The 143811-nt window shown below is 41.8% G+C and overlaps 4 protein-coding genes and 1 long non-coding RNA gene across 30 annotated transcripts; all 5 read left to right on the forward strand.

Annotated features, from left to right (window-relative positions):
- The first annotated feature begins 2221 nt into the window (after positions 1–2221).
- LAX1 (lymphocyte transmembrane adaptor 1) lies at positions 2222–10209 on the forward strand. Its single transcript, XM_036442115.2, has 5 exons — positions 2222–2546; positions 5873–5982; positions 6357–6467; positions 6982–7067; positions 9088–10209. The coding sequence occupies exons 1-5, from the start codon at positions 2443–2445 to the stop codon at positions 9883–9885; spliced, it is 1209 nt and encodes a 402-aa protein (XP_036298008.1). The 5' UTR covers positions 2222–2442; the 3' UTR covers positions 9886–10209.
- A 9681-nt stretch (positions 10210–19890) lies between these two features.
- On the forward strand, positions 19891–50646 carry ZC3H11A (zinc finger CCCH-type containing 11A). Of its 26 annotated transcripts, none has more exons than XM_036442093.2 (20): positions 19891–20060; positions 20561–20772; positions 25870–25923; positions 26889–27349; positions 27688–27887; positions 28884–29003; positions 33869–33992; positions 35683–35886; positions 35997–36113; positions 37614–37694; positions 38531–38641; positions 39657–39719; positions 41042–41134; positions 42299–42367; positions 44205–44708; positions 45024–45100; positions 46626–46953; positions 47695–47861; positions 48205–48272; positions 48679–50646. In XM_036442093.2, the coding sequence occupies exons 5-20, from the start codon at positions 27834–27836 to the stop codon at positions 48935–48937; spliced, it is 2439 nt and encodes an 812-aa protein (XP_036297986.1). In that variant the 5' UTR covers positions 19891–20060; positions 20561–20772; positions 25870–25923; positions 26889–27349; positions 27688–27833; the 3' UTR covers positions 48938–50646. The 26 variants fall into 26 exon arrangements, with proteins under 26 accessions (XP_036297986.1, XP_036297993.1, XP_036297999.1 ...); XM_036442100.2 differs by having other exon boundaries at positions 27290–27349; XM_036442106.2 differs by having other exon boundaries at positions 20561–20625; positions 25870–25934; positions 27290–27349.
- ZBED6 (zinc finger BED-type containing 6) lies at positions 20887–25107 on the forward strand. The gene has a single exon (XM_036442091.2). The coding sequence runs from the start codon at positions 21783–21785 to the stop codon at positions 24723–24725; it is 2943 nt and encodes a 980-aa protein (XP_036297984.1). The 5' UTR covers positions 20887–21782; the 3' UTR covers positions 24726–25107.
- A 6775-nt stretch (positions 50647–57421) lies between the features above and the next one.
- On the forward strand, positions 57422–65436 carry SNRPE (small nuclear ribonucleoprotein polypeptide E). Its single transcript, XM_036442116.2, has 5 exons — positions 57422–57570; positions 58053–58079; positions 59393–59455; positions 61583–61661; positions 63885–65436. Exons 1-5 carry the CDS (start codon positions 57517–57519, stop codon positions 63938–63940), a joined length of 279 nt encoding a protein of 92 aa, XP_036298009.1. The 5' UTR covers positions 57422–57516; the 3' UTR covers positions 63941–65436.
- A 987-nt stretch (positions 65437–66423) lies between these two features.
- On the forward strand, positions 66424–67687 carry LOC118721285. Its single transcript, XR_004988683.2, has 2 exons — positions 66424–67012; positions 67237–67687. It is a non-coding gene; the product is annotated as an uncharacterized LOC118721285 (long non-coding RNA).
- The last annotated feature ends 76124 nt before the right edge of the window (positions 67688–143811 follow it).

The raw sequence follows: 143811 nt of genomic DNA on the forward strand, positions 1-143811 counted from the left end.
GCCCCACATCAGATCCCTAAGCCCAGGTTCCAGTGCTGTGAAGAGAAGTGCCTGAAACTTTAGGCTATAAAAACAGCAGCGATTGTGGCTGAGCGACACAGAGGCTGTCAGAGACCCAGGCAGTTCCTTTTAAAGGGCCAGCCCATGGACTTACTCAGACTTCCTCCCTCTGAGCTCCTACACTGGGGCAACAGCTTGGGGGGATCTAAGGTCATGTGGAGATGAACTGGATTGGCTGGCATTGGAGCAAGAACTTGGGGTCAGCTTTCTCTCAGACAGAGGTCATTGTTCCTATGCTGAGACCTCCCCCATTGCAGAGCTGACTGGCAGGTGCCATGTCTGAGTCTCCATCCACCTGGCTCACACTGTTTGCTCCACCCTGGTGATTCCCTGAGACCCACCCCACTCAATTTGCAGTCTCACTCAGGCTCTTTGCAGCAGCTTTTCCATTTGAATGGCCTGTCCTGCCTCAGGCTTCAGACTTTTCTAAAAATCTCTCAAACAAGCAGCACTTGGCATCAGCATGCCTCATACCTATCAGTAAGAGGCTCCAGGCTCAGCACTAGCAGCAGCCTGCCTTGCTTCACAGCTTGGCCTTTCCTTGGCACTTCCAAGCCCAACACAGCCATCTTCAGATTGCTCTGTAGCTCCTGACGGGTGGCCCCAGACAGGGCACAGGCAGTGGTTGACTTTGTACCTCCAGGGGAGGTGGGGAGGGCACCAGAGCTAGTGTACCCAGTGGACAGCTTCAGACCACCACACCAGGTAACAACTCTACACATTCACAAGCAACACACTCAAGAGGAAGATTCAGTGAGCTCCAAAACTCCAGTGAGGATTCCTCCTTCTTACTAAGTCCCGATCCAAAGCAGAAATGGACAGAGACCCCGATTCCAGTTCTAGAAGCAGCTGCCCCTGAGCCATCTCTGCTTCCTGCCAGGTTAGGCTGCTTGGGCAGGTGGAGGGAAGTGGGGAGGGGCAGTGAGGGTCTGGAGTGGCAGAGCTTCAGGAGAGCCACATGCGGCCCTCCCTAGGGGGGGGAGGGGGAGAGCCTGGGAGAGCTTGGCCAGGGCAGGGGCTGACAGCTCAGGAAGGGGTGGGAGAGAGACATGGTGATCAGGCACTGCTGCCTTCCCTGCCATTTATTTGAATCGCTTTCCTTGTGGAGAATGAGGTCAGAGGCCCTCCGTCACCCCCTCATAGTGGCCTTAGTGACCCCTAGTCTTCAGACTCCCAAGATGCAAAGAGGGTTTCAGGAGATTTGTCAGAGGAAGAGGGTAAGAGAGTGAGAAACAAATGTGGAGCAATCCTCAAAGCTGGGACACTTTAGGTAGACACCGGGGCTAAACTATTTGGCTTCTGAGACAGGTGTGCAAAGGACCCGACCCATCCTTCCAGGGGGCCCTGTGAGCGAGGCAGCCAGCCGTGGGGCCCTGGGGGCAGACAGAGTGGACCCCAAGGGCCCTGCGAACCCAGCATAAGCCCCATTCTGGCAACACCCAGAACAAAGGTTCTCAAAATACTGAGACACAGAGCAGCTCCATCAGAATCATCTGGCAGCGTTCGTGACGACAGCAACCTTTCCACCCGCCGCCCACGGTTCCACCTCAGGTGCCAGAGGTTGCATTTGGGTCTAAAAAGCACGGTCCAGTCCTCCTGGGCCTGCGAACACCGCTGTGCACCTGGGGCCTGATGGAACACGAGAGGCCTCAGAAACCTGCCACCTGACCCCTCTGTAATCCCTCTCCCCAGACCACGGAGCCCGCCTGCCCAGGAGCACCACAGCCCCGGGGGGAGCCGCAGCGGTGGGGATGGTGGGGGCGTGTGTTCTGCCATCCTGCTGAGAGCTGAGCGCTTTCCGGTGCCCCGTGCTTCGTGCGCACGTTGGTGGTGTGGCTTCCTGTCTCTGACTCTCTGTTTCCATTCCAGCCAAGTGTTTGCTCTCTCCTCTCTGCTCTGGGGGCTGGGGAAGATGCGCCTCTCGCAGAGCCTCTCTTGGCCTCCTGGCAGCTCCCCCCTCAGTGCCCCTCACCCCCCCACCAGCAGGCAGAGACTGTGCTTCGGCCTGCACTGCCCCTCAGGGAGCCCCACGCCCAGATGAGCTCTGCCCTCCTGCAGTGGGCAGGGTAGGTGCATCCAGGTAGAACCGAACCTGGGGTCAACTCAGCCTGACATTTTAGGCGCAGACACCAAGTAAGGAGTTGGGGGGGGAGGGGGCGTGGGGGGGGGCGGGTTTGAAAGATTGGAACTTTAAAAAACCAAATGACTTCCTCCTTCCACACACCCCCCACCCCCGCACAGGATTATATGTAAAATACAAACTAATTTTGCCTTTTCTCGTGGGAGTCAGCCACCCGGGAAAAGTGGCCCTTATGCCTGCAGCTGACTTTGATTGGGAGGAGGCTTAGGAGGAGAAGCGGAAGCCAGAGATTCGTGTGGACCATGGATGTCATCACCCCGGCCCTTTCAGAACCCCTTTCAGAACTCGGAGGGGGGACTTCAGAGCCCAGTGTTACTCTGCAGGTAACGCTCAGCAGGCTGGACAGGTGAGTGGCTCAGGGTGGAGAGCTTCCCCCTTCCCCGAATTCCCGAGGGCCCTGGTCTACCCCGGGGGCTTCCACCCGGCAGCTGCCTCCCCTTCCAACCAGGCTCAGGCCCACGGAGACCACCAAACTGGAGGCTCAGAGAAGCTCGCTCTGGGAGGAAACGGGTGGGTGCTGAGAAAATCTGTGATCACGCAGGGTTTTCTGAGCGCGAGCTGCCTGGCCTGGTTGAGTTTCCCACCTCTCCGTGGCTTTGACTGCTGTCCTCAGTCTTTCCTGTCTCAAGTCCCACCTCAAACATGTGGCCCATTTCTGGCCAAGTTAGCTTCTCAAACAAGCACTAGGTCCCACCATGAAAAAAATCAAAAGGCTCCCTTTTCTCAAAGATCCTAAAAACTTGCCATGAATGAAAAAAGTAATCGCAGGTATGATAAACATATGCTTTAGGTCATAAAGTCTCACTGAATTAATGGCAAATCTCAATTGGATGCTCACTCGTTACTTTCCTAACAAAAATAAAGTCCGTCAGCAGCTGGAACTTTAGCAATACTGGTAGGTATAAATTTCAGTGCTGTGATAACAGTACAACACAACAATAATGAGCTTTAAATCTCTGTAGTTTGGGGGGAAATAAAAGCTTTTACCCTGACAAACACATGTCACTTGCAGATGGAGGGGGCCATTGATGGGGAATGAATTCATAACATCAGAACCCTGGACTCCCCACCCCACCCCTGATTTCCGTATTCATCCATTTGTTTATTAATTCGCTCCTTCCTTCATTTAACAAATATTTCTCAGGCCCTTACAGTCCCAGGCACCAGGTGAACACGATAGACAAGTACTTGGCCTCCTGGAGCTTAGGGTCAAGTGGGAGAGTCAAATACTTTTTTTAAAAAACAGACGAACATATAATAATGTCAGTCATAAACCCTCTGAAGGAAAACCAGAGCAGGGTAAGGGGACTGCCGGTGGTATGGTGTGGCCAGGGAAGACCTGTATGAGTAGGTGACCTCTCAGAAGAGACCTGAGTTAAATGAGGGGCTGAGCCATGCGGGCCGGTGGGAGAGAGAGCAGAGGTCTGAGACAGGACCGTGCTTGGCCTGGGCGAGGAGCACAGGGAGTCCTGGCTGGCAGCGTCAGAGGGGAAGTGGGAGGTAATGAGGCCAGGAGGTAGGAAGAGGCCAGAACATAAATGCCATCAAGTCCTCCCGGGAGGTGGGACTGTGGGTGTTATCCTATGTGTGATGGGAAGTCCTGGAGGGTTGCAAGCAGAAGAGGGCTCAACTTGACTTACTGTTGCAACCCGACCACTGGGATAGGGGCTTAATCACAAGGAACAATAACAGCCTGTAATTATTGGAATTGAGAGTCTAGGTCAGTGGTCGGCAAACTCATTAGTCAACAGAGAGGCAAACCGTGGCTCTCGAGCCACATGTGGCTCGGGAGCCGCAGTTTGCTGACCACTGGTTTGGGGGGAGGGGGGTGTAAAGATGGTATGTTGGGCCCTAAGCGATTTGGCTCAGTGGATAGAGCGTCGGCCTGCGGACTCAAGGGTCCCAGGTTTGATTCCGGTCAAGGGCATGTACTTTTGTAACAGGCACATCCCCAATAGGGGGTGTGCAGGAGGCAGTTGATTGATGTTTCTCTCTCGTCGATGTTTCTAACTCTCTCTCCCTTCCTCTATGTAAAAAATCAATAAAGTATATTTTTTTTAAATAAAAATAAAATAAAGATGGTATGTTGGGGCTAAGAGTGAAAGAAAGAAACCCATTAGGAAGGTTATTGCAAAGGTCTGTGTGGAGCACACCGTGGCCTAGGTCGGGTGGAGGCAGAGGAGGAGTGAGAGGTAGCTGCATTTGGAATTGATGCCCAGGGTTGAGCAACAGAATCTGCTGGTTCACTAGGAGTAGGACATGAAAGAAAGAGAGCAGCCAGGGGTGAGTTTGATGGAGCCATTAGATGATGGGAAATACAGAGGAGGAGCAGACGGATGGGGGAGAACGGGAGTTCGGTTTCAGACAGACTTGGTTGAGATAGGTTAGGCAGCCTAGTGGAAATAGCCAGTATAAAGCTAGATAAAACGAGCCTAGAGCCCAAGACAAAAGCCTTCCCTAACAGATGACCTGGTTTCTAATAGGTCAGCTAGCGACTCCTGTAGCCTCAACGGGCTGCTTGCTGTTACAACAGCAACCAGCAGCAGCAGCTCCACCCCATCCCTGCAGGGGAATTGCAGCTGGCGGTTGTGTTGGTTCAATTCCACAGAACAGAGTGTTGCTTGGAGACCAGCTCCACACGTTGATGCTGTGAAGGTTATTCCAGTGCACACAAGCTGGCCCCTGTCACAGAGCCGCTCCCTGTCAGTTGGGTAATCCTTTGCTCCTGGAAAGGCAGAAAGCCCGGGAGCGGCAACAAGGGGACACAAGGACAGAGGAGCTTGCCTTTGCAAGTTTGGAGGCCAATGTGATGCAGTGGGAAGAGTGTGATCTTGGGGCCCAAATGGACCTTGACTCACTTTCCATCTTTGATCCTTCCTATCTGAGTAATCTGTGATATCTTTCTGAGCCTCTATATTTCCCTCTCTTCCTTCCTCTATCAAATCAATAAAAATATTTTTTAAAAAATTAAGGCCCTAATTGGTTTGGCTCAGTGAATACAGCATCAGCCTGCAGACCGAAGGGTCCCAAGTTCAATTCCAGTCAAGGGCATATACCTTAGTTGTGAGCACATCCCCAGTAGAGGGTGTGCAGGAGGCAGCTGATCAATGTTTCTCTCTCATTGATGTTTTTCTCTATCCCTCTCTCTTCCACTCTGTAAGAAATGCAATAAAATTTTTATAAAAAATTAAGTAAAAAATATTACTCGATCCACACTGGGGATCCAGCCTGCAACCTGGGCATGTGCCCTGACCAGGAATCGAACTGTGACTTCCTGGTTCATAGGTCAACACTCAACCACTGGGCCATATCAGCCGGGCAAAACCTCAGGTTTCTTAGTCACAAAGAGAGGTAGGGTTGTTGCAAAGATTAAATAAGTTTCAGGGGACCAGGTGGAGAGGAGCTATGGGGGAGAGGGGAGGAAGGAGAAACAATTATAATAATATGAACAATAAAGATTTATTTTAAAAAAAAATAAGTTTCATATGCAAACCCCTGGCATCCAGTGAGCATTCACATGGGACAGTTCCTTCTGCGTCCACAAGGAGATGACCCTCTCCCACCACACAGCCCACCCAACTCGGCCTTCCTCCGCCGGGCTCCCCTTCCTGAGGGAAGCATCTTCTCCAGCCTCCCTGCCCGGCTGGGGCATGGCACTCCGTTTCCTTGCAGAGATAAGGACCAGAGCAGCAGCATCTTTGCTGGGGTGGCGGGACTCCTTGCCATCCTCCTGGTCATCGCGGTTCTCTGCATCCTGTGGAACTGGAGAGCACGGAAGAAGCGTGAGTCCCCTGCTTGTCCAAAGTTGAGGCACACGAGGGCCAATCATCTAGCCTGGCATTTGAAGCCCGGTTTACTCTCCAGGGGTAAACTCTTTCCACAAGGAGTCCTTATCGGACATCTGGTCCTTGCCTCCCTCGGGGTCCTAGGCTGTGGGTCCAAAAGGCTTAGTGCTGATCGGAGAGATTGGAGATCCGGCTGGAAAGTCACTGCTCTCCTACCCCAGAACCCTGTTTTCTCTCCCTGCTTGTCAATGGAGTCCCTCATCCTTGTAACTCAAATGACATTTGTCAAGTCGGACGGGTATTTTTTATGATGCAGGGGAGGGTGGGCCATCTCATACCCAGGGTCCCCCTTCTGTGTCGTTGCCCTGCAGGGCGGGTTCCTTACCTGCGAGTCACCACGGTGCCCTTGCTAACTCTGCCTCAGTCCAGACAAAGAGCCAAAAATATTTATGACCTCGTGCCCCGGAGGCAAGGAGTGCTAGGTAAGTATTTCCTTGTAATCCATGGAGTCCAGACCTGCACCACGTCTGCCCCCAGAATGCACCTCTCACCACCCGGAAGCAACTTCCTCCAAGCTTCCAGCAGTGGGAAGAGTAGGATCTTTGGGTCTAAACAGACCTTGACTCACATGCTAGGTTTGGGGTGTTGATTCTTCCTGATGTGAAGGTAGCAGAGGACAGATGGGTGTGTTTAGGGATGGGGAAGACCTTCTAAAAAATGAAGACCATGGCCACCAGCATTCCAGGCAGGGAGGGGTCACACCAGGTGCTTCCTTCCCGGCCTCCCGCCCCTGGGCTGGTGTTCTCTGGTGCCCCCCACACTGAGGAGGGCCTCAGGCCTCAGGGTGCATCATCCTTACAGCTCTGACCCTCTCGCCACAGAACACCAGCCCCCAGATCCCAGGCCCCACACAGACCCGCTTCCCCCAGATGCTGGAAGCGTGCAGGCTGACGACAGGACTGGCCTCGGCATCAACTTTGTCCTCTGTCCTTCCAGGGAGACATCAGTCAAGGAGTTTCCGCGTATTCAGTATCGAGAGCCTCCTCTCCAGAAACTCTGACAGCCCTCCCTCCGCACACGTGGTAAGTCACATGGGATGGCCCGGCCCTTGGGAGAAATTGCCTGTCTCTGGCACAAGGACGGAGGAGAAAGGACTCTAGGTCCCAGGTGTTGTGCCCCTGCATACGAACCCTGGCAGCCCTATTGGTAGATCAGGAAGACTAACCTCAGGACCTCCTGCTGCCCAAGGAGGAAAATTCAGAAAAATGAGCAAGTGCTTGGGATTTTCAGGGCATGAGTCCTCCAGGGCCTGATGTTAGAACTGCAATGGGTTGTTTGAACAGACATGATCACATGCTTATTCAAATGAGTGTGGTCCTTTGCAAAGCAATTGTCTCAGGAGGGTCACAGATAGTCCCCATTGCTGTTGGTGCTGAACACAGACTTAAACCCTGCTTTAGGGATTACTTCTGGAGCTCCTTTCAAATTATTTCAATGATCCCCACCAGCAGAAACAGTCATCAATCACTTAGAACCATAGCTAGTTTCAAAAAGTGTTTGACCAAATGGGAGCTAGCCTTGGAGGTTACAAGAAATGTATTACAATCAGTAACAGTAACCCCATGTGGCTTACGCTGTGGCTGAGGGGAGCTCCCGCATGGTGTGGGGCAGAGGCAGGGACAGTGGAGGGACTGATTCGAAAACCAGGATGCCAATTCCCACAGAGAAGTTCTGTTTGCTTGTTGAAGAGTCCGTCTCGTTGGTGTTATGGTCATCTCGAGTAAATGCAGTCTTGCTGCTGATGGTGTTCCTGTCGGTACCCAGCCTCTCTTTACCCTGCGGCTGCCTCCTTGTCACTGCCTGTGCTCCCTCCTCCTCCTGCAAGGCCCATGCTGGACTCCCTTGACAGGGCAGGGAGGAGAAAACGCCATTGCCAAAGCTAGTTCCAGGGCATGGGTGGGTCCTGGCAGGATTCTGCATCCAGAGCTTAGACCCCAAACTGACTTCAGCCCACACATATGGTCAGCTTGGGCTCTGTAGTGTTTGAAGAACATTTAAGCCAGTTGCCAACATTTAAAAATCTAAAAGATCTCACATGCAAGCCCAGATGTCCAGCTTTTCTCGAAAACTCGGAAGTTCTGGAAACATCAGACCAGCATTCCTAAATGGCCATAATCAGCTGAGTTTGTGCCAGCTACCCCTTAAACCCCTTTGGTAATAATGGCAAGCATTCTAGTGTCTTCTGTGTGCCAGGAGCAATTCTAAACACGTCACATGTAGCAACCCATTTACTTCTCACAGAAACCTTATAATACACACTGAGTGGCCAGATTATTATGATCTCTGAACGCATAATAATCTGGCCACTCAGTGTGTGTGTGTGTGTGTGTGTGTGTGTGTGTGTGTGTGTGTGTGAAGCCTGGTGCATGAATTTATGCATGGGTGGGGTCTGGCCAGCCTGGCCAAAGGGAGGGGACATGGGTGGTTGGCCAGCCTGCCTGCTCATCAAACTCCTGGTTGAGGGGACAATTTGCATATTAGCCTTTTATTATATAGGATATACACAGTTGATTATGTGTTCAGAGATCATAATAATCTGGCCACTCAGTGTAGATACTATAGTCATCCCCACTTTATTACTTAGGAAAGTAAGGCATAAAGAGAGGAGGTAACTTGCTCAAGTGGGGCTAGCCTTTCAGGTTGCAAGGAGAGTATGCTGAGGGGTGAGGCTAGGGTCTGCACCCTCAGTCTGAGCCTGTCTCCACCTTTAGCCACTAGGCTATATTGCCCCTCAATGTACCCTGAGCTGGCAGGCTCTGTCCCGTTTATAGTATTTCCTCCACTCCCCATCGAACCCCCACGTTGTGGCCAAAGTACAGTTACTGTTTATCGTCACATTGCATTGTTGCTTTCCCTAAGCTCAGCCCGTTTTGCTCATGCCTACCTAGCATCCAACATCTCTGTATCTGATTCAGAACTGTTCTCTGAGGTGGAGAACGGGGTGCAGGAACGATCTGGTAAGAGTACCGGGTGGGGAAGAGGAAAGACTTCGTCCCCGTCTCTGCTTCCGTCCTGTCACTGGCTTTCTCTTTTTGCGCGCAGACCTCCTGGGCCGGCCATGCCCTCCAGGTGCACGGAGCCCAGGCTCACTCCGTAGGTATCTATGACAACACCGCGGGGCCCCGGATGTATGAGAACCTCACTCCCTCCGTGCACTCCGTCAACGTCAGAGCAGCTGGAGACCACCCGAGCATTTCCTCAGAGGACTCCCGGGACTATGTCAATGTCCCCCCGGCAGCGGAGATTGATGAGAGGCTGGCTTCTACCCACCACCCCCCTGGGCACCGCTTTGTCCTCCCAGGTGCTCAGGAGCTGGGATTTACTGAGGAAAGAGACGAGGGCTGTGCCCATGCCAATGACTACGCCTGGTTTTTGCCTCCAGGAACTGAGAGCAATGACCCACTCAGAGATGAGGAAGGATCTTCTCAGACCTCAAATGACTATGTCAACACGGCAGAGTTGGACCTGGGGGCCACCCAGGGGACGCAGCCCTGGATGCCCTCTCGGTGCTGCCGAGATTATGAAAATGTCCTTCCAGCAGATCCCAATAGAAGCCAGCAGTCGGTGGGAGAAGGGACAGCCTCACACACAAACCATGTGGAGGGCAGGGCAGGGGGTATAGAGACTCCTGTCCACCTTGTCATGCCATCAGGGAGGTTCCTGGCTTCTGGGGATTATGGGACCTATCAGCCATCTGCACAGAGTGAGAGCAGGCAGATGGAACGTGGAGGAGAGATGTCAAACGAGGGCTCCAATGATGATGACGTTGTGCTGGCTGCCACATCAGGGGGCAGCGATGCTGAGCAGGAACAAGACACGTGGCTCTTCCTGAGGAATTAAAGCCTCGTCACCCAGCTGGAAAGCCACATGTACTAGTCTCTCCTGCCACGTCCAAGTGAAGATCCTTGACCATCCTGCATTTCAGTGGATTTATCTGGTTAGACTACAAAGAGGCTGAGATGCATGGGGATCTAAGAGGTTTACAGAAGCAGAGGTTTGGGAAAGCCAGAAAGAAATTCTTTTCAAACAGGCCATGATCTCTCATATCAACTTAAGGATGTTTCCTAAACTGCCTTTTAGGACTATTAGGAGATTTAAAAATAAACAAATAAAAAAAAAAAGAGAGTACTTTAGTGCACAGTGGAAATATAAAGTAGTCTAAAATCATTACCTTCGTGCCCAGCTGGTTTGGCTCAGTGGATAGATCGTCAGGCTGGGGTCTGAAAGGTCCTACGTTCGAATCTACTCAAGGGTACATGCCTGGGTTTCCTGCTCAATTCCCAGTAGGGGGCAGTTGATCAATGATTCTCTCTCTTTGTTTCTATCTCTTTGTTTCTATCTTTCTCTCCCTTCCTCTTTGAAATCAATAGAAATGTATTTTTAAAATAAAATCATTACTTTTGCTAATACCAGCAGACTGCAAAGCAAAAATTCAGACTATTTTGTAAAATGAGCAGGGGCCAACAGGGAGGGAGAAGCCAGAGTAGGAGTAGGGGACCGTTTCCACTTTAAAATGAGGATGGACAACCAATGCTGGAGATGTAGGATGACAGGAACTCTTACTCACTGCTGATGGGATTGCAAAGCATAACATTCATTTTGGAAAACTATTTGGCAATTTCTTATAAACTACTTCTGTGACCCAGCCTTTCCACTATTAGATATTTACCCAAGTGAATTGAAAACTTGTGTTCAGCCTGGCCAGTGTGGCTCAGAGGTTGAGCATCAGACCAATGAACCAGGAGGTCACAGTTTGATTCTCAGACAGGGAACATATCCCAGTTATGGGCTCGATCCCCAGTTGGGGGCATGTAGGAAGCAGCCAATCAATGTTTCTATCTCTCTATCTCTCCCCCTTCCTCTCTTAAAATCAATAAAATAAAAAATAAAAAAATAAAAACTTTTAAATAAAAAATAAAGCTTGTGCCAAGACCGGTTTGGCTCAATGGACAGAGCGTCGGCTTGGGGACTGAAGGGACCCGGGTTCGATTCGGTCAAGGGCATGTACCTTGGTTGTGGGCATATCCCCAGTAGGGGTGTGTAAGAGGCAGCTGATCGATGACTCTCTCTCATTGATGTTTCTAACTCTCTATCTCTCTCACTTCCTCTCTGTACAAAATCAATAAAATATATTTAAAAAAATAAAATAAAATAAAAAATAAAGCTTGTGTTCACACACACACACACAAAACAAAAACAAAAACAAAAACAAAAACAAAAAAAACACATACATAACTGTTTACAGCAGCTTTATTCCCATTTGCCCCAAACTAGAAATAACCCAGGTATCCCGAAACAAGTGAATGGATAAATTGTGGTTCACCAAACAGAAGCTCTTTGAATACTGCCCTTATGGGCATTATAGAGACTTTATTACATAAGCATGATTAATTAAATCATTGGCTATTGGCAATAGATTGGACATCTAGCCCCTCTTTCCTCCCTGGAGTTCAGGGCGGGTGGGACTAAAAGTTGCAACCCTCTAATCACATGGTTGGTTCTCTGACAATTGCTCCCTTCTTTAGGTGTGATCCAAAAGTCACTATTAAGGCCTGGCTAGTTTGGTTCAGTGGTTAGAACATTAGCCTTTGGACTGATGGGTCCCAAGTTCAATTCCAGTGAAGGGCACATACCATGGTTGCAGGTTCAATTCCTGGGCCCCCATCAGTGTGTGTGTGTAGGAGGCAACCAATCAATGTGTCTCTCTTATATCAATGTTCCACTCTCTCCCAGTTCTCTAAAAATCAATGCAGAAATATCCTCTGGTGAGAATTAACAACAACAAAAAATCAAGTTACTTTAACATAACAAAAGGTGCCTTTGTCATTCTCATCGCTTAGACAATTCCAAGTATTTTAGGAGCAAACTCCAAATATATACTTATTATAAATCACAGTGTCACATGAGTAAAAACTGATATTTTGTGCAGTCTTTCCACTGTTTTGGTAAGAATAAAATACAATTAATACAATTCATTTGTGTCATTCATGGTAGTTATAGTCTAGAAAGTCACAATAAACACTAAATTAATGAACACACTGACCCACACTGCTCCTAAGGTTCGTCTGAACTTCGGGTCACGTTTTCATTAACTGATCAATACATAACCTTGTTTTATGTGTAGTTTCTGTTTAAAGACACCTTATTTAACATCCATGGTGAACTCATTAGCATTGGCACTCACTATATTATAATACCTGCCTGAATGAGGCTTAGTTAGCACATTCTCTCCACCCTTATTGCCCTTTGAACACTAGACAGCACTTCAGCCCTACATTTGGAGATCATCTGAAACAATGAAATTACCAACAAAAAGCACAAAAATGGAGGCGGGAGGGAACTGCCACTAAATAGACTGCAAAAAAAAGAAAAGAAAAGAAAAAAAAAAGATACTTGTTAACAGTTGGAAAGCTGAAATGAGAAAGCAGAATTTTTCCCTGTTCAGTCTCAGGTGCGGGAACGTGCATGTGCCCATTGGAAATGTTCCCGCTCTGCACCTGGGCGTGTCCCTGAATGACCAAAAGTGCTCAGAGTATTGATCTTGAGGTTACAAAATGAATTTTAGCAAGTAGGTAAATTTGCAAACACAAGAATCTACAAATAATAAGGATCGACTGTATGAATGTACCCGCTACAAAATAAATATTGTGTCGTTTTGGTGGTTCTACATATGAGTTAAATGCTGATATATATTTGCATCTAAACTGGCATTGTGCAAGATAAAGATGAATGGTAAAATGCATGTTGATAAATTAAAATTCTAACTGTTCTGTATTTAGAATGGCATTAAATAGTAAGGGATGCCATGAGACATTAAGAAGAAAGGGAAAAGCTTTTATCCTGGATACTAATCACACTGCAAAGACTTTGTTACCTTGTAAGGTAACATATTCACAGGTTCCAGGGATTAAGACATGAAGATACGCGGAAGGGGGGGTGGCGTTATTTTGTCTCCCACAAATATATAACAGATTGCTACCTCTGATGATAGTTGACTCAAGCTTGTATCAGAGGAGTGGCGCTCAGAGGGGCCAATCGAAAGCTCACGTCTAGTCACCCCGGCAACAGCTCCTCCCACTCCCCACCCACAGGAAATAGGTCCCGGCATCCCACCGCCCGGGATGGGCAAACTGAGAGCCCGTGAGTTTCGGGCCCGTTTGGACTTTCACACTCAGAGAGGACAGCAAAGGCGGCAGCAACGGAACCTGCCACGCCGTGGTCTAGGCATCCAGGTTTGGCAGGATCCTGGCAACTTTACTATAATGCAATGGCTTGGATGCGAAGCCACTAGAACACCTATGAGGACGCCGGGGAGTCTTATTTATTTTCTTCTTTTTTTAAAAAAACAAACATATTCTATTGATTTCTTTTATAGAGAGGAAGAGAGAAGCTTGAATGCGTATCCACAAGAACGCCTATGGGGACGCCTGGGAGTCTTATTTATTTTCTTCTTTTTAAAAAAAATATATATATTCTATTGATTTTTTATAGAGAGGAAGAGAGAGAGATAGAGAGTTAGAAACGTCGAGGAGAAAGAATCATCCATCAACCGCCTCTTGCACACACCCCCACTGGATACATGCCCTCCACCGGAATCGAACCCAGGTCCTTTCAGTCCACAGGCCGATGCTCTATCTTGGCTCAGTGGATAGAGCGCTCGTGCGGAGAAAGGTGGGCCTCCTCGGCCCTCTGTGACCATCACTTGGCCTCCCAGGACTCCCGCTGAGGCTGTTCCCATCCTCCGAGGTCTGGGCAGCATCCTCAGGACCGCACAGGCGGAGGCCGCGCTGGGACCCCAGAGGAGGAGGGAGACCGGCTCCGGATGATGGGGTGGAGGACGGCCTGAGCCACCCGGAGGTCACGGAAGAGCTTCGCCTGTGTTTTGCGGAGCCCGAGAGGCACAGGGAAGAGCCGCGGTGGCGGCGGCGGCTGGACGCGCAGCGCCAGGAGGACCACGTGAAGCCGACCGTGACCTGGGTTACCGGACGCGCCGCCCCAAGATGGACCTCCTCCATCCGAGAGCCTCCGAGAGCCCCCGCGAGCCGCGCCGGGCCCGGAGGAAGCGCTTGTCCTGGGGCTGCGCCGCCGAGATCCCGGCCGTGGAGGCAGCCGTGCAGCCGAGCTCTGACAAGCACTTTGCCGGAAAGCTGCGCCAATACTGGCCGGTCTTTCGCTGCGGTGCTGAGTCCTGGGTTCCCAGCTATCATGCCCTTCCTCTGAGATTTGCTCCTTCATCTGCTTCTATGCATTTTCTCAGGGAAAGGGGACTTTGTCCTGAGAAATCAGCATGTTCACCAGAGTGCCAGTGGGCTGGGGTGGGGAGGGGGCGGTAATGTATCGATAATATGTCAGCCTTTTTTATGCAGCAGGGTGTGCACTGTTGCCTGCCTGAGAGATTTTCCTTTGACATAAAGTGATCATTTCATATGCATTTAAAAAAAATCAAATTAGTAAAAAGATATGTGCACACACAGGCACACACAAACATCTGGGTTTCAAAAGAAGAAGAATGCTGCTAGGCCTGACACATTTGCTGTTTTCCTGGTACACTGATTTAGATTGCGTACCAGATACGGTATTAATTTAAGGGAGTCCCAGCAAACATCAAAGTAGAACACAGAGCCGAAATCGGTTTGGTTCAGTGGCTAGAGCTACAGCCTGCGGACTGAAGGGTCCCAGGTTAGATTCTGGTCAAGGGCATGTACCTTGGTTGCAGGCACATCCCAGTAGGGGGTGTGCAGAAGGCAGCTGATCGATGTTTCTCTCTCATCAATGTTTCTAACTCTCTATCCCTCTCCATTCCTCTCTGTAAAAAGTCAATAAAAAATATATTTTTTAAATATAGTCTTATAGGAGATCCCTTGTAGGTAACTAACTGCTTTTCTCTTGCTGCTTTTAAGATTCTCTCTTTGTCTTTAACCATTGGCATTTTAATTATCATGTGTCTTGGTATGGGTTCATCTTGTTTGGGATGAACCCATATCTGTACTTCCTGGACTTGTATGTCTATTTCCTTCACCAAATTAGGGAAGTTTTCTGTCATTTTTTCAAATAGGTTTTCAATTTCTTGCTCTCTCTTTTCGCCTTCCAACAGCCCCATGATGTGAATATTGGTATGCATGAAATTGTCCCAGAGGCTCCTTAAACTATCCTCATTTTTTTTTAATTTTTTTTTTTTCTATTCTGATTGGGTGTTTTCTGCTTCCTTATCTTTCAAACCTCTGATTGGATCCTCTGCTTCACCTACTTCATTGTTGATTCCATGTAATATATTCTTCTTTCCATTTCATGTATCTTCCATTTCTAACTGGTTCCTTTTTATGTTACCTAGTTCTGATTTTATGTTCCCTATCTCTGTTGAAGTTCTCACTAAGCTAATCTACTCTTCCCCTAAGTTCATTGAGCATCTTTATAAGCAGTGTTTTGAGCTCTTTATCTAGTAGATTGCTTGTCTCCATTTTGTTTAGTTCTTTCTCTGGAGTTCTGCTGTGTTCTTTCATTTGGGTCATGTTTCTTTGTCTCCTCATTTGGCAGCCTCCCTATGTTTGTTTCTGTGTATTAGGTAGGGCTTCTAGAAGGCTTGATAGAGTGGCCTTATGAAGTAAGTGTTCTGTAGGGCACAGTGGCACAGCCTTCCTGATTACCCAAGCTAGGCACTCAAGGTGCATACTGCCATGTGGGCTGTGTACACCCTCTGGTTGTAGTTGAACCTTTATTGCTGTTGGTACATCAATGGGAGGTATTTACCCTCAGGCCGATCAGCTACAAGGACTGGCTAAGATAGAATTTTGTCCTTGAACCATGGAAGGAATAGTTTAAAGAAATAGAATATGGTGAATAAGGGCCAATGATTGCATCGTGATTTGGAGTTGGGCAGATCTGGGTGTGAATCCTGACTTTGCCACTTACAACAATGACATCTTAGACACATCACTAGAACTTTGTAATAATTTCTAAAAAGAGATCAATAATATTATCTAATAGTGTTATTGTAAGGATTCCATTGGATATTTTATTATGTGCCAGCACAAAAACCTGGCACATACCCGTAATAAAGTATCAATAAATGCTTGTTAATAAGAGGGAAATATGTGCTAAAAAGAATCCATCTAACTTAAAACTAATGCATCTACTAACATAATTTTAGAGAAGCCATGAGATATAATTCCAAATGAAATATATTGAAGAGTTCCTGAGAGGTGGGAAAATAGTCAAGGAACTTGGCAATGAAGGTAAGTTGGGAAATTAGATGTGCCAGAGGGAAATAAGAAATTGAGGGTAATGCTCCCCCACCCAACTTTTTTAAAAAATCAATTATGTTACCAGGCTTTGGGAAATAATCTGAGAGAAAGTTAAAACTACAAGAGACAAAGGAGATAATGGGTAGATCAAGAAGGGACCACTCTTTGCTGTTTCCATTGACTCTTCACTATGGTCACTCCTGCCCATCACTACCTCTAGTTCAGCCTTTCTGAAACAACTTTGCAAATATCACATCCTCTACTTTTTCTGTTTCAAAACCTTCAATAGGAATTCCTTAGTCCCTAGAACATTATTCGAATGCCTTCCCAATATTCAAGGCCCTCCACAATCTTGCTCCAACCTACTTTTACAAAGTTTACTCTTTCCATAAACTGTGGACTTTTCTGTCATTGAATTTCTCTCCTTACTAGGTTAGGGGCCTCCCTAACATAGCTTCTTTCCTTGTCTTCACCTACCCTTCCACCTCTGTCCTACTTAATGTCAGTTTAAGTCTCCCTCCCTTCAAAAAGCATTTCCTGAAACTGTGCTTACCAATGACTGCCTCTTCCTTTCTAACTCTCCTGGACCTAAAGTGTAAGTTATAAACCAGCCTATAAAGTGAATTTTTTTTTTTTACTTTGTTTTGAGTGAGCTTCCAAATGTACAAATCAGAAATTTTCACATTTAAAAAACTGAATTTCGCCGAAGCCGGTTTGGCTCAGTGGTAGAGTGTCGGTCTGCGGACTGAAAGGTCCCAGGTTCCATTCCGGTCAAGGACACGTGCCTTGGTTGCGGGCACATCCCCGGTAGGGGGTGTGCAAGAGGCAGCTGGTCGATGTTTCTCTTTCATCAACATTTCTAGCTCTCTATCTCTCTCCCTTCCTCTCTGTAAAAAATCAATAAAATATATTTTTTTAAAAACTGAATTTCCAGCTTCTCTTGGAAAATTGGAAATATATTAACACTGGTTCTATATTCCCTCCTGCCAAGAATGAGTTGAAGTTGAATGGTAACAGCTGGCTCTTTTAAGCTAGGGCATGCACTCAAGTTTTATTCTTATACCTGGCTCACCATACTTACCATGTATACAGGTGCCTGGCTTGTGTAAGCATTTGTTAGTAACGCCAGGTCCAAACTATGGATGAACACTTGGTGTACACTAGCTGATAGTTATTTATCTTTATATTTATCATGTCTTCCAGAAAAGTTCCACATATCATACCTACTTGGGATCCCCACAATGCCTAGCAACAATACCTAAACATAAGAGACTACTTAGTGTCAGGTAAATGATGATGTTGATAATGAAAACTTAGTTTGCCTTTTCTTAACTAACCCACCACCTAACAAAACTACAGTTTTGTATGAGGAAATTAAACAGCCTAAGAAAGCATTGACAGTAGAGAGGCAGTACTAGGAAGGTTGACTTGAGAGATAGCAGCTAGATTAAGAAGTTTGAAATTTATCCATTGTGGTTAGTAGGTATTTGTGTCTCTCATCCCAAGCTTCTTGCTGGAAGAATCTGTTGGTCTCTATTTCCTCACTCATGTAGGACAGCTGAGACCAAAGGGCAGAAAGAAGAAGTGAAAGGATGATGGATAGTGGTAATGGACACTAAGTTGGAGGATGAACTATTTGTATGGAAGTTATTTTTCACTCTGTTTTCTAATGTGAAAAGGTACAAACTGAGGCTACTCCAAACCTGTGGGATCCACAGAGTTGACTAGAGTTTCAGGGAGAAGGATAGGTCAGGATTGGAATCCAGATCATATGACTCCACAGTCAGTCAACACGAAGAGAGGCGGATTTACCATGAAGCTAATGGAGCTTAACTTCTAGGGCCCGTTTCTTATAGAAGCCTTCTTTGATACTCTGGGTAGGACTACTCTAGTAATGTGTTCATGTGGTCATAAAATTTGCAAAAGTAAGGTCTTTTAATAGAAAATGCTTAAAAGACATGTGTTTTCTTATTTGTTTTGTATTGTTTTTTCACACAGATTCTAATAACTTCCCTTTGTTGGGCATTTTAAAAAATATATATATTGTATTTTATTGATTTTTTACAGAGAGGAAGGGAGAGAGATAGAGAGTTAGAAACATTGATGAGAGAGAAACATTGATTAGCTGCCTTCTGCACAACCCCCACTGGGGATGTGCCTGAAACCAAGGTACTGCCCTTGACCAGAATCAAACCTGGGACCTTTCAGTCCGCAGGCTGATGCTCTATCCACTGAGCCAAATCGGTTTTGGCTGTTGGGTATTTTTGAGATCTGGCTAAGAGAAAGATGAGTTGGGGTACAATTATTTTGGGTTTTATTTATGTGATTTACAGTCATTTTTATGAGAGTTGCTATTGCTAGATATGCAAGGATAAAAATGGCTTTCAAAAATACCCCTGTTACCTACTGGGTGGACTCATCTGGCATTATGACCCAAAGCTGTAGGGCCAGAGGTCATACCTTGATATAAGTGGCATGTAGATTGTGGAGCTTGCTTATTAGGTCTGGTTGACATGGCAACCACAGAGTATTAAGGCTCTGAGTCTAGGATTGTAACGTGATTTCTTACTTTGGAAGAAGATAAAAGCCCGAGCCTGAGGAGACTCAGGGCCCAGTTGTGGGCTGGCTGGACTCCTTCACCAAGTTGGTATCTGGCAGAAGCAGCCCAGGAGGAAATAAAAGGTGCCTGAATCCCATCTGCTTTACCATCAAGTGTATCCTTTCTTAGTAGCATAACTGTGTCCTCTGGAGTTCAGTAAATGTAGCCACCTAAGCAAGTTCTGCTGAACTTCTAACCCAGGAAGCATTTTAGGCACCTAATTTACCAGTAATATATTTAAGTATATTTTAAGACTATAAAAAAAGAGAAAATATATGCTAAATTAATGAGATTATTTCTCAGGAATGAGATTAATAGACTTAAACTTTCTAATCCATTTATCTGTATTATTTACATTTTACAAAACACACTCATATGTATTACTTTTATAACTGGAGGAAAAAAGGTAAAAACATCCAAATGGGAAAATACAAGCTAATGTCAATAATTGAGGAGGCCAAAGCTGATGTTCTTCCTTCTCCCCAAACCCTCATGAGCTTTTTAGGGATTATGACATGTTTTTCCAATACAAAAAAATTATTTTTTATTAGAAAAAACAAACAAAACCTAACTTCACTTCTTCAAATAAAAAAAATAAATGCACAAATCCTTTAAGATTGCATGGGGAAAATAATTTATTTCTAAATTAGATGTCTACACAGCTGGAACCATTTACTATTCATTAAGCAAAAGTTTTTTTGTGTGTGAGAAAAAAACTGAGCGCCTACTGTCTGGTAGACACAGTTCTCGCTTAGTGCCTCATTTGATTTAAAACAAAACAGAAACCGTTTTTATTGTTTTGTTTTTTAAATCAAAGACGGTTTCAATAAATCCGTTAACTCTATAAAACGCGTTCACGGGAAAGGAAGGGCCTGCCTGGCCTGCCGCCCCCTGTCACATGGCCCCGAGGCGGGGTCGCCGTCTTACGTGCTGCCTCATAGAGGAACTACATCTCCCAGAATCCTCGCGGTTGCGTCGCGCTGGCACTTTTAACCGCCCGGTCTCCGAGCGGAGCCTGTAGCCGGGCGCCATCTTTGACGCTGGCAGTCTTGGATTTCTTGCTGGTGTTGCTGCCGTGAGGACGGCGGAGGGCAGCGGCTAAGAGAGAAGAAAGACGTGGCAGCGAGCGGAGGTCGGGGATAGTGCCCTCGGTTCGGTAAAGTTTCTGTTCTCCGGTAACTAAACCCGTTTTTTTTGATTCCCGGGTGGCTCGGGGCCGGGAAGGTTGGGGTGAGGGCGAGGGGAGTGGCCGCGGCCTCCCCTCGCCCCTGGGTCGCGGCCTAGTTAGTCCGGGAAGTCATAGCGGGTCCTTTGGCCCCCGCCGTGTAACGACAGCATCCCCCTGCCCCCACGCCGGCCGCTGCCCTCATCGGGCGGGCGGGGAGCCCCCGGACCCCCTCTGTGCGCAGCCAGCCCACCTCCACCCCCACCGCGCCGGCTCCCTTCCCGGCCGGCCTCCCTCCCCTCCCCCACTTCCGGTGCTGGCGAAATCCGGAGCCCAGAGCGGCTCCTGAGAGCAGCCCCCTTGCTCCTCCACTCCTGGAGCAAGGTTGACTTTAAGATTGCTTTTGGGGAGGGGGGGCCCCCCATCATTTCCCTAGTTCAACGGACCCCCCACTGCTTAAATGAACCTAAGTGCCAGGAGCTGAATTTACCTACTCTCATTCCTCTCCAGGGTCTCACACTACTTTGGAGGTTTTTCTCAAACTCCACATACAGAAAGCCACCGACCTTATTCCGGTATCCGCCACCCCTTCCTTATCTTTAATTATACTCCCGCCCCCCCAGCCCTCAGCATCGGAGTCAAGAGCTACAGGGACACTTCAGTTCTCCTTGTAGGATTGATGAGATCGTAATGAAGAACGCCCCCTAAGCTCCCATAAATCGGTGCGGATTCCTCTTGGGGGAAGGCCCATGTTATTGGCATCTCACAGGCCTTGGTTCTGGACGTTGAGAAGGAGGCTGTGGATATAGTTGATAGCGATGCTTTTTAGGGTAAATGTGTGTAGGTATTGGGGGGAAAAGGGAGGGGTCAACCGAGAAGGAATGGAAGTAGTGTAAAGTTCGTTTTCGTGTTTGTTGCTCATGTAGAGTCCAATCTATGAGTTACTCGTTTACAGGCCAGAAAGCTTCTGCAGTCTAAAAGTGTCTGAAAACTAAACTTGGATTAATTGTAAATAATTGAAAATACATCTTGTGACCTTGATTTTTAATTTTACCCACAAAGCATTTTAGCCACCCACATTTTTAAAAAAAAATTGTATTACTTTTCATTCTTGCTGCGAGGGGTCAACTAGCATTTGTTGTTAATGACCAGTATGTGGAGTCTGATTTAGCATTTCAGAATTGACTTTTTGGGTTGTATTGACAAATCAGTCCTAAATGTCAGTGTTGAATGATGCACTATGTTTTTGTTTAAATTAAACTTCCTGAAAATAATTCATTTCAGGATTAATGTTGCTATTGTGTGAAGCTTCATAAAAACACATTTCTAAAGGTGAAGGCATTTTAAGCAGATAGAGTTCTCGATGAAGCAGAAAGAACATGGGCCTGGGATTTGGAAACCTTGGCTTCTAGCTGCTACTGACCAACTTTATGACTGGGAAAGTGGGCCTCAGTTCTTTTTTCTATAACATGAGTGGATTGGACAATTTGAATCCAGAACTCAGAAAGTTGGAAGGGATCTTAAAGCCCTTTGAGAAAGAGTTTGGGAATGTTCTCCATCGCTGTCACTTTTCCTCCAAAAATAACCTGGCATGGAAGTCATGGGTCCAAAGGGAATTTGATTCCCCATAGAAATTGGAGAACAGGTAATGCAAGTAGAGAGGAACAGCTGTATTTCTTGAGTAATAAACCCACCAACAGATTCTGGTACGAATTTTGGCGGCATAAAGAGAATGAATGTATGTACCCTAAGTGTACCAGTTTCCTCGCTCTCTGCTGGCGGAAGATGCAGCACGTTTAGTAGTGCTGGAATTCTGGGATGTGTTCCTATTCATTCTAATACAGATAAAGAAGATGTGGTAGAGAGAAAGATGGTGGCAGAAGGAATGGATAGAGAGGCAAAATTGCCTACTAAAAAGAAAAGAAAGAAGGGCTTGCGAATAAAGGGGAAAAGGCGTCGAAAGAAACTAATTCTTGTGAAAAAATTTAGTAAGGATTTGGGGTCTGGGAGGCCTGTTGCAGATCCCCCTGCTTTGTTAGCTTCCAGTACTCCTGAGCGGGATGAAGAAAGTCTTTTTGAGAGCAATATAGAAAAACAGATCTACCTACCTAGTACTAGAGCCAAGACCTCCATTGTATGGCACTTCTTCCATGTGGACCCCCAGTACACCTGGCGGGCCATTTGTAACCTCTGTGAAAAAAGTGTTAGCAGGGGTAAACCAGGCAGCCATCTTGGGACATCTACTCTTCAAAGACATCTACAGGCAAGGCATTCCCCTCACTGGACAAGGGCCAACAAATTTGGAGTCACTAGTGGAGAGGAGGACTTTACTTTGGATGTAACTTTATCTCCCTCTTCTGCTGGAAGCAGTGGAAGCTTTGACTATATTCCTACTGATCCATTAAATGATAATAGAATGGGTAAGAAACGGGATAAATCACTATCTGATGCCCTGAGGGCGGAAAGGGGGAGATTTCTCATCAAAAGTAACCTTGTCAAGCATGCCTTAATTCCTGGAACAAGAGCCAAGACATCTGCAGTTTGGAATTTTTTTTATACTGATCCTCAGCACATCTCAAGAGCTGTGTGTAATATATGTAAAAGAAGTGTGAGCCGTGGTAGGCCAGGTTCTCACTTAGGAACTTCAACACTTCAACGACACTTGCAGGCCACACATCCCATCCATTGGGCTGTTGCCAACAAAGACAGTGGTGTGCTTGGAAATGGATTAGATGAGACTGAGACAGACAGAAATCTCTTGAGTGATACTTCGCATGGAGGGAAGTCTACAGGCAGCCAAGATTTAACAGCTGAGGACCTTAGTGACTCTGATTCAGATGGACCTCCTGTGTTAGAGATGGAAAATAGGATATCTGAGAGTCCTATTCCTGTTGCAGAGCAAGATACTCTGATGCATGCCCACGAGAGAGAAACAACATATTGTGAAAATGCAGCCTCCAGTCAAGTAAGTCAGGCGATTATTCAAATGATTGTGGAAGATATGCATCCTTACAGCTACTTCTCAACCCCAGCCTTTCAGAGGTTCATGCAGATTGTGGCCCCTGATTATAGATTACCATCTGAGACTTACTTCTTCACTAAGGCTGTACCTCAGTTATATGATTGGGCCAGAGAAAAAATTTTCTTAACTTTGGAGAATGTTCAAAGCCAAAAGATCCACCTGACTGTGGACATATGGACCCATGACCCGTCCACTGATTATTTTATTGTGACTGTACACTGGGTCTCCTTGGACACTGTACCTTCTTCCAGTACTGGCTGGATCCCCAATTTTAGAAAATGGGCAGTGCTTTGTGTAACAGGTTTGGCCAAAGACTGTTTGGTAACCAACATTTTACAAGAATTAAATGACCAGATTGGTCTGTGGCTTTCTCCTAATTTCCTCATTCCTGGCTTCATTGTTTCTGACAATTCTTCTAATGTGGTACATGCAATCAAAGAAGGTGGTTTTACCCACGTGCCATGCTTCCTGCATTGTTTAAATATAGTCATTCAGGATTTCTTCTGTGAGCACAAAAGCATTGAGAACATGTTAGTGGCTGCTAGGAAAACCTGTCATCATTTTAGTCATTCAGTCAAGGCTCGTCAGATACTGCAAGAGTTCCAGAATGATCGCCAACTTCCATGGAAGAATTTGAAGCAGGATGAACCTGGCCATTGGATTTCTACCTTTTACATGTTAAAATGGCTCTTGGAGCATTGCTATTCAGTTCACCACAGTCTTGGGAGAGCCAGTGGAGTTGTACTCACCTCCCTTCAGTGGACCCTAATGACTTACGTTTGTGATATTCTTAAGCCGTTTGAGAAGGCCACCCAGAACATCAGTGTGAAGACCACAGGATTGAATCAGGTGCTACCAATAGTCCATCATCTACACTTTTCCCTGCAGAAACTCAGAGAAGATTTTCAAGTCAGAGGTATTACACAGGCCCTCAATCTGGTGGACAGTTTATCTCTGAAACTTGAAACGGATGCCCTACTAAGTGCCATGCTCAAATCTAAGCCCTGTATCTTGGCTGCTTTGTTAGATCCTTGCTTTAAAAATAGTTTGGAAGACTTTTTCCCTCACGGTGCTGATTTAGAAATGTATAAGCAGATCCTTGCAGAAGAAGTTTGTAATTATATGGAATCTTCACCAGAGGTCTGCCATATTGCAACTTCAGAAGCTTCTGGTCCCTCAACTGTAGTACAAACGGACTCATTTACTTCATCTACAGGAGAAGGCACCTCCAGTTCAGGGTCTGTTGGTAGTTCAGCTGCAGATACTGTTGGCATTGGAGGCAAAAGCTTCATGTTTCCATCTGCTGTAGCAGTAGTGGATGAATACTTCAAAGAAAAGTATTCAGAGATCTCAGGTGGTGATGATCCTTTGATTTACTGGCAGAGGAAGGTGAGCGAATGGCCGGCTTTGACCCAAGTTGCCATTCAGTATCTAAGCTGCCCTATGTGTAGTTGGCAATCTGAATGTATCTTTACTGCAAATAGCCACTTTCATCCAAAGCAGACCATGAGCCTGGACTTTGACAATATAGAACAGCTAATGTTTCTGAAAATGAACTTGAAAAATGTTAAATATGATTATTCTACATTGGTTCTGAGCTGGGATCCTGAAAATGAAGTTGTTCAAAGCAATGAAAAAGAAATATTATCTTAATTTTCCTTTCTCCATTTAAAATGGACAACTTCTTGCTTTGTTACTGTATTCTAATTGCTATAGTTGTTACATATTGTTAACTAATTATTCTTTATACATGAATCTGGGGGAACCTGAAAACACAAAAAGGACTGAAAATTTCTCAGAGGTAACGTTGGCAAAGTGAAGATTAACTTTAATGATTTTACAGTACTAATTCAATGTGACTGTCACATGAAATTTTGTTTATATCAGTTGAAATATATTTTTTAACTTAAAAAATATAGTGCAGCATTGAAAGGCCTTGTGCTATTTCTTACTGGTAAACTGAACCTAGTAATTGGTTTTGAACAAAAATCTCTTCCAACATGAAAAGTTGATTACTCTTAAGACCAATGATAATGAAAAAACAACAACAACAATACATACTAAGCTGGTATTCCTACCCCTCACCCCCATTTTTCTATTTCTTTTAAAACTCTGAATCATACTTAAAGCGTGGCAGAAACAAAACTCACAAAATTGTTTTATATTTTGAAATTTCTAATTGCCTCCTCATACTGGTCAGCTTTATAATTTCAGCTTACTGAGTTTACCCTTTAAGGATTGGATCTATATAAAAGGGAAACATTACAATTAGGAAAAATTACTTTTAATCTTTGAATTTCCTTTTTTAACCTTTTTTAAAATAGTATAAAAACTTAAGATTGCATAGGTACTTTTGCCTAATTATGGGTAAATGACACAGTAAACGTTTTACAAAATTTAAAAAAGATTGCATGGGAATTAAAATCTAAGTCCCATACATGAGCATACTTTGACAATCCTAGTATCCATTTTCCAAAGACAGTTTTTCTGATATTAAGTAATCCTAAGTACTTTTTAATGTATACTGAATTCTTCATAACTATGTATTCTTAACTATGAAATTGTTTTGGCATCAATTCTTAACTAAAAATAAGCAATTAATATTTTCATGTGTTAGGAATCATTTCCTCATTGGTAAAATGAGAGAATGAATCTCAGTGATTTTTAAGGTTCCTTTCCACTCTGTTTTATAATTGATTGGGAGGCCAGAAAATGATGACTTTTAATAAAAGTCTATTAAAATTTTCAGACTGAATAACTAATGTAAGATCCCAATTTTTCCTTTTTTTCATTTTAGATTTGGGGATATTCCCTGCCCAAAAATTTCCTGGAAAATTGACTAGTATTAAGTGTGAGTAAAAGGTGTCCACTTTTTTTTTTTTAAGTTTTTATTTTAGTTTTGTCTTGGATAGTATTTGGCAAGATTTAGCCTAGAAATAATGTAGTATCTATTACATGAAAATCAAAATTGCTTTGTTACTGGGCTGGTTACAAAATTTAGAATTCATTTCTATGTATCAAATCGTTTTTTGGTGGGGTTTTTGTTTTTTTTTTGTTTTTGTTTTTTGGCCTTTTTTCTTTTAATTCTTAAATGGTAAATGTACCATTGTGGAATGAAATTTCAACTTCAAAAGTTTACCCTTTTATTAACTAGAGTAAATGGATAATTGCAACGTCTTTAGTTGTAGCCATCAGTAGTAAAGAATTTGAAATTAGGCTGCATAAGCAAGCCTTTGCAGGAGGGCCAATATTGAATTTCATGCCAGTTGACACTGGTTGCTATAAAAGAAAAACAATCTTCCCTTAATAGAAGCTTTTTGTATTTTGACAGTGCCAGCTCAGTATGGCTATAATGCTGTTCTGCCTTCTACAGCTTGCTGCACCACTCTGTAGTTACTCTATAACTATACGTTTCTATCTTTTTTGGTTAAACACTCCCTGAAGATGAAAAAGATTATGATATACATGCATCCATATTATACACATTGATATATGTGTTAAGAATTCACTTCATCTTTATTTTGCCAGCTGGGCAAAATTTTGTGTAACATCTTCATGATACTTTGGTATAAGAGTAAGTTCACTACTTTTATAATGAATCCAAATCTAAAGGCTTTTGTAGTGTATTTTAAAAGGGAAAACTTACCCAAATGTTTTATTTCTACACATTTGTGTGTATGTGTGTGTGTGTATGTGTGTATAAGCCAGTTAGTATATATGTATATTATGTACATAAAACACTATTTTTACATACAAGTGTGCTTTTATTATACAGATAATAAAGATGGGGGAAGGTTTCTGTTTTTTTCTTAATAGGTGAAGAAATCTTGAAGACCAGAAATTGGATCTTATTGAATTTTGGTGTTCTTTTTTATTTTTTCTCTTTCTTTTTTTCTTTTTAAATTATATTGTTCGACTATGGAAGATGGATTTTTTTAAAAAAAATAATCCTTTGAATTCCAAGTTCATCTTTAAATGAACGTTTTTTGTTTGTTTTTTTGTTTTTGTTTTTATTTTGAGGAGATAACTAGCTATAGCTGTCTCCAGTCTGACAAGGTTGTTCGAATGGACTTAATCTCCCAATAGTTGGGAAATGTTTTAAAAACACATCCTGTGTTTGAATTGTGGCTGAGAGGTTTCCTTGGCAATGTGAGGAGGAAATTTTTTTCTGCCTCATTATTATTAATTCATGGATTGAGTGTTGGTTCGACCTACAGGCGTAATAGATTGGAACTCAGTGAAGACACAGATGTTCCTGTTGAGAGCAACCAGCTAATGTAAGTGTGGAAATTGTTTTTTTTCTCCTTAAAGGACTAAACACTTTTTTAATTTAAGGCATAATTTTCCTAGATCAGTAAGAAGTGAACCATCATCAAAACATTGTTTTTCTTGTAATTGTTTATAAGCTTTTGGTTGGGGAAAAAAGGTACCCCCTTTCCCTTTTTTTATAATAAGTGCACATCTAAAAAAGGTAAAAGCATTATAGCCAAGGTGAAATCTTGTAATCCCATCTATATAGGTAAATACTATTGAAATTTTGTTTTATCTGATTAGATGATTTGGAGGAGGGACTTGGAAGATTTCACCTTAAATATTCATTGTTTTCCCATTTTAGCATTACATTTTAAAGGCGATTTCTGTGATTGAATTGTCATTTGGAAGATTAAATCCATTTCAAAAGGACTTGAAGCTGGTCCTCACCTTAAAGGAAGCAGTGGCTTGTTTTCAAGAAGCCATTTCTGATCTCAGGATCTACCCAGCATGCCTAATCAAGGAGAAGACTGCTATTTTTTCTTCTATTCTACATGCACCAAAGTAAGAAATGGTTTTCAGTACACTAAGTTTTCATGTTTTGTTTTCTGCACTGTTTTATTATCTTCTGTCAGCTTTTTAATAAAGGATAGCATTCCTACGTGAATTCGTTCTTCGTGTATTCCTCTTCGTTTTTATGTTCTTCATGTTCTACAAAAATGTGAAGGCCTCTTGCCTATATGAACTTGCTTAGGGTGCCTTTGGAATTAGGAGCACTTTGGCCTGTGGCTTACCAACTTTAATTTTATTCGCTGTGTATTGTATTGTACTTCTAGAAACTGCTATGAGTTCAATTCACTTTCAGATTTCCTGCTGAATACTGAAGCCATCTACTAAATATGCTTTTGTAGCTTTTCTGTTTTTTATCAAAGCTTCCTTGTTTTCTCTTTGGTTGTACTGCAGCTCTGTTTAGATCAATGTGCTATTTTCTGTTGTTCCTTTATGGCAATTTTATAAATGTACGTGTTATTACAAAAACTTTTCTTTAGTCATCTTGGTGCTTTGTTTAAAATTAACAGTTTTGAGCAAAGCCCTGATCTTACAGCACTTTGCACAATAGTAGTATTTGGATATCATTTTATAAAGTATGGAGTGGAGCATAGAATTATACTTAAATCCTCATCTATTAACTTCCTTTCTGGCCTTTTTTCAAAAACTGATCACATTAGTTGGGATATATAAAACAGTTGAAGATGAACTGTATAATTATTTTTAAAGAATATCTAATACTCCCACTTTTTTAACTTATGTCATCACTCAGCTTGTGTTGTTCATGTTGTCGGATAAGATGAAGGGTAGTGTCAGGAAATAGGTTGTAGAAAATTATAAATTTGTTGATCTGTGATTTTTTTGTTATCCCATCTCAGGTGTCTTCTTTGTCTGTCTCCTTACTGTTTTCTCTTTGTCTAGATGCCAGGAAACTGTTAAAACGAACATTTCACTTGAGATCTCTTTCAAAAGTTTCACAATTCTTTTCTGTATTACTCTCTTTGTTGACAGGGTGACAGCTGTCCGTTCCGTCACTGTGAAGCTGCACTAGGAAATGAAACTGTTTGCACATTATGGCAAGAAGGACGCTGTTTTCGACAGGTGTGCAGGTTTCGGCACATGGAGATTGATGTAAGTTTTGAATTTGTATTATAAAAAATGTAATGGGGAAATGACATGTTATGTGATTTAAATTTTTAAAAATGATCTAGTGAGCCGAAACCAGTTTGGCTCAATGGATAGAGCACATGTGTCAAACACAAGGCCCGCGGGCCAAATCCGTCCCGCCAGGCCTTGCAATGTGGCCCGCACCGCGCTGTCATCACTGCACTCCGCTGCGTTTCCATCACAATGACAGTTTATGACTGTTCAGTAAACCATTCGGCCCGCAATTTAGGCTGGATTTTAGATTTTGGCCCCTTCTCTGATTGAGTTCGACACCCCTAGGATAGAGCGTCGGCTTGGGGACTGAAAGGTCCCCGGTTCGATTTCGGTCAAGGGCATGTACCTTGGTTGTGGGCATATCCCCAGTAGGGGGTGTGCAAGAGGCAGCTAATCGATGACTCTCTCTCATCGATGTTTCTAACTCACTCTCTCCCTTCCTCTCTGTATAAAATCAAAATATATTTAAAAAAATAAAAATGATCCAGTGAAATTTCTGTCATAATGCTCACTTAATATCTACATGTTATGGAGTATAAATTGGTATAATTTTTATGAAAGGCAGTTTGGTTATGTATGTATATTGGGAGTATTTACATCTGTTTATCTTCAAACTATCTCAAACTTAAGAGAAAAATTACAAGAGAAAAATTCTAAGACATTTGGGAATAAATAACTGACATTCCCTGTCACTTCCAAATGTTTTTATGAGTATTTCCTACAAATAGGAAGGGCATTCTCCTATATAACCATTCTACAACCTTTAAAATTAGAAAATTAACATTGATATATTACTTTCATTTAATCCTCAGATCCAACTCAAGTTTTGCCATTGTACCAGTAATGCTTTTTATTTCAGAAGGAGCATGTCCAGAATCAAGTGTTGCATTCAGTTGTCATAACTTTTTAGTCACCTTCAGTCTAGAATAGTTGCTCAATCTTTGCTTGTCTTTCATTGGCATTGACACTTAGTTATGGGTCAGTTATTTTGTAGAATGTCCCTCAATTAGGGTTAGTCTGATATTTCCTCATGACTAAATTCAGGTTTGTACCTTTGGCAAGAACATCAGAGTTGATACTCTTCTCATTGTATACCATTATTAGGCGACATACAATGTGGGGTTTTTTAATCCTCACCTGAGGACATCAAACCCACAGCCTTTCAGTGACTGGTATGATGCCCCAACCAACTGAGCCACCTGGCCACGGCAGGTGGCATACAGTTTTAATTATCCCATTACCACTGATGTTACTGATCATTTCATTAAGGTGAAACTACCAGACTGCTTTACTGTAAAGTTTTTCTTTTTGTAATAAGTGTTTTATAACGAAGTAATTTGAGAACCTGTAATAATCCTATTTCTTATCAAACTTTCCAATTTTTTCAATGATTTATTTGTGCAAATTCATGGTTTCCTATTTTATTTAATGTGTTGTACTCCATTGTTAATATAGTTTATCCTCAAATAGACATAGATTTGGCCAGTAAGAGCCCTTCAAGATGGTTTTTGTGTCCTTTGGGTATTTCCATCATTCTTTACACACCTCTTTGCTTTCTGGCTTAATAAATAAGACTTTCTAGGCTCATCCTGTACTTCTCCTCCTCTAGTTTTGGAATCAGCCATATCTCCAAGGAGCTTTGGTTCCTTTTGGTGAAAGTAGTATATGGAAATGAGCTTTGAGCTGCCCCTGGAGTATTACTGCTTCTAGGCCTACAGTGGATGGAAGAAGGGGATATATAAATGTGTATACATATGCACATTTATGTCATTATTTATTACTTTCTGCTTTTGTATTAATAGTCATGAGTTCGCATAGATACCTTCAATTCACAAACATTACAGTCTTCTATTTTTGCATACTTATAATTCTCTTTTCTGAAAGTGAAAAACTTAGCTTCCATTCTCCTTAATATTACTTATTTGATCAGTCCCTTAGAATATGTCATCCAATATTCCAGTCTCTTCCTACCACTCAGGTGTTAAGTCCATCTGATCCAGTGTGTCCTTTAGAGTCTCTGTTTCCTTGTTAAGTTTTTGTCTGGAAGAGCTATCCACTGAAGTCAGAGAGGTGTTAAAGTCCTGTAATATGACTGTACTAGAGGCCTGGTGCATGAAAATTCATACACTGGAGTGGAGGTTCCTCATTTTGGCTGGCTGGCTGGGTTTGTGACTAGTATTAGGTAGATCCTCTACATACACCTCTCAATCTCTACTGCCAAACAATGCTAAAGGCTGTTTCTAACTAATCTGATTAGGTAAAGACTCAAAGCCTCCAGAGACCACCTTTGGCTACAAACTAATAGGATTCTGACTTGAATTGCTGCCCACACCCCCCAAGCAGTTGTCCTCAGGTGTGGTGAAAGTTTTCTTCAACAGGATTAGGCAGTTGCTTCTGCCTGGAGGCTAATTGTTATTTTTAATCTCCCAAGTGGCTTCTGAGCAAGGTGTTTTCCAATAGGGTGTGTTAACTATCTTTACCTGGGCAAGGCAAACGTCTATGTGGGAAATGACTCAGTCCAGGAAACTTGGGGGGTCTGCCTTCTGAGCTCTATCCCCCAAGTCCCCTGTCTCAGCTTCTGCTCTCACAGCTCCAGTCCACTTCACCCTCCTCTGCTGGAGCACAAAGTTGGTGGCTCCACATGGATTTTTGTGCATTGGTCCTTTAAGAGGGTGCCTATGTTTTCATCTGTTAATTCCTGGTAGACAGCGCCCCCGCTGCTTTTCACAATCAGATATTATGTGGGTTCCTCTTCAGTTTTGGTGCTTTCTGCTGGGAGACCCAGCTCGGGGATTAGATCCCAGAGTTCTCAGTGGCAACACACACACACACACACACAGCTGAGATATCTCTCCAGGACTTCAGTTTCCATCTGTGGGTGCCCAGCTAACTTTTTTGCACCCCCACCACCACCATCAGTCTCTATGCATTCTCCACTTTCAGTCCTTGGGAGTCAGGGTTCTCCCCTGCGAGTTTTCCGTTGATCAAGAAGTTTTTCTGTATTTTAGATGTAATTACAGTTTGTTCCTGGGAGCGTGCAGCATCCACTTACTCAGCCACCATTTTTAATTCTCTTTAGGTGTTGACATCACACCTGAGGCTGCTTCTCCACAGGGACACCTTTCTCACCTTATGTCAGTGCCAACACCTGTTCCAGATCTCCCCCCTGCTTCACTGAGGACTCCTTCCTCAGCATTCTATTCTGGAGCCCTCTGGCCCCACCTCCAACCCCCATGCCCACCCCCATGGATGCTCTTTCCACACCCTTGGACTCTGATACTATGTTAGCCCTCCCATGTGAGGTGCTCACCCTGTTTGTTCAACTCTGCACCTGGTCCCCACTCAGGAAGACCCTTCCTTTCTCCCGCTGGTTGGTCTTGGAGCTGATTCTGGGAAGACCCTCCATAAGTACACCCTCCTTTAACCACATTGGAATACCTTCTGCCCAGAAGTCTTGCTTGCCTTCTCACGCTGCTCAGGCTCCGACACTGTGCCAGGACATCCTCTTATGCAAATGTCATACTAACTCCTTGTGGATTCCGACACCCTGTGCCAGTCCCACCTTGTCCAGTAGACTCCTCACCTCAGTCCGGCTCGAACTCCCTGCTCTAGGCCACACATCCTTCCCTTTTCCATATGAATGCCTGCCTCTCAGCCTTTCCTGATGACTTTGGTCTGAATTGTTTGAGGGGTGGTATAGGAAGGAAGAGACTAAATATGCAATTTGGATGTCTGGGCTTATATAGCTACTCTAGTTTGGTCCCAGGTTTAGAGTTTCTTAACTGTCTTCTATGCTGCTTGTCTTCCAAATAGCAAGGAATTCACTAACGTTCAGAGAAAGGAATACTCGGTAACTTTTGAAAAGTCATATTGTAACACTGCTGGTATAGTTTGCAAATTGGCGCAATTTCTAGGAAATATCTCTAAGTGTTAGTGTCTCTAAGAAGAATTACATTTAGAGATTATCTCGGAGAACTCAAGGAACTAAGCATTTAATTGTATTCTTGGCTAGTATTATAGTGGCACAGTAAGGATATTCTGATTGTAAGAGAAAAGGACACAGGCAGAGTCTGGAGCAAGCTTGTCAAACATGCAGCCTGCTGGTCGCAAGTTTGACATGCTTGGTCTGGAGGAATTCATGTGTGGGCTTCTCTATGATCTCCCTCCTATGAGAGGTCATGCAGAGCTAACAGTTCCTTTAGCCGTGGAAAGGCACCGGTATAAATGTGATGTTTCTGCCCAGGGAAGCCCATGAGAGACCCAAAGTTTTTATTGGAGCAGGTTGCTTAGGCACCCTCTACCAAGTATATACCAAAGCTATTGAGTTACTTTATATCTTTATTATAAGTATATGAAATTGCATAATTCTTTCACATACCTAACAACACAGTGTATTATCAAATTATCAATCTTCAGAGTAGTAGACTTTGATCTTTGCCTTTTCTTATAAATTTAAGGATCTTTATATAATAGCCATTATTTCTTTGTTTCCTTCCTCAGTATTTTAAAATTTCTGCTATTCTTTCTGGGAATTTTAAACATTAGGCTCTTAATGATGAGACATCCAAAATAATGCTGGTTATTAATCAGAGGTTAGTTAATTTTCAGAATGCTTACCAGGTCCTTTTTCTTTGTTGAAGTATTTTTAAAGTATATATAAAAATGTGCTTGAAGAATTTTCACAAAGTGAGTAATATACTTACTTGACCAGCACCTAGATCAAGAAATAGAATATTTCCAACACTCGGTCTTCCCCTTCATTGTCTCTAACCAAGTCCCAAAAAAACAAGTCACACTTCATTTTTATTTGAAAACTATGTTTTTCCCTCTTACAGAAAAAACGGAGTGAGATTCCTTGTTATTGGGAAAATCAACCAGTAGGATGTCAAAAACTAAACTGCGCTTTTCATCACAACAGAGGACGTTATGTGGATGGCCTTTTTCTACCTCCAAGCAAAAGTGAGATGTTTTTAATTTTAAAAGAATAGTTGCTATATAATGAAAATCTACATGCACACTGTACAAAGTACTTTATGTACTTGACTTATTTTCCTAGTGTGAGAGAGTAGTATTTCCACTTTACAGATGAAGGAACCCTACTTTATTAAGGTTAGGTGATTTGTACAGTTATAAACTAGTAAGTAGAAGAGTCACAATCCTGTTGCCAAAAGTCATGTGCCTCATAAGTGTTTCTTGGCATTACAGTTTAGATTACGATAGCTTGCTTCATTCCCCATTTTCTTATCAGACCCATAGAGGCTTTTGACTTTTTCCTCTCTCTCTACTCTCACCCAAGGTCACGCTTAGAGAAAGAGGAGGGCAGTGGGTGAAGAGAAAAAGAGAAACATGGATGTGAGAGAGGAGCAGACTGGTTGCCTTCCACACGTGCCCCGACCAGGGATCGAACCCCAAACTCAGGTATGTGTCCTGACTGGGAATCGAACCAGGAACATCTTTGTTGCATGGGACATGCTCCAACCAATTCAAACACTCTGAGAGAATCAAGTTTCTTTCAAAAACCACTGCCCAGCCATAATGGAAGAAACTTGATTCTCTCAGTGTGTTTGGCAGATCTCTCCTTCCACCTGTTTTATAAAATAAGGTTTATTGGAATGAAGCCATCCCAATTCTTTTTCATATTGTCTACGGCCAAATTTCATGCTACTGCTTCAGAGTTGAGTAATTGAGACAGAGATCTGTACAGCCTGTAACAGTGGTCGGCAAACATGTGGCTCTTTGGCCCCTTGAGTTTTTAGCAAAGGCCAGCTTACAAGTACCTTAATTAAGTTAATAACAATGTACCTACCTATATAGTTTAAGTTTAAAAAATTTGACTCTCCAAAGAAATGTCAATCGTTGTACTGTTGATATTTGGCTCTGTTGACTAATGAGTTTGCTGACCACTGGCCTATATTTGCTATCCAGCCTTTTACAGAAAAGATTTGCTAACCCTGCTTTAGAGTAATCTAAAATAAAACTACATACCCTGTTTGGTTTGGCTTAGTGGATAGAATGTCAGCTGGAGGACTAAAGGGTCCAGATTCGATTCCAGTCAGGGCACATGCCAGGGTTGCAGGCTCCATCTCCAGTGGGGCGGGGTGCAGGAGGCAGTCAATCAATGATTCTCTCCTCTGTGATGTTTCTATCTCTCTTCCCTTCCTCTGTGAAATCAATAAAATATATATTAAATAATAATAATAAAATAAAACTACACTCTACCAAAAGATAGTATTTATTTTCAGAGTCCCTTATAAAGTGATTTCCTAGTGGAATGATCAGCCATTTGAAAACTACATTTGCTGTGTGATTAAATTTTGATGGCTACACATTTTCACCTTTTAAGGAAGGAAAATTACAATATTTAAATTACATGTCTAGAATTTATAGTCACTATGCATCTAACCTCCTGTATAATATGTATTTTCAATGTCCACTTTGAGTGTACTTACATACAGTAAGTGAAAAGTTAACTAAAAGCCAAATTTTTCCTCCTTGGAAATTTAGAACCTAATTGGAAAAATGGGGATGTTAAATAAAAACACATTAAGTGCTCATAAGGGAAAATGCACCAAACTTTTGGTGAGGGTGTTCTGATGACTTGGGCTTATATCCTGAGTTTTTTTACTGATGACTAATTTTGCATATCTAGCTGTGTTGCCCACTGTGCCTGAGTCACCAGAGGAGGAAGTGAAGGCTTCCCAGCTCACAGTTCAACAAAACAAATTGTCTGTCCAGTCCAATCCCTCTCCTCAACTGCGAAGTGTGATGAAAGTAGAAAGTTCAGAAAATGTTCCTAGCCCCACTCATCCACCAGTTGTGATCAATGCTGCAGATGATGATGAAGATGATGATGGTATGTTTTAGTTCTTTATGGCAAATACGTGATCAGGATCACTTAATGAATTAGGATTAAATCTCTAGGCTTGTTTTTAATTGTAAATTTGCCTTAAATGTTTAATATAGATCAGTTTTCTGAGGAAGGTGATGAAACCAAAACACCAACCCTGCAACCAACTCCTGAAGTTCATAATGGATTACGAGGGGCTTCTGCCCGGAAACCTGGGGTCAATTTAAAACAAGGTAAGAGGAGGTTGTATCGACGCTAGCTCCCACTCTTAAATCTTGCAATCTAAAACTGTTTTAAATACTTTTGAAATTTAATTTATGTTCTAATGAACAAAATAAACTGATGAACAAAATAGATCCAGAGACACAGGAGCATGGAACAGAATGACGAATTTAGAGGGAAAGGGGGGTTGCGGGTGCGGGTGTGGGTGTGGGTGTGGGGGTGAGGAAAGATTAACTGGAGAACTTATAGGCATATATGAGACAGAGACAATAGTGTGGTGAAGGCCTGGGAGGGGCAGGTACAGGGTAGATGAGGTCAATGGGGAAAAAGGTGGGAACATCTGTAATATTTTCAACAATAAAGATAAACTTAAAAAAATTTTAGTTCACCATTACCACCCCCTCCCTCTTCCCTACTCTTGTTATACATACACAAACTTACTTTTTTTAGTTAGAAAACATCTGAGCACTTGCTATCTATGTATCCAAAAGGCTAATAGGCTGTGTCTGTCTGGTCGCTATGACACTCACTGACCACCAGGGGGCAGCTGCTCAATGCAGGAGCTGCTATGACTCACACTGGCCATTTATAGAGAGAGCATCAGGGACCTGGTGCCCACAAATCAACACTCGGCTTCCTCCAAGTGTGACACAGGCCCTGCCACCATCCCAGAGCAACACCCCACCGACTGCCAAAACCCTAAGGTGCAAAATGAGGCCCATAGCCCAGCCCAGCAATGGTGACTGTGGGCGCCCAGCTTCCTCTCCCTAGCGACTAGCCTCCTTGGAGTTTTTCTTCAGCCCAGGAACACAACTTGCTTTATAGCCGGGTGGAAACATTTTACACTTTAACCAAATGTTTGTGAAGCATTTTCCTGTGCCTCATCTCATTTGATCCTTACAGAAGTCCTGGAATAGGTAGATAGGAGACTTGGTGGAATTCTCTTTTCATTAGCTGGGAAACAGAGATTTAGAAAGTTTAGAAACTTGACCTGCCTGAAAAGAAGTAAGAAATGGTGGACCTTGAAAATGACCAGGTTTTCTCACTGCGCAGAATAGTTAAACACTATTGCAATTAAATATTTTACCCTTTGTTCTCACTGCGTGATCTACAATAATAATCTGCTTCATGTTGATATTTACTGCTGTGTTGGCTGACAATTACTTGAAAGAGAAGTTGGGGTGCTTCACTGGGCTGGAAAAAAATTAGCTAAATCAGAAAGGTCTAATTAAGCAAGTTTATTCTATATATGTAAAATGCTAAGTTGAGTTTGACATGCGCAATACATATAAAGCTCTTGCACCAATCACATGTGTGTGTTTCAAAATGTCATTGTCAATTGTGAATTTGGTTGACACTTCTATTATAAAGGGTGGATAGCAATATAAAACATTTCTTATAATTTCCTTTCAGTGTGCACAAACTCGTGCACTGGGCCTCAAGTGTACAAATAAAATGCAAAGGTGAAAAAGTTGCTAGGTCCTCATGTGATTTCTCTTTGCTTTTCTCAGGTGAATGTTTGAATTTTGGAATAAAAACTCTTGAGGAAATTAAGTCAAAGAAAATGAAGGAAAAGTCCAAGAAGCAAAGTGGTAAGTTATCAGTTTTGACTAGATCATTGAATGTTGCTCGAGAAGAATAATTAGGATGCTTCCAATGGTAAGGACCCTTGGCAACACCCAAAGTCTTTGACTTCTGTGGCTGGTTTGAAGTTAAAACACAGACTTACTTAAATCACTTAGTTTTAATTCATTGCAATTGTGTTTCAGTTCCTAGCTATTCACAGCTAAGCACCACAGCTAAAGAGCCCAAAAGAGCTTGTCTATCTTGAGAAATAAAGTGTATTAAAAATAAATATATTTTTTGTAGTTGATGAATTCTCAGCTGCCAGGACTTTCTTCTGGAGCTTGCTTGATGTATACATTCTCAACCCTAAAAATTATTGTGTCAGATTAATATTTAGAGAGAATCATGTGGTTGGTTCCAGTTCTCTTTTGGTAAAACTTTCTCTATAGGAACCTTGGAGTTGTGTTTTGCATATAATTAAATATAGATGAGAAAGATTGAATTGACACACCTGACAGCTAATGTGCTTCTGAGATTAACTTTAGAATAATGTTAACCTTGTTAGTCAATAAAAGTAGATTGAGTGCCTAAGTCATTCGAAACAATTTTTTTTTAATTTTTTGACCCCCTCCCCCAAAAAACAATTGTTTTATTTACATATTGTGTCCAAGGAAGATAAGAAATAGGGATTATCTCCCCTTCTCCCACCATGACCCCTGTAGGCAAACAGAAACAGAGAAACTGATTGGCTTATAGTCCAGTGGTCTGTGTTGGACTTACCTGGTCATAGATCGAATTTCTTGACTTGTGATAGCTTTATTTCTCACAAATTATTTACTATTCTTTGACTTGCTTTATTCAGAAGGTTCTTCAGGAATTTCCAGTCTTTTACTCCAGCCTCAGCCCATTCCAGGTCCTGAAAAAGAGAATGTCCGGACTGTGGTGAGGACAGTAACTCTCTCCAACAAACAAGGTGAGACAAAGATAGGCTGTAGACTCATAAATATCTGGGCGAGCAAAATCCTCTGCATTTTACCTTTGGTGGGTTTGCAGGAGGAGTGAAGAATGTTGGTTGGATAAAAAGATGAAAATAAAAAGTTAGTGCATTTGATTCTGCTGTTAAAAAGGTTGAAATACTTAATGCAGTTCTCACATTTATGTATATTTAACTTTTTCATTTACTGTTTATTTGTATCCATTCACCAAATTTGTTGACTGCCCATTATGGATAAAGAACTATTAAAAAAAAAACTTTAAGTTATAGAAATATTTTCCTTCATAGTAAGGAATAGAACACAAGTAATTATGATATGCAGATACATCTTTTATGTTTGTGCCATTCAAACAACAAAGAATCAGAAGAAAACACTTTTGGAGTGGTCAAAGAAAGTTATAGGAGTGGAGTATGAATTTTTTTTTTTTTTTTTTTTTTTTTTTTTTTTTTTTTAGCATACTGAAAGTACACAAGCAAAAGTATAGATTTTTATAATCAATTGATTAGAATATAACTTGTCCTTGTATAATTGGCTACTATTAGTAATTAGGACTGCTATTGCTTCCCTTTGGGCTGTGCATTTGGCTACTTAAATTTATTATTTAACGTGTTGATTTTTTTTTTAATATATATTTTATTGATTTTTTACAGGGAGGAAGAGAGAGGGATAGAGAGTTAGAAACATCGACAAGCGAGTCATTGATCAGCTGCCTCTTGCACACCCCGTACTGGGGATGTGCCCGCTACCAAGGTACATGCCCTTAACCAAAATTGAACCTGGGACCTTTTAGTCCACAGGCCGACGCTCTATCCACTGAGCCAAACCGGTTTCGCCTGATTTTTTTTTTTTTTTTATTGAGAATCTTGAGACTGAGAACTGATTTTCAAGAAATTAAGTGGACTTACGTTAATATTGGCACATGCTTTATATCTATTAGTAGTTACTGAATACCGAAAAATTGCCTAATAGAGAAATTCTGTTTTGCCATTTCAGGAGAAGAACCATTGATAAGATTGAGTCTCACTGAGAGACTGGGGAAACGAAAATTTTCTGTAGGTGAGAAAAATTCTGTACATATCCTTTGTTTTCTTCTTGTTTGTGCATTTATAAGGTACCTCTTCCAACCTTCTCTTTATATAAGTGCCCTGTCATAATTGATTTGTAATCTTCCTATATTTTGGCTGAAATCAAATTTAAAAATTTTCCATGTTTTCCACACGTGCATTACACCTTTCATTAAAAGAGAAATTTGTGTTACAATTTAATTTGATTATGGCCAGCATTTTAAAAACCATCAAAGTATATCTTTGTTTCTATGGACAAATTAAAATTTGACATTTTAGAGAGGAAGAAGTGTCCAGTTAATATAAATTCAGCCCCTGCGTTTATTAGTGCTAGATTATATTTAGGGAAGTATTTAACATATTACTGAATTATTGTGTACCTACCCTAGCGTGTCTGTTTCAAACAAGTTATTTTGAAAGTCTCTTCTGACTTTATACTCTTTTAAAATGTGCTTACAAATATGAAATTTTACCTGTTTGGAATTTTTTTTGACACCATTCTCATTGCTTGATAAATTTTAGGTAAAAAATACAGAAATAAGTTACTTTAATATCAGCATACATGTAAACATTGTAAATTTTTAGTTTCATGTTTAAATTATCAGTGAAAGGAGAGAGAAAAACATACTCTGCAGAGTCTTTTTAAGTTTTTAATGGGACCCTGGAAAGATTGTCAAGCAATTTTAAAAACATAAATTCATGACATTTAAACAACTTATATTGAACAGTGTAATGTAATAAACCGGGAATTGGGAAACTTTGTCCATATCTTGGCTCCATCAATAATTGATGACTTGGCTAAGATAGAGAATCCTTCATAACCTTAGATGTCTTATTGGGATTGAAGACAAGTGCTATTTGGCCTTCAGAGTCTTCATGTCACAGAAAAAATTTTAATTTTGTGATTCTTTTGCTGTCCTAATCTCTGGTGCATTAAGCCACTAATTTACTTAGAATTCAGCAAACAAGGAGTGAAGTTTTTTGGTGTTTTTTGGTTCATGGAGGGTTTTTTTTGTTTGTTTGTTTTCATATATTCCTAATTCTGATTTTCAATTGTAGGATTTATAATCCTCCATTTGTAATTTTAGTCAGTTATTTGATAAATGTTAATTTGTGCAGTCTAATTTTTTGTCCCTTCTTTTGGAACATTTTTATTCCTTCTCTAACCTTGAGTTATGAATAAGCTAGCAAACGAATACACCATAAAAATGAAGAAAAATAAAGAAGTATTCTATGTTTTCTGTTTTTGCTTGTATATCTTGATCTTGCAGAAGGTTGACTTGAACTCTTAAACTGAATTCCCTCTATTTGTAGATGGTGACAGTGATCCTCCGTTAAAGCGTAGCCTTGCACAAAGGCTAGGGAAGAAAGTTGATGCTTCAGAAACTGACAAAACACCAAAGAAAGGTACCTTTTTTGTAATACACTTTGTGTGTGTGTGTAATCCTGACACTTACCTTCTATAATGTTAACAATAGTTTGTTACTTTCTTTGTGCATGAAAATTAGATTATCTTCTGGTACGCATTTTATTCATTCAACAAACATTTGAGTTGCTTACTCTACTAGATTCTAGGTAGACATCATTGTATAAAATAAACACCATCACATTCCTCAAGAGATTATAGTAGAAATACTTATATGTATTGTGATAATTTCTTTTATGAAAGCACAAAATTTGCAGCCAAATTCCTCCTTGACAATCAATTATTTTAAAGACTTAAACTAAAGAACATACTTCAAATAGATTTAGGAGGGAAAGCCTTTTGATGTCAAGATTTTAGCAGGTTGTATCAGTGTTTTTCAACCTTTTTTGGGCAAAGGCACACTTGTTTCATGAAAAAAATCACGAGGCACACCACCATTAGAAAATGTTAAAAAATTTAACTCTGTGCCTATATTGACTATATATAAAGTAATTCTCTTGAATAGGAATCAAATGAACACAAAGAAAGTATTTTATAATTACTTTATTATAAAATATTAAGTAAACAAAATAGTGAAAAATTATAAAATTCTTGTCTTGTCTGCACCTACGGCACACCAGGCAACATAGTGTGCCGCGGAACAGCAGTTGAAAAACGCTGGGTTGTATGGTAACAAAGTTATTTTACTAAACTCAGTAGTTTCTGCTTTTCAGATCTAAAGAAAAATATTTAAAGCTCTCCGGAGTGCTTTGGGGAATTCACATAGAGGAAAGTTTAAGACCTGAAAACATTTTTTTAAAATATAGTTTAGCCCTAGTCTTTTTGGCTCAGTGGATAAGGGCCTGGGTTCTATTCCGGTCAAGGTCGTGGTTAGGGCACATGCAGGAGGCAACCAATTGATGTGTTTCTCTCACATCGATATTTCTCTGTCTTTCCCTCTCCCTTCCACTCTAAAAATTCAATGGAAAAATATCCTCGTGTAAGGTTTAAGAAAATAGAGTCATGCTGCCCAGTTGACCTAAAACATTTTTAAAAACATTGTATTATAAGAGAAATATAAGCCTAATTTATGAACTTTGAAAAAGATATTTGATCTCTAAAAAATTCTCTGTTCAACTTTTGGGGTTTTTGGTTTTTATTTACAGTTCAAGTTTCCAAGTCTCTAAAGGAACGCTTAGGTGTGTCAGCTGGTCAAAACAATGAGGAGGCAGCAGGTAGGTAAACCCTAAGACCAGCTGCTGATATTCTTTTTCTTGCCATAAAATCTTTACTTTTTCTCCTATTTATCTGTTGAGTTAGTTTAGGGCTTGTGGTGTTTTTTGTTTTGTTTTGTTTTTTGTGAGTGTGTGTGTGTGTGTGTGTGTGTGTGTGTGTGTGGCTTTTCTTTGTTTAAGTAGTTAGTTACTTAGTTATGAATTCTGTTTTTGATCTTTAAAAGTGCCATACTGAGTTTTCATCATTGTATTGATAATAGAAAATTAGAAACAATCTAAGTATCTAACAAAAAGGAAGTAGATTAAATTAAGGTAGTTCTATATTGTAATTGCTGTCACCCAGCTGATGTGGCTCAGTGGTTGAGGGTCAACCCATGAACCAAGAGGTCATCCATTCAATTTCCTGTCAGGACACATGCCTGTGTTGCCATCTTGATCCCCAGTAGGGGGCATGTAGGAGGCAGCTGATCAATGACGTTTTTCTTTTGTAGATATTTCTACCTCTCTATCCCTCTCCCTCCCTCTCTCTAAAAATCAATTTAAAAACATTTAAAATAATTGCTGTCAAGAAAAGTCATGTTCTGGACAACAGTGATGGAAGAAACTTCTCTCATATTGAATGAAGAACGGTTACAAAAGAACATACCACTTTTGATCTTTAAATCTTTGATTTTTAAAATTCTTATAATAGAAACCTATTCTCAGGCAGAAGTTCATATGTATGAGATAATTTCAACTTTGTAAAGATAAAATTGTATGATTAGGAAATACACTGCAAAAAAATACATAAATATTATCATTGGTTTTATCTGGGTATTGAAGTTTTAAATCATTTTAATTTTCTTTATATTCTTCCCTCTAATTTAATGTTGAAGTTTTAAGTTGCAAGATATAACTATGTAAATGTATATGTGCATACAATTTAAAGAATAGTAAAATGAACATTCTGTTACTCAACCATCTAGCTTTTTTATACATTGCTGGATTCAATTTAATGCTCTTTAATTTTTATATATTTATGAATGATAGTATCCTTTGCTTTTTCTTTTTCATTTTATCCTTATCTTATTTGGATATTAAGATTTTACCAGAATTCATAAAAAGGGAATCTGATGTGAAACATTCTTTTTTTTTTTTTTTTTTTTTAATCCTCACCTGAGGACATTCTTATTGACTTTTTTGGCGAGAGAAATATTGGTCCGTTGTCTCCTGCACGCTTCCCAGCCAGGGCTGGGGATCTAACCTGCAACCTAGGCATGTGTCCTGACTGGAAATCAAACCCAAACCTTCAGTGCACTACCAACTGAGCAACACCAGCCAGGGCCATTCTTATTCTTTTTGAAACAAACTTTTTCTTTTCTTTTTGTGGAATTTTTCTTACAATATTTTATTGAGAAGAAGAGAATTTGTTCAGAAATCCTTCATTAGTATTAATATCAGTATCTGTTCTGAAAATAATGTTGACATTTAATTAAAGCACTGATAATTCTTTTACTTTTTTGATAATTACCTTGCAATCTTTCAGAACCTCAAAACCTCGATTCCTGATCTTGCCTAAAATGAACAAAGTATAGCATGATTCCTCCCTCTTCTGCACCCTCCTCTTACAATTGATAATACAGCACAGTAAGAGGAGCAGGGGATTACCTAATATTCCAGTGTTACACAGTGCCAGAAAGGCTTTTCACATTGTATAGCGGGCAGGAGGCAGCAGATCAGTGATTCTTATAGTTGATGTTTCTCTCTCACTCTCCTTTCCTTTCTGACATAAATAAAAACACATATTTTAAAAGAGGTGAACTCCAAATAAAATGATTTGTGTTCATTTTGAAAACAGAGAGAGTTACTAAAGTTGGTGAGATTCATGTGAAGACATTAGAAGAAATCCTCCTCGAAAGAGCCAGTCAGAAACGTGGAGAATTGCAAACTAAACTCAAGACAGAAGGCCCTTCAAAAGCTGATGATTCTACTTCAGGAGCAAGAAGCTCTTCCACTGTTCGAATCAAAACCTTCTCTGAGGTCCTGGCTGAAAAGAAACATCGACAGCAAGAAGAAAAGAAACATCGGCAGCAAGAAGCAGGAAAAAGCAAAAAGTTAAAGACGGATAGTGAGATTAAAAAAACATCAGTTTTGCCACCAATGGTTGCCAACAAAGGACAGTCGGAGGAGCCTGCGGCGAGAACGAAGTCTATGCAGGAGGTGCATATCAAGACGCTGGAGGAAATTAAACTGGAGAAGGCCCGGCGGGGGCAGCAGAGCGCCAAGAGCAGCACCAGCTCCCAGCCTCAGCCCGAGGCCGCCCCTGGGACCAGGCGGCTTTTACGAATCACCAAAAAGTCAGGTAATGAGAAAGAGCTTGTCTGGAGTACCACTTGCCCAAGTAGTCTTGCACAGGGCAGGGCTCTGCGGGTGTTCCCAGGAGTTCTGTGAAGTTCTCTTGACTTAGATAACGAAGTGAAGCTGTTTTTGTACAGCAGCACCCATAGACCTTTCATGTTTTAATGTTCATTTTGAAAGTTTATAAGTACTAAAGAGCTTTATCTACAATTTTATTAGCCCTAGTTAACATTATTTTCATTAAGTTTTGTTTGAATTCATCTGTCATGAAGTTGGAGCGTAAATGAAATAACTAAAGGTCTGTTTAATATGAATTTAGGTATAAAAGAAGAGAAGAAACTTCAAGAAAGTGAAATTGCATTTCAGAGCAGTGTTGCTAGAACAGAAGCTAAAGAGGTGAGTTTATTTAAAATCATTTTATAATTTTGCCCATGGCAAGTGAAGGCTAGGTGAATGGTAAAATATGCCTTTTAGTTTTAGCTTATAATAAATTTCTGTTTAACACTTCACTGATGTGTAAACAGTCTTTCACTATGTGTATAATTCCCACAGGGAAAACTTTTTTTTCTCTAATGGAGGTTTTCTGTACTTCTATGTATATCACCAGTGTCCTCTGTCCTTTAAACGTTTTTTAATTGGCATTAGTGTTTTTAAATTGAGCTTTTTTTCTTGCCAATTCATTGTACTAAACTTGGTAGTTTTTATTTTTAGAAGAATGAGAAACCCTGTAATTCCAGTCTACATGTACCCACCATTCATTTTGTTTTTCATGGGTTTCCTTCAAGCCTTTTATTTACATACACGTGTGTGAACTCATTTAATCTTTGACTCGTGTGTAGAATGTAAAGGCAGTGCTCATTTTGTAGCCTGCTTTACTTTTACCCCATTAGTAATTCTTCAAGATGTTCATCCACATTGACCACATAGAGTTCATACAAATGTAGTCTGTTTCTGGACTTCGTTTTACCTAAGATAATGAGCATCTTTGTATCGATACATTAGTGCAAGTATCTGATTATTTTAAATCATTTTTATTAGATTTGGGGTCATGATTACCTAGCCTAAAGAATCTGAGATTTTTTTTTGTTGTTGCACACATATTTAATCTTTCCTCTTTAGCTTGGTGGGGTATGTTTTGTTGTTTTTTTGTTAATCCTTACCCAAGGATATTTTTTTCCATAGTGGAGAGAGTGGAAGGAAGGGAAAGAAAGAGAGAGAGATAAACATCAGTGTAATAAAGACACATCAATTGGTTTTCTCCGCCCCTCCTGGGGCCAGGGATTGAACCCGAAACTCAGATATGATTGGGACTCAAACCCGAAATCCTTCAGTTCACAGGCTGACGCTGTAAACACTGAGAAAACCAGACAGAGCAGCTTAGTGGGTTTATTTTTATTTTTAAATATATTTTTATTGATTTCTGAGAGGAAGGAAGAGAGATGAGAATCATCCATAAGCTGCCTCCTGCCTGCCCCCCACTAGGGATCAAGTTCACAACCTGGGTTTGTGCCCTGACCATGACTTCCTGGTTCATAGTTCAACACTCAACCAACTGAGCCACACCAGTTGGGCAGATGGTTTTTATTTAATATCAAAGAGCAAAGCAAGCTCTCGTGTTTCGAATTATGTGAGACACTGCTTGACTTATAAATAGTAATTATCATATAGGTTGTTAGAGGTACTAGAATTTTTTTTAAGATTTTTTTTAATTGAATTTTTGAGAGAGAAACATGGATAGGAGAGCAAACCATCGATTGATACTGCCTCAGTCCCTCCCAGGGATTGAATGCACAACCTGGGCATGTGCCCTGACTGGAAATCGAACTGGCAACCTTTGGTACAGGATGGCACCCAACCAACTGAGCCATTCTGACAGAGCTAGAGATACTTGAATTTAATTGTAATTTAAATTTATACATAGGCTTCAAATGAGACAGCAGGAGTTGGCATTAAAATTCCAATCAAGAAATGTGAGACGATGCGAGAAAAGCACATACAGAAGCAGCCAGAGAAGGGAACCTCCCAGAAGGAAAGACCTGTGCTGACATCCCTCTGGGGAGAGGTGGACGCTGGTGATGCCCAGCCAGCAGAGACGCCAGTGCTCACCGCTGTGCCGAGTGGCACCCGGAGCCTCCCGAAGCGGCTTCCCACCAAGTCATCCCAGAAGGCCGAGCTGGAAACCGCAGGGATTGGCGACTCAATATTAAATGTGAAATGTGCAGCCCAGACCTTGGAAAAAAGGGTTAAAGGTGAGTGTTCTTTCTAGTATATCTTGCTTTAGGATCTCAGAATTACCAAATTTCAGTAATTCCCTGGAGCGATTGGGTTGAATTTCATTTATCTTATATTCTGGTCACACGAAAGTGAATAATAAGTAACAGTTCTTATAATTCTTTTTTTTTTTTTTTTTAATATATATTTATTGATTTTGTACAGAGAGGAAGGGAGAGAGAGATAGAGAGTTAGAAACACCGATGAGAGAGAGTCATCGATCAGCTGCCTCCTGCACACCTCCCACTGGAGATATGCCCGCAACCAAGGTACATGCCCTTGACCGGAATCGAACCCGGGACCCTTCAGTCCCCAAGCCGACGCTCTATCCATTGAGCCAAACCGGTCTTGGCAAGTTCTTATAATTCTATTTAAAGAGACAAATCTAGATGAGTTTCTTTCTCAGCATTTAAAATTGCTATTTAGAAAAATTTTTTACTTTCTGTGGTACATTTTTCCTCTGGTTTTGAAGAAGAAAAGGAATAGAAAAGCAGTGGCAAATTCAAGAGCCACTGAAAGGAATCATTTGAGTCTATGTGTTCATTATGTTCATGTGTAGTGCAGATTGCTTGTGGATCATTTTCAACCTGAGTTTTTTTGGGTCATCATTTAATTATATGTTGTATACCACTGTGAAGGAATTTTGATACTCTGAGTTATTCTCCATGTAAAATAGGGATATTTAAAACTACTAATCAAATATTTTCCATTCCTTGTAGCTAAGCCCAAAGTGAATGTGAAGCCATCTGTGGTCAAAGTGGTCTCTTCCCCCAAAGTGGCCCCCAAGCGCAAGGCCGTGGAGATGCACCCTGCCGTCATCGCCGCGGTGAAGCCGCTCAGCGCCAGCGGGGGCCTGCAGGAGAGCCCGGCCAAAAAGGCAGCCATGGTGAGCGCGGTGCTTACGGTCTCCGTGTGGGAACGCTGGGAAGATGGTCTCTCCCGCCACAGCCGTGTGTGATGCTTTCTGCCATTCTATTTGTTTAGTTGTTACTGTATTTTATGTTTACTGTCAGACATTTGTGAAGTGGCAGGGTAGGTTTTTGAAAGCTAATTTTTGGGCTCTTAAAATATTTTGCTTATTTGTACACCCAACCTTTGGATTATTTACTCGTGATTCCCAGGATTAAAGAAAGATAGCCATGATTCTAAGAAGGTGGCCAAAGAAAGTGAATGTGCTCACATTAAAGAGCCTGGCTCCCCCACTGACTGCCATTGCTCTCCTTTCGTAGGCTGTTGTTCCGCTCCTTTCTGAGGACAAAGCAGTCACCGTTCCTGAGGCAGAGAGACCCAGAGACAGGTAATAATACCTGGCAGTTCTTTCAAATCAACCTTAGGCCACTACTGTTGTTTATGCTCTCTAGAGAATAAAACTACTAAATAATTTTAAGCATGTACAATTTAGCCATATCTAAATTAGTCTGCTGAACTTGAAATTAATTTTAAGAAAACAATGCTCAGGGCTGCTATTCTCCTTAGGTGCCATTGTTTATATTTTGCCTGTGTTATTTCAAAAATGTTTTGAAAGCCTGCCTGAATTCTGCTTTAAAGGGAAGATGCTTTGTCCTATTGAGTAAAACAATTCCTTTTGTGAGTCCTCAAATAACTCTTTGCTAATAACTCTGTATCACTGAGACTAGGTAGTCCAGCTGGTCATTGAAAAGGGACAGTTTTTAATAATCTCCTGGGTGTGTTTTTCCTTACAGTCTTGTGCTGCCTCCAGCCCAGTCCTCATCAGATCCCTCTCCATCAGAAGTCTCTGGCCCTTCCTCATCCCAAATGGCCACGAAAACTCGCCGACTCAGCACTGCTTCGACAGGAAAGCCCCCGCTCTCTGTGGAGGACGATTTTGAGAAGCTAATATGGGAGATTTCAGGAGGCAAATTAGAAGCTGAGATTGACCTGGATCCTGGGAAAGATGAAGATGACCTTCTGCTTGAGCTATCAGAAATGATTGATAGCTGAAGGTGATAGTAGGACATTTCAAACAAAAACAAAAAAAAACTCACCAAAAAACTGCACTTAGTTTCATCTATTATAACATTTACCCAAGATGATCATTTCTTTAGTCTAGAATTTGCCCCAGATCAGAAGTATACCTCTGAATTACTTGTATATGTCCTAGATTCCTTGGGGTCAGATTTTTAATGTCCCTTGATAACCATTTTGTCCATTTGATGCCAATGTTTAGCATCTTCAAGAAAAAGTTCTTTCTTACCCCTCTCTCCACAAAAAGACAGAGAGAGATCCAAGTGAAAGGATGCAAGAGAACTTGGTGACTCCTTGAGGTGTTTGTCAGTTTTGGCTTTTTCCCCTTTGTTATATTATTTTATGTATTAATGTGCTTACTGTTACCTGAGTTTGGAAAGGATGAAGACAGCTGCTACCAGAAGGACCAAATTTCATGCTACCACTAAACAAAACAATTCATTCAGTCTGTGTTAAATTGTATGTCTTTTTTAAAGTATTTGGAGATTCGTCTAAGCTTTAGAGCTGAGCAGCTCAGGAAGCCTGTAATCTGGACATAACCGTTTGGACCCGATTTTCATGTTTCTACTGCTGAGTAAGCCTCTGAAGATCAATAGCTAATTTATTATTACTGTAATTTTTTAAGGCTTTAAAGTGCCTCAGGGGTTCTCTGAAATTAATTTTCTATTTCTGGGATTCCCTGGATTCTTATTAAGAGATGGTGACATAACGATTAGAGGAATTCTCTTTTTAGTATGAAAGTTGTCCCTTTTCTTTAGTCCTTGCCTCCTACTGGCATTGAATTATCACAGGAATAAAAATTGGTTAATTTTATATTTCTAATTCTCCCAGCAAACTCCTCTTATCCAGTATTTATTTGGTGTCCTGTAACTGTCAGGGGGGAAATGAACGCACTCGAGCTGCCAATATTTATGTGTGGACTGTAGCAGGACAATGACTTGTACTACAAGAAGGGATTATTTGAGATGTTCTGGAGGTGTATTGTATACCGTCCAGTTTTCTTCATTTCTGAACTGAATTTTCTTTCTTTGATGTTGGTCTCCCACCTTCATATCACCTCAAGGTTTAGACTGTGAACAGTATATGGGGCTAATAGTCTTAAAAGGAGACATATACATACTCGGAAGAAAGAGGAAAGAAGGACTTGTCCATTTTGATATTTTGCTGTAGGTGGCCAGTTTTGTTTCTCATAGGGGAATCTGACCCACCTGTCATGTTGGCTCCTAAGGAACTGCTATTGTAAGCGGCTCATCAAGAGTTGAACTTCATGTAGCCTTGTTGAGAATGTGGAAAAGGAAGAAAGCCACGGGACTGCCCATTCAGTCTTGGGAAGATCTGGATGATTCTGCACAAGCAAAAGTGACTTGAAATTTATGTATAGACACACCTCTATCAATCCATCTTCAGCTGACTGAATGTTGTATCATAGCCCTTCTCCAAAGCAGGGGTGGAATGTTTGGTTTCACCACAGATTTTCTACTCATTTCATTTCTGGAATCAACTTAGATTCCAGGTCTGTTTTGTATATAACCTTTATTTGCTTTTTAAATAATTTTGTTTCATATTTAAAGCCCTTGTATTAGTCAATGATTTATGTTCAGCATTGTTTGAACCATTTACCATTCATTACACAAAGAGAAATACTTATTTGTGTTTTAAATAAAACTGGTGTAGGAAAGTCTTGACATTGTGAGTTAAGTGGCCATACCTCATGTCAGCCTAGGATCTGCCTCAATAGTGGCCCCAATCGAAATGGTGTTGGCCTTTTGTGTAAGTGCTCCAATTTCACAGGTATTATTTGGCTTTAGAAATCTTTTACCAGGACATAACTGCCAAGCCTACCATAAGCTTGCTCAATATTAGTTACATAGACGTTAGTTGTATGTGAGGATTCTTTTCTGGTACTCGGCCATTATCATTGTAACTCAAGTAATGCCATTAAAATTCTTAAAGGAGAGAATGTTTATAAGGGATTTTAGATGGATTCAACAATTTAGAATTTTCAAGCATGAAGGCAATTAAAAATTTTAATTCTAGAAAGTCCAGTTTTTTCAGTAGTGTGCCAATATTTTGTTAGGGGGTTACATAAGAATTTGTTAGCCACCGAAGAACATAGTTTTTTTTTTCTTTGCCAAATAGTATTACCAGCAAGTTGAATCAGCTTTTCACAAAAAGCAAAACATTTATATTTAGTTTTGAGTGATGATTTGCAATTTTAAAAATAGGAAAAAAGGCCCAAATAATACAGTTTGGCTAAAGTCAAAAATTTCAAAATAGTTTGTGATTCCTATATTTGTCTCAAGATCAATGATTTCTAAAATTGTGGCCTTAACCTCAAATTCTAATGGGTCCTTTGATAGGTCCAGAACAGGTTTGTGTTTTTAAATACATTTGTGGGGGTGGGGGGGTATATATATTTTTTAATTGATTTCAGAGAGGAAGGGAGAGAGAGAGAAACATCCATGATAAGAGAAAATCATTGATCCGCTGCCTCCTGCAAGTCCCCCACTGGGATTTGAGCCCAGAACCCAGACATGTGCCCTTGATTGGAATCAAACCTGGGACCTTTTAGTTCACAGGCCAGTGTTTTATCCACTGAGCCAAACCAGCTAGGGCCATAGCTGCTTTTCATCTTGACCAATCTTGGAAACTAGAGATTAGACTGATGTTTAGTATAGTTTCAGAAATAAAGCTTATTCTATATTGGCCAAAGTTTTATGATCCTTTTCTAAAACTGGCTTCATGTTCCTGGAATGTTTTTACAATTCTTAAAAATATTTTCTTTGGATTTGTCAGTTTAGCAGCAGTAACTGAGGTTACCAATTGCTACCTCTTTAATAGGTAACATTTTTAAACTACTTAATATTTATTGATTAGTGTATACCTCTTTATTTTACATAACCATTTTGATACTAAATCTTACACTGGATTGAAGATCACTGCTTTTGTCTTCATGGTAGTGTCAAAGTGTGATCAGATTTAATGAGAAAGTACAGGCATATTCTTACGTGCAATTGGGTTCAATTCATTTCAAAAGCCTTTTTTTTCTTAAATCTTTGAAAGCTGCTCAATAATGGGTGCAAGTTTCCACAACCCACACATCTGACTGCATTAATTTTTTCAGATTCCATTTGAATTTTCTTAAAATATATTTTACTGAATTTTTTAATAGAGAGGAAGGGAGAGGGATAGTCAGAAACATAGATGGGAGAGAAACATCAATCAGCTGCCCTTTGCACGCCCCCCCACTGGGGATGTGCCCGAAACCAAGGTACATGCCCTTGACCAGAATGCCACCTGGGACCCTTCAGTCCACAGGCGGAGGCTCCACCCACGGAGCCAAACCGGTTAGGGCTCCATTTGAATTTTCAAAATGAGATAAATTAAGGGCATGAGCACAAAGAAAATACTTGACCATTTTCTTAGCACTGTAAAATAAAATGGACAAAGAATAAGCGATTACCTTAGATAAGAACAGCCATCTGGAATTTAAGAAATCAGGAGTCCCAATATTTACTGAGGGCCTATGAAAGTATTTAGATTTTGGTTGGATTTAACTGCTATGTTGTTGCTGTCATAGTTGATGACAGGAATGGGGAACCTTTTTTCTGCCAAGGGCCATTGGATATAACACCACCTTAAAAATTAGCCTGCTATGTTTGGTCAAATATTTAATTTACTAACTACTAATGCCTTGACAGGGCCAGACCAAATTATTTCACGGGCCTTATACAGCCCGCTGGCTGGATATTCCCCAACCCAGTCTATGGTAATGAGCAAAAAACAGTGTATTAAAACTTGGTATTGGCCTGTCCCTGGATGTTACTGTTTTTAGACTCTGATTTGTCCTTAGGAGTAAAGCAAAAATCTGCAGTTAAGAGTAAGGGTAAACAGCTCAGCCAAGTGGATTGAACTTTCTATGCACCAGGAGGTCACTGGTTCAATTCCTGGTCAGGGCAATAAAATCGTGTTTATTTTTTATTTTTTTTAAATATATTTTATTGATTTTTCACAGAGAGAAAGGGAGAGAGATAGCTAGAAACATTGATGAGAGAGAAACATTGACCAGTTGCCTCCTGCACACCTATTGGGGATGTGCCCACAACCAACGTACATGCCCTTGACCGAAATCGAACCTGGGACCTTCCAGTCCGCAGAGCAACACTCTATCCACTGAGTCAAACCGGTTTCGGCTCGTTTTTATTTTTTAAAGAGTAAAGGTAGCTGGATAGAGCATCGGCCTGTGGACTGAAAGGTCCCAGGTTCAATTCTAGTCGAGGGCATCTACCTTGGTTGCGGACACATCCCCAGTAGGGGTGTGCAGGAGGCAGCTGGTCTATGTTTCTCATCTATGTTTCTAAATCTCTATCCCTTTCCCTCTGTAAAAAAATCAATAAAATATAAAAAATAAAAATTAAAAAAGATTAAGGGAAAACAAAGTTCAGACTAAAGGCAGAGAAGGAAGAATGCTCAAATATAAGACAACTGCTTGTTGAACAGGTGGATAGATATAGATAGGTAGGTAGATAGTGGGGCAACACTGCATATATTTGAAGACCATTTATATTTCCTTTGCTATAAACTGATCACTTCCATTGCCAATTTTTATTTTGGGTCTTTGTATTAGATTAAATCTGACTGCAAATTCTTTCACATACTTCCTGTGAAGAGGTAGGCTCTATTTTCCAGCTCTGAATCTGGGCTGGGGTATGAATACTAGACTAGTTCCAGGCCTTTATGGGTAACTTCAGCCTTGGTTTTTGGAGTCCTAGTCTCCCTCATAGAAAAGCATACTGGTCTGACTCGGTGGATAGAGCATCAGCCTGCGGACTGAAGGGTCATGGGTTCAATTCCGATCAAGGGCACATGCCCGGATTGTGAGCTTAATCCCCAAAGCTTGGAGAAGCTTGCAGAAGGCAGCTGATCAGTGATTTTTATCGATGTTTATATCTCCCTCTCCCTCTCTGAAATCAATAAAAATATTTTTTAATAACTTTTAAGAATGAGAGATGAAATATCTATGATTAAACTAGATAAACTAGAAAGAACTCAAAAGACTCAAAGGAAAATATGAACAAACAGAAAGATATCATGTATTTAGATTAAAAAAATAATTCTAAGTTGTTCTAGAGTTTAATCACAGTGAAAATGCCAAAAGAATTTTTTTTTTTTAATTAGAGAAGCTAATTAAGTTTGTGAGGAAAATAACCAAGAATAGCTAGGAAAAAATTACCTACTTTTTAGTCCTACCAAGTAACAAAACATTACAAAGCTATAATGTTTTTAACAGTGATACTGGTCCATAAATAGATACAAAGATCAAATGAACAAAACTATATACATACACACATACTTGTTATACCGTATTTATAAATGTATTTTAAGTTGAATGGGGAACAGGGTGGTGTTTTGTAAAGATGATGGAAAACTGGGCAGCCGTCTGGAAAGTATAAAGGTGTTATCAATTCCAGGATACACGAGGATAAATTCTAGATTAAATCTCATTCAAAGGTTTAAATGTAAAACAGCAAAATCATTTTTTTATTTTTTAATATATTTTTATTGATTTTTTGCAGATAGGAAAGGAGAGGGATAGAGAATTAGAAAAATCGATGAGAGAGAATCATCGATCAGCTGCCTCCTGCACATGCCCTACTGGGGATGTGCCCGCAACCAATGTACATGCCCTTGACCAGAATCAAACCTGGGACCTTTCAGTCCATAGGCCGACGTTCCATCCACTGAGCCAAACCGATTAGGGTGCAAAATCATTTTTTAAAGCAAACCACTTCTGATAAGCTGTATAATCAGTCAAATGGTCACTTTTACGGATCAATCCCTAAAAGTTTAGGAATCATGACTTTAGGAACAAGAAAATGCAAAACAAGTAGCTAGGCATTTCTGGTGGAATAGCTAAACCAGAGTGTTCTGTCCTCACTGTCTCTGAATGCAGCAAATCTACCTCGTTTCCTCTGTGCACAACATGACCCTCTATGGCAGTGGTTCTCAACCTTTCTAATGTCGCGACCCTTTAATACAGTTCCTCATGTTGTGGTGACCCTCAGCCATAGAATTATTTTTGTTGCTACTTTATAACTGCAATTTTGCTACTGTTATAAATTGTAATGTAAATATCTGTGTTTTCGATGGTCTTAGGCTCTACAGCCTGTGCGTTGAGAACCACTGCTGTAGAGCCCAAGACCATCAGAAAACACAGATATTTACATTACGATTCATTAACGGTTCCTCATGTTGTGGTGACATTATGATTCATAACAGTAGCAAAATTACAGTTATGAAGTAGCAACAAAAATAAATTTATGGTTGGGGGGGCACCACAACATGAGGAGCTGTATTAAAGGGTCGCGGCATTAGGAAAGTTGAGAACCACTGCTCTACTGGGTTTGAGGCAAGACATTTTCTTAAAAGAAAAAATACCGTATGCATTTTCTTGCTCCCTACAGTTTAAAAGTCATTTTCATTTTATTTGATCTCAACACTTTTATGAGTTTGGCATTAATATTATTTATCCTCAAACAGAAGACCTCATTCAGTTAAGCAGGTTATGTTTCTGCCACTTGCCACTTGTCCGTTTAGACAAGTGCTTTATAACTCTGAGCTCCAGTTTCTTCACCTATAAAATGGATATTCCAAATAAATGAAATATCTGTCAGGCCACAAGCCCATGACATAACTTAATAAATTCCAGCTCTCCTTCTGTGTTACCCAGGAAATAATTAGGTTAACAGTGTTTCCCAAAGTGTGGTACTCGTACCCCCAGGGGTACGGGAAGAGTTTGGTGGCGGTACGCGTTGCACCGGAGTTTGGTGGGGATATGCACTGCACCATGCTTAGCTGTGCCTAATTCTACATTCTCATGAGTACGAGAGGTACTCAGCGTGACGAAAATTATAGAAGGAGTACACATATGTCAAAAGTTTGGGAAACAGTGGGTTAGAACATTGGGGCCTCTATATGTACGCACATACTTAGTATGTACACACATGCCATTTCCCTAAAACTTCCATGAGGAAGGAACGCTTGTGTCTCTATTTTGGTAACAACTAAGCCAAGATATGGCAAAGCTAAAGAACTGATCCTTGGTCATACACTACAAGTGAAATGGATTTGAGCCCTGCCATCAGATTTCAGGGCTTTCACGCTAAATTGCCGTGCTCTGTCGCCTCCTTGCAATAGCTCCCACAAAGATAGTAATTCATAATGGAGCAAACCACTACCGGCTAGCTTTTTAATCAGATTGTGGCTTGAGTGTCAGGTAAATTTGGGCTTCTTGCCGCCTTATCCTCTGCACCACAACACTGCCATCAAGCCTAAATTCCAAAGAAATAGGCTTTAGAAAAAATACTAAATCTTGGGTTTCAGCACCAAAAACAAACAGGAAAAGGAAAAATATTAAACCAACCCATTTTACTGAGAGAGTTTAGCAACAGGCTGATTTGTCTCTTAAGCTGTGGTACATTTACACCAGGGAATACTATGTAGCAATAAAAAGAAGGCTCTCTTACCCTTTGAGACAGCATGGAATGACCTAGAGAATATTATGCTAAGCGAAAGAAACTAGTCAGAGAAAGGCAAGTATCACATGATCTCATATTGGAATCTAATGAACAAAATACGATAAAACAAACAATAAGCTGAAACTGGTTTGGCTCAGTGGATAGACATCGGTCTGCGGATTGAAGGTTTGATTCCAGTCAAGGGCTGGATGCGGACACAACCTTGGTTGCGGACACATCCCCAGTAGGGGGTGTGCAGGAGGCACTGTTGTTTTTAACTGTTCCTTTCCTTCCTCTCTGTAAAAAAATCAATGAAATATATATTTTTAAAAACTGAACAAAATAGATCCAGAGACATAGAAGCATAAAACAGACCATGGAATCTCAGAGGGAAAGTGGGGAAGGGTGGGTGGGTAGGAAGAGATTAACCGAAGAACTTGGATGCATATGCGCATAACCCATGGACACAGACAATAGTGTGGTGAAGGTGAGGTGGGGTGGAGGGGGGGCGGGCGGGGAGGGAAGTCGGTTAGAAGTCGTCAATGGGGGAAAGGGGAACATGTGTAATACTTTCAACAATAAAGATTTAATATTTTTTAAAGCCACAGTGGCTAGTGTGGCTTAGTGGATAGAGTGTCAGCATGTGGACTGAAAGGTCCCCGGTTCAGTTTCAGTCAAGGGCACATGCCTAGCAGGAGTTCATGATTCTCGCCCATCATCGATGTTTCTATTTCTCCCTTACTCTCTGTAATCAATAAAAAATATATTAAGGTGTGGGGGAGCTCAGAAAATGGAGACACAAACAGGCGGGTGTCTCCCCCGCCTCCCTCCAGATGGCCGACGCCCGTTCCGGAACGCGGTTGCCTCCCTTTGGCCTCCCGCGGAGGCCACAGAGCACCGAGAAAAGCTAGAGAAGCACTTCCCAGGAACTGCGCCGGCCGCTATGCCAGCGCCGCGCACTTCCGCTTCCGGTTCTTTCTTCCCGGAGTGGCTCGGGGGCTAGCGTGGGGCTCCGCGTGGTCTTTGTTAGCTTCCACCATGGCGTACCGCGGCCAGGGCCAGAAGGTGCAGAAGGTGATGGTGCAGCCCATCGTATCCTACGCAGGATGTTGGGACCGGGAGGTTCGGGCCGGAAAGCGGGGCGGGAAGGCGGGCCGCGGGCGCGGAGGAGCGGTGTGCGCCTTCCACTTCCCGTGAGCCCCCGCGGCGCCGCGGCCCGCCAAGGCGCGGGGCCGGGAGCAGGCGGGGGGCGGCGCGGGCAGGCCCCACCGGGGGCCGCGAGGGGTCGGGAGGGGGGACAGAGGGGCGCTGTTTTAATAGTCACTGTGAGCCAGCCGGAGGTGTGGGTTTGGGGGAGGGGGAGGGGAGGGAAAATGGCGCCAAGGGAAACTCCTGGAGTGAGAGAGAGGAGACGGTCCGGCAGAGCATTGAGGTCTAAGGAAGGCCTAGTTGGGTGCTTCCCGTGGCGTAGGCGCCAAGACCTCGAAAACATTCGCGGGGGGTTAGCCAGTGACCGGTTCCTGGGAGCAGAGAGTATGTCGTGCGTGTTGCTTTCTCTTTAACCTTCGGTGCAGAACCTCATCTTCAGATACTTGCAAAATGTACGTAAGTTGTTGTGTCGTTAACTTGTTTCCTCGCCCTGTCCGGTCACTGTGTTCTGCAGTTAAAAAGAGGGCATTGTGGAGGTGGGGTGTGTTCGAGGGGAAGGGGTGCAGGGAAAGTCGAAGGGGATACAACGGTGCGGAGCCATGGTAACTGCGAGCACGTAAAGAATTGTGTTGATGTTTTGCAAGACCAAAAAGTACTCATTTCAGAAAGTCGTTATTGGCGGACGTGTCAGGGGAGTGGTGGGTATCGGTACTTTTGTTGGGGGTGATGATGGCCAGAACATTGGCCCTTTTCTCCTCCTTTCCCCTAGGCCTAGGGTGAAACGTTGGGAGGACAATTCCGTTAGCTTTAAACCATATAATAAAGGAGTGGTTTTAACACGTAGAGGGAAAGTCAGGTATAGAACAGATACTCCAAAAGGAAGAAGGGAGGGATAGGGTTAGAGGACTTAAGGGACGGCCTGCTTTCCTTTGGGGGATATTTAGCAGCAGAGTCTGCATTGGCAATACAGAGTGTTTGAATTATCTCTGAAAGAAAATGCAATGCCTTTTGCCCTGACAAATTTTAATGTGTGACAACACAATTGAAAAGCATTAATTTCAAGCTGTTGTAATTTTTATGTTTTTTAAAAATTTTTATTGATTTTTTTTTACAGGCAGGAAGGGAGAGGGGTAGAGTCATAAACATTGATGAGAGAGAAACATCAGTCAGCTGCCTCCTGCACATCCCTCATTGGGGATGTGCCCACAACCAAGGTACATGCCCTTGACCGGAATCAAACCCGGGACCCTTGAGTTCGAAGGCCGACCCTCTATCCACTGAGCCAAACCATCCAGAGCTGTTGTAATTTTTAATCATCAGAATTGAAGGTTTCTCTTCTGGTTATTAAATGTGAGGCCAGGAAAATTGAGAAACTAGAGTAAGCTGTTTTAGAGCTGGATTTTATTATAGCACTTAAGAAAGACGACCTTGGTCTTTGAAATTTATTGCTTTGTGCTCTACTGATACCAATCTTTAAATGTATTGAAACTAGAAACAGTAAAAAATATGATTGAGTCCCAAGTTACAGGAAGATTAAGGTGTCTAGCTTGGGACTGTCTGGTCCAGTGCAGCATTTATTATATGAGAATGTTTCTTGTCAAGTAAGTAGTCTTGGTTACCAATTCTGATATGAGCCAAATGGTTAAAACTCTCGGTTTTTATTTAATTTATTTTAGTTTTTTTAAGGAACCATATTTCTCTAATGTTTGAGCAGTGATTGGATTTTGTGTACTTTTTAACATTTCTATTTTTATGATTATTTCAGAGATCTCGCATTCAGGTGTGGCTTTATGAGCAAGTGAATATGCGGATAGAAGGCTGTATCATTGTGAGTACCCGGGATATTTTATCCAGGGCAGTTTGTTCTAAAAAAAGATCTCACCAAAAAGAAAAAGATTTCACAAAAAATGGCCAGCCAGAGCAGTCAAAGACCCAACCCAAGGAAAGTGATTTTGGGGCCCATTGCCCTTGCCTGCTTGTTTTACCTGATAGAGATTGGGTAATTCATAAAATAGAAGGAAGATTAATTTTAAAAATAATCTAAACCACATGACCTCACTCATTTATGGATAATAAAAACATTATAAACTGATGAACCAAAAGATAGATATAGAGACAATAAAGCGACAAGCAGACTCAAATTACAGTGGGGAAGGTAGGGAGATCTGGGGTAGATAAGAGATCAACCGAAGGACCTGTATACATGCATATAAGTACAACCAATGGACACAGAACTCTGGGGAGGAAGGGCATGTATGGGGGGGGGGCAATGGTATATGTATACAGTTAATAATTTAATAAAATAATAATCTAAATATTTGAAGGAGAGGGATAAAAAAATTAGAGGGAGTTGAGATTGATGGAGCACAATCTGGGTTAGGCCATACCTGATGGAGCTGAATCGAATTAGTTAAATAAGATTATTAGTTAAAAAATACCTTGAATAATGTTTTTTGAGATGGGTTTTTGTGTGTGTGTTGTTGTTTTTTGTTGTTTTTTTTTTAAATCCTCACCCAAGGATATGTTTTACTGATTAGATTGATGTAAAAAAGAAACATCTATTGGTTGCCTCCTATGTGCACCCCTACCAGGGATTGAACCTACAACCTAGGTACCATGTTTCCCTGAAAATAAGACCTAGCGCAACTTTGGGAGAAAAAATTAATATAAGACACTGTCTTATTTTCAGGAAAACAGGGTATGTGCCTTGACCGGAATCTAACCCATAACCTTTTTGGTGTGTGGGACAGCACTCCAACCAACTGAGCCACACGGCTGGCGCTTAAGTAATGTTTTTTTGTGTGTGTGTGTTTTAATGTGTATTTTTATTGATTTCAGAGAGGAAGGGAGAAAAATAGAAATATCAGTGATGAGAGAGAATCATTGATCGGCTGCCTCCTGCACACCCCCTACTGGGGATTGAGTTTGCAAACTGGACATGTGCCCTGCCTGAATCAAACCGTGACCTCCTATCCTGGTTTGTAGGTCGACACTCAACCTTTGAGCAGCACCATCCGGGGTTAAGTGATATTTTAAAGAAAGATGAAATATGACTGAAAATTTGCCCTTTAGGCAGCACAGATTTATTTAATAATCCTACTTTCCCTGTTTATTAGTTGAAAAGCAAGAGTGATGGTTAGTGGTGATAGTGTTTTGTGGGGAATGTGGGAAAAGCAGTGGTAGAATGTAATTTATTCTTGTACACACATACTGTATATTGAATAGGTTATAAAAGTTAGGGAGATTGGCTCTTTGGCATAGCTAATGAATTTAAGGCCAAAAGGTTCCAGATCTAATGGAATGTGTTCTGGCTTTCTTTGTTATTTAAAAAGGCTTAGAGTGGAAGGGGGTTCTTCCTCTGAAAGGTCAGTAAAGGGATGAATTTCTGAAGTTAGTTGGCATTTCTGTATCTAAATGGGTATGTTTATTTAGAACTAGAGAGGCCTGGTGCACAAAATTCGTGGTGGGGGGGGTGTCACTCAGCCCAGCCTGCACCCTCTCCAATCTGGGACTCCTTGAAGATGTCCGACTGCCCATATAAGCCCGATGCTGGCTCCCAACCTCTTGCCTGCCTGATTGCCCCTAACCACTTCTGCCTGCCAGCCTGATCCCCTACTGGCCTGATTGACGCCTACCTGCTCCCCTGCCGGTCCTATTGCCCCTAACTGACCTCTCCTGCTAGCCTGGTTGCCCCCAACTGCCCTCACCTACAGGCCTGGTCTCTCCCAACTGCCCTCCCCTGCCAGCCCTGTCACCCCTAACTGCTCTCCCCTGTAGGCCTGATCACCCCAACTGCTCTCCCTTGCAGGCCTGTCCCTCCTAACGGCCCTCTCCTGCTGGCCATCTTGTGGTGGCCATCTTGTGTGTTGGAGTAACAGTCTATTTGCATATTACTCATTAGATAGGATGGTTTGAATGTGATCTTAAAGATGACAGTTAATGCTTGTTTTTTTAGGGTTTTGATGAGTATATGAACCTCGTATTAGATGATGCAGAAGAGATTCATTCTAAAACAAAGTCAAGGAAACAACTAGGTAAGAATATAGTCTTACAGAATTTTAGAAATTTTTATTCACTTGCAGAATTGAATAATTTGCAACTTAGTTCATGTTTACATTTAGTTTGCCCTTGGAAAGTTGTATTTGGTCGGGGGAGAGGTTACATTTAAAATCATCCTCTGTCTATTCCACACCATTTCTACTTCTGCCACTTCACTCAACTAGTTCTCACCAATGTTACAAAGACTAATGGAGTTAAATCTAATGGTCATTATCAGTCTTCATTTTACTGTCTGAACAGCGTTTGGCCACTCCCTTTTTAATATATTGTTCCCTTGACTCTGTGATACTATACACAGGTTTTCATTTATAGTTAACTGTTCCTTTTCACACTTCTGTATGTTCTTTCTTTGGGACCCGATCATTAAATGTTTAAATTGCTCAAAGCTTTTGGTTGTAGTCCCTCCTGTTTTTCTTAGGCACTCAAGACTACACCTTCAGTTACCGTATATATATATATATATATATATATATGTCATCACAACATTTTGGTTAATGATGGACTGCATATACCATGGCGGTATACCATAGAGCATAGTGTGTAAATGCACTTATGCTTGCACAACTCTGAAATCACTTAATGACTACATTGACTCTAAATTTACCTCTCAGAGCCTGTTAAACATTTCTACTGGAATTGAATGTCTCAACGCTCCTCAAAGTTAGCATATCAGAAATCAAAGTCAGTCCCTACCCCTCATGCTTTGAGAGCTGTTTCAGTGTTCCCTGCCTCATTGATAGCACCAATTTCTCTTCTGTTTGCTAATTGATTTCTCTTCAGCTACCTTATCCTTCTCCAGTTTGCTCCTCGGGCTGCACTAATGTCTTAGAAACACCAATCTGACCTTGTCATTCCTTTGCTTGATGTCCTTCCTTCAATGGCTTCCTGCTGCTTGTAGGATAAGAAAGTTTTTAATGTATTCTGCAAGGTTCTTTATGATCTGTGCTTGTCTCCATCTGCTCTTGCTTCATTTTCTGAGCTTCATCCTCATTTGTCTTTTCTTTTCCCCAGTTCTTTGAATCTGCACATTTACTCTACCATAAATCTTTGTATATCCTGCTCCTTGTGTCTTTAGGACTCACATGAGATGTCACCTCCTTCCGGAGTTTGGTTTGGTTTTGCTTGGAATGGGAATTGGGCGGATCTTATCACCCAAGATCCAAATGTGCGGGTGCACAGACAGGGTGTGCTGTGCTCTTTGAGTTTGTAGTAAAGCATTCATTAGTGGGTATTATTTTATTAATTTCTCCCCCGCTGGACCAGATCTTCCATAAGTGCATGCATATGTCCCATCTTTTTTGCTCCTTAATAAGCTCAGTGCCTAGCATGTAATAAAACCTGAACAATGATCAATGAACCCAATTTCTTAACCCAATTAACAGAAGGTCTTTAGGGTTTATGGTTTCAACAAGAATAACAATCATTTTTATCAAAATCCCATTAACTTAGGTTTATGTAGGCATTTCGTGTTTTTAGTTGCTTAATGCCTGTTCATAGCTCACTAGGACTTTATCAGTGGTGAGCTTCGGTGTCTCTCTTCTGGACCCTGAGGATTCTCTTGAGCCCACTCTGAGTATGTGGAGAGTAGTTTCTGAAAGTGTTAGATTTTGCTCTGCTTAGGCTGTTTTTGTGAAAGCCTAGATTTTTAAAATTTAAACATGTATCAGGAAAGGCAAACTAGTGTTATGGACATATTATTTATAAATAATTTATGAAATGTTAAATTCCCATAGTAGTGTCTTATAAATGTAGAAAATAATATTACTACTTGTAGTGGAAGCCTGGGAAAGGGAAATAATTTGGTTGATTTGCATTTCTCAAACTGTTTTTACTGAACACCAGTGTTCCTGAAGATATTTGTAGATATTTCTCAGGGAAAAAAGTATCCTTTGCTCAAATGGGTTTAGGAATTGTTGGGTGAAACTTAAGCAGGTATGTTTATTGAATGATGAAATCTTCAACATACTAAGAGCTCTAGGAATTGGTTATAGTCTGCTGCATTTTCTAAACTTGACATACAACTAATTTCACAACTTCTGCAAACACTGAGCATTGGGAAATGTTGGGGTAGACCTATTTAGTTAACTTAGTCTACAGAAACTGTACTTTGCATAAAATAACATTTCTCTACCTTCATTAAGTAATAGTTAAAAAGTGCATATTGCTCTAATTTATTCACTTTTAATTTTGTGTTGCAGGTCGGATCATGCTGAAAGGAGATAATATTACTCTGCTCCAAAGTGTCTCCACCTAGAAATGACTTGAATGCTAAGAGAGGAGTTACTGAGAAACAATATAGTTTGTGTTTATGGTGTCCTTTGTTTGGAGAATATGTCTTACCCATTTATTCATATTTGCTTACAATAACCTTAAGTAACTACTAGATGACAATAAATGATGTTGAATTGTTTTTGTTAAAAAAGTTTATATTGTTTCTTTCTAGCCAATCGAGACTTACATAGTGGCACCATTAGCCAGCTGTTAGTATTTTAGTTTTCTGAAGGGTGGCTCTTGGCCTGGCACTTGCTTTTCACATAGCCAGATCTCTAGATTCTTAAGGCAAAGAGTAGGAATTCTGTTTGACAGGTAAGCTTCTGATATTGGGTGGAAGAGAACAGGGGGTTCACAAAAATAAAGGCAAGTGTACTATTATATGTCTTTATCATCAGTTCTAATTGCGGGTGCTGGAACTACAGTTTCTAACCACAATAGGTTGGCGATATAACATCTACAGTATTTAAAAATAGAGTCATTGTATGAGGCCTTTTCTATTTTATCACCAAGATCCGAATGTGAGAAGTACTTGGGTTTAGGCAAAGAATGAAATCCCTTCAAGGTACATTTAAAATGAGCTCTGTTAAGAGTTAACAAGAGGGACACTGGGTTTGATAACCTGAAAAAAAGACCATAAGCAGCTCTGGGAAGTTAAGTGGAATAATAAATCATGTTAGTTGGAAAAACACCTGTCTCTTCTCCAAGAATGTTGGTTCCTCCCCCAATGATTGCTTATTTTTCTAATGGAATCGTGTGGACGGATCTCTCCTTCCACAGTATCTCAGGATGGTTCTAGTCAGAATCCTGTTAAACAGCTGTGGAGCACCTTCTGTTAGACACAAAGTTAAACAACGAAACAGGCTGGCAAATAGCTTCAATACCATGCGTTGCGTACTATTTAAAATGGATCTAAAGGATGGGATAGGCCTACCTTAAAACTCTGGTAATGGGCAGTATTAAGTGGAGGTGAGGAAGGACCAAGAAGTTCATTTCCTGTTTTTCTTTAAACTGAGTAAAAGAAACTCTGTGAAGAAGATTTGTAGGTGAGTAGAGACCTAACTTACAACTTGGCATTATAGCTGTTCCACTACTATTTGACCTTTTGCTCTCGGTAATATTTTTAAATAAAGGGCTGTTTTAGCTCTTAACTTTGGATCTGAAATTCATTGAACCTGCCGCAGCATGCAAAGGAAACAGCGGGCAGCAGAGGGAGCTGCAGTCCTGAGCCTGCACCAGCCTTTCTGGTGGCAAGCTGCCTGAGAGCAGAGAGCAGAGGCTGCAGCTTTCTTGGCACCAACGTGGCTGGAAAGAAGGATAAAGGCTGGAACAATGTAATCCCTAAGAAAACATGCCGGCTGCTGCTTCCATTTCCTCGTGCGACCCTTCTGACCTGGCTGCCCAGTGTAAGCAAAACTGCCTGCTGTGGCTTACTGAATGGATCAAGATGTGAAGGTTCTGTTTTTGACAGCAAGTGATGATAGTGAGAAATAAGGTGCAGTCGAATTCTTACAATTGAGTTCTGTACTTAGAGATCTGCTTGCTTTTGTGTTCTACCATAATCTGTGGTGTTTGCTTTTTAAGTTGTACTTTTCCACAGTCTAGATTTTTTTTTCCTTCCAACTAGATTTGTAACAGGAGGCATTGCGTTTTCCTGCATTAAGGTTGTTAAAGCATGCTGTGAGAAGCTGCTCTTGTTGGCAGCCCTTGGTAAGTGAGCGGTTACTTTTCTGGAATGGCTGTTGGTTCCCAAGGGGGTTTTCTAACCAACCACTAACTCTCTTGTAACATTGTTGAAGAGGGGAGGAGAAAAAGTAGACTGGGCTTGGTGTTCCTTCAGTACATGGATGGGGAACCTTTTTTCAGCCAAGGACTGTTATAACATTCACGGGCCATACAGAATTATCACCTTCAAAATTAACCTGCTGTATTTGGTCAAATATTTAATTAACACCCCTAATAGTTTGGCAGGGCCAGACCAAAGATTTCTTGGGCCCTATATTGCCCACAGGCTGGACGTTCCCCACCCCTGCTTTAATAGGTGGGGAGACGGAAGGATAAAAATGGTGTGAATTCTCTAGGATTTTGTGTTTGCATGGGCACCAGTATTGCATTTGTCAGTCTCAGGATTAGAGAGTGGCGCTCTCATTTGGATAAGGCATTACTGGGTGGGAAGTGTCATGGGCAGTACCTGGAGTAAGCCTAATAGGCAGTATCTAATGCTAACTGACACAGGAGCTTTTTAAAAATTAATTATTCCTTCTAGAACTAATGATAACTACTTATTAAATGCTTTTGCAAGGAGATGAGATGCATGGTAAAATTTCTTAAGTTGGCATGAGAATTTAAGTCTTGTCAGTGCCTATAGTTTAATTTTTTTGTTATTCCTCACTCAAGGATATTTTCCCACTTGATACCCCCCCCCCTTTTTTTTTTAGAGAGAGAGGGTGGAAGAGAGCGAGGAAAGAGATGTGAGAGAACGGTTGGTTGCTTCCTGCACATGCTCTAACCGGGCCTGGAATCAAGTCTGCAACTGAGTTTTGTGCTCTTGGACAGAATCAAGTCTGAAACCCTTCAGTCTGTGGGCCAATGCTCTAACCACTACCAAACCGGCTAGGGTTAAGAGTTTAATATTAATTTAAAATATGTCCAATGGAATTTTAAAAAAGTGAATTTAAAAATATTAGCTTACTACATGTTTATGATAAAAATGCAAACAGTATAGAAAGATACAAAGTAGAAAACAAGTCTTCCTTTCCCATCAGTATTTTCCATTGATAATCACCCAAAAATTTGATGGTTATTTCTTTAAAAAAATTTTTTTTAAGTTTGGTAAAATGTACATGCTATTTACTATTTTAACCATATTTAGTTGTACAACTCAGCAGTGTTAAGTTTTTTACATTGTTATACAGCCAGTCTAGAACTTTTTCATTTTGCAAAACTGAAACTCTGTACCAATTAAACAACTCACCATTTCTCTCCTCCAGCCCATGGCAACCACATTCTACTTTCTGTTTCTGAGTTTGACTTCTATTTTTATAAATATAATTATGTTTTATTTATTTATTTATTTATTTTTTTAATAGAGAGGAAGGGAGAGGGAAGGGATAGAGAATTAGAAACATTGATCAGCTGCCTTCTGTACACTCCTCACTGGGGATGTGCATGCAACCAAGGTACATGCCCTTGACTGGAATTGAACCTGGGACCCTTCAGTCTGCAAGCTGACACTATCCACTGAGCCAAATCGGTTAGGGCTGAATTTGACTATTTTAGATACTTGCCACATTTTGTTTATACATTCAGTTGTCAATTGATACTTGGGTTGCTTCTACTTTTTGATTATTGTGAAGAATACCGCTATGAACCTGGGTATACAAATATCTCTTGGAGATCCTGCTTTCAGTTCTTTTGAGTATATCCCCAGAGTGTTTTTGAGGAATAGCTGCTGCAACATTTTACATTCTTACTAACAGTGCACAGAGGTTCTCGTTTCTCCCCATCCTCGTCAAAACTTGTTTCTGATTGCAACCGTCCTAATGGTTGTGAGGTGGTAATCTCATTGTGTTTTGGTTTGCTTTTCCCTAACAGTGATGTTGATTATCTTGTCATGTGTTTATTGGTTATTTGTATATCCTCTTTGGAAAAACGTCTTAAGAGTTCACTGCCCGTTTTTAAACAGATTATTTTGTTGAGTTAAAAGAGGTTTTTTACATATTTTCTCCCATTTTGTGGGTTGCTGCGTTTTCACTCTTTCAAGGCACAGTCTTAACTTTAATGTGATTCAGTTCATCCGTTTTTACTTTTGTTGCATATGCTTTTGGTATCATAGGTATTTTTGTTTCTTTGTGATGACATACTTCTGCAGTTCGGTTCTTATCAACAAAACTTGGACATATTTTCTTATTAAACAGCTGAGATGTATTCTGTTGTATGAATCTCTTACTATAAGTATTCACCCACCCCCATTGATGGATATTTTAGGCTGTTTCTGATTTTTTTGTTAAAAGTTTTGTAATCATATCTTTATACCTGTTTTTCTCTCAGGTTTTCTGTGATAATAGTTTTTAGAAGTGGAATTGCTAGATCAAAGGATATACACATTTAAAAATTCTATAGGTATTCTAAATTGCCTTTGAGAGTACAAATTGGAAAATTAATTTTCTCATACAAGCGAACCATTAGGCAGCAGGGTTTTTTTGTTGTTGGATTTTTTTGTTTTTTTGTTAGTACTCACCCAAGGATATTTTTCCATTCATTTTAGAGAGAGTGGGAGGGATAGGGAGAGATAGAGAGAAACATTGATGTGAGAAAGACATGGATTGGTGGCCTCCTGCACACCAGGGATTGAGCCTGCAACCAAGGTAGGTGCCCTTGACGAATAGAAACAGTGGCCTTTCAGTCTGCAGGCTGACACTCTATCCACTGATCCAAACAGGGTAGGGTTAGGCAGCAATTTTAATGAAATGCTCAGGCTTATTGTGAGGCAACTGTGAAATAATAACTACCAGTATCGTAAGGAATCCAGAATAGGAAGGGAGGGGGGGACATTGATTACTTCAACCACTGAATTAATCAGCTCCGCAATTTCCCTACCATTGACTTGTTATGTGAGGAAAATTCCCTAGTTGAATTTTTTTTTTATTGTAACTGAGAAAATGTCAGAATAGTGATACCTGTCTTTAGTAACTCTTAAGCTTGGAAGGGGATTAGTTCGATGAATTGTTAAATGCCAAGGTTGTGTAAGTTGGCAACTGAAGCGAAAATATTAGGCTATATGGGGGCATGCAGGTGAAGTGATGTGACTGGTTTTTGTTTTTTGGGGTTTTGTTTGTTTTTTGTGTGTGTGTGTGTGTGTGGTTTTTTGTTGTTGTTTTTCTCAGTATAACAGTAAACTTCTTCCTTAGTTAAAATAATTCCAGAGAAAGATGATCTTGAGTCATCATTCCATGTCCAAAGAAGCTGCTGTCTCTGGAGTGTTAACAGATTAGCCTGGCCCCCAGGGCCATCCTAAGTTACAGATGTTTTGCTGGGCTGGAAAATTGCACAAGGGAACTGGAGAGAATAAGCTAATGAATGCCTTTTCCTGGTGGACTGTTAGTAAACTAGAAAGAAGGTGGACAACCAGAGAGAAGATTATTTTTCCCAGAAAAGTAGACTTATTTTTTAAAATCATTTTTTATTTTTCAATTACAGTTGACATAGAATATTAGTTTCAGGGGTATATCCCAGTGATTAGACATTATAAAACTTACTAAGTGATTGTCCCCAAAAATCTCTTACCCACCTGACACCATACCTGCTTATTAGAAGATTACTAATTATATTCCCTATGCTTTACATTACACCCCATGACTATACTAGAACTACTAATTTGTACTTCTAAATCCCCTCATCTTTTTCACCCATTCCCGCAATTCCTCTCCCATCTGGCAGCTATCAAAATGTTCTCTCTGAGTTTTCATTTTGCTTGCTCATTTATTTGATTTTTAGATTCAGTTATTGATGGGTATATACTAGTATTTATTGCCATTTTCTTTATCCTATTCATGATTTTTTTTTCTTTTTCTTAAAAAAAACACATTTCTTGTAATACTGGTTTGGTGGTGATAAACCCCTTTACCTTTCTCTTGTTTGGGAAGCTCTTTATCTGACCAATTCTTGATGATAGCTTTGCTGGGTAGAGTAATCTTGGTTGTAGGTCCTTGCTGTTCACACTTTGACTATTTCTTGCCACTCCCTTCTGGCCTGCAAAGTTTCTGTTGAGAAATCAACTGAGAGTATCATGGGAGTTCCCTTGTAGGTAACTAAGTGTTTTTCTCTTGCTGAAGGATTCTCTTTGTCTTCAACCTTTGGCATTTTAATTACCCTATTTTCCGGTGTATAAGACGACTTTTGAAACGAAAAAAGCCTAGTAAAAAGCCTGCTTGGATTGGCTGAGTTAGAGAGGCGGTCTATTTAAAAAAAGAACTGGTGTTGCCTCAGAAGTGGGGGGTAGTCTTATACAGCGAATATAGGCCTAAACCTGTTTTAACTGTAAAATTAGGGGTCGTCTTATACGCCGGAAAATACGGTATGTTGTGTCTTGGTGTAGGCCTCTTTGGGTTCATCTTATTTGGAATGCTCTGGGCTTCCTGGACTTGTATATTTTTTTCGCCAGGTAAGGGAAGTTTATGTCATTTTTTCAAATAGGTGTTCAATTTCTTGCTCTCCTTCCGGACCCCCCAATGAGGTCAATGTTGGTGCCCTTGAAGTTGTCCCAGACTCCTTACACTATTCTATTTTTTAGATTCTTTTTTCTTTTTGCTGTTCTGGTTGGGTATGTTTTGCTTCCTTATAGTCCACATTCTTGATTTGATTCTCGGTGTCCTCTATTGTTGATTCCCTGTAACTATTCTTTATTTCAGTTAGTATATCCTTCATTTCTGAATGGTCCCTTTTTTTATGTTGTTATTCTCAGTAAGTTCCTTGAGATACTTATAACCATTGTTTTGAACTCTGTGTCTGCTAGTTTACTTGATTTCATTTCATTTAGTTCTTTTTCTGGAGATTTCTCCTGTTCTTTCCTAGGTCTTTAACCAAGACTCAGCTCACCCTTAGACTCCATCCCTGCCCATATATAGTCTGCTATCAATCTTAATAGTCTAGTACAAGAAACTACCTGGGAGGGCCACCCAGGTACCCCCGGTACATACTAAACAAAGAGAAATGGTTGGATCCCACTATATATGGCAGTGGGACTGTCTTAAGACCAGAGGCCCAGAGGGGACTAAAACCCCTTACTCACAAGTTTTTTCAGCATAGAGTTATAAATTCTTTGTCAATCTTCTTATAACACTCCTATACTGTCTGTTAAAAAAAAGCAAAAAAACAGCCGGGACTGGTTTGGCTCAGTGGATAGAGCATCGGCCTGTGGACTGAAAGGTCCCGGGTTCAATTCTGGTCAAGGGCATGTACCTTGGTTGCGGGCACATCCCCAGTAGGGGGTGTGCAAGAGGCAGCTGATCGGTGATTCTCTCTCATCGATGTTTCTAACTCTCTATCCCTCTCTCCCTCTCTGAAAAATCAATAAAATATATTAAAAAAACAAATACAAATGGAGAGTATCGAATGGTTAAGCTATTGTTGAAGCTGTGATTCTCATTCACCACATTGTACCCAATCCATATACTCTCTTATCCCAAGTTCCTCATTAGGCCAAATGGTTTACTAGATTTCATTGTTTTGCATCCTGCATCACCCAGATAGCCTCTGTTTGCCTTGGAATTGGCGTGTGGGACACCCATAACAGCTCAATAGACTCAGCGTGTCCTTACTCAATGGTTCTATAGTCCGCATATTTTTGGACAAGCACTTGGAGAAAGTCTGCAGGAACTAGAGCTACTGGGTGGGATCATAATATGTGAATGATAATTAATTTTTTAGCCCCACCAAACAGAACTTTAACCATAACACTACCTTAGTCCTTAATTTCCTGGGGGAAAGGGATACCCAGTGTCTCCCAATAAGGTTCAGAGTTCCTCCTCAACTGCAGATATTTAGGCTGCCACCTAATCCAGGTTCTTGGAACAAAAAGGCTATTCTAAATCTTGCAGTCTCCCAGACAAAGACACAATTGAGAACCTTCTTAGGAATGGTGGGCTTCTGCCAAATCTGGATCCCCGGTTTTGGCTGGTGGCTATGTCCCTAGCCAGTAGCTTACTTTTCAAAACAGACTGTGGCAATGGAATGGCAGAGCTGCCCATGGCAATATCGGCAACTGCCTTGTTAACTGAAGAAGCCATTGAGCTGACACCAGGCCAACTGTAGGAGTCCAAACTCCACATCAGGTTCAAATTGTCCTTGTGGCGCAAGGACACCATGGGCTAATGGGAGGCCCTTCTCTTAGATTCCCTGAGCTCACCCTACAAGTATGTCAAACCCTAAGAGTGGCTACCGTAATTGACTTCTTACATGCCTGTGTTGAAACTATTGAGCAGGTATTCTCCAGTAGAGCTGGCTTAAAGACATAGCCCTTGGCAGTTCCCAGGTAGAGTGGTTCACAGATGGGAGCACTTCTGTCAACCAGGGAAGGGGGCAGGCTATGCAATCCTAAGCCCTCAGGAGACCACAGAAGCCAAGCCACACTCCCTGGGAATTTTTGGCCCAAAGGCTGGACTCCTAGCTTTGACCCAAGCTCTTTAAGTAGGAAAAGACAAAGGAGGCAGCATTTACACAGACTCCAAATAGGCCTTCCTTGTTTTACATGCTCATATTGCCATCTCGGAAGAAGGAACTAATAACAGCGAAACAAACAACCCTATTAAATATGACAGATTCTAAGGTTACTAAAGGTAATAAATGTCCCCCCAAAAGTAGCCGTGCTCCACTGTAAGGGACCTCGCTGAAATATCTAAAGGAAACCCCCTTATCAGCATGGCTGTAGAGGCTGCCAGGTCAGATACCTCTGTTATGGCCTTAATGCCACATACTCTTCCTCTGCTCATCAAACCAAGTTCTGCCCCTGAGGAAAACGCCTGGGCAGAAATGCAAGGTTCCCCATAAACAATGACGGATTGGAGATCACAGGCTGCTGCTCCCACCTAAGGAGCAAGGGAAGGTAATAAAACAGATTCTACCTATTTTTTAATATCAAAAATATTGGAAGAGGCCCTATGCCCTCTGTTCAGTTAATAAGCCAGGGAGAAAAATAAACCTCAAGCCTGTTCAAAGAATGGGTACCTTCCCAGAAGACTGGCAAATAGACTTTACCCAGGGGACCTCCCAGAGTCTCCACCAGATCCTGATATTTAAAGACACTGAATGGGTAGAGGCTTCCCTACCAGGACTGGAAAGGCAGTGGAGATAACCAAAGCCCTTCTCAAAGATCAGTCCAAGATTTGGACTGCCGTGGAGCCTCCAAAGTGACAATGGTTCTTCCTTCGTGGCCAAAATACCAAATACTGCAAGCCGTAGACATTAACTGCCACCTACATACCGTATTTTTCGGACCATAAGATGCACTTTTTTCCCCCCCAGAAGTGTGGGGGGGGGGGAAGTCCCTGCATCTTATGGTCCAAATATAGTCTACACATATACTTTTAAAAAAAAGTTTTTTTTACTTGCCCGGCTCTGTGTGGTCTCTGTGTGCTTGCCCAGCTCTAAAATGGTTCTAAATGCTGCTGTTTACTTTACAGGGTTGATTACATGTGTTTATGACTGTGATGTTGGGTTTTAATGCACATAAAATATTTTAGGACACTATTTGTTTCAGAATCTTTTTTTCTTCATTTCCCTTCTCTAAAAACTGGTGCGTCTTATGGTCCGGAGCGTCTTATGGTCCGAAAAATACGGTAGTTCATGGGCCTCAGTCTTCAGAGGGTAGAGAAAGCTAATCATACCTTAAAGAACATCTTGGCGACATGGCTTTGGCTCCTGCCCATAGTCTAAGAGAGGGGCTCTCAAATCAAACTTAGAACTGAGCCTTTTTCAGATGTTTTAAGGGTTGCGGGCACATCTCCAATAAGGAGGTGTGCAGGAGGCAGCTGATTGATGTTTGTCTCTCATCGATGTTTCTAGCTCTCTTTTTCCTCTCCCTTTCTGTTAAAAAAAAAAAAATCAATAAAATATATATATATTTTAAAAAAAAGATGTTCTGTGTACACTGAAAAGGAAAATCCCTTTGAGATTGGGACTGATCAGATTTTATCTCTTGAGTACATTAATAAGTTGCACTCTTTGTTGACACAATACAACGCCACTTATGCAATAACCCCTTTTACCTTGTAATCTCTTGATTCGTATGTAGCTCTATATGAATATGTTGTATGTGTTTCTCCAGCATTTTTTTAAAAAAATGTTTTATTGATTTTTTTATAGAGAGGAAGAGAGGGATAGAGAGTTAGAAACATCAGTGAGAGAGAATCATCAACTAGCTGCCTCTTTTACACCCCCTACAGGGAATGTGCCTGCCACCAAGGTACATGCCCTTGACTGGAATCAAACCCGGGACCCTCAGTCCGCAGGGCAACACTCTATCCACTGAACCACACCGGTTTCGGCTCTCCAGCATTTTGAATTGTTTTTAGTGGGGGAGGGAATGGGACTGCCAAGTAAAATACAGGACACCAGTTTAACTAGGATTTCAGAGGAACAATAAATTTTTTAGTATAAATATGTTTGAAATTCAAATTTAACTGGGCATCTTGTATTTTTGTTTGCTAAATTTGGCAACACTAATGGGAGTAGGGGTCAGTCCAAATAACCTAGACTCCCATTACTGGAAACAAACATCTTTTTCTTTCAAATTCTCAATCTTTGGCTAGAAAGTTCAGACATTTAGATTAATCATTTTTTAAAAAGATCATTCTTATTTGTTTTTCTGGTTTTGGAGAGAGTATCTCTTTTTAGTTTATACTCCTAGTCTTTGGGGTTTATATAAAGTTAGCGCTTGCTGCATAACAGTCTCTCCTCTCCAAAAACAAACAACAAAAACAACTCAGTGGCTTGAAACAATAACCATTCCTAGGCCATCTGGACCATGCGACTTGTCTACATTAGCTCAGTGGATCTCTGCATCTGAGGCCATTTGGCAGATTGGTTAGCAGTTGGTGATCTAAGATGACCTCACTAGCATGTCTGGTGATTGGCAGGCTGTTGACCAGAGCAATAAGGGTGACCACTATCTCTTATCATCCATCCATCTAGCTTAGACTTCTTTTTGCGGCAGCTCCGAGTGAATGAACTCCAATACACAAACACTTTTCATGGCTTTGTTTTTTATATGCTAAAGCTGAAGCAAATCACACAGCCAACCCAGATTGAAGGTGCAGAAACAGTCCTCACCTCTTTTTGGGATGGGAAGAATTTGTGACCACTTTGCAATCTTATCACAAGTACTACTATATATATACTATCCATTCTTAACGTTTTTAGAAATAACCCTAAAACTTTTAATGCCCGTGCCTAATATTTCATAGTCTAAAGTAAATCATGATCTGGTCATGGCAGAGTAACTACTGTGTTTCCCCGAAAATAAGACATCCTCCAAAAATAAGATCTAGCGCATGGAAAGATAAGACATCCCCCGAATATAAGACCTAGCGCAACTTTGGGATAAAAAATTAATATAAGACACTCTTATTTTCAGGGAAACAGGGTAGTACTGGATCTGTCCCTTCCCTACATGTACTACAAACCACTAGAAAGAAAACTGGGGGGACACATATGAAATAACTTTTCCAACATTGATCAATGGCAGGGAAGGATTATGACCCCTGAAAGAACAGAAACAAGCTGAGCCCTGAGATCATCCTGGCTTTCCATAGAGGCACTTGCTGGACCAGGCTACCAGGAGGGAGAACCCCGTCAGAGTGCAGTAAAATTCCTGAGGAGACAGGTGAGGATTTGGAGAAGCTGGGGCGTTTGGAATCAAGTAGCGGAGTATCAGAGAAGAGGTAGCTACCCTGTTTCCCCGAAAATAAGACAGTGTCTTTTATTAATTTTTGCTTCCAATGATGTGCTAGGTCTTATTTTCAGGGGATGTCTTATTTTTCCATGGAGAAGAATATAGTACACATTTATAGTTAAATGAAAATAAAGGAAATTTATTACCTGTATATGGTATGGTAGTACGGTAGTTGTCAACACAAACCAGACAAACTGAATCCTACAGTATCAAGAATTTACTCATTTATTCAATGACAATCATGTCATCATCTTCTGGAGCATCATCATAACAATCCAATTCCTGAATTTCCTGGTGAATTTCTTGTGACTCCATTTCTTTCAGAATCAGTGGACCAAATCTCTCATGTTTAGCTTAGGGGGGGCCTTATTTTGGGGGGATGCCTTATATTTCACTCAGAAGGAAACCTGTAAGTAGGTCTTATTCTCAGAGGATGTCTTATTTTTGGGGAAACACGGTACATAGAGAAAATCTGCCTGGGTTGGTTGGTTTTTACCGAATGCCAACATGTGCATTTATATGGTAAAGCTCCTTGAAGCTGGGCAAAGACCTACTGAGGGTCCAGGGCACAGGTAGAGTTGGGGGACATTTGAATCCCAACCAACCAGAAAGGAGGGAACTTCTAAAGAGCTGGACCTTCACTGGAGACTGCTGAAAGGCCACGCCTCATTCGTAGGACCAAACAGTCCTTGAGTAATGGCTCCCCTGTAGACAACTTGAATAATGCTTAGAAACGATCTTGAAAGGATCAAGGTAATCCTCAAGGAATTTATCTGCCACTTAAAACTCAACACTCTTTAAAAGAAGACAATAGCCCAGCTGGTGTGGCTCAGTGGTTGAGCATTGACCTATAAACCAGGAGGTCACAGTTTGATTTCCAGTCAGGGCACATGCCTGAGTTGCAGGTATGACCCCCTGTAGGGGGCATGCAGGAGGCAGCTGATCAATGATTCTCTCTCATCTTTGATGTTTCTCCCTCCCTCTTCCTTCCTCTCTGAAATCAATTTTAAAAAAAATATTTCTTTTTAAAAGGCAACAAAACATCACTCATTACTATGACCGACATTCAGTTAAAAATATTAGTATGCCAGGTAGCAGGGAAATGTGACCCCATAACCAGGAGAAGAAAATGGTCAACAGATCCAAGAAATAGTAGAGATGCCGAAACCGGTTTGGCTCGGTGGATAGAGTGTCGGTATGTGGACTGAAGGGTCCCACGTTTGATTCCGGTCAACTGCATGTACATTGGTTGCGGGCACATCCCTGGTGGGGGGTGTGCAGGAGGCAGCTGTTCAATTTTTCTCATCGATGTTTCTAGCTCTCTATCCCTCTCTGTAAAAAATCAATAAAATATATATATTTTTAAAAATGATAAAGATGCTAAAACCGGTTTGGCTCAGTGTTGGAGCGTTGGTCTGCGGACTGAAAAGTCCCCGGTTTGATTCGGTCAAGGGCGTATACGTTGGCTGCGGGCACATCCCCGGTATGGGGTGTGCAGGAGGCGGCTGGTCGATGTTTCTCTCTCATTGACGTTTCTGGCTCTCTATCTCTCTCCCTTCCTCTCTGTAAAAAATCAATAAAATATATTTAAAAAAATGATAAAGATGATGGAATTAGTAGTACAAATTTTAAATTTTATTTTAAATATACTCAGGGATTTAAAGGAAAATAAAATGAAGAGATAAATAAAATATTTATTTGGAATTAGAATGTTTAACTTCCTCTTCAACAATACAAAAGAACTTTAAACATTTCAACTCCAATTATTCCCTTCTAATTTTAAATGCTAGTGTTATCATGTATTTTAATGATATATTTTTAATTGCATAAAGCATCATTATTATAGTTTCTGTGATCAATGTTTGTTTTTATTTACCTATGTATGTATGTATGTATGTATGTATGTATTTATTTGTAATTTATTTTTGTTAATCCTCACCCAAAGATATTTTTTCCATTGATTTTTTTAAAGAGGGAGGGAGAGAGAGAGAGAAAGAAAACAATCAGTGTGAGAGAGATAAATCAAATGGTTGCCTCCATTGCATGCCCTGATGGTGGCTGGAATTGAACTGGAGACCCTTTGGTATGGAGGTTGACCCTAGAACCACTTACCACCACCGGCCAAGACAGTATATCATTTTGTTTTTCCTTATTGTCTTTAATCTTAGACCACCTACCTGTTTTTCTTTTTTTCTTTTTCTGCCTAAAGTATACATTCTAGAATTTACTTTCATGAAGATCTATGGTGGCAAACTCTGCATTTGTTTGAATATCTTTATTTGAATTGAATAATATCTTCATTTTTAAATATATATTTTCACTAGATCCAGAATTTTAGGTTGACAGTTATTGATTTCAGCACATTAAACACTTTAAAAATATTACTTCCCTAACGTGTAGGTTCAACTGTTGGTGTTGATAAATCATCTGTCATTCTAATTATGACATGTTTGATGGTAATCTCTTTTTCTAATGGCCGCTGCAAATGTAATTTCTTTTCTTTTCTTTTCTTTTTTAAATATATTTTATTGATTTTTTACAGAGAGGAAGAGAGAGGAATAGAGAGTTGGAAACATGGATGAGAGAGAATCATCGATCAGCTGCCTCTTGCACACCCCCTACTGGGGATGTGCCCGCAACCAAGGTACATGCCCTTGACCGGAATCGAACCGGGGACCTTTCAGTCCGCAGACCGACGCTCTACCACTGAGCCAAACCGGTTTTGGCTGCAAATGTATTTTCTTTTGCCTTTGTTCTATAGTTTCCTTGTAGGTCTCTGGGTATAACTTTCTTTTTACTTATACTGTTTGGGTTTCATTGGATTTCTTGTATCTGTGAACTGAGTTCTTTCTTTTGTTCGAAAATAGTGTTAGCCACATATCTTCAATTCTTTTTTTTTTTTTTTATACATTTTATTGATTTTTTATAGAGAAGAAAGGAGAGGGATAGAGAGTTAGAAACATCAATGAGAGAGAGACATCAATCAGCTGCCTCCTGCACACCTCCTACTGGGGATGTGCCCGTAACCACGGTACATGCCCTTGACTGGAATCGAACCTGGGACCTTTCAGTCCACAGGCCGACGCTCTATCCACTGAGCCAAACCAGTCTCGGCACATGTCTTCAATTCTTTGCCCTATTATTTTCTTTCTCCTTATTCTGGAACTTTAAGTAGGCATTTGTTAGATCCTGCACTACATCCTCTATTGTCTTTTTTTTTTTAAATACATTTTATTGATTTTTATACAGAGAGGAAGGGAGAGAGATAGAGAGTTAGAAACATTGATGAGAGAGAGTCAACGATCAGCTGCCTCTTGCACACCCCCTACTGGGGATATGCCCGCAACCAAGGTACATGCCCTTGACCGGAATCGAACCCGGGACCCTTCAGTCCCCAAGCCGACGCTCTATCCATTGAGCCAAGCCGGTCCCGGCTCTATTGTCTTTTTTATATTTGTCATCTTTCCTTTTGTTCTGTGTAATTTTTTTCAAATCTGTCTTCCAGTTTAACATTTTTGACCATGTCTAAAGACATATACAGGAAATTTAAACACATGTAGAAATTTTAAAATTGATATATTACGTTTTTATAAGTTCTTTTGGTTTCTTTTCAGATATATTGACTTTTAACCATGTTTTCCACCCTCTATCATTTCTAGAAATACATGCTTTTAAAAATATGTATTTTTATGGATTTCAGAGAGGAAGGGGGAGAGAGAGATAGAAACACCAATGATGAGAATCATTGATCAGCTGCCTCTTGCACGATTCACACTGAGGATGGAGCCCAAAACCCAGTCCTGTGCCCTGACTGGAATCAAACCATGACTTCCTGGTTCATAAATTGACACTCAATCACTGAGCCACGGTGACTGGACAAAAAATACTTTTTATTCTTTTCTACTTGATGCCTGGTAATTTCAACATCTGATGTATTTGCAGCTTTTTTGTGTGTGTTTTATTTTTACTGTTGACAGCACTACAGCTGTGATATGTTTGCAGTTATGATTTTTCTGGCATTTTTTTTAATATGTTTTGCTGATTTTTTACAGAGATGAAGGGAGAGGGAAAGAGAGTTAGAAACATCGGTGAGAGAGAAACATCCATCAGCTGCCTCCTGCACACTCCCTTATGGGTATGTGCCCGCAACCAAGGTACATGCCCTTGACCAGAATTGAACCTGGGACCCTTGAGTCCGCAGGTCGACGCTCTATCCACTGAGCCAAACTGGCTAGGGCTTTTCTGTCATTTCTGCTGGCTCTTGCTAATGTGCTTTGTTTCCTGGGTTTTGATTTCTAATATGCATGCCACACAATACTATCAAAAATGAACCCTAAAGCCGGGACCGGTTTGGCTCAGTGGATAGAGCATCGGCCTGCGGACTGAAAGGTCCTGCGTTCGATTCCGGGCAAGGGCATGTACCTGGTTGCGGGCATATCCCCAGTAGGGGGTGTGCAAGAGGCAGCTGATCGATGATTCTCTCTCATCGATGTTTCTAACTCTCTATCCCTCTCTCTTCCTCTCTGTGAATAAATCAATAAAATATATATTTTTAAAAAATGAACCCTAAAAAACAAAGCAAAACAATGACAAAAAAAAGTGCACCCTAAGTTCTTCCAATTTTAATATGTATCTTCCCATATTTCACTTCAATCTTACTTTATTATGTTTTGTTATTTAAAATGTAGGTGTGTTTTTCTCCCCCACGTTTTGACCCCTCTGAAATCAGTATGTACCTTGAAATGATAGTGTCCGACAATCACTGTCAGCCAGGGTCAGGCATAAAAAAGATGTATTGTTTGTGTATATAACTATCAAAGTAAAGCATTAAAATGTGCAGGATGAACATCAGTGGCTTGAAGAAAATCTCGGGGCTGACAGAGGAGTATTCTTTTAACCCTTAGGAATCAGTTTCCTGTGGAGTGGAGCCATCCTCACATATTCAGCAACATTCCTGACATATGAGTCAGAGGCAGGTTAGTGCTCTGTAATTAATTACAAAGTCAGGCTTCAGAGCCCAGAGTCAATGGTCCTTCATTCTCTTAAGGATTATTTTATGAAATAATACATCACCAATTGTTCTTGATGGCACAGAGCATTGTGTAGAAGAGTTAAGATGAAATGGGAGGAATTTCTTGGCATATATGAAGTGAAATTTTACTGTTTATATGTGATTTGTAAGTCTAGAAGTTAACTTTCAATAAGTATAAAAGTTTTAAATGACTAGAAAGCATTATGTCATAGATCAACAGCATTTTCTTCTTTTGTGATAGTAAATAAAGCAATGATATTTCTTTCAATACATGTTATACATTAAATCATCTTTTCTTTCTTGGCAGCTTCTGAGTACATTTGAGACTTTTTAAATATCCAGTAATTGTAATTGATTTTAGCAGGTGCTTTAGTCCTCTAGAACCTAATCTTCTATACTACCGGAATGTAAGTCTTGCATTACTTTTATAATAAAAACACACACATTATTTCCAAAAAATTGTTTGGTTTTGAATCTTTCAGAAGGAGAGAAAGAGAAAACTATAATAAAAGAAAGGTTTTTAGGATAAGAAAAATTTTAACATGTTTGTTTATTTCCTCGTTTCTCATATTTTGTGTATATTTTCTTTCTTCTTGATTAGATTTACTGGAGACTTATCTATTTCAGAATGTGTGCATAATCACATTTTTATTTTCTAATTAAGTTTGTTTTCGTCTTAATTATTCCCATTCTTCTATTTACTTTTGGGAATTTTTGGGTTGCTTTTAAAAATATACACATATTTATAGAGAACAAGGGAGAGGGAGAGAGAGAGAGAAACATCAATGAAAGGAGAATCATTTATCAGCTGCCTCCTGCATGCTCCACACTGGCCAGGCTGTTGTTGCTTTTTATACTATCTTTTCTCTCTCTCAAGAATATAATATTTTAAACTATACATTTTCCTCTAAATATGGGTTTGACTTTATCACAAAGATTTAGGGAAGCTGGCATTTTCTTTTTAAAATATTTAATAATAATTAATAGTATTTTCCGTACACTTTTATAGCCCACAAAGCTTTCTTTTTTCACATTTTCCTCTCTTTTTGTTCAAGTTCTAATTTGTGGATATTAGTTTATTTTACAGGTGATTGGGGACTATTAGTACTATTAGTACAAGAACACATTTAAGCCAATTAACGTTTAATTGTAAACAGAAAATATATCCCATAAAATTTTTTCCTTTATTGTCTTTAATGAGATTTTTCTCCATAACCTAAGATGCTCAGTTTATATACATGAACATGTGTAGTTATTATTTGTAGAATATAAATCTGGAATAATGTTCTGCATTATGAATTGTGTTGTTCAGATACTCCATGCTTTTATATGCTATCTGCTTAATCTGTCATTGATATTAGAGAATTAAAATCTCCCACTATATTTGTATTTTTATCATTTTCTCATTATAATCCTCTTACTCTACATTATATATTTAGCTGTCATGTTGGTTTATATCAATCCCTTATTATATTTTCATTATTACCTTTTATTGCCTACAACTCCACCTGCCTTAAGTGCTTTTTTGTCCTAAGTTCTACTTTATCTAACATTAATATTGTTATCACTGCTTTCCCTTTTTATCATTTTAGTTTATCTTTGCCTACTCTGTGATGGTTAGCCTTTCTAGGCCTTTGGCTTTTAAGTGTCTATATTAATAACTTATTATTTAATTGATTTTTAAATAATTTATTTTGTTTTGCCTTCTAATAGCAAGATATAGACAGCTTAGAATAATTTGAATTATTATACTTGGGTTTTGTTACTTCCTATTTTATGCTTCTGTGAAATTGAGTAAAAGAAACCTCATTTAAAATGAGTCAGGAGACTAGAAGGAGGAACTCTCATGTGCTACCACTAAATGTCAATTACACACCCAACAGGAAGAAACCACCTTGCATTCCCAATAAGAAATGTCTCTATTTTCACTACCCCAGAAGGAGGAAGGAAGGTTTTCTTGTTGCCCAGCAACAAACCCAGCCAATGGGAACTATTGCAACTCAGCCAATGAGAAACCATCACCACCCTGAACTCTCTCCCAACTTCCTGCATTTTTCACTATGAAATAACATTCTTCTTCCTTGTTGAACGTGCCTATAATTTTTTGCTATAGCATGCATGTCCCTAATTGCAATTCCCTGCTATTTCTGAATAAACCAATTTTGCTGGTGAAAATAACTGGCTGTTTTACTTTTAAGATGGACACTTCCTAACTCTTACTTTTCTTTCTTTTTTAAAAAAAATATATTTTATTGATTTTTTTACAGAGAGGAAGGGAAAGGGATACATAGTCAGAAACATCGATCAGCTGCCTCCTGCACATCCCCTACTGGGGATATGCCTGCAACCAAGGTACAGGCTCCTGACGAATTGAACCTGGAACCCTTGAGTCCGCAGGCCGATGCTCTGTCCCCTGAGCCAAACCCGAGAGAGCTCTTACTTTTCTTTAGTTCTGCCTTTTTTTAAATGGATTTCACTTTGTTTCCTTTTGCCTTTTAAATCAATTTGGAAGGGAAATTTAGCTACTTAAAAACAAACATTTGCCCTAGCTGGTTTGGCTCAAAGGATGGAGCGTCGGCCTGTGGACTGAAGGGTCCCAGGTCCAATTCCGGCCAAGGGCACATGCCTGTGTTGCGGGCTTGATCCTCAATGGGGGCCATGCAAGAGGCAGCCAATCAATGATTCTCTCTCATCACTGATGTTTCTATCTCTCTTTCCCCTCTCCCTTTCTCTCTCTCTCTAAACAAACAAACAAAAAAACATTTATTATCTTACTCAATTTCTGAAAGCTGGGAATCTGGGCGTGGTTTGGCTGGCAGTTCCTGAATAGGGTAGATCATAAGGTTGCAGTCTCAATGCTGCCTGGTGATTGAATCTTCTGAAGACTTGGCAAGGGCTGCAAAGTTTGCTTCCAAACTTGCTTCTAAGCTCGCTCACATGGTTATTGTCAAAAGGCCTTAGTTCCCGGGAGCCTGTTAGCTGGAGGCCTCATTCCTTCCCACATGGACCTATCCCCAGCACTGCTCATGACATGCAGCTGGCTTCCCCCAGAGCAAGGGATCCAAGAGAGAGGGAGGGGTCAAGAGAGAAGCCAGTATAACCCTAATCTTCCCAATGACATACTGCCACTTTTGCTGAATTATTGATCATACAGCCCAACCCTAGTGCAATATGGGAAAGGACAACACAGGATGTAAACACCAGGAAGCAGGGATATTAGGAGCTATCTTGGAAGCTGGCTACCTTAACGACCCTGTTTTTAAATCTAGTGAATATCTTAAGTCCAAAAACATCCTTAACTCTGTATTTATCTATATAGAGAAATTAATAAAAAAAATAACTTGGGATATCAAATTATAAGTAGTTTAGTACATTAGGCTTTTTAAAAATATATATATATATATATTTTTTTTTCAAAGTAGGGCTTTTTTTTATTTTTATTTTTTAATATATTTTATTGATTTTGTACAGAGAGGAAGGGAGAGAGATAGAGAGTTAGAAACATCGATGAGAGAGAGTCATCGATCAGCTGCCTCTTGCACACCCCCTACTGGGGATATGCCCGCAACCAAGGTACATGCCCTTAACCGGAATCGAACCCGGGACCTTTCAGTCCGCAGACCGAAGCTCTACCACTGAGCCAAACCGGTTTTGGCCATTAGGCTTCTTTATCTTACGATTTCCTCACACTTTCTCATTGTTTATTAACTCACTATTGGGGTTTTATAATTCCTAAAGTCAATCTCTCTTCTATATCTTTTTCTAATATATCAATTAAGAAGACTTATTAATAACTATAGTTAATACCATTGTCAAGTTTCCATCAGAGAAAGAGAAATATTAGGAGTTATGTTGCAAGTAGTAGTCTTCTGCAGTTGTGGGGGCTGGCTAAAAGTCTTTGAAACCATAGGGTAAGCCATCAGGAAGGCCAGGCTAGAATTCTCTAGAAAGCTGAAGCAGGTGGAATTGCTTCTCAGTTTTGCTTTTAAAAACTTTCAACTGACTGAATCAGGCCCACTCACATAATCTAGGGTAACCTCCTGTCCTGATTATGAACCTTAGTCATGTCTGCAAAACACCTTCAAAGCAATACCTGCTTTGGTGTTTGATTGAATAACGGCAGGTCTAGCCTCACCACGTTGACATAACACATCACTTTTCTTCAACATCGTGTTTCTTCATACAGTAGTTTCCAGAGCCCTCAGCGCTCTTGAAGACACCAAATATACAAGGAATATGCTTCCTGTGCTTTGTTAACACAGTGCCATGCTAATAGTGCTTTTTGGTCCCTTTCATTACAAACAAAACTTACATTTGAAATAAATGTCTTTTTTCCAATTTGCATATAGCCCACTTGTTTTCTGGTTGGAAGGCTTAGAATTATGTCCTTTATTACCAGTAACTTCATTTATTTTTCTAAAGCTGTGGTCTTGGACTCTGCTAGTTAATTTTTATTTCTTTTCTGAATTCTCTTTGTGTCCCATCTCAGTTCTTTTTTCAGATGAAAAAAAAATTTCTTTTATACTTCTATTGATCTCTGTGCCCATTTTTCTGTATTCTTTGAAACTTCTATTATTCAAAGGTTGGTTTTTCCTCCCTTTTCCATCGTCTTTTAAAACTCACTTATGTTTTCTATTTTCTAATCTATTTCTCTAAATTATTTTTTATTTAACTGACTACTTTTTTCTGCTGGGTCCATTTTGCTTTTCACCGTTTTATACAATTATCTTACTTGGTAATATCATCATTCTGACCAGGTGTTGCTTAGTAAATATAATAAGAATTCTCTAGACCTGATGTTCCCTTGCATCTTCAGGAATTAGTTTTCACCTCTGCTTTAGCATTTCAATAGTTCTTGTGGTTCATTGATTTCAATGTTTGGGTTAATTGTGAACTAATATGGTATTGTTATTTTTCTAGACACTGTATTACTTTCATGTGTACATCCAATGGCTTCGAGTTTCATTTCTGGAGTCTTACTGTTGAAACCGAGATTATTTTTGTTTGTTTCAATGATTTGATTTTTTTTATAATCTTGGAGAGTATGGGAAGTCTGAGGCAGTAACTCTTTGCCATTTGAGAAGTCTTTTTTCATTGGTTGTTTGCATACTTTTGTGTGTGTGTGTGTGTGTGTTTTAATACTATAGCAGAGCATTTAGAATAGCAGGCCAAGAATCAAGAGAATTCTAATTCGGTCCCAGCTACTCTCCTAAATGCCTATGTAACTTTGGCTCCTGCCTTCATCTTTATGGGCTTTACCTTCCCCATCTACAAAGTGTGGAAAACAAACAAACCTGCCGTTACCTTTAGGAGTGTGTGTGTGTGTGTGTGTGTGTGTGTGAAGGTTTAGAAGAAAGCCAAGAAAATTCATGCCTTTTAGCAAAAACTGGGCTGAGGATAGGGAACTGAGAGTGGGAAAGGAGGGGCAGAAAGCTGGAAACAAGTGAAGGGACTCTCATTCATGCTGCGTTTATCATGTGCCTACATGGCAGGCCCTCTGCTAGGTATCTTCTATATAATAAAAGGGCAATATGCTAATTAAACCAGACAGCCGACGACCTTCTGGATTTCCGGATGAAGCTGGGGCTTCAAGGGCAGAGGTGACCGCCGGGGCTGCTGCTGTGGCCCTCGGAGCCCCTTGCACGAATTTTGCATCGGCCTTTGGTTTTACATAAGCTGTTTCAGGCCATTGCCACAGCTTTGAGAGCTGGGTTTACTTTTTTCCTATTTTGCTGTAAGGGAACCGACTCAGTGCTAATTCAAATAATCCTAGCTCTGTGCCTTCTTGAGTAAGGTCACTCAACTCAAAAGGGACCAAGTTAGGATCAGAACCTCAAATCTTTGATTAATAGGACATTTTCCTTTCCACTGTGCTCCGTGGCAATGAAGGAGGAGCAGCAGAACTGTGGCATTGAACAGGACATGGGGTACAGATGTTGCTTTCCCTCCTTTTGTCCCTTTTCTTTACTTCCTACCCTCCCTCCGTCCCTCCCTCTCTCCTTCCTTCCCTCCATAGGAAAATATAGCGACTAATTTAAATAATGTGTCCACCAATGAGCTTATTAGATCTTAACATTTGGCCATGTTTGCTTCAGATTTTCATTTTTAAAGAAACGAAACATTGCCGTACATGTAGAGTCGAACCCACTTTGTACCCTCTTGCTTTCTCCCCAGAGGTGCTCATTCTATCGGGTCTAGTAATAATTAATGTCGTTTTTCAACATTCGTTTAAAATCTTGCTTGGCGTTGACTTGTATTGACATCACCTTCAAACACGTGGTGTCTACAGAACGTGTGAAGTGCAATTAACAAGTTTTGCTTGAAAAAGTTTGTGTTTGGTTTGGTTTTTGTTGCAAAACTAGGGCTAAGAAGATGGCGGATGAAGAGCATATTCGGCACTGCATGCTTTACGAGTTCCAATTAGGAAGAAAAGCAAGTGAGGCTGCAAAAAACATCTGTAGTGCTCTTGGTCAAGATGCAGTTAGCGCCAGAAAATGCCAGCGTTGGTTTGAGAAATTTTGCGAGGGAAATTTTTCGTTAGATGACAAGAGTGGTCAAGGCCGTGTGTCCAATTTTGATCAAGAAGCTCTTCAAGCTCTTTTGGTGCAAAATCCTCAAATTACCCAACAAGAGCTTGCGACAACTTTAAATTGTTCACAGAAAACAATTTCCAATCAATTGCGTGCACTTGGCAAAGTCCAAAAGTTTGGAAAATGGGTTCCTCATGAGTTGACCGACAACAACCGTAATCAAAGAGTCACAATTTGCAGTTCGCTCCTCTCTCATCAAAACCGTTTGCCGTTTTTAGAGCAAATTGTTACCGGAGATGAAAAATGGGTGCTGTATGTTAATTTGAAAAGGCAGCCTCAATGGTTGGACAAAAATGAAGCTCCGCAGCCCATGCCAAAACCTGACTTGCATGCGAAAAAAGTGATGTTGTGTGAAAAAGTGATGTTGTGTGTTTGGTGGAATTTTAAAGGAATTCTTCATTATGAACTTTTACCATCTACCCAAACCATTACAAGTGCAGTGTATAGTGCCCAACTGGAAAGGTTAGCCCAAGCTTTAAGAGAAAAAGAACCCGCGCTGATTAATCGGAAGGGCGTAATTCTTCACCACGATAACGCACGACCGCATACTGCAAGAATCACTGCTGAAAAACTGCGCCAGTTGGAATGGGAAGTTCTCCCTCAACCTGCATATTCTCCTGATATTGCCCCTTCCTATTACCATTTGTTTCGTTCTTTGCAAAACTTTCTTCTTGGAAAAAAATTTCATAATGAAGAATGCCTCAAAAATGCATTGACCGAATTTTTTGCATCAAAATCACAAGAATTTTACAACAGAGGGATTAAAATGCTTCCTGAGCATTGGGCACAAGTAGTAGAAAACAACGGCAACTATATTGTTGATTAAATTTTGTTGTATTGTTTGAATAAATTCGATTTAAAAAAGTATTAGAAAACAACATTAATTATTACTAGACCTAATATTAGTATATATCATTGCCATGCATGCCTTTATATGTTTCCTATATACAACATATATGCTAGTGTTTTGCCTGTTTTTAAACTTTGTTTAAATGTTGTCACACTCTACCCCTGCCCCACAGCTGCCTCTCAGACATGGCTGGAAACTTTTGCGGGAACTTGAGCGTCTGCTGAATCAAGTGATGAAGGCTTAGATCTGGATGTGTTGAGGTAGTATAGAGCTGGGATGTTGATCTGTGAGTACCTTGGGTGGGGCCTGGATGAGGCTGGTTGACCTATTTGGAAATGTCTTTTGTGTTTAGTGTATCATTGGGCATGTGGTGGTATTATTGATATGAGAAAATGCTAAGTAATTGATTTACTATCTGAAAAGGGATTTACTATCGGGGAAAGGGAGGATGGAAGAGACTGAACATAAACTGTGCACCTATGGATGAGGACAATGGGGGATGGGAAGGGGGCGGAGGGTGGGGTGGGAACCTGGTGGAGGTGGGAAGAAATGAGGAACCTTTGTAATAATATGAACAATAAAGATTGATTTAAAAAAAAAAAATGGTGTCACACTCTAAATAGCATTCTGCGAATTGCTTTTTTTCATTCAAGATTCTTTTATATTTACTCGTGTAACTGTAGTACATTCATTTTAGCAATCGAATATTTTTATTGACTGAATATACCTTAATTTCATTTCTTTAGTTACCTATTGATGGCCATGTAGATTATTACCAAATTCCATGTTACCTTAATGTTGCAATGAATATTCTTGTATATTTCTCATTGTACATCCATGTGAGAGCTCTCTAGGAATACAGCTCTTGAGTTATATGTTGCATGCATCTTCAACTTTATTAGTTAATATTGCCAAATCACTCCCCAAAGTGGTTGTTCCAATTTACAATTCACCTTGTACTAGCAGTCTGTAAGTTTCTAGTTCTTCACATCCTCACCAATACTTGCTTCTGTAGACTTAAAAATTCCTTTTGTTCTGATGAATATGAATGAAATCTGTTGTAATTTGCATTTCTTTTATTAGTAGAGAAATTGAGTTTCTTGTTTATTGGTCACTTGAGCTTTTGGTTTTATGAATTGTTTTTTTCATATCTTTTGTCTATTTTTATTGCTATTTTTTATTCTTATTGTGTTATAGGGGTTCTTTATTCTAAATATTAACTCCTTGTCAGTTATATTTATTATAGTTATATTCTCCTATCCTATAGCTTGTTTTTAATTTTATTTAAGGTATCTTATTTTATAGAAGTTTTAAGTTACAATACCATCAAAATAATTTGTCTTCCTTAAGGTTTAGGTCCAGTGTCATAAAAAAAATTCTCCAATATTTTTTTCTAAAAATGTTAAAATTTTGCTTTTTGCATTTAGTTCTTTGATTGACCTGGATCTTTCTTTTATATATGAGGAGCACCATCCTGTTCTGCACATCCCCTGTTTAAAATAAGGATCTATTATAAATTCTCAATTATTAATTATTAATCATTCTAATATTTTTAACATTTTTAATATTCCTTTTTTGCTATAAAATTTATAAGCCACCTTAATCATATTTGTATGTATCTGGCAGGCTTGATCATCTTGTCCTATTACCATGGTGCTCAATAGCATCTTTCTATTACAAGTTTCTGTGTTTTTACTGTACATCCCCATGATTTATTTTGTAACTGGAAATTTGTACCTTTTGATACCCTTCATTCATTTTTCCCACTCCTACCCCCCACCTCTGGTAACCACCTATGAGTCCTGCTATCTGGGAGAATAAGCCCCTCTACCTCCTTTGTCTTATTTATTATTGTGATTATTCTTGGTCCTTCAATCTTCATGTGAAGTATAGTTTCTACAGAGCAAGTGTGTTGGGATTTGGTGTGGAATTTCATTGAATTTTTTGATTAATTGTGCCTAACTTTCTTTTTAACTTTTAATATTGAAGTTTCCCATTCATAAGAATACTGCATTTTTTATTTAATTAGTTTTATTTTAAGTCTTTAAAAAAGCTTCGGAATTTTCTCTGTAAAGATTTTTGAAGTTTTTTAATGTAGATTTTTTTCATTGCTGATAATAGAAATAGTACAGTATTGCCCATTTCTTATGGGGAAAAGGCAGGAAAATTGAGAATGAGGACTCAAAGGGCTCTGAAATATAAGGGAGGAAAAATTTGTAAGAGCCGTCCAGTTACATATTGATTTTTATGAGGGCTTTGTACTGTGTCAACAGTAGCTAAATTGGAATAAATGGTACATTCTCCATAATTTCCATCCCTGTGTGCTTCTTGGTTAGAATTGTCTACAGACATTTACATAAGTATTTTTTAAAATATCTTTATTTGTTTCAGAAAGGAAGGGGAAAGGAGACAGAGATAGAAACATCAATGATGAAAGAGAATCATCAATTGGCTGTATCCTGCACACCCAACACCGGGGACTGAGCCTGCAACCTGGGCATATGCCCTGACCAGGAATTGAACCGTTACTTCCTGGTTCATAGGTTGACATTCAACCACTGAGCCACACCAGCTAGGTTACATAAGATTTTAAAGGTAAAAGTGAAGCAGTAGTCTATTTTGTGCTTTGAAGCTCAGTGTAGGCAGATGGAGCTCACATTTTCCAGTTATCTACTGGCTCATTTTGTTGGTTTGGAGCAGAAGGCATTTCCCACTGGATTTCCTCCTTCATCTTCTCCAAATCCTGGGCCAGGTGCACCTACCCTTCATAGTGAGCAGCACCAGCTATTCTGCACATTGCCTGCAGGGTTAGAATAGAACGAGTGATAGAGACACACAGTTCCAGTGTGTCCTCAGGAGGTTCACTTAGACCTTTGTCTCTCCTGCATCATGTCTATCTTCCCTTTCTGACAGTTGGCCTTGCTGACTTTAGGCCTAGCACTACTTGCAGAAGTAACAGACTTACAATATATATTATAGATGGCTTAAATAGCTCCCATGATTACAAAAGACCTAATCCCCATAATAAATCCTTAGTCTATATCACTCAGAGTGGTCTGCTTCCTTGATCTAATCCTAACTGATATAATTCCCATTTCCCTAACGGTCCCAGAGGGAACACCAAGAAAATTGAATAAAGAATATGATTAATTGCATGTGGCCTCAGCGGAAATGGGAGAGTGTCTCAGAGAATTCAGGTACAGGCTATATAGTTCTCTCAGTCAGATGCATAGAGATTGAAGCTGTGGAAACAATGGCTCGTGTCAATGGAAGGGAGTCTGAGATGAAGTTTCACAGATCCACAATCAATGAGCAGGAAGCAAATTTGGGAATGCAGAATGCAGAGTTTATTCAGTAATTCTGTTTTTTATTGTTGGTGATTTATTTTAGAAGCCCCTTAGTATAATGCAGCCAGCCAGATCCCCACCCATGTATGAATTTGTGCACCAGGCTTCTAATGTTTATATAGTCTTTAGAGGCAAGAAGATAGAAGAAGCAAGATGGGTGAGGACATAGATATGGGTACAATTTGAAGAAAAGCCAGGAGACAAAACTCTAAGCTGTGGAATCTAAATCTTTTCCTAGAAAGCCAAAGAAGCCAAAGCATAGCTTGAGAGTATCCTCGCCACACTGGACCTTGCTTCCTTCCTGCTGTTCCACCTCAGCTTATGCCTGTAGCGTTCTGCTCTCGTGTGCGGAGTCTGAGAGCACCTTTCCTCTCTGCTCACCTTAATTCTACCTCTTGTTAAAACCTAACTCCAGTCCCATCCATTTCTCAGCCCAGCTCCCCTGTGAACTTCTTTAGCATTTATTTAGCTCGAATCCTATATTATCTTTTAGTTTGTTACTTTCATTATTTTTTAATTAATTTCAGAGATAAAGGGAGAGGGAGAGAGATAGAAACTTCAATGATGAGAGATCAATCATTGATCAGCTGCCTCCTGCACGCCCCCTACTGGGGATGGAGCCTACAACCCAGGAATGTGCCCTTGACCAGAATCAAGCCGTCGATCCTTCAGTCCCCAGGCCAGCGCTTTATCCACTGAGCCAAACTGGCGAGGGCTAGTTTGTTACTTTTACATAGTGATTACTAAATTGGTAATACTGGTAGCAACAGTGATAAAAAGCATTGGCACTATATAAGAATTAACTGAGAATAATAAACTGTTAGCTGAGGGACTCATTTCTCAAAGCATATAAATGTTAACTATAAAAGCTGAAGAATGAAGTCATTTGGAAAAAAACACTTCTGTTATTGCTTGGAAATTTGGCTTAAAAAAAAAAAAAAAACACGTAAAATTATCTTAGAGCAAAAGGTGCAACATATAAAGAATCTGAGTCCCAGGGTACTAAACAACTTTGCCCAAGGTTACTAAATGAGAGTGAAATTTGATTCCCAGTATACTGGGTCCTACACTGTCTATCAGATATGGCTCTTTGGAGTCCGGCTGGTGTAACTCCGTGATTGAGCGTTCACCTACCAACCAGGAGGTCATGGTTCGATTTCCCATCAGAGCACATGCCTGGGTTTCAGGCTCCATCCTCAGGAGAGGGCATGCAGGAGGTGGTCAACGATTCTCTCTCATTATTAATGCTTCTATCCCTCTCTCCCTCTCTCTGAAATCAATCCTATATAATATAGAGGAAATATGCAAATTGACCATCCCTCCAACACACAAGATGCCCATGTTGTCAAAGATGGCTGCCCCCATGTGGATATAAGATGGCTACCACAGCCGAGACCGGTTTGGTTCAATGGATAGAGCATTGGCTTGGGAACTGAACGGTCCCGGGTTCGATTCCGGTCAAGGGCATGTACCTTGGTTGTGGGCATATCTCCAGTAGGGGTTGTGCAAGAGGCAGCTGATCGATGACTCTCTCTCATCAATGTTTCTAACTCTCTATCTCTCTCTCCCTTCCTCTCTGTACAAAATCAATAAAATATATTTTTAAAAAAAAAAAAAGATGGCTACCACAAGATGGCTGGTAAGGGAGGGCAGTTGGGGGTGATCAGGCCTGCATGGGAGGTCAGTTAGGGGTGACCGGGCCAGCAGAGGAAGGTAGTTGGGGGTGACAGGCCTTCAGGGGAGGATAGTTGGGGGGACCCAGGCCTGCATGGGAGGGCACTTTGGGGGGGACCAGGCCTATAGGGGAGGGCAATTAGGGATGACTGGGCCAGCAGAGGAAGGCAGTTGGGGGCAACGAGGCCTATAGGGGAAGACAGTTGAGGGGAACCCAGGCTTGCAGAGGAGGGCAGTTTGGGGGGGAACAGACCTGTATGGGAGGGCAGTTGGGATAAACAAGGCTTGCAGGAGAGGGCACTTGGGTAGACCAGGCCTGCAGGGGAGGGCACTTGGGTAGACCAGGCCTGCAGGGGAGGGCACTTGGGTAGACCAGGCCTGTAGGGGAGGGCAGTTAGGGGGAATCAGGCAGGCAGGGGAGCAATTAGGCATCGATCAGGCTGTCAGGGGAGTGGTTAGGGGGTGATCAGGCTGTCGGGCAGGCAGGCAAGTGGTTGGGAGCCAGCAGTCCTGGATTATGAGAGGGGTCCCAGTTTGGAGGGGGTGCAGGCTGGGCTGAGGGACACACACCCTCCCGTGTATGAATTTCGTGCACCGAGCCTCTAGTAAAAACATATTTTAAAAATAACAACAAAAAAGAAACAACTTAAACAACTCTGGCTGATTTAAATAGAAATGGAATATTATTTCCTCAGCACATCTACTTAGTGTCTAGTCACCAAGTGCTCATTATGTGCGAGGCACTCTCCCAGGCCCTGGGGATAAACAGAAAACAGTCCTGCTCTCATTGTAGCAGTGGGGACAGGCAAGAACAAATGCATAAATATATTATGTTTCAGGTGCTAAAGAAGAAAAACAAAGAGGAATAATTCAGCTGTTAGAGAAGAAAAAGAAGGAATCTGGCAGAGGAGAGGATGCTATTTTATTATACTTTATTTTATTTATTATTATTTTAATCCTCACCCGAGGATATTTTTCCATTGATTTTTAGAGAGAGTAGAAGAGAGAAACACATTGATGGATAGCCTCCTGCATGAGCCCAGACCCAGGGCCCAGGCTAGGGAGGAGCCTGCAGCTGAGATATATGTCCTTGATCAAAATCAAACCCAGGCCGGGACCGGTTTGGCTCAGTGGATAGAGTGTCGGCCTGCGGATTGAAAGGTCCCGGGTTTGATTCTGGGCAAGGGCATGTACCTTAGCTGTGGGCACATCCCCAGTGGGGGGTGTGCAAGAGGCAGCTGATCGATGATTCTCTCTCATCGATGTTTCTAACTCTCTTTCCCTCTCTCTTCCTCTCTGTGAAAAATCAAAATATATTAAAAAAAAAAAAATCAAACCCAGGACCTTTCAGTTCACAGGCTGATGCTCTATCCACTGAGCCACACCAGCTAGGACAAGGATGCTTTTTTATTTATTTCTTAATTTTTTATATATTTTATTGATTTTTTTTTTTAACAGAGAGGAAGGGAGAAGGGATAGCTAGAACCACTGATGAGAGAGAAACATCAATCAGCTGCCTCCTGCACACCCCGCACTGGGGATGTGCCCATAACCCAGGTACGTGCCCTTGACCGGAATCGGACCTGGGACCGTTCAGTCCACAGACCGATGCTCTATCCACTGAGCCAAGCCAGCTAGGGCGAGGATGTTTTTTAGATGAGATAGTTGAGGAAGCCTATCTGCTACAGTAACATTAAGAGGAGATGTGACTGGAGTGAGGAAACGGGTCACGTGGGGACCTTGCAGAGGAGCATTCGGGGCAGGGGGAACAGCAGGCTAAACGCCAGCCACGGGTGTGCGCCCGTTTCGAAGAATAACGAGGCATTGTGGCCGGAGCAGAGTAGCAAGTGAGGAAGCGATAGGAGACAAGATTAGCAAGACAGCGAGCAGGGCCAATCCCAGAGACCCGGAAGGAAGTTTGCATTTTATTCTGAGTAAGTTGAAGCTGTAGGGTGGCTTTGAGCAGAGGAGTGACAGGATCTTGACTTAGGATTTTACAAGATCGCTGTGTGGCGACAGGACTGTGTGGGAACACAGTTGAAAGCCAGGAGACGGCTAAGGGGCTGTTGCAGTAATCCAGTGAGGGACAGTGGCAGCTGGGCCAGGAGGGCCACGGAGGGCAGGGCACATCGGAGTTTCCTGAGGGACTGGGGGTAGCCTTACAGAGGAGACAATGATCAGCCAAGAGTTTGGGCCTAGGCAACCAAAAGCAGCAGTTGGACAGGCCGCTGATTTCCTGGAGGCTCGAGCTCTGAAAACGGGCACACATTAAGAGGAGGGAGGAAGTGTGACCGCCGATAAAATCTCATGAAGACCGCCAATCTGATGAAGCCTCGCCTCCTGCCAGCACTGGACACACATCCCACTCTGGGCGGGAAACTGGATACTGCTGCCGGAATGAAGTCTGTTTTCCTGCTTCTGTCTCTGCGCGGAGGTTTCCTGAGTCAGAATCCCAGGTGGGTGCGTCCCGCACGCTGTGCTCCGCTCACACACCTCTGCTCTGGCGGCCACAGGCGCTGGGAGCACGTGGTCCTTTCATGTCTATGGCAGGACCTGGCTCTTTACTAGCATTAGGATGGTTAGGAATTATATGTATGTATATAGATAGATAGATAGATAGATAGATATAGATAGATAGATAGATTTTTGAGAGGGAGAAAGAGATGAAACATAAATGAGAGAGAATCATTGATTGGCTGCCTCTTGCTTGCCCCCTACTGGGGAGCAAGCCCGAAACCTGGCATGTGCCCTTGACTGGAATCAAACCCGGAATCCTTCAATCGTCAGGCCAAAGCTCTACCGTCTAACCAAACCATTACAAGTGCAGTGTATAGTGCCCAATTGGAAAGGTTAGCCCAAGCTTTAAGAGAAAAAGAACCCGCGCTGATTAATCGGAAGGGCGTAATTCTTCACCACGATAACGCACGACCGCATACTGCAAGAATCACTGCTGAAAAACTGCGCCAGTTGGAATGGGAAGTTCTCCCTCAACCTGCATATTCTCCTGATATTGCCCCTTCCTATTACCATTTGTTTCGTTCTTTGCAAAACTTTCTTCTTGGAAAAAAATTTCATAATGAAGAATGCCTCAAAAATGCATTGACCGAATTTTTTGCATCAAAATCACAAGAATTTTACAACAGAGGGATTAAAATGCTTCCTGAGCATTGGGCACAAGTAGTAGAAAACAACGGCAACTATATTGTTGATTAAATTTTGTTGTATTGTTTGAATAAATTCGATTTAAAAAAGTATTAGAAAACGACATTAATTATTACTAGACCTAATATATATAAAATTGATTTTCCACAGAGAGGAAGGGAGAGGGATAGAGAGTTAGAAACATCGATGAGAGAGAAACATCCATCAGCTGCCTCCTGCACACCCCTACCGGGGATGTGCCCACAACCAAGGTACACACCCTTGACCAGAATTGAACCTGGGACCTTTCAGTCCGCAGGCCAAAGCTCTATCTACTGAGCCAAGCCGGCTGGGGCAGAATGGTTAGGGATTCTTCAGGAAGGAGGGTCAGAGGGTGGGCAGCCACGAAAACAAGGCTGTCCACCACATTCTGCCAGAGCAGCCACTGGAAATGTATTCGCCAGCTCAGGCAGGAAGCTTCTGGAACCACTTAAGAACTAGGTGTTTTAAAGGATCTTTGAAGACCAATCTGAGAGAATTTCCTCACCGTGAGCACTTTAAACTCTCCGACAGGAAGACAAACGGTTGCATTATCACTCGGCGGCCGAGTATCGGTAACAGACTTCCTCTCCCTTTGCCGCTTCTCTCCCCGCAGCCCCGGGGCTGGGATCCGTACAGGAGGGAGGCCCAGGCCCAGGCCCTGTCTGTGTGTTACTTGTCCTGTTTAATCGCTGTAGCGTCAGGGGAAACCGAGGCCTCACAACTCTCCGGTCAAGGTTGCGGGCACATCCCCAGTGGGGAGTGTGCAGGAGGCAGCTGATCGATGTTTCTAGCTCTCCCTCTCCCTTCCTCTCTGTAAAAAAAAAAAAAATCAATAAAATATATTTTAAAAAAAAGTTCCTGACCTGTTGTAAGAACCTTCAGGGATCCCTACAGGATTTCCCAGGAATTGGTGAAGGCCTGGGAAAACAGTGTGAAACGCGCTGGTAATGCAGAGAACGCCAGGCCGGGCAGTTTAGGCCCTGAACTCTGGGTGTGACCGCCTCTGTGAGCGGTAATACCCGGGAGCCTTCGCTTCCTCTCCTGGGAAATGGAAAGTGTCGCCTTCTCATGCGGTATCGTAAGAGAATCCATGTGTAACCCAGCTGAGCCGTAGTGTCCTAGGAAGTTAGACTAACCTCTCACAAGCACACGGGGACCAAACATTTCAAACCCAGAGCACTCAGGGCCTGGTCTGCATCGCCTGGGAAGTTCCTGCCGTCCTGGAAGATACTGAGGCCCAGAGGCCCCTGTGCCTGCCTCAAGCATGCTACAGCAGCACGGAATGAGAGACCAAGGTCACAGCCCTCCCTGTCCCCTCACTGTAAACACATCCTCTGATCAACAAGTAAATCTAAAAACCAAGGGAATTAAAAAACCTGATGAACAATATTAACTGGTGAGTACCGTATAATAGAATCAGAGGTATGGAAGGGGAGTGGACTGACGATTCTCGGGGAAAAGGGGAGTGGGGGGTGCGGGAAGAGACTGAACATAAACTGTGCCCCTATGGATGAGGATAACGGGGGGTGGGGAAAGGGCAGAGGGTGTGGTGGGAACCTGGTGGAGGGGAGCAATGGAGGGGGGGGGGAATGAGGAACATTTGTAATAATCTGAACAATAAAGATTTATTTTTTAAAAAATTAAAAATTAAAAACAAACAAACACATCCTCGGAGCTCTGGCGTGCTTTCCTGCCTGGATGTGTTAGGTTGCGGACTGATCTCCAAAGGTGAGCATTAACGTTTGCTTCCCACTGCTGTGGAGAGGGCCTCCCGGCTCCCTGGGAACGGCTGGCCGGCTCTTCCCGCAGCTCACAGCCCAGGTGCTGTTTTCCATTCTCCACCATTTGGGCTCCTCCTCAGAGACTTTGCCCCGCAGCCCTGGGGGAAAGCCAATTGGCTAGGAAATTCTCACTTCCTACCAGCCGTTCCTTGGCTTATGATTGAGTTCCCCGGGGAGGCAGTCCTGGGGGGGAGGGCGGGAAAGAGGGGTGAGGGGCTCCCTTTGTTTGGGATGCATGAGCTTAAAGCCCACAAGTTGCTCTGTGTGTTCTTCCAACGTCTCTTCTGTGGGTTGGATAGGGACATCTCCCCAAACTTCCACAGCTCTTCCCGCCTTTGGAAGATAATCTCCTAGGTCTGGTCACAACCAGAGGATGGAACTGACAGGGCACTTGAGCCCTATTGGCAGAATTGGGGCAAAGGAAGAGATAACAGCAGGCAGGGGCTTTCAGCATTGCCTGCTCGTTATGAGGAAAGCAGGAGAGGGGGAGAGTATGCTAGGCATGGATGGGGCAGTGGATACGGTTGTAGGGTGCAGTGTCTGTATTTCGGCATTAAGTGGGGAACATGTAAATTAAAATATGTAACGAATATAAATATATGCGAAATGGCTTCTCTTCTATGAATCATTTGTTTGGAACCCTTGTAGTTATGAGCATATGAAGTAGGAAAAAGAAATGAAGGCAGTTATTGTGACTTATTGCTCTTAAAAAAATCATACCCAGCCCCGGCGCAGAGCATCAGCCCTCGGACTGAAGGGTTTGAGTTTGATTCTGATCAAGAACACACACCTTGGTTGCAGGCTCGACTCCAGCTCTGTGCAGGAGGCAACCAATTGATGTGTCTCTCTCACATCGATGTTTCTCTCTGTGTGTCTCTCCCCCTCCTTTCCACTTCTCTAAAAATCAATGGAAAATATCCTTGGGTGAGGATTAACAAAAACACAAACAACAACAGCAAAAAACATACCAGCCCTGGCTGGTTGCTCAATGGTTAGAGCTTCCGGCCAAGGACCAAAAGGTCTTGGGTTCAATTCTCAGCCAAGGGCATGTATCTCTGTTGCAGGTTTTTTGTTTGTTTGTGTGTGTGTGTATATGTATATATACATATATATATATACATATATATATATATATATATATATATATATATATATATATACACACACACATATATATATATTATTGATTTTATACAGAGAAGAAGGGAGAGAGATAGCCAGAAACATCGATGAGAGAGAAACATCGATCAGCTGCTTCCTGCACACCACCCACTGGGGATATGCCTACAACCAAGGTACATGCCCTTGACCGGAATCAAACCTGGGACCCTTCAGTCCACAGGCCAACACTCTACCACTGAGCCAAACCGGTTTTGGCTGTTGCAGGTTTTCTAGCTCTGGTGGGAGTATGTCCGGGGAGCAACCAATGGGGGTGTCTCTCTCACACAGATGTTTCTCTCTCTCTTGCTCCCTTCCCTCCCTTCCTCCCTCCCACTCTCTCTGGAAACCAATGGAAAAATATACTTGGATGAGGATTTAAAACAACAACAAAATCACCCAGAAAACCTTGTAACAGGGAATGGGTATCTTTCTGTCCCTACACTTCCTGGTAATTCACGGAATCCCCTTCTGCTTCCTTTCATACAGGATGGGACTTTGCTAGAGGGGGCGTCTTCGACTGTGAATGTTTTACATTAGGCCCTTGTTTTCCCATCTATGTAACGTGTTTCTTATTGGCGGGAAAAATGTGTTGCAAGAACCGGCCCGTGTTGTACTTGGAGGTAGGTGTGCTTAGGAAGGACCAGCCTGCAATCACCGGGAACCCAAACCAAAACAACAGTGCAGTGAGAGTAAGATGTTTTCATGAAAAATGAGTAGATTTTAAAAAATATATTTTATTGACTTTTTACAGAGAGGAAGGGAGAGGGACAGAGAACTAGAAACATCAATGAGAGAGAATCATCGACCAGCTGCCTCCTGCACACCCCCTACTGGGGATGTGCCTGCAACCCAGGTACATGACCTTGACCGGAATCCAACCTGGGACGCTCTATCCACTGAGCCAAACCGGTTTCGGCATGAGTAGATTTTTGAGTTCACAGCGAAGGGAAATGACAAAAAACGTTGAGAGTCCAGTGTGCAAGGGAACTGTTCCGCTAGGAGGTGTCCCGAAGAGAGGGAATGACGGGGTTTATCGGAATAAAATTACTTCTCTACACGCTCAGCTGTAGCTCGTTGGGGAAGGGCTCCTTCTGATGGGGAGAAGGCACGGGCTTTAGGGCCCTGGCAGGGTGAGTGAAGACAGTTAATTAAACAGTTTTCATCTGCTGGCAAATCATAGCCACACCGGATTTGAAGGAACTAGTGGGCTTGCAAGATGCTAACTCTCCGGAGGTGGCTGCTGCGGCTTGCACCTTACCTGGGGCCAGGCCACTTTGAAGGTTAATTGTCACATCGCCAATCTGCAGCTGAGAGGCCCTTGCAGATCTGGGAAGTGAGATAGCATCAAGGCTGGTTTCTGCGGGGCAGTGAGCCGCCAGCAGGCAGCAGGAGAGGAAGACGAGGGGCTGCAGGAAGTACGGCCGCCCGAGCAGGTGGGTGTTTATGCCTCTACCCCCGTCAGAAACGTCCTATTTGTGCAGAGCAGGGAGCACAACATGGACACCAGTTACTTAAGCTCAAACCAGACCACAGCTAAAGGCAGGACGTGAGTTATCCTTCACCGAGGCATTACACAAGGTGGGCATCCCAAACCTTTGCCATGAGGAGGGAAAAGTCCTTGAGCTCTGAGCCAGTCTGGAACTGAGAGAAACTTCTGGACATTCCTCATTGATGTGAATGCCTTCCTACTCCTTTGAACAATTTATTTTATTTATGAATCCTATGTAACAACAATAATAAAAAATTATTAACCAAATGCCAGCAAAATGCACACTATTACACGAGGCTTTGTAGGGGATGCCAAGGAGACGATTAGATCCGTACTTTTACAAATCTTTCTATTTCCCAAAGTGCTTTCAGATCCTTGCAAGATTGTGTTTTTATAACCCGAGTTAACCCTTCCATGAAGCTTCTCCCGCTAACTTCACCTTGTATGTTTAGTCCAGTTTTTGAACTTGCATGCATTTGTACTTGTCCCTCTATCTTTGATATGTGTTTACATGTGCACATCTTATATTAGACTGTTTCTTAGAGTCACCTTGCACTAAAAGTTTCTTAAGGCATGGCTGGTGTGGCTCAGTGGTTGAGTGTCGACCTGAGGACCAGGAGGTCACAGTTCTATTCCCCACCAGGGCACATGCCCAGGTTGTGGGCTCGATCCCCAGTAGAAGGTATGCAAGAGGCAGCCGATCAATGATTCTCTCTCCTCATTGATATTTCTATCTCTCCCACCCTCTCCCTCTCTGAAATCAATATATATATATATATATGTGTATATATATATATATATATATATATATATATATATATTTTAAGTTTCTTGAGGACTAAAACTGTTTCATCCAATAGATTGAGAGCCACTGTAGATACAGAAGTTTAAAAAAAATTTATTCACATTTAAAAATTACATATAGTAAAATTCACTCTTTGTGTATGAACAGTTCTATAGGTTTTGACAAATGTATACAAGTATGTTTGTAAACACTACCACAATGGTGATACAGAACAGTTTCACACCTCCCCCTGTTCTTTCACACTGCCCTTTTGTATTCAGTCTCTCCAACGGCCTAGCCTCCTGGCGAGAGCCACATGCGGCTCTTTGGCCCCTTGAGTTTTCAGCAAAGGCCAGCTTAGGAGTACCCTAATTAAGTTAATAACAATGTACCTACCTATATAGTTGAAGTTTAAAAAATTTGGCTCTAAAAGAAATTTCAGTCATTGTACTGTTGATATTTGGCTCTGTTGGCTAATGAGTTTGCCGACCACTGGCCTACCCACAGGCAACTGCTGATTTGTCTTCGGTCCCTATAATTTTGTTTCCTCAAGAAGTGGAATCATACATGTGAAGCCTTTTGCGTGTGACTTCTTTGACTTAACAAAATGCATTTGAGATTCAGCATGTCAGTGCATGTTCTTTGTATTGCTGAGTAGTGTTCCATCACATGATACACCATAGTTTGTGTAACCTTTCGCCGGCTGAAGGACATTTGGGCTGTTTCCAGTGTTTGTGTGATTATGAGTAAAGCTACTATAAATATTTATGTACATGTTTTTGTGGGAACAAAATTTTCATTTTTCTTAAACAGATATGGAGGAGTGGGATTGCTGGATCATATGGTAACTATGTGTAACTTTAAAAGAAACTGTCTGAGAACCTAAAACTGCTTCTAAAACACAGTCTTTAATAAGGAGGAGGAGGGGGAAGTGTTTTCCAAACAGACTGTTCAGGCCGCATTCCCAGCAGCGCGGTGTGAGCTCCCGTTGCTGCGCGCTTTGTGAGCACCTGGCGTTGTCAGAGTTTTGATTCTTAGACATTCTAACAGATGTGTAGTCATTTTTCACTGTGGTCTGAATTTGCTCCTAATAACTAATGACATCGATCATCTTTTCTTGTGTTTATTTGCCATTTGTATATCTTCTCTGGTGAAGTGCATCTTCAAATCTTCTTCCCATTTTCTTTTTAAAAAAATATATTTTTATTGATTTCAGAGAGAGAAATGGAGAGGGAGAGAGAGATAGAAAGATAATAAGAGAGAATCATTGATTCGCTACCTCTTACAAGGGTTTGAGCCCAAAACCTGGGCATGTGCCCCGACTGGGAATCGAACCCCAACCTACTGGTTCATGAGTTAACCACTGAGCCACACCAGTCAAGCTGCCCATTTTCTTTTTTTTTCTTTTTTTAAAAATATATTTTATTGAATTTTTTTTTTTTTTTTTTTTTTTTTTTTTTTTTTTTTTTTTTTTTACAGAGAGGAAGGGAGAGAGATAGGGATAGAAACATCGATGAGAGAAACTCATCGATCAGCTGCCTCCTGCACACCTCCCACTGGGAATGTACCCGCAACCAAAGCATACGCCCTTGACCATAATCGAACCCAGGACCCTTTAACCCACAGGCTGATGCTCTATCCACTGAGCCAAACCAGCTTCAGCCCCATTTTCTTAATTGGCTTGTTTTATTATTGAGTTTAGGGAGTTGTTTATATACTATGAATACAAGTCCTTTATCAGACGTGTGTGGTTTTTTTTTTTTTTAATATATTTTATTGATTTTTTACAGAGAGAGGGATAGAGAGTTAGAAACATCAATGAGAGAGAATCATCGATCAGCTGCCTCTTGCACACCCCCCACTGGGGATGTGCCCGCAGCCAAGGTACATGCCCTTGACCGGAATCGAACCTGGGACCTTTCAGTCCAGACCGACGCTCTATCCACTGAGCCAAACCAGTTTCAGCAATGTGTGCGGTTTTTAGACAAACTGGCTTAAACGATACATTGGCTCACGTAATTAATTGTAAGTTCAGAGGTATAGTGTGAAAGCTTCAGGAATGGTGGAATTGTTTCTCTCTGCCTTCCATGTCTCCACTCTGCATCTCACTGCACTAACTTCACTTGGGCATAGCTTTTCTCACGATGACCGAATTGCTGCAGTAATTCGAGGCCTCATATCCCGAAATCCAATTGTCCAGAAAGAGGGAGAGCTGGCTTCCGGTAGACCTAAAGAATGTGACTCTTTCTAAAACTGGTTTGACTCAGTGAATAGAGCATCGGCCTGTAGACTGAAGGGTCCCGGGTTCGATTCCGGTCAGGGGCATGTACTTTGGTTGTGGGCACATCCCCGGTAGGGGGTGTGCAGGACGCAGCTGATCGAAGTTTTTGTCTCATTGATGACGTTTATGTTTCTAACTCTCATCTCTCTCCCTTCCTCTCTGTGGAAAAAAAATAAAAAAAATAAAATAAGAAATAAAAAGAATGAGACTCTTCCATCCCATATCCTTTTACAACAACCCCTGAAACCTACCCAGCACCACACTGGTCTGAAGTGGATGAGATGCCAACTGCAGAGCATCCACCATGGCCAGAGGAATGCCCTGAGCTGGCTGGGGTAAGCCATGAGGAGGGGCCCTGTGAGGATGAGGATTGGGATGCCCTATTTCTCAGAGCTGGGTCTGGTACGCACAGAAGACCCAGGGAAGGCAGAGGAGTCTGTAGGTGCAGGGACCTCCATAGTTGTCCATAGTAAGTGCTTTTCCTGGGGGAGATGGCTTTACATAGGAAAGTTCTATGCAAAAGAGGTTTGAAAGAGGAACACTGGAAGAAATGGAAATGTTACCTCATTCATGTCAGATAAGCCCGCGTGGCTGAAAGGTAGAGAATGTAGGCAGGAGCAGCACGCAGTTCAGCTAGAGGGGTGGGCAGGGGCCAGGACACGTTAGGGTTTATAAGTCATGGGTCTGATCCAGTATGTGGCTTGAGCACCTGCATATAGTTATGCCGTTTGCTGCGGCAGGGAGCCCTGGCGGCAGAGGTTTGAGGGGAAAGGGGACAGTGAGCCTGAGGTACATTAGTAATACCCTGTCCGTCAGACTGTCGGGTTTATGGGTCTAGGTCAGGAGATAGAGTCATAGGCAAATGGTTACGGGGAAAGGCACAGGGTGGGAGCTCCCTGGGCCCTTTGCCTGGCTTGCTTCTTATATGCCTTAATCGAGCGCATGATGAGTTAATCAGTAGGCTTCTTGGTTGTAAAAGACAGAAATCCTATTTAGTTAGCTTAAGGAAAACCGGAAATTTATTGGAGTAATATTTGTATAATTCTCTGGTCAAGGGAGAATTGATGAACCAAACTATAAGAAGGACAGAAATTCATCTGAGCTCAAGGAACAACTGAAATACGAAGGTTCTGTAGCTCTTAGCCTTTCCTCTCCTTCCCTCATGTTCTCTGAACACTTCCTGGCTTCTCTCCGTGGAAGTAATGCGACACAACTGTAAAGAGATAACACGTGTAGGTGGTCCAATGATATACAGCTTAAGGTGCAGGTAACCAGAGAGACCCACTCTTCACAGTCCCAGTTTGAAAATTGTGGGCGAGGGATTATCAGTCTGGCCTGTCCTCCCCTCCCGTGACCAATCCACTCAGCTCTAAGGTGGTAGGAAAGTGGTGCTCATGTATGAAGATGGCAGAATAAAAACTGAATGTTCAGTATCAAGATATTGGTCTGGCCGGGACTGGTTTGGCTCAATGGATAGAGCGTCGGCTTGGGGACTGAAGGGTCCCGGGTTCAATTCCAGTCAAGGGCATGTACCTTGGTTGCCGGCACATCCCCGGTAGAGGGTGTGCAAGAGGCAGCTGATCGATGACTCTCTCTCATCGATGTTTCTAACTCTCTGTCTCCCTTCCTCTCTGTACAAAATCAATAAAATATATTTAAAAAAAAAAAAAAAAAAGATATTGGGCCGGGACCAGTTTGGCTCAGTGGATAGGGCGTCGGCCTGCGGACTGAAAGGTCCCGGGTTTGATTCCGGGCAAGGGCATGTATCTTGGTTGCGGGCACATCCCCAGTGGGGGGTGTGCAGGAGGCAGCTGATCGATAGTTCTCTCTCATCGATGTTTCTAACACTCTATCCCTCTCTCTTCCTCTCTGTGAAAAATCAATAAAAAAATATATTTTAAAAAAATAAATTAATTAAATAAAATAAAGATATTGGTCTGGCTATTATGATAGGGCCAAAATAATAAGTAAGATAGGAATTAATTTTTCTTGGGTAAAGTCTCAGATATAAATACAGTATTGCAACTATAACAAGACCGCTATGGGCGGAGCCAAGGGTCAGGGCAGATTTTGTGGAGCTGAGCGCTAGTTTTGGAGCCCTCTTTAAGGAAAGTAGCACCAAGTTTCCGGTACGAAAGTATGTGTTAATTATGAGAAATAAATTACAAAAACGACTGGAGCTTTGGAGGTTCAGGCCCCTTTCTTCTGAGATTTCTTTAGTCAATTTCCCAAACATCGTCCTAATTGCAATCTGTTGCCCATCCATCTGGAACACTCCACAACTCCCAGCCACTCCCAGGGCTCAGGCGGGTGAAGCCCCAAGCCACAGCTTCCTGAACTTCACGGTACATCTGCCTCTGTGCCGAGGGAGAAATTCTATTCCCACGTAAGAAGGAAAGAGAGCCAAAACCGGTTTGGCTCAGTGGCTAGAGCATCAGCCTGCGGACTGAAGGATCTCAGGTTCGATTCCGGTCAAGGGCATGTACCTTGGTTGCGGGCACATCCCCAGTCAAGGATGTGCAGCAGGCATCTGATCAATGTTTCTCTCTCATCGATGTTTCTAGCTCGCTCTCCCTCTCCTTTCCTCTCTGTAAAAACTCAATAAAATATTAAAAGAAGAAAAAGAAGAAGGAGGAGGAGGAGGAGGAGGAGGAGGAGGAGGAGGAGGAAGAAAGAGAGTAGGTACCCACTCATAGTCTCTTCCTCAGTGATAGTCTCTTCCACCGGCTCACTGTGCTCCAGGATTTAAGGGTGTTAGGATTATGGGTAAGGTTTCAGAAGAGCTGGATTATGGGTAAGGGTTTCCGAAGGACTATGTCAGCTTCATATTGAGAGAAACGTTTTAATGCAGCCAATAGAGAGATGGGCTGCATTAAAATGTGTGGATTTCTTTGTTCCTGGACAGGGTCTGGCTGATAAACTTTATGGTGGTGTCTTAATGAGGATTTGAACACCAGACTGGGCAGGGTTTATTTAGATTAGGTGAATTTAAAGGCAGTATAGTAAAATGCAAAGGACATAGATTTCTACTGAAAAAGATCTGGGTTTGTGTCTTCACTCTACCTCTAGCTTGTAAGATGACAGTGGGTAAGTTGTTTAGCCTCTCTGAACTTCAATTTCCTTGTCTATGAAATGGGGATAACAAACCAATTCTTCTGGTTTTCTGTAAGGATTAAATGTGAATGAATTTCAAATACCCAAACAGGTACATAATAATAAATCTCAATATAAATTATTTTCCTCTCTCCTGCTCCTTTCCAGTTCTGAGAGTCTATGATTCTATGTGGAATCTGAGCTTTATCTTGAAATACAAGTAGGATTTAGATGAGCACATTCTAAACAGAGGGACCTGACAAGGTGATGTGTTGATTTCTAGTTTTTGTCTGCCCAACATCCCTTCCCTTTTTGAGGAACTGCTCCTTATATAGTAGAAGTAATTTGGTGACAATTTATAAATCACAAAACAACCCTATAATCACCCAATTTTGCATCTTGTAGTCACTGTCAACCTAAAAATGAAAGGCCAAAGTGAGAGATCCAAATAACTTTAAGGAACATAGCACAAACTTTGTGCTACTTTATTAAAGCTTATACCAAATAGTTATTCTTTTGGATCCCAAAGAATAACTATTTGGGAAGCACTGATCCAGGCAGAAATCCAAATAGTTTTCCAGTTAGGAGGTAAGTGAAAAGGTACAGTGGTGCCTCGCATAAAGAACGCCTCGCACAGCGAACGCTGCACACAACGAACTTCATTTCATGATTCATACAACGAACTTCGTTTCACACAACGAAGTCGCCCGAGCTTCCATGACCGCTTTGCCCGAGCTTCCACGACTGCTTCGCCCGAGCTTCCACGATCGCTGCCGATGTATTGCATCCTTCCGCGCAGGCACTGCAGGCAGTTGTTAGTCACTGCGCTTAACTTAAGCACGTATCGCGGCAATCGTTCTTCATTACGAATTAAATCACGCACATATCACGGCAGTCGTCCTTTTAAGTTAAACTCAATATTTTTTTTATATCATGGCTTCTAAAAAAAGCAGGAAGGTGATTTCTGTTGAAATGAAACAGGAAATAATTAGAAGGAGTGAATGTGGGGTAAAACAGTGTGACCTCGTCAAAGAGTTTGGCCTCAGCAAGACCATTTTCACCATTTTGACAAATAAGGATGCAATCAAATCAGCCAAAGTAGCCAAAGGAGTATCAAAACTATTTCATGAAAAACATAGGTCTTCAATCCACGAGGAAATGGAGAGGCTATTAGCGATTTGGATTAAGGACAGGCAGGTGAAAGGTGACGTAACAATCCAAGATATTATCTGTCACAAAGCCAAGAGAATTTATGACGATCTAAAGAAAAACGTCCCTGGAAGTAGCAGCAATCAAGATAATGAAGAAGAATTCAAAGCCAGCAGGGGGTGGTTTTTTAGATTTAAGAAAAGGTGTGGAATCCACAGCATTACTATGCATGGTGAGGCTGGCAGTGCTGACAAGAAAGAAGCAGAAAAGTTCTCTATTAACTTTCAAAAATGTATTAAGGATGAAGGATACTGCCCACAACAAGTGTTCAATGCCGATAAAACGGGTCTTTTCTGGAAAAGAATGCCGAGCAGAACCTTCATTACAAAAGAGGAGAAGAAATTGCCAGGACACAAAGCCATGAAGGACAGGCTTACCCTTATGTTTTCGTCTAATGCCAGTGGAGACCTCAAGATCAAACCTCTATTCGTTTATCACTCTGAAAATCCAAGAATTTTCAAGAAAAATAACGTTATTAAGTCCAAACTGCCCGTCCATTGGAAGTCCAATCAAAAAGCCTGGGTGACCCAAGTTATCTTCAACGAATGGATTCTGGAAACCTTTGCTCCTGCCGTGAAGAAATTCTTGCTGGAAAAAGAACTGCCGCTCAAAGCCCTTCTGATACTTGACAATGCCCCTTCTCACCCAAAAGACCTAGAGGAAATATTGCAGGAAAATTATCCTTTTATCAAGGTGCAGTATTTGCCACCAAACACCACATCCATTCTTCAGCCAATGGATCAGCAAGTTATTGCGAACTTTAAAAAACTCTACACTAGAGCCCTCTTTAATAAGGTGTTTAAAGAATGCGAGTTTGGTGGAGACAATATGACTGTCCGAAAGTTTTGGAAGGAGAAATTTGATGTCCTTATGGCAATACGACTTATACAGAAGGCCTGGGAAGAAGTGTCACAAAGGACCCTCATTTCTGCTTGGAAGATGCTTCATGGACCCAGGAAGAAGCAGTAGTTGATGACACAGAAGTGGTGAAGGACATCATCACAGTGGCCCAAAGGTTGGAATTAGAGGTAGAGGAAGAGGATGTAGAGGAGCTTATTGAGGAACACGAAGAAGAGCTGACAACTGAAGAGCTCCAAGCACTTCTGGTCCAGCAACAGGACAATGCTCAAAGGGAAGTGTCATCTGATAACGAGGAGCAACAATCAAACAATCAACCAATCCCAACTGCTGACATCAAGAACATCCTGGTCAAATGGAAAGCAGTTCAGGAGTTTACCAATGCCCACTATCCGGATTCAGCTGAAGCAAACAGGATCAACGATCTTTACTCCGATACTCTTGTCCGTTATTTCCGGCAGATGTTGGAGAAAAGAGAAAAACAAACGACTTTGGACAGGTTTTTCATGAAACCATCGGCCAAAAAGCAGAAAATGGATGAAGATGTGCAAGATTCGGTAGACTCTACTGAGTCTGTCTTAAAATTAAAAAAAATGTGTTTTTTTTTTTAAAAAAATTATGTTTTTAGATGTATCTAAATAAAAATAATAACAAAAAATTTATCTTTTTTTATGTCATCTTAGCATATTTTATGCTACAGAACGAATTATTTTTTTTAACATGTATTGTTATGGGAAAACACGTTTCACATAACGAACTTTTCGCATAACAAACTTGCTCCTGGAACGAATTAAGTTCGTTGTGTGAGGCACCACTGTATTGCCCTGGCAACATAGCCGATATATTATACCACAGCAAGGTTGTGGGTTTACTCCCCTGTTAGGGCACAGGCAAGAATCAACCAGTAAATGGCATAAATACATGGAGCAAAAGCCTCACCAATGTGGCTTAGTGGTTCAGCACTGACCTGTGAACCAGAGGTCACAGTTTGATTCCTATTCAGGGCACATGCCCAGCAGCGGGCATGCAGGAGGCAGCTGATCAATGATTCTCTCTCATTAATTGATGTTTCTATCTCTCTCTCCTCCCTTCCTCTCTGAAATCAATGAAAAAATATTTTTTAATTAAAAAAAAAAGCTTATACCAAGGACAATAAAGAGGAAGAATAGTGGCTTAGGTGATACTCAATAGAAGAGAGTGGCACATTCATGAGAAATAGGACTGATTCAGAGGACCGGTCACTGGGACTTCCAGGAGGAGAGATGGCAAAAGTTTCTACTGTATTTGATCCATGGAGAACAGCAGAAGGTCCAGGTTACGGCACCAGAAACTGTCAACGAAAATCAACCATAATCCTGGGAAGCATACGTCTCATTCAGAATGCTGGAGCGTGGGAACCTTCCCAAAGGGGTGTCTGCCTGGAGGAAGAGCGGTGGAGATGTTATAGAGATTTAACTTAAGTCCCTCAGAAGTCCCACAAGTTTTGAAACTAGTTGGTAAAAGGAAGTATTGTTTTTGCAGTTTTGCAGCCATTGATTGGGCCACGGGCCAAAAGATATTACCATTTACAGGTAGCAGGCTTCCGAGTATGCTGGTATGGTCGGAAGGGAATGAGGCAAGGGGACAGAATTTTTGGCAATTGAATATCCTATCTCTGATCAAGGAAACAAATGCTTGGCCTAAAACCATGAAAACCTGTAGGTGTTGTCTGTTACTTCCGTATCCCTGTCCAGAAGGATCTGGTTATCAAAGTGCAGCTGTCCTGGCAGTTTGTCCTCCTTTTCCAAGAAGAAATCTTTGTTGTAACTGAGCTGCTTGCCTCCATTATTGGAAAGTTAGGACTACTGCAAGGGGTTCGCTTGACCATTTGGAGTCAAGTTGCTAGAGTTGGAATCCTGGCTCTCCCACGCTTACGCTGCATGGCCCACTTCATGGTTACTATGCTTGGCCCGTGATTTGAATTTCAGAATTGGAGCTCTAAGCTTTTCTTTTGGTGTATCTGTATTTTTCATGTCAGGGAGGCCTTTACTTTCCATTGTGTAAATGTGTAATATTTTCCCACCTCTATAAAATCTGTTATGTCCAGCCAGTGTAGCTCAGTGATTGAGTGTTGGCCTGTGAACCTGTATGGTTCAATTTTCAGTTAGGGCACATGCCCAGGTTGTGGGCTCAAATCCCAGCAGGGGTTTACACAAAGCAGCCAACGTTTCTCTTTCTCTCTCTTCCTCTCTGAAATCAATAAAAATATATTTTATTTTATTTAAATATATTTTACTGATATTTTACAGAGAGGAAGAGAGAGGGGTTAGTAGGGGTGTCGAACTCAAACAGAGAAGGGGCCAAAATCTAAAATCCAGCCTAAATCGTGGGTCGAATGGTTTACTGAACAGTCATAAACTGTCATTGTGATGGAAACGCAGCGGAGTGCAGTGATGACAGCGCGGTGCGGGCCACATTGCAAGGCCTGGCGGGACGGATTTGGCCCGCGGGCCTTGTGTTTGACACATGTGGGTTAGAGAGTTAGAAACATCGATGAGAGAGAATCATTGATCAGCTGCCTCTTGCACACCCCCTACTGGGGATGTGCCCACAACCAAGGTACATGCCCCTGACAGGAATCGAACCTTTCAGTCCGCAGGCCAATGCTCTATCCACTGAGCAAAACCGGTTTCGGCAAAAATATATTTTAGAAAGTAAAATATGTTAGAATTCTATTTTGATTGGTTTAGAGATAATAAGCACTTAAATAAATTAAATAGTCCTAAAATTCTGAAAGATTAAGAAAATTGAACTTTAATACTTTTAATGAGAAAGAAAGAGGCATTTTTATAGAAACTAACTCTGAAACATTTTTTTAAAAAACTCAAGATAATTTAGATAAATCTCTGTCAAACAAAACTAGGTTAGTAATTTTGATTTAATAAAAATACATATGTTGCCGGGACCAATTTGGCTCAGTGGATAGAGCGTCGGCCTGGGGACTGAAAGGTCCTGGGTTCGATTCCGGTCAAGGGCATGTACCTTGGTTGTGTGCATCCCCAGTAGGGGGTGTGCAAGAGGCAGCTGATCGATGATTCTCTCTCATCGATGTTTCTAGCTCTCTATCCCTCTCTCTTCCTCTCTGTGTAAAATCAATAAAATATATTTTAAAAAAAAAGTTCCAAACTCTAAGAAACAAACAAACATATGTTTTCTCTGAGCTGTATGTGGGAAATTCCCCTCCTCACCCCTCTTGAGTCCTTATGGCTGGACTAATAATGAAGTTGACATAATACCAGATTAAAGGAGAAAAGCCAATTTAATATCTGCACACCGGTGAGATGCTCAGAGAGGGCGGGAGGGGAAGAAACAGAGAGAAACATCAATAGGAAAAAGACACACTGATTGGTTGCCTCCTATACCATCTCAACCAGGGTGGGGTGAAGAGATCATGCCTGCAACCAAGGTACGTGCTCTTGCCTGGAATTGAACCTGGGACTCTTCAGTCCTACGCTCTATCCACTGAGCCAAACCGGTGAGGGCTCTATTTAAAATCTTAATTACATCTGCAAAGTCCCTTTTGCCATGTAATGTAACATATTTACAGGTTCCAGGGATTAGATCAAGAGAGTCATTCTACCCCCCCAAAAAAGGAAAATGTCATTAATATATTTTATATTTCTCATGTTGAAATTATAATATTTTGGACATTTTAGGTTAAATAAAATACACTATTAAATTTAATTTCACCTGTTTACTTTTACTTTTTGAGGAACTATAATATTTTTTAAATTGCATATGTGGTTTACATTTGTACCTTATATTACATTTCTATTGGCCAGTACTGATCTAGACCCAGAATGAGGTTAAATACTCTTTACCATGCTCATAGCTTGTGGCATCTGATCTGTGGGCACCTCCTCTATAAGAAATGCTTCCCTTATAGTCAGATATGGCCTTATACTTTTAAGCTTCTTTCCTACAAGTGATACTGAAGTACAGTTATGGAGCTTGGAGAGGTGGGCGCATGAGCTCATTTCCATATAAGGGAAGGACAATCAATCAATCTCAGAGAAATGGTATCTATTAATACTTGTAGACAAACAATAAATTTGTAAAAAATTGACAAGATGAATAATTTTAGGCTTGGTTGCTCAATAGTGAGAAACCTAAACAAACTTTACACGTGGGTAGTAAAGTAGTAAAGGAGTAATAAGATTTGTGTACACAGGTTTTGAGCCCTGGATTCCTTAAACTTTTTTTTTTTTTTTTTAATATATTTTATTGATTTTTTTTTTTTTTACAGAGAGGAAGGGAGAGAGATACAGAGTAGAGAGTTAGAAACATTGATGAGTCATCAATCAGCTGCCTCTTGCTCGCCCCCTACTGGGGATGTGCCCGCAACCAAGTTACATGCCCTTGACCAGAATCGAACCTGGGACCTTTCAGTCCGCAGACCGACGCTCTATCCACTGAGCCAAACTTGTCTCAGCAGGATTCCTTAACTCTTACAACAAGGTTATCTCCCTCAACAATCCATGAGCAACAAGGGCATTGTTCACAGGGGAGATTACTTCCTGCATTCTAGGAGCAAGGGAGGACCAGTGTGACTTTCACACCAGCTGTTGGTTGTGTAGATTTAATTCAAAGTAACCAAATTGCCATTGTGGGATATTTTGGGGTGGCCTGCCCTGGCCCCCAACATAGGCATTAAGTATAATATATTTTACTTCGATATGTTCTTAAACTTATATAGGTTTACTGACGGAATAAGCTAGCATTACTTCTACAGCCATGCACTACGCAATGATGTTTGGTCAATGATATATCATTTATACAATGGTGGTTCCAAAAATTTATAATGGAGATAAAAAAAATAATTCCTACTGCCTCATGACCATGTAGCCATCATAGCATAGCTCAGTGCATCACTCATGTGTTTGTGATGATACTGGTGTAAACATGCCTACTGTGTTGCAAGACATATAAATGTATAGCACACACAGCTTGGCCACAGCGGCTCAGTGGTTGAGTGTGGACCTGTGAACCAGGGGGTCATGGTTTGATTCCCAGTTGGTGCACATGCCCAGGTTGCAGGCTGATCCCTCGTGGGAAGCATGCAAGAGATAGCCGATCAATGATTCTCTCTCATTATTGATGTTTCTATCTCTTTTTTTCCCTTCTTCTCTGAAATCAATAAAAATATATTTAAAAAAATGAAAGTAGCCGAAGCCGGTTTGGCTCAGTGGTAGAGAATCGGTCTGTGGACTGAAGGGTCCCAGGTTCGATTCCAGTCAAGGGCATGTACCTGGATTGCGGGCACATCCCCAGTAGGGGGTGTGCAAGAGGCAGCTGGTCGATGTTTCTCTCTCATCGACATTTCTAGCTCTCTATCTCTCTCCCTTCCTCTCTGTAAAAAATCAATAAAATATATTTTTTTAAAAAATGAAAGAAATGTTTCAGACTTGATCCTCAGTGTGGGGCATGCAGGAGGCAGCCGATCAATGATTCTCTCTCATCATTGGTGTTTCTATCTCTCTCTTTCCCTTCCTCTCTGAAATCAATAAAAATATATTTTAAAAAATGAAAGTATAGCACATACAATTACGTCCAGTATATAATACTTGATAATGTTAATAAACAACTAAGTTACTGGTTTACCACTTACTATAATATACTTCCTATGGTTATTTTAGAATATACTTTTTCTACTTATAAAAAAAATGTTTGCTGTAAAACAGTTATGTCAGGAGCAGGCTTATACATGTGTTTACCAGGTTTCTTGATTGCATCATTTTCGGTTGTGCTTGATTTAATCTCATGTTGTTTTTTATACAGTGACATGCTGTGCAGGCTTGTAGCCTCAGAGCAATAGGCTATGCCACATAGACTACCCTGTTTCCCCAAAAATAAGACAGTGTCTTATATTAATTTTTGCTCCCAAAGATGCTCTAGGTCTTATTTTCAGGATGTCTTATTTTTCCATGAAGAAGAATACGGTACACATTTATTATTAAATGAAAATAAAGGAAATTTATTACCTGTATATGGTATGGTAGTACGGTAGTTGTCAACACAAACCAGACAAACTGTGAATCCTACAGTATCAAGAATTTACTCATTTATTCAATGACAATCATGTCATCATCTTCTGGAGCATCATCATAACAATCCAATTCCTGAATTTCCTGGTGAATTTCTTGTGACTCCATTTCTTTCAGAATCAGTGAACCAAATCTCTCATGTTTAGCCTAGGGGGCCCTTATTTTCGGGGGATGCCTTATATTTCACTCAGAAGGAAACCTGTAAGTAGGTCTTATTTTCGGAGGATATCTTATTTTTGGGAAAACACGATAGGTGTGTGATAGGCTGAACCATCTAAGTTTGTGTAAGATCACTCTATAATATTTACACACAAAAAATCATCTATTGATAAATTTCTCAGAAAGTATCCCCATCATTAAGTGACTCATGACTGTGCTTAATGTTTAAAATTATAAAAAGTATAAATTTGTGTTTAATCACATAGAATATTCTGACAAACAGTATTAATAATTAGCTTTAAGTTAATGTCAAAAATCTTAGGGAGCTTAAAAATCTTGAACTGGTAACTATATTTATTAAACACCTAGATTATTTCCCTGATAGACTACTGAACTACTGATTAGTAGGTATAACTTTACGTTTACATGCTTCTTATTTTTTTTATTTTTTTTTTAAATATATTTTATTGATTTTTTATACAGAGAGAAAGGGAGAGAGATAGAGAGTTAGAAACATCGATGAGAGAGAAAGTCATCGATCAGCTGCCTCTTGCACACCCCCTACTGGGGACATGCCCGCAACCAAGGTACATGCCCTTGACTGGAATCGAACCCGGGACCCTTCAGTCCCCAAGCTGACGCTCTATCCATTGAGCCAAACCGGTCCCGGCAACATGCTTCTTATTTTTATATGTTACAGAAAGTTTATATCTTTGGTTTTTAATGAATGTGTTTATATCTGCCCTTTGGGAAATGTATAAAAGCTGGTGTGTGACAGACAATACACAGTTGCACACCCCTTACTTTACTCCATCAAATAGAAGTTACTTTGGTTAATTGTCCACTGCAGTTTGTCTTCCACACTCCAAAATATCAAATATCTTTTTAATTAATTCATGTAATTTTATTTCCAGCACAACTACTGCCTCACTTATCCAAGCTGTTATTTCACCTGAATTATTTAACTAGTTTTTTAATTGTCCCTACAATATAGAGTAGTATTTATAAGATTAAAGTCAGAATATGATATTCAGTTCTTTATAACTGTCAGGGTCTGCCCATTGATGGTCTGACTTCATCTGATCTTTCTCACTTCATTTATTCCTTTTCTACTCACTCACTACTCTTGAGGCTCATAATCTTCCTCTGGTCTCCATGAACATCCTTTTCAACCCAGAGTCTTGATGCTTGCTATTCTTTCTACCCGAGTGTTTTTTTGTTTGTTTGTTTGTTTGTTTTAAATATATTTTATTGATTTTGTACAGAGAGGAAAGGAGAGAGATAGAGAGTTAGAAACATCAATGAGAGAGAGTCATCGATCAGCTGCCTCTTGCACACCCCCCACTGGGGATATGCCCGCAACCAAGGTACATGCCCTTGACTGGAATCGAACCCGGGTCCCTTCAGTCCCTCTATCCATTGAGCCAAACCAGCCTCGGCTGGAGTGTTCTTTACATAGTAGACACTCAATACATGGTAGACACTCAATACATAAGTATCTGTTGAATGAACATTAGGTTAATCAGAGAGGGCTGATTTGCTCCTGGATCCTTTTCATCATTTAGGTCTTGAGGACAAAAAAGGGCCATATGCTGACCTGACTAACTCAGGGAAGGCCTGCATGGTGGCCTTGCAAACTCAGAAATCTAAAGTAACCACAAGGATGGCCTGAAATTAAAACTTTTAAAATTAAAAAACAGTCTATGGAGGGTAGTCATGTGCTAGACTCGTATCTTCCCTGACAAAGATCAACTGTGAGATTAACTGAGCCTATTGTCTTTTTGCATCTATGATAGCGTAACTTTGGAATGTCAGGGTAATTTATAACTCCACTTTTTCTGGACCCTTCAGGGCACAGCCAACATATAGGTGTGCCTGGGCCGAGACCACAAATTCCCTCATTGCTCTTATTATCATGTTAATTGTTGACTATTAACTGTCCTGTTCCTGCCTATGTGAAAGAAGCATGTGCTTCTCACTTTACTTTTTACCCAATCCCAGAGTTTTCCCCCTTTGCTTTTTCCCACCTCCTTAATCTATCATGAATGGATTTCACTTATGTGTATCCTCCTTTGATGGTAATTTATAAAAATAGGTGAAAAACCAGAGGATTAATTCAATATGTTAAGATTCTGCTTCCCAACAACTGTCGACAGTTTTGCTCAAATAAACTCACAAACATTCTTTACAGGTTTGAATGTTTCTCACATTTAACAGTCTCAAACAAAAAGTTGTCTTCTCAGACCACCATATTATATATCTAAAGCAGCCTGTCCCCATCACACTTTCACCTTCATTTTCTCCTCAGTGCCTACCAAGTTCCAGGACCTGAAATTACCTTAGTCATATTTCTCTTGTTTATCTTCTGTCTCCCCAACCAGAACATTGGCTCCACAAAGACAGGGACTTACATTAATTGCCATTATTTCCTCAAGGTCAAGCATGTCTGACACATAATAGGAACTCAAACAAAACAAAACAAAACAAAACAAAACAAAAGGAACTCAATAAATGAAAGAATGTTAGTAACAGTGCAGGGTTTTACCATTGTACCCCAATCCCTACTGAGCTGAAATATCAGGCCTTGGACAGGATGGCTGGTGGGTCATTCATTTCTTAGCATCACCAATTGTTTTCTGCTTAATGGCCTTAGCCTCCAGGCACAGGCCTGGAACAAAGAGGTAGAAAGGAACCTATCCTCTCTAATCTCCCCAGGAATGTTGCCCTTGCCCACTAACTGCATTCCATTTCGAGCCTGGGAATGGGAGTCCTCTTTCAGGGGTGGCATGCATGAAAAGAGGCTGCTTAGGCTCCCCCCCCCCCCCCCCCCCCCCCCCCCCGTCAGGATTCCAGCAACCTTTGGTGCTTTTCCCATATTTCAGGGAGATTTTCAGGATCCCACATTTTCTAACTCAAGTGTATAAACCAATCTTAAACAAGAAAGGAGCAAATCAGCCCTCTCTGATTAGCCTAATGTTCATTGAACAGATACGTATGTATTGAGTGTCTACTATGTATCAGACACAAGTGTGAGCACTTGAATATATCAAGAAACAAGATACACAAGTTCCTTGCCCCAGAAGAGCTTCCACTCTAGTGGTATGGACAGTGGGTGGGATAATAATAAGCATAATAAATAAGTAAATTGAATAGGATATTGAAAGGTGATAAGTAAGTACTTGTGAGAAAAAAATCTAGATGGGAGTAAAGAGATTGGGAGAAAGGAGGTAGATTGCAATCTTAAAGAGGAACCTCCTGTAGAATGTGACAGCCGAACAAAAACTTGAAGGATAGGGCAAGGGAAACTAAAGAGAAAATAAGCAAATGGCACTACATCAAAATAAAAAGCTTTTGCACAGCAAAAGAAACCATCAACATAAAAAGCTTTTTCACAGCAAAAGAAACTATCAATAAAACAAGAAAGCCCACTGTATGGGAGAACATATTTGCAAATGTTATCACTGATAAAGGTTTAATCTCCAACATCTACAGACAGCTTATACAACTTAATAAAAGGAAAATAAATGATCCAATAAAGAAATGGGCAACGGACCTAAATAAAATCTTTTCAAAAAAAGACAGAAGGAAGGCCAAGAGACCTATGAAAACATGCTCAAAGTCACTAATTATCTGAGAGATGCAAATCAAAACAACAATGTGGTACCATCTCACACCAGCCAGAATGTCTATCATCAACAAATCAACAAACGACAAGTGTTGGCGAGGATGCGGAGAAAAAGGAACCCTCGTGCACTGCTGGTGGGAATGCAGACTGGTGCAGCCACTGTGGAGAACAGTATGGAGTTTCCTCAAAAAGTTAAAAATGGAACTCCCATTTGACCCAGTGATCCCACTTCTAGGAATATATCCCAAGAAACTAGAAACACCAATCAGAAAGGATATATGCACCCCTATGTTCACAGCAGCACAATTTATAATAGCTTAGATTTTGGAAACGGGGTGGGGGGGGGACGGGACGTTTTAGACTTGAGCAGGGGCCAAGCCTGGATCAGAGGGAAGGGGATAAAATAAATGGAAATATATCCTTAGGTGAGGATAAAAATAAAAATAAAGAAAGAAATGTCATATCCTATGAAAGACACATCTTGAAAATGCTTAAAAAAAATAATAATAATAAAAAGATTTTGGAAACAGCCTAAGTGCCCATGAGCAGATGACTGGATCAGAAAACTGTGGTACATCTACTCAATGGAATACTATGCTGCGGTAAAAAAGAAGGAGTTCTTACTGTTTGCAACAGCATAGATGGACCTGGAGAGCATTATGCTAAGTGAAATAAGCCAGTCAGAGAAAGATAAATATCACATAATCTCACTCATTAATGGAATATAATGAACAACATAAACTGATGAACAAAAACAGATCCAGAGACAGAAAAGTATTCATCGGACTGTCAAACCTCAGAGGGAAGGTAGGGGAGGGTGGAGGTAAGAGGGAGAGATCAACCTAAGGACTTGTATGCATGCATATAAGCCTAACCAATGGACACAGACATCAGGAGGGTGAGGGCATGAGTGGGAGGATGGGGGGAGAAATGGACACATATATAACACCTTAATCAATGAAATTAATTAAAAAAAAAAAACTTGAGGGAGGTGAATTAGATACTCATCCATGTGACTGAGATTTTCAGCTATGTGAATATCAAAGATTTTCAACCATGTAAATCTCTAGGAGCAGAGCATTCCAGGCAGAGGGAGCGACTAATACCAAGATCTTAAGGCAGGAGCATGCCTGGCATCTAAGGAATGGCTGTGTGGCTAGAACAGGGGGAACAGTGATGAGGTCAGAGAAGTGATGGGGGTCAGATCCTGTAGGGCCCAGGCGTCTTCAAACTACGGCCCTCGGGCCACATGCGGCCCGCAGAGGAGTCTGATCCGGCACGCCAGGTTTTTTGGGCAGTGAGCGCAGCCGAGATGTTACAGTAGGAATTAATAGTTCATATAGTTCGGCCCTCCAGCTCTCTGAGGGACCGTGATCTGGCCCCCACTTTAAAAAGTTTGAGGACCCCTGCTAGGCCTTTAGCCAGTATAAATGAAACCATAGTAATTAGCTAGTTATTAATAATAGAAAAGGGATGAAGCGCCAAAACCGGTTTGGCTCAATGGATAGAGTGTTGGCTTGGGGATTGAAAGGTCCCGGGTTTGATTCGGGTCAAGGATGTACCTTGGTTGCGGGCATATCCCCAGTAGGGGGTGTGCAAGAGGCAGCTGATCAATGACTCTCTCTCATCGATGTTTCTAACTCTGTATCTCTCTCCCTTCCTCTCTGTACAAAATCAATAAAATATATTAAAAAAAAAAAGAAAGAAAGAAAGAAAGAAAAGGGATGAAGGGAAGGCCAGACATTATAGACTTGTTCCCTATAAAACTTTGGGGGAATGGGACTGGACAAAGGGAAGATAGATGCATCCCCAATAAAGTTGGGGGTGACATAAGGAAGGTGCTTGCTATCAATCACACCTGGGAACAGAGATGATTGGCCAGGATGGGCGTGGCCACTGCAAGGGCATGAAGATTTGGGTACTTAACCCCCAGACAAAGGCGTTCACCCTCTTGTATTCTTGGCTCTCTTGGGACTCGTGTGACTCTGGCTGTGTGGGGCTCTTTGGCTCCTACATCCCCTGCATTCACTACAAGGCCCACGACTGTGTGGACCCCACACACAATGGACTCCTGGGCAGTAACTAGCCTAATGTTCTCCTGGGCCCAGCTGCAACGTGGAAAGGAAACTCCAAACACTGGCTTTGCTTCTCGCTTTATTATTATTATTTTTTTAAATATATTTTATTGATTTTTTACAGAGAGGAAGGGAGAGGGATAGAGAGTTAGAAACATCGATGAGAGACAATCATCGATCAGCTGCCTCTTACACACCTCCTACTGGGGATGTGCCCGCAACCAAGGTACATGCCCTTGACCGGAATCGAACCCAGGACTTTTCAGTCCACAGACTGATGCTTCTATCCACTGAACCACACCGGTTTCGGCTGCTTCTTGCTTTATTAAAACCCTAGCTACACTTCTACAACTGGACTCAGGGAAATGGGATTTCGGAAACCCAGACATATAAACCCATGAAAATAAAGCTTTCCACCATATCTCATTCTCTCATGGGGGCTTCTGGAAATGCTTATTCCAGCAGTACCTCAAGAACCCCACTTCCGCCGATAACAGGGGACCTTGGTTTTTTCTCTGGGTGACATGGGGAACAGCAGCAGGATTTTAAACAGAGTGATAGCATAGAAGGGGGAGACCTGTTCCTATCACAGTAAGCCAGGCACGAAATGATGGTCCTAGCAGGGAAAGTGGTTGTAGGAGAGGAAAATGCGTCTTTGACTCTCTTAGGGTCCCCTGGTTGGGTCTGAAAATCAAACTGATAAAATTAATAGGAGGAGAGCACTCAAAAGGAAATGAAGATTTGAAAACATGAAGATCAGAAAGTCATGGAAAGATATGAAAGAGCAAAGAGTATGAGCTAAGTGTGGGAAGTGGAGAAAACTGAGCAAGGCCTATTCCTTCAGATCCTTCTCCATGTCCATGTCTCTCTTCTGTTAAGGATGTTCCTTTCCTTAGGGTTTAGGGAGGGATCCTCTAACACGAAAATTTTAGCACCTGCTTCTGAGGAAAAGAGGGTAGGGGAGAGTCAGAGTGGCCTTCCTACTTCTGCTGTTTCTCAAACTCCTTCAGTTTAAAATATTCCATATGCCAATGTGTCATATTTTCAGATAGTGTATCCTGAACCCAGTCATAGTGAAAATTGATTAGATTCTGGATATAGCTTGAATATAAGCCACCAGAAGAAATGAATGTGGTATCTGAGAGAAAGAAAGGAGTCCAAGATGACTCCAGCTTTCTCTTGAAACACTGGGCAGAGTTGTCATCTATGGGATAGGGAAGGCCAAGAGAGAGCCAGAATGAGATGCATATGACTTCCAAGTGGAGAAGTTGAGCAAGCCATCGGATACCTGTGTCAGAAGTGCAGGAGAGGGATCTGGGATATATGTTGACACATATAAAATATTTAAAGCCATAAAACTTAATGAGAGCATAAGAGTAGAAAGAGAATAGGCAATGAAGTCTGAGCCCAGGGCACAACAACATTTGGAGCAGTGCTGGCAATAGAAATACAGTGTGAGCCATGTTATGTTTAGGTTGTCTACTAGCCACATTAAAAAAAAAAAAAAACAGCCGAAACCGGTTTGGCTCAGTGGTAGAACGTCGGTTTGCGGACTGAAAGGTCCCGGGTTCCGTTCCAGTCAAGGGTATGTACCTTGGTTGCGGGTACATCCTCAGTAGAGGGTGTGCAAGAGGCAGCTGATCGATGTTTCTTTCTCGTCGATGTTTCTAACTCTCTATCCCTCTCTCTTCTTCTCTGTAAAAAAATCAATAAAATATATATTTTTTTAAAAAAAGAAAGAAACTGGTCAAACTAATTTAAACTATATTTTATTTAACCTGAGATATCCAAAATGTTATTTCAACATATGATTACTATAAAAATTATTAAAATATATTTTTATTGATTTTTTGAGAGGAAGGAAGAGGGAAAAAGAGAGAGAGAAATCAGTGATGAGAGAGAATCATTGGTTAGCTGCCTCCTGCATGCCACATGCTGGAGATCGAACCTGGGCATAGGTCCTGACCAGGAATCAAACCGTGACCTCCTGGTTCATAGGTCAAGGCTCAACCTTTGAGTCATGCCAGCTGAGCTATAAAAATTAGTGATGAAATGTTGTGTATTTCTCTTTTCCTAGCGAGTCTTTGAAGTTTTGCATGTGTTGAATACTTACAGCAGCCTCATTCAGGCTAGCCCATTTCTAATGCTTTATAGCCACGCGAGACGAGCAGCTACCATGTTGGACAGCACAGAGTTAGAGTTTTAGGAGAAGAGAGTAGCAAAGGAGATTTAGAAGGAGCAATCTGAGGTAAAAAGGAAACCAAGACATCATTACATCTTGGGAGCTGTGTGAGTGAGGGTGGTGATAATCTGTAAGTTATAATAGTTTCCATTTTCTCAGTGTAGTAAGCCAGGTTTACAGCCCGGAGTGCTGATGTGGGGGAGTGACTGGGAATATGAGGAGAGAGGAGACAGTGGGAGAGAGAATGGGCTAGGGAAGGAAGAGGTGGTCCTGGACATCATGAAAATTCACTGAGACTGATAATCATGGATTTGAAGTGAGAACAAGTTAGTAAGGTTAGGAGTTTTTCTTCAGCCATAAGGATCCAGGCAGGACAGACAGAGACTTAGAGTGAACCAGGGTGATGGTATGATGCCCTCCTTCTGGATGCCACTTGGTTTTGATTAAAGTTTTATTCTGATTGCAAATAAGAGAAATCAGCTCACATGAATAATTCGGAATAATGTGAAGCCACAACCAGCATGGCTAGGGTTCAGGATCTAGAGAGGGGCCGTGCACAAATGAGCTCTGGACAAGAAATATGAATTTAGAGGCACAGGGGCCAGGGGGAAAACCCTTCTCTGGTGGAAAGGCTTCACTGGGGCTCAGGCCCTGTTGCTTTTATTCAGTTTTAGAATACACATCTTGCCCTTAGTCAAGCAGGCAGTTCTGGTAGCAGTCAGACTATCTTAAAGGTCAGTAAATATTAGTAAAGATTTACTTTGAGACTATTAGGTCAGGAAATTGCTTAAGCCACCATTGTCTCCACAGAACAATCAGTGCACAGCTTTTAGCCCTTGCTAAAGCTCAAGGTCCATCAGCCTTCCAAGTTCCCTGTTCCCACTTTCATGATTGTGTAGACCACATGTGTCAAACACAAGGCCCTCGGGCCAAATCCGTCCCGCCAGGCCTTGCAATGTGGCCCGCACCGCGCTGTCATCACTGTACTCCGCTGCGTTTCCATCACAATGACAGTTTATGACTGTTCAGTAAACCATTCGGCCCGCGATTTAGGCTGGATTTTAGATTTTGGCCCCTTCTCTGATTGAGTTCGACACCCCTAGTAGACAATGGATAGCTTCCAGCAGAATAATGTTCAGAAACCAATGGCCACCAGGAGAGTCGGGATGCAGGCAGGGTCTGGAACAGAGTTGAGGGCTCCCCTCCCCCTCCAGCCGGGCTCATCTCCCTGGCTTCCCACCCACAGTCCCACTGAAGATGGTGGCCCCAACACTGCCAAGTCATCAATTCACCCATTAGCTTGAGAACTTACAGTTGCCTTTGGATTTATGTTACTCAGAGGAATAACCTGATGGAACAAGCTTGGGACAAATGGTGTGCGAGTCAAGGAAAAACTCATGGGGAAAGGCAACAGCTAATAATTCAAAATATTGTCTCATAACATTCCAGATGCCCAGTGCACAAATTCATACACAGGTGGGGTCCAGCCGGTCTTGCCAGCCCACCCTGATGCGGACTGATTGGGGCCAGCCTGGGTGGGAAGGAGGGGACGTGGGAGGTTGGTCAGCTGGCCCTGCCCCCTCTTGAACTCCTAGTCAAACTCCCAGTCCAGGGAGCAATTTGCATATCAAGCTTTTATTATATAGGATGTTTGCAAAAATATATGAACCAGGCATTTACATTTTGATTCCTGGTCAGGGCACATGCCCATGTTGCAGTCTCAATCCCAGTTGGGGGAGTGCAAGAGGCAACCAATCAATGATTCTGTCTCATCATTGATGTTTCTCTCTCTCCCTCTCCCTCCCTCTCTGAAATCAATAAAAATGTATTAAAAAAAAACAACACACCACTAAAAAAATTAAACATACACCCTTATAAATATGAAAAGAACAAGTCAACAATTTTATCTAACTCATTACTTAATGAGGGAATAATTAAAATGTTTCAAGCAGTTTAAAGAAGAATTCAAAGGCCAGACATACTATATAGTACATGTAGGTCATAAAATGAATCTACAAATAGATGCAAAACCAGCTTTGGGAGGGCAGGAAGAGAAAGTAATGGTCCCTCCACTGGACAATTTCGCATGTGTATAAAACAGGATTATTTGCACTGCTCTGCTATCTACAATTTGCAATGTTGTAAAAACAGTTCAAAGATAATGAAAGATGCAAACCCCAGGGAATCAGATAACCTAGAAGGGTATGCTCTAAAAAACACATTGAAGATACCTGGCAGTTCTTGGATCCAGTTCAAAGTCTTTCACAATTTTTCTTGATAACTGAAAATTCCTGAGTTGTTGGTAAGCGTATTTCTTCATGGGCCTCTCACTGTCCCATGTTTTTCTGTGCTCAGTGTTATTTGGTGCACTTTCATTTTGGAAAAAGTGAGTCCTGCCATAACTTTCCTCTCCAGAGAAGATTTATGGCCATGAAGGCAGCCCTGAAAAGAGTCTGCAGAGGGTGGACCCTTTCAAAGGGAAAAAACTTTTATCTTCCATTAGTTTCTCCTTATACTTACCTTACCACAGTTTGCCACCCCTAAAACCTGAACTCATTTCTTTCGTCTGTCACTCTCCACAAACGTATCGCTCTTTATTAAGAGTCCTAACTGCCCCTTTAAGTCACGTCACTGAGTTTCCCCAGTGTGAATGCACTCTGCACATGTTCACGAGCTGCTTTTCTCTTGTTTATCTTCTTTTAATCGTTATTGTTGAAAGTGTTACAGTGGGTCCTCCTTTCCCCCCCATTAACCTCTTCCAACCTGCTCCCTCCCATCCCCCCCACCGCCACCCATGCCCTCACCACCCCATTGTCTGTGTCCAGGTTATATGTATATGCATAACCTGGCAGTTCTTATATTTAGTTAAATGGAACATCTCTCAATTTTTAAAAATTAATATAAGTTTTGATTTTCACAGTATTTGGCTCCTTTCCAAGACCAAATCAATAGCATACAAGTTTATTGGTGATCTCTTCCCATCCACCCTCCCTGCCTTCCCTCTGAGGCTCAACAGCCTGTTCATGCTTCTATGTCTCTGGGTCTGTTTTTGTTCACCAGTTTATTTTGTTCATTACATTCCACATATAAGTGAGATCAGGTGATATTTATCTTTCTCTGAATGGCTTATCTCACTTAGCATATTAATCTCATGTTGTTGCAAAGGGTAAGAGTTCCTTTTTTTTTTTTTTTAAGCCGTATAGTATTCTATTGTGTAAATGTACCACAACTTTTTTTTAAGACTTTTTAAAAAAATATATATTTTATTGATTTTTTACAGAGAGGAAGAGAGAGGGATAGAGAGTTAGAAACATGGATGAGAGAGAATCATCGATCAGCTGCCTCTTGCAGACCCCCTACTGGGGATGTGCCCGCAACCAAGGTACATGCCCTTGACCGGAATCGAACCCAGGACCTCTCAGTCCACAGGTCGACACTCTATCCACTGAGCCAAACCAGTTAGGGGTCTCCTCTTCTTCCAGGCTACCAGCTGCCTCTTCTTTCTCATGCCCCTGTAACCACCCTGAGCAATCTGCTTGTTCCCTGGCCTCTCACTGCTCCAGCCACCTCAGGATGGTGCAGAGCAGTGGTGCTCTCTCCAGCCCCTTCCTCCAAACTCAACCCAAGGCTTCGCTTTGAAAACCCCCAGGATTTCATGTGCTCTAGTACACATGGAATCTCTCTTCTGACTCCTGCACTTTTTCTACCAGTTCAGCACGCAGAAATAGTATAAAAATTTATTTCCTCATATAAATCATGCTACCGCAAGAGAGATTTGTGTTAATAAAGAGCCAAATAAAAGGGTATAATCTAAAAAAAAAAGCTTTTATTTTTACTCCATATAAATAAACTTCATAGGTAGGCAGTCTGAAGCTAGTATTGTGGCTCCTCCATCATTCGGGACCCAAGCACTTTCTGTTTTTCTATTTGGCTTTCCTTAAAGTTTTCAAACTCAGTGTCCCTTCATGGTCACAAGGAAGCTGCTACATCTCCAGTCATTGCAACCGCATTCCAGCGGGACAAAGAGGAAGGTGAAAATGGCAAAAAGGTATGCTTCCCACGGGAGCCAACCCCCTTTAGGAGAAGTCCTGACACACCTCACTTCTTTCACCTATATTTCATTGGCCATCCCAACGTTCAGGGAAGTATTTTGTCGTCTCAAATAAATTGAATATAGTGTCTTACTACCACCGCTTTTGGTTGTTCCACATTGTACATGAGCCTACTATATATATATATATATATATATATATATATATATATATATATATATATATATTTGATTTTTCACAGAGAGAAAGGGAGAGGGATAGAGAGCTAGAAACATCAATGAGAGAGAAACATTGACCAGCTGCCTCCAGACAACCCCTACCAGGGATGTGCCCGCAACCAATGTACATGCCCTTGACCGGAATCGAACCTGGGACCCTTCAGTCCGCAGACCGACGCTCTATCCACTGAGCCACACTGGTTTCGGCCATTAGCTTACTTTCTAAATCTCAATTATATTTAGTTAAATGGGACATGTCTCAATCTTTAAAATTAATATAAGTGTTTTGATTTTTCACAGTGTTTGGCTTCTTTCCCAGATCAAATCAATAGCTATAAAAATGGATAAGACATTTCAGTGTCAAAATCAGTGACTATACCAGACTCGCAGTACCATCCAGGGAGCACGGGAGAATTGGCAAAATTAACTTGCTCGATTGCCAGTTGATTCCGTTCCAGGTTTACTAGTACCGATGGCTCCAGGGCTGGCGAGGTGCCAGTTACCTGTGGTGGGTACAGGGAACAATCAAGATGATTCTGTCCTTAAGGAGTTCCAATTTCAAAGGCTCACATGTGCCTGGAGGCAGGGGGAAGCCACCAAAGAGTTTTACACGGAGGAGAAATGCGATCACACCTGTATCTCTGAGAGATAGCTCAGGCAGTTGGGTGAACTGGGAAAGAAGCTTGAGATAGGGATTTCATTCTAAAGGCAGACTATTGTCTGCACTGCTGTCCAAATCACATCCAGTTCCCATTCTGTACCATGTGTCTGCCCTGCACTCATCTCCTCATTGTCCCCACCTGTAGGTTTTCTCACCTCAAACTTTCAGTTTCTACCTACCCTCCTAGGAATCTTGGAATAGTCAAAGGGACTTTCTGGGGTCAAGATTCTGTGCTGTAAAAACCGGTTTGGCTCAGTGGATGAAGCGTCCGCCTGCGGCCTGAAGGGTCCAAGATTCGATTCTGGCTAAGGGCATGTGCCTTGGTTGTGGGCACATTCCCAGTGGGGGGTGTGCAGGAGGTGGCTGATCGATATTTATCTCTCACTGATGTCTCTTTTTTTTTTTTTAAATAAGTTTTTATTGTTCATATTATTACAAATGTTCCTTTTTTTCCCCCCACCATTGATCTCCTCCACCAGGTTCCCACCCCACCCTCTGCCCTTTCCCCACTCCCCATTGTCCTCATCCATAGGTGCACAGTTTATGTTCAGTCTCTTCCCACTCCCCCCTCTCCCCTTTTCCCCAAGAATCGTCAGTTCACTCCCCTTCCATACCTCTGATTCTATTATATTCAACAGTTACTATTGTTCATCAGATTTTTTTTTAATTTCCTTGATTTTTAGATTCACTTGTTGATAGTTATGTATTTGTTGTTCATAATTTTTATCTTTGTTTACTTTCTCTTCTGAAAGAACCCCCTTCAGCAGTTCATATAATTCTGGTTTGGTGTTGATGAACTCCTTTAGCTTTTTTTTATTAGTGAAGCTCTTTATCTGACCCTCGATTCTGAGTGATAGCTTTGCTGGATAGATTATCTTTGGCTGTAGGTTCTTACTATTCATCACCTTGAATATTTCTTGCCATTCCCTTCTGGCCTGCATGGTTTCTGTTGAGAAGTCAGCTGACAATCGTATAGGTGCTCCTTTATAGGTAACTACCTTCTTTGCTCTTGCTTCTTTTAATATTCTCTCTTTGTCTTTTGCTCTTGGAATTTTAATTATGATGTGTCTTGGGGTGGTCCTCTTTGGATTCCTTTTGTTTGGAGTTCTGTGCAGTTCCTGGACTTGTAAGTCTAATTCTTTCACCAGGTGGGGGAAGTTTTCTGTCACTATTTCTTTCAGTATGTTTTCCATATTTTGCTCTCTCTCATCTTCTGGGACTCCCATAATTCTGATGTTGGTTCGCTTGAAGTTGTCCCAGAGGTTTCTTACATTATCTTCAATTTTCTGGATTCTCTTGCCTTCTAGCTTCTGTGAAGGAGTGTCTTCTGGCTCTTTATGTTCCAAATCTTTGACTTGATTCTTGCGATCTTCCCTTCTGTTTTTAGGACTCTGTAAAATATTTTTTATTTCAGACAATGTATTCTTTATTTCTTGTTGATCCCTTATCATTTCTTGATGACTCCTTATTAATTCTAGTTGATCTCTTTTCATATCCTCATAGGTCTTATCCATCTTTTCTAGGAAATTCTTGAAAAACCTTATAAGTGTAGATTTGAACTCTATATCCAGACGCTTTTTGTCCTCCATTTCTTTGGTTTGTGATCTGTTTTGTTGTCGCATTTCCCAGTTACAGATGGGACGGGGTTTCAGGGTGGAGCCTGCAGCTTTGGCTTCCGTCAGCCCGCCCTATGCGGGTCCTTCAGTGCTTGCTGCGGGCACCTCTGAGAGAAAGGCCCTCGATTTTCCCCTGCTGCCAAACAGTCTATGCTCTCCCCCAATGAGCCTGTTATTGGGGTTCAGTTCAGTTGGAAGTGGAATTGGAGGTGGCATTCAGAGCAGTCTGGAGCCCCAGTCTCCTTCCCGCCAGGGCAATCCGGCGGCACAGCCGACTGTCCCTTCTCTGCACGTAGTGTGCGGGCCTCCGGGACCTCCTTTCGCCTCTCCTCGGGGTTCCGCCTTACAGCCCGGCTCCCTATGACTGAGCCTGAGTCCCCGGGGTCTGGCCTAGAACTGGGGTTCAGAGCAGTCGGGGGCCCAGCACAGTCGGAGTTTTGTCTCCTTTCCGCTAGGGAACGCCCGCCAGGCACTCGGCCTCCCTCCTCTCCGGCTCTGTCCTCTCCGCATGCCGCGTCTCCGTACCTTGGGCTTTTCCAGCTCCTCCGCGCCTCCTTCTGGTTTTCTCCTTGCTTCTCGCTGTAGAATTTCCAGTCAGTCAACCTTCCTGTAGATCTGGGCAATGTCCGTTTTATATTTTAGTTGTATCTTATTGAAATTGTTATGTGCGGCTGCGGCTAGGTGTTCACCTGGGCGCAGCCATCTTGGATCTCCTCACTGATGTTTCTTGAAAGATGAAATAGAGACGGGGGCCAGAGACGGGGATGCCAGGACACAGGCTTTATTGAAGAGAAGAGTACCATTGCTGGCTGCTTCCAGAGAGAGAGAGCGGAAGAGAGCGAGGGTCGGGATAAATGCCCTTTTTAAGGGAAGGATAGAAGACGGGGCTTAGGACACTCAGCACATGCTGATTGGTGGTTCCACGTAAGGCCTATGATTAGGGACCTAAGGACTTAGGAATCGGGGGCTTAGGGTATTTGGCAGGTGCTGATTGATGGTTCAGTGTTCAGGAATGTCTGGCTGCAGGATTTTACGTCTGTCCATCAATTGGAGAAAGGAGGATCTATCATTTCTAACCTCTATTCCTCTCTGTAAAAAAATCAATTTATATATATATATATATATATATATATATATATATATATATATTTTTTTTTTTTTTTTTAAGAGTCTATGTTGTCTTCATTTATTCATTTTTCACACATTCCCTGAGCTTGTACTATGCTCTGGGCTCTAGGTTCTGTGCTATGGGCTAGGGTTGCAGGTGGATCAGACTCAGTTCTTGCCCTCCAGGCATGGACAAATTGTTTTTGCCTCTCTTTCTGCTCAAGTACTAAGAATCGAGAGCTAATTTTGGCTAGAGAAGGGGGCTAGGCAGAAGGGCAGAGCAAGAATCAGAACAAAATCAAGCAGTCTGGGTCCTAGCTAGTTTGGCTCAGGGGTTAGAGCATAAGACTGAGGACTGAAGAGTTTTGGGTATGAGTCCTAGTCAAGGCCAAGTATTCGGTCAGTTGAAGGCTCCATCCAGCTATGTCGGGGCTAGAGGGCGTGCAGGAGGCAACCAATCATATGTGTGTCTCTCACATCAATGTTTCTCTCTCTCTCACCCCCTTCCACTCTCTCTAAAAAAATCAATGGAAAAATATCCTCGGGTGAAGATTTCAACAAACCAAAAGCAGTCTTGGCTTCAGAGCAGTGAGAGCAGGAGGCCAGTTCTGGCCTCAGGGCCTGGGACTAGCTTCCCCTAACCCCGGACTGCCCTCTCCTTCCTTTTCCCCTTCTTGCTCCTCAGGTCTCCTCTCAGCCAAGCCTGGCCTTCATCCAAACTTTCCGGAAATCCCCTGCCCACTTTTCAGTGTTGGAAACAGTGACTCTCTGGAGATTATGCCCATTGTACTTGGAACGGGAACAATGAGAAAGGAGAGCCTCTGATCCCGGCCTTCCCCCTGCAGAGTAAAAGCTTCCTACTCTCCAATCACTGTCCCCATCTGTGTGGAGGCAGGAAGTTATGGGAGGTGAAAGAAAAAGCACTTTCTATTGACTGCTCCTGAAACCTCAGTTCAGCCCCAGCCCCTCAGTGCTACCTGGGGCCTGTCCTCTCTTAGCTAGAACTAAGAAAGTATCCTTGCCCTAGCCGGTTTGGCTCAGTGGATAGAACATCAGCCTGCAGACTGAAGTGTCCTGGGTTCAATTCCGGTCATGCGCCCGGGTTGCAGGCTTGAACCCCAGTGGGAGGTGTGCGGGAAGCAGGAGGCAGGAGGCAGCCAATCAATGATTTTTCTCTCATCATTGATGTTTCTATCCGTCTCACCCTCTCCCTTCCTTTCTGAACTCAATAAAAAAATTTTTTTTAAAAAAAGGAAGGAATCGCCCTGGCCGGTTTGGCCCAGTAGATGGAGCGTCGGCCTGTAGACTCAAGGGTCCCAGGTTTGGTTCGGTCAAGGGCATGTACCTTGGTTGTGGGCACATTCCCAGTAGGGGATGTGCAAGAGGCAGCTGATCAATGATTCTCTCTCATCGATGTTTCTAACTCTCTCTCTCTCACCCTTCCTCTCTGTAAAAAATCAATAAGATACATTTAAAAAATAAAAAATAAAAGCCCAAACCGGTTTGGCTCAGTGGATAGAGCATCGGCATGCAGACTCAAGGGTTCCAGGTTTGATTCCAGGCAAGGGCATGTACCTTGGTTGTGGGCACATCCCCAGTAGGGGGTGTACAGGAGGCAGCTGGTCGATTTCTCTCTCTCATCGATGTTTCTAACTCTCTCTCTCTCACCCTTCCTCTCTGTAAAAAATCAATAAGATAAATTTTTAAAGAATAAAGAAAGAAAGAATCCTCACTGAACTGCAATTAGACGCCTTGAGTGAGCTGGGAGCCAACAGGCAAGCTTGGGGCTTGAGTCCTGTTCATCTCATCTCTTTTGTTGCCTCAGTTTCCCCTGCCACTGAGGTGAGGGGACCAGAGGCCACGCTGGAGGGACTGGAGGTCTCGCTTCATTCTCACTGTGCAGCTCCTCTTCCACGCCCAGCTCTGACCCCAGCAGACCCTGTCCCCTTTCTTACCCGGTTCTGCCCAAAGGGTTGTTGGATGGGGGAGGGGGGCGGGCAGGGCTCTGCTCGCACCATCCTGGCGCCTGACTAGATCGGGTTACTGGAGGCAGTCTGGATTTGAATGTGCAAATAAACAGAAGTCGCTTTGATCCACGGGGGCTGAGAGGGAGGGGAGGAAGGCGGAGTGCCCTGGTCAGAGAAATGCCGGCAGGGCACTTAAAAGAGTTTGGGGATCTGGAGTGTGAATGTGTCCTTAGTCCTTTGACTGGACTGAAAACCTATTTAAAAAAAAAAGATCCAGAAAGAGGAAGGGACCCACTCCAGGCATTTCAGACTCCCTCTGGCAACCAGATATGCCACCAGCCTCTAGGAGGGGGCGTGGGTAGCTCGGAGCCGACCCTCCCTGAAGGCCCTCCCACCTTTGGGACCTCTGAGGTGCCCCTTGGGAGGGAGAGGAGGGACGGAGCTGTGCATTGTGTGCGGTTCACCGTGGTTCGGGTGGGGGGCAGGTTGGGAAGGGGTAGGGCCTATTGTCTCACTGGGCACCAATCCACAGCCACAGTCGGGCTCAGAGAGGGAGAGACAAAGGAGGGAATGGAGAGCACAAAGGGAGTGAGGAATGAAATGGTAAGTAAAGGCAAACAAAAGTGAGCCGGGGGAGACAAAAGCTGGGAACAATATTCCCCAGGCAATAGGCTGGGGAACAATAGGGACACTGACAGCCCCACAAAGACGCCACTGTCTCCAGTAGACGTTATCTCAGGCAGTGGTTGGCAGCCCCGCGCTGGCTGCAGCTATTTTCAGTGTCGCTTTTGTGCCACGCTGAACAATATTCCTTGCATGGCTGCTGATAGAAAGATGAGAAGGTTTCTGTGCGATTCTCCTCTTCCTTCCCCCTCCCCCTCCCCTGTCTCCAGCCCCCACCAGCTCCAGGCATTCTGAGCTCAAGGCACTGGCCTGGTTATGAGAGTGTGTGTGTGTGTGTGTGTGTGTGTGTGTGTGTGTGGTGTGTGTGTGTTGGGAGAGGACCAAGGGACCAAGCTGGGAGGGTCTCTACCAGGCCTTTTCGTTGCCCTCAACCCAACCAGGGTCTTCATGGAAGAAAGAGAGCAGGGATTAGGGCTGGAGAACTGGGGGGGGTGGGTAGGGATTGTTCAGGAAATAAGTTCTGCCCATTACCAACCATCACAAGACTAGCCTGAGCTGCTCACTATGAAAAGGCCCACTCATCAAGAGTTTTGCCTGTTGTGGCTGGCTGTTCATTTAATAGCAAAGGCCATAAGGCTCTTCTGCCTCCTTCCTCCTTCCTCCTCCCAAAGAGCTGTCTTTGTTTACAGCTTTACCGGTTTCCTTGACTAGCTCCCGGAAACCACCATCACCACCATCACCTCTGCCACTCCAAGTTGAACCTAAGAGGTCAGGGTAACTAGTCCTAGCTCGGGGAAAGATAGATCGGTAGCCCTAGACTTTCTGTAGGCCCAACGGCCATCCCCATTGGAGCAACAGGACCCCATTCCTCAGTGTCAGCCACTCCCCACTAAGTATCACTTTGTTTTCTCAGGGCTGCCCCCAGGGGATTAGAAAGAGCCTATACTTTCTGATCGAACTGATCTTTCTTAGTATTGTCCTCATTCTGTTGTTATTTTTCTAAGTGGCTAAACTACATTTCAGATCCCTGGCTTCCTCAAAAATATTTGGGGGGGAGGCATTGATAGAAAAAGCTCAGGGAGGATGTCTTCCTAAGAGACTAGACACGCAGAGGTTGACCCAGAAGGTTGAGCCATCACTTAATCTGTGGGACTTGTGGCTATTTGTTCAGCTTCCTCGATATAAATAGCTCTTCAAAGGCAGGAAACACATTTTATACCTCTGTTGGCTTCCTCATTGCCTTATTGCACGAAATGCGCTCTCAACAAATGCTTGCTGAATCGGGCCAGATTTAGAGAATCAGAAGGGACCTTAAAGCTCACCTAGTGCCTTGCTCCTCAAAGTGTGGTCCCTCGACCAGCAGCATTAGCATCGTCCGGGAGTTTGTTAGAAATGCAGAGTCTCAGGCTCCACCTCACAGCTTCTGATCTGCATTTTAACAAACTCCCCAAGTAATTCATAGAGTTCTTGAGAAGGATGGATCTGGGACAGCTTCTTCCTCTCCGCCTCCCCACAGCTCTTGCCCATTTCATGACAGTGTTGCCATCCTGAGCCTAGAATGATAGAAACTGTGAGCCAGACCGGGCTATTGAATCCCATCTACAGGAAGACCTCAGTAGAGATGACCTCACCATCTGTGGTAACAATCTGTTCCACAGCTAGAATCAAATCAGATTAAACAGAATTAAATCAGCATTCAAAGAGACCTAGGAGTGTGACCTTGCACCTAGCATATGCCCAATCCAAGCTTGATAAGGAAAAGGTTTATCTCATCTACTCTGACTTCCCTGGATAATCTCTCTGATGGGTAGTTTTATGGGTCAACTTGACCTGGACATTTGGTCAAACATTATTCTGGGTGTGTCAGGGAAGGTGTTTCTGGGGGAAATGAATATCTGAATTGGTAGACTGAGTAAAGCTGATTGCTCTCCCCAGTGGAGGTGGGCCGCATGCAATCAATTGAAGGCCTGAAGAGAACAGAAAGGCTGAGTAAGAGGGAACTTTGCCTGCTGCCTGCTGAGCTGTCACATTGGTCTTCTCCTGTTTTTGGACTCAAACTGAAACATCAGCTCATCTTGTGTCTTAGGCCTGACAGTTTTGGGACTAACGCCTACACCATTAGCTCTCATGGTTCTCAGGCCTTCGAACTTGGATGAGAACTACACCATCAGCTCTCCTGTGTCTTCAGCTTGCACACTGCAGATGATGGGGCTTATAATCAGTGAGCCAATTCCTTATGCTAAATCTCTCTCTCTCTAGTTCGGTTTCTTTGGAGAACCCTGACTAATTCAGATTTTTGGTACCAAGCAGTGGGGAACTGGGAACTGGAAACTGGGAACTGGGTTGAGGTTGGCAGAGTTTTTGACATGTGTGCTGGAAATATGGGTGTTAAGGGCAGGTGAGATCTCAGGTGGAGATGAGGAACATGCTACTGAAAACTGGAGGAAAGGAGATCCTTGTTATAAAGTGGTAAAAAAAAAAAAAAAAAAAAAAACTTGACAGAACTACGTTCTAGTATTTTGTGGAAGGTAGAGCTTGCAAGCAATACTATTGGGTATTTAGCTGAGGAGATTTTCCAAGCAAAGTATTGAGGTGGCCTATTTCCTGCAAAACACTGCGAAAGAGATCTAACAAAGGGAAGATAGACAGAGGAAGGTACTTGTCTGTCAGTCACACCTGGGAACAGAAATCATTGGCTAGGATGGGTGTGGCCATTGCAAGCATGTGAACATTTGGGAATATGTGCTCTCCTAGACAAAGGACTTCACTCTCCTGTTTCTCTTCACTCGTGGCTCTTGGTTGTCATATTGCCTGTAGCTCACTCTCTCGGCTTCCTTGCATTTGCCTGTGTTTCCTTCATAGCCATGTGGCCCAATGGACTGATAAACTGCAGCAGGAAACACAAAAGAAGCTAGTCTGATGTATTAGGCTGTGCAGACATGGAAAGGAGGCTCTGGACACTGTCTCTGTTGTTAGCACTACGGAAGCCCCAGCTATACTTCCTCCACGACTGGAGAAAGGGAAATGGGACTTTGGGAAATCAGGGATTTACTTCCATGCAAATAAAAATCATTCGTCCTCCCATGAGAGTCTCAGAAAATAGGATATTGCAAGAAAACAACCCATCAGGGGAGAGGAGGACTTCTCCTATCGGGTAGCAAGACAATGGTGCTATCTTCTCAACTTGTAGGAGGTAACGATACAAATGAATACAGTCAAATACTTATAATTAAAGTTTATTTTTTCCTCTCCCATAGTTTAGATTAAAAACAAACTCAAAACAACTTCATTGGTGCCTACTTATAAAAAGCATCATTCACGTGGTTGGTTTAATCCTAATATGTTAAATTTTATCATCTTCCATAAAGATTATCATGACTCCCATCGCAAAGTGTTTATTTGATTGTCTTCCTCTGTCAAAGCAGTTAATTCTCTCGGATGAAATGATCTGTGAGCAGCCATGTTTGGGAAGGAGGGAAGAATAGCTGGGCTTGCCATCTACCAACCAGTCAAACTGGAAAATCAGCTTTGCGGAATTTTCCCTCTGACTCCTCCTAGGCCCTTTATTTGAACTGGCCTACACCCCCACTCTCCAGATTAGGGGAAGGCAGAGCAGAGAAAACAGTATTGAGGTTTGGGAGAGACTGCCATTCAGCATATTTATAATTCATTCTGAATTCTCAGCCTCGGAAGACAGGGATAGCAGCATTATCATTATTTTTGCAACGTTCAGCAAGCCACGGCAGCCACGGCAGCCACAGCAGCAGCTGTGTTCTTAGCACTCCTAAACCACACAGCAGCACAGCCACTGGGCGGTTCTTGTTAGAGCCTCATATGCTCTCTCACCCCTTCAGCATGTTCCTGTGTGTTCCTGTGTGTTTTCTGACATAACCTAATCATCTCAGAATGGCTGCCTCTGGCCCATAGGTAGTCCTCTGGTCAAACACACAGGGTATGGGCACAGAGGATGGCACCGCCTTCCACAGTCTAAGAACGATCCTATAGGACCAAAGCAGCTCTCGCTAAGCAATGGCTCCAAGTCCTCAAGAAAGTTCAACACAGTAGAAATTAAGTTACCCGGGAGTTAGGGGTGGGGGGTGGGGGATGGGGAGGTCTACTCACAGAATGTTAATGAAGATAGCAGAATATGCTACCTCGAAATATGCAACTTTAGCTTAAGAATTACTTTGATCTGAAGACAACTGAGAAGAATCAGACACAAGGAAAGCTCTCTGTCCTCCCCCTATTTGCTTAAAAGCCAGACATAAATTTGCAAAGATGTCCCTGTTCTATCAGGAAGGACAGAAGTAAATCACTAGAGACAACTACCCTGTTTCCCCGAAAATAAGACAGTGTCTTATATTAATTTTTGCTCCCAAAGATGCTCTAGGTCTTATTTTCAGGAGATGTCTTATTTTTCCATGAAGAAGAATACGGTACACATTTATTGTTAAATGAACATAAAGGAAATTTATTACCTGTATACGGCACGGTAGTACGGTAGCTGTCAACACAAACCAGACAAACTGTGAATCCTACAGTATCAAGAATTTACTCATTTATTCAATGACAATCATGTCATCATCTTCTGGAACATCATCATAATAATCCAATTCCTGAATTTCCTGGTGAATTTCTTGTGACTCCATTTCTTTCAGAATCAATGGACCAAATCTCTCATGTTTAGCAATAGCATTCTGAGACAGAGCCTGGGGGGGGGGGGGCTTATTTTCGGGGGAATGCCTTATATTTCACTCAGAAGGAAACCTGTAAATAGGTCTTATTTTTGGAGGATGTCTTATTTTCGGGGAAACATGGCAGACCCTTAACAGCCCAGAAATGGCCCTGGAGGTATCTATTGTACATAACAAACTTTACTAAAACAGCCCTATGATCCATTAGTGCTCCATATACTTACCTTCCCACCAATTGCTGACTTAGAAACTCAAAATCCTTTTCCTTTGTCTTGTTGCTTCTCCAAAAATGTATTGTTAAGATGTTATATAAGCCTAAGTTCTAACCACCCCTCTGAGTTACTCATCACTGGGTACTCCCATGTGCATGCAGCTATACATATTAATCAACTTCTATTAATATTTGTTTTTCTCTTGTTAATCTGCCTTTTATCAGTCTAATTTACAGGGCCCAGCCAGTTAACCTAAGATGGTAGAATAAAAGTTTTCCTCCCCTTTGTTAGAGAAATGCAAGGGTTCCTTATGGAGATGAGGGGAAGGTGACCCCAAAAAAGAGAGCCTTTGGAATTGTGAAAGGTGCCCTGGCTCAGTGGATAGAGCATCGGCCTGCAGACTGAAGGGTTCCAGGTTCAATTCCGGTCAAGGACACATGCCCAGATTGCAGGCTTGATCTCCAGTAGGGGATGTTCAGGAAGGGGATGTTTAGGAAACAGCCAATGAATGATTTTCTCTCATCATTGATGTTTCTATCTCTCTCTCCCTCTCCCTTCCTCTCTGAAAAAACAAACAAACAAACAAACAAATAAATAAATAAATAAATAAATATTTATATATAAAGTTAAGTTGTGAAAGGTGGAAAAAAGATTGCAGCTACTGCTGATGAAAATGTAGGGCACACATAAAATAACTATAAACCTGACCTCTTATTTTAGAGTAAACAATACAGGGATTTGTTTATCTGCTTTTTTGTTTGTTTGTTTGTTTGTTTGTTTGTTTTGCCACAGACCCTAGTTAAACCCCTAAGTTCTAGCATTGTGCACTATCTGCACCCTCCTGGTCACCATGTTCTTCCTCGCTCCCCGACCTGAAGGACACCTGGGAGCAGGGAGGCTGTCAGTTTTAAAGACATGTGTCCAGCTGGCATACAGGGGGTTCACAGAGACTGCCATCTGAATGACGCCTGCTGGAATGAGCAATGATGCCCTAGCCCCGTTTTTGCTTATCACGTTGATGCCCTGTTGGTGAGGCACCAAAGTCACCACACTCTTTTCCATAAGCCTAACTTGTGGTGCCTAGATTGCTCTTATTGTCTATTTCGTGACTCTGTCATCTTCAAAGAGAAGTAAAATCTCAGCCCATCCTTCATTTTTCCGGAGGGAGCAAGTTAGGCTGTGGTAGTGGACTACTATTTTTCTAGGTGAGAAGTTTTATTTTTTTAAATATTTTTTTATTGACTTCAGAGAGGAAGGGAGATGAAGAGAATGATAGAAACATCAGTGATGAGAGAATCATTGACTGGCTGCCTCCTGCACACCCCATACTAAGGATTTGTGTCCTGACTGGTAACCGAACCATGATCTATCTGGTTCATAGGTTGACATTGAACCACTGAGCCAGCTGACCAAGCCCTAAGTAAGAAGTTCCAAATCCTGAGTCAAAATTATCTTATATTTAAATAAATGCAGATATATATTCAATGCAATCCATGGGTGATAGGAGAAAATGATCTTTTTTTCCTTCAAAGTTCTGTTCAAAACTCAGGCATTCCCCCTAACTGGTTTGGCTCAGTGGATAGAGCATCAGCCTGCAGACTGAAGGGCCCCAGGTTCAATTCTAGTCAAGGGCACATACCTGGCTTGTGGGCTTTTTCCCCTAGCGCAGGGCATGCAGGAAGCAGCCGATCAATGATTCTCTCTGGTCTTTGATGTTTCTAACTCCCTCTCCTCTCCTCTCTGAAAACAAAAATATATTAAACAAAAAGATAAACAAACAAAAAATAACAACAAAAAACGCAGGCATTCTAGGATTAAATCCCTGACTAAACTGGCCGAGCTGTGGTCATTGAACATAGCTTCTTTCTTGGGACTCATTACCTACCTAGCCCCAATTCATCTTTGCTCTCAGGTTGTTGTTTTTTGTTGTTATTGTTTTTTACTCATTCCTGGACCAAGTTTTCTCTACGAGTTAGCTTCCTGTTTCATTAGGCATAGAACTGTGACAGAAAGATGGCTCATCTAGTCCTGCCTCAGGTTTGGAAAAAAAAAAAATCAAAAAGTTCTTTAACAGCAATTGTGTACAAGACACAGTCTTGGGATGAGTCCTGGGAGATGAGCAAAGACATACAATGAGTTGGAGGGTAGTTTACATCTAGTCAGAGAGATCAGCATAATCACATGTAATAGAGAAAATTGATATTATGAGATTTCAAGATGGTAGTAAAACAGAAGTGAGAAGAAAGCAGGAGAAAGTTCCAAGATAAAGTCCATGTAGGTAATTAAAGAGACCATGGAAAATAGATCTTGAAGCAAAGGTGAAATTAGCCAGACAGAAAGGAGAAAGAAGACAAAGCATGGCCTCAGGAAATGATATAAACAAATTAAGGCAGTTCTGCTCTAAGGTTTGTATTTAAAACATGATTTGTTCCAACCTGAGTCATATATTGGGGAGTAGCTTGAGCATAATATGAAGTCTGCATTTGCCTATGTTTGATTTTGCTCTGAGGAACACTCAGGGAATGAAGGAAAATGCACCCAGCGGAACCAAGGAAGGTAGCAATACGTGACATGTACATAGCACACCCTCAAGTTCCTACCCGTACCTAAGTTCAGAGTGTTATAACCAGACCTGTCCATACCTGCTCTTTCTAGTCTTGCAACCCTCCTTCAATCACTTCACTGTAACTCATAAGCTCCACCCCTTCCAATACCACTTCCATATGAACAATCAGTTTTAAGGTGTAGTGCTTTATTTATTTATTTATTAACATGTGCTACCATTTTATTAGGTTCCTGTATTTTGTTGTTGTTACTGGCAAAGTTTTTGAGTATTGTGATCTCTAACCCCATTTTCCCCCTAAGCCCTGTTTTATTGCATAACTTTTAAATAGTGTGGCAATTTTTAGGAGCATATATTTTATGTTAATAATATAATATTAATATAATATTATAGAGCAGGACTGATTACACAGGTTTTAAAATAAAAATAATACTTGGAGTACCATGAGTAAATGATTAATATTATAACTGAATTTATCTAGGAGAAGTTCAGACAGAAATCAGATTTATATATACATTCAATTGGCCAATATTTGTTGAGTGCCCACTATAAGCCAGACTCTGTTCTAATTGCTGGGAATATGGGAGAAAAGGGAGAAAAATCCCTCCCCTCCAGGAGTTTACATCCTAATTGAGGAGAGAGACCAACACAAGGTAAATAAATAAAATATCTAGTATGTTAGAGAGTAATCTAGGGGTGTCGAACTCAATCAGAGAAGGGGCCAAAATCTAAAATCCAGCCTAAATCGCGGGCCGAATGGTTTACTGAACAGTCATAAACTGTCATTTGATGGAAACGTAGCGGAGTGCAGTGATGACAGCGCGGTGCGGGCCACATTGCAAGGCCTGGCGGGACGGATTTGGCCCGAGGGCCTTGTGTTTGACACATGTGGTAATCAGTGGTAAGAAGAAAAAAATTAAGTGGGGAAGTCAATATGATGTGCCAGGGAATGGGTTCAGACATGATGTCAGTATTATTTATTGCTGTATACCAAATTACCCCCAAACGTAACAGCTGAAGACTACTATATCACAGACTTTTGAGGGTCAAGAAGACAGAGTGGCTTACCTGAAATAGTTCAGGCTCAGGATCTTTCATGGAATCACGGTCAAGGTCTTGGCTCTTAGCTTCCATATTCAGCTCACACGGCTTTTGGCAAGAGGCTTCCATTCCTTGCTGCCCCGTAGGACTGGTGATGACATGGCACCTTGCTTTCCCGCAGAGAGAGTGATTCAAGATGGAAGCAGCAGGCCCTTATAACCTAACTCCTAAGGGCACACCATCACTTGTCATCACACCAACTGACCCTGGTACAATGTGGGAGGGGACAACAGGAAAACCCGAGACTATAAACATTAGGACATGAGGATCATTAAGAAAACGACCGCCGTAGCCTGTTTGGCTCAGTGGATAGAGCTTTGGCCTGCAAACTCAAGGGTCCTGGTTTCCATTCCCGGTCAGGGCATGTGCCTGGGTTGTGGGTTTGGTCCCCAGGATTCTCTCTGATCATTGAGGTTTCTATCTCTCTCTCCCTCTCCCTTCCTGTCTGAAATCAATTTTTCAAAAATTAAAAAAAGAAAAAGAAAATGACCTTTGGATTAACCCTTGAAGGAAGTGAGGGGGTAGCTCTAGAACATTTGGGAGAAGATCATTTGTTCACAGAGCATGAACAGACACACATGCCGGGTGTGCATGGAGCACAGCAGGGTGCAATGAGCTGGAGCAGAGTGAATGAGAGGGGAGGGAAGAGAAGATGTCAAAGAAGTGATGGGGCAGGGGGATGATTTTACCTTCACCGTGAGTGAAGTATAAGTTGAGCAGAGAAGTGACATAATGTGACTTAGGACTTATCAGTGTATCTGATCACTGTGTTGAGAACACTAGTAGACCAAATGGAAGCAAAGTCAAAAGCAAGAAGGAGATGAGAGGTGGTGGTAAGAGGTGATGGTTAGGAGGTGAGAGGTGGTGGTTGCCTAATTTTAAAAACATTTTAAAGGTAGAACAGATAGGATTTGCTGATGGATTGGCTGTGGGATGTGAGATAAAGAGGAGTCAAAGATAACACCAAGGGTTTTTTGTCCAAGTAACTGGAAAAATGAAGCTGTTATTAACATGTGCTTGGTAAGACTGAAGGAGCAGTGTTAGGGTAAATAGCAGGCACTCAGTTTTGGATGTGACCAATTTGAAATGCCTATTAGACATCCAGGCCAAGATGTTGGGTAAACAACTGGATAATCAGGGCTGGATTTCTGGAAAGAGGTTCAGGTTAGAGATACAAATTGAGGAAACATCAGATGCCGATGGACTTTACAGATCCAAGTTGGATAAAATCCCCTAAGGAGTGAGTGTAGCTGGAAAGCTGTGAGGCCCAAGAACGGAGCCCCAGAGCACCCCAGTATTTGGAATCGTGGGTATGGGAACCAACAAAGACCGTGAAAGAGTGGCCAGAGAAGTAGGAATCACAGTCCTACGGAGAAGCAAGGAATGGAAGCCTTTTGCCAAAAGCCATGTGAGCTGAATATGGAAGCTCATAGCCAAGACCTTGACTGTGATTTCATGAAAGAAGTAGGTGAGCACATTGTCCTATCAGCCAAGTGAAGGCGTCTTTCAAGGCAGACTTAGAGACCCCGCTATCACATGCTGCTGAGAGAATGGGAACTATCCATTGGATGTAGCCGGTGGAGTTCTTAGCTGGTATGACCAGAGCAGGTTGGGTGGAGTAATGAAGGTGAAACCCTCAGTGCAATGGGTTGAATAAATGGAAGGAAATTTGAGACTGAATATTCTTTCCAATAATTTTGTGTGAAAGGTATAACAGTCACAGATGAAAGGGAAAACTGGAGTCAAGATGGGGTTGTTGTTTTTTTAAGGTGGAAGATTTAGCAGCATGGAAGAAATAGCTTGTGTGAAATGATGAAAGGAACCCATGAATGAAGCTGGGGATGGGTCTTGGCAATGAGAAAGGGCTTTCAGGCCCTGTCTGTGCAGCCTTCTTCACAGGCCCTTTAAAAAGCTACGTCTTCAAGGCCAGCTGCAAAATTTCTTTTATGCTTCAAATTCTGACTTTAGGATGGGGCCGGGCCCTCTTAAGGGCTTACCTAATTGGGTCAGGTCCATCCAGGATGGTCTCCTTTTTGAATAGTTCCAAGTCCATTGATCTGGAATCTTAATTACATCTGCAGAATCCCTCCAACTTTGTTAGATAAGATAACCTAATCACAGAGTGAAATCAATC

Source organism: Pipistrellus kuhlii, unplaced genomic scaffold (assembly GCF_014108245.1).
Source record: "Pipistrellus kuhlii isolate mPipKuh1 unplaced genomic scaffold, mPipKuh1.p scaffold_m20_p_18, whole genome shotgun sequence".
Taxonomy (NCBI): domain Eukaryota; kingdom Metazoa; phylum Chordata; class Mammalia; order Chiroptera; family Vespertilionidae; genus Pipistrellus; species Pipistrellus kuhlii.

What these genes read in the sequence shown, in the direction of transcription:
- LAX1 (XM_036442115.2), top strand. Translation starts at nt 2,443, where the DNA reads ATGGATGTCATCACCCCGGCCCTTTCAGAACCCCTTTCAGAACTCGGA. An exon ending in CCGGAGGCAAGGAGTGCTAG is followed by an intron (nt 6,468 to 6,981) that starts GTAAGTATTTCC and finishes CTGTCCTTCCAG; the next exon opens with GGAGACATCAGTCAAGGAGT. An exon ending in GCCCTCCCTCCGCACACGTG is followed by an intron (nt 7,068 to 9,087) that starts GTAAGTCACATG and finishes TTTTGCGCGCAG; the next exon opens with ACCTCCTGGGCCGGCCATGC.
- ZBED6 (XM_036442091.2), top strand. Translation starts at nt 21,783, where the DNA reads ATGAATGTATGTACCCTAAGTGTACCAGTTTCCTCGCTCTCTGCTGGC.
- ZC3H11A (XM_045582994.1), top strand. Translation starts at nt 27,834, where the DNA reads ATGCCTAATCAAGGAGAAGACTGCTATTTTTTCTTCTATTCTACATGC. An exon ending in TGGGGTCAATTTAAAACAAG is followed by an intron (nt 36,114 to 37,613) that starts GTAAGAGGAGGT and finishes TGCTTTTCTCAG; the next exon opens with GTGAATGTTTGAATTTTGGA. An exon ending in CTTGGAAAAAAGGGTTAAAG is followed by an intron (nt 46,954 to 47,694) that starts GTGAGTGTTCTT and finishes CATTCCTTGTAG; the next exon opens with CTAAGCCCAAAGTGAATGTG.
- SNRPE (XM_036442116.2), top strand. Translation starts at nt 57,517, where the DNA reads ATGGCGTACCGCGGCCAGGGCCAGAAGGTGCAGAAGGTGATGGTGCAG. An exon ending in AGGTGATGGTGCAGCCCATC is followed by an intron (nt 57,571 to 58,052) that starts GTATCCTACGCA and finishes CCTTCGGTGCAG; the next exon opens with AACCTCATCTTCAGATACTT. An exon ending in GGATAGAAGGCTGTATCATT is followed by an intron (nt 59,456 to 61,582) that starts GTGAGTACCCGG and finishes TTGTTTTTTTAG; the next exon opens with GGTTTTGATGAGTATATGAA.